Source organism: Dipodomys ordii, unplaced genomic scaffold, assembly GCF_000151885.1.
Source record: "Dipodomys ordii isolate 6190 unplaced genomic scaffold, Dord_2.0 Scaffold20, whole genome shotgun sequence".
In the NCBI taxonomy this organism is placed as follows: Eukaryota; Metazoa; Chordata; class Mammalia; order Rodentia; family Heteromyidae; genus Dipodomys; species Dipodomys ordii.
The window spans coordinates 23,446,052-23,566,128 of NW_012267236.1; the positions used below are offsets into that span (position 1 = coordinate 23,446,052).

General features: G+C 49.6%; 1 protein-coding gene across 1 annotated transcript; it reads right to left on the reverse strand.

Annotated features, from left to right (window-relative positions):
* Positions 1–13,771: 13,771 nt before the first annotated feature.
* Positions 13,772–101,283, reverse strand: Rnf144a (ring finger protein 144A). Its single transcript, XM_013013596.1, has 8 exons — positions 101,114–101,283; positions 53,386–53,531; positions 38,043–38,147; positions 37,821–37,881; positions 32,477–32,684; positions 30,008–30,155; positions 22,098–22,187; positions 13,772–15,667 (listed from the first exon to the last, which is right to left on the reverse strand). The coding sequence occupies exons 2-8, from the start codon at positions 53,518–53,520 to the stop codon at positions 15,536–15,538; spliced, it is 879 nt and encodes a 292-aa protein (XP_012869050.1). The 5' UTR covers positions 53,521–53,531; positions 101,114–101,283; the 3' UTR covers positions 13,772–15,535.
* Positions 101,284–120,077: the final 18,794 nt, after the last annotated feature.

Here is a 120,077-nt window from a genome sequence, read left to right on the forward strand (position 1 = left end):
CTCCTCCCCTCCTCCCCTCCTCCCCTCCAGGAACATGCCCTACCTCCTGCTATCAGTTCATGACTGCCGTAGCAGACCAGGTTGGTTAGCTCAGGATCTGATGTTCTTGTTGCTCTGGGGATGGTCCCTGTCCTGCCAATGGCTTTGCTGTGGTCCCCAAACTCTCACTGGATTCAGCCCTCCAGGGCCAGAAAGTTCTTGTCTTGTCAGAGGAAGAACTCAAGGAAGGACACAGAGCCTACCCCCACTCCGCCTACCCCCCCACCCCCAGGATTGGGATTAACCAGGTTGGTTAATGCTGGGCAAAGAAAGAGCAGCAGAGCACTTCAGCCGCAGGGAGCTCATCCCTGCTCTTTGACCTTTTACTGGCATCTGTGGACAAGAGTGTCAGCCCTGGAAACCGGGGTTAATTTGTCATTAGCATCCCCAGAGACTGGGCGATGGAACACACACACACAGACACACAGACACACACACACACACACACAGCAGCGCAGATCTTGGTCTCCACCAGTTGCTGGCACTCATGAGTCACCCGTCATTCCTTCACAGCGGCATCAACATCAAAGCCATGTTCTCAGATCTCCACTCTCCGCTCTCCTGCATGATCTTGTGGTCCTTCGGAGGGCAGGGAAGAGGGCACTCTGGTGTCTCCATGTGTATTCTGATCTCCTTTGTACGTAAGGACTCCAGACATATTGGATTAGGACCAGACTTCCAGCCTCAGTTTACCTTCCTCAGCTCTGCAAAGGCCTGATCTCCCAGTGTCATCCAATGCTGAGGCACTGGGGGTAAGAATGTCACTGGGGTGACTAGGATTCATAGTAAACATGATGAGGGGAGAAGAGAGGTCCTGAGGTGGGGGGACACTTGTAGGATGGGGGAGTCAGGAAGCTCTTGGGGATACCAAAAGGGGCACCTTTACAAGAGGTGTGTGGGCTCGAGGTGTGATGGAAGGGACATGTTCTCAAGGAATGCCGACTGTGTGCATGTCGTAGGCTGCTGTGAGACCAGAACAGACCCCACGTGACTGCTTCACCCCTGGATGAATGTTCTGGGCTGCCTGATGTCTAAGAGAGCAGAGGCCACAGAGAAGCGAAGCCATTGTCCACAATGCTAAATCAGCTTGTGAAATGGCTCTGTGGAATACCGCACTAGTGTGTGGGAGAGAAGGAAGACTTCCCATCTCCTGACAGGTGAGTGTGCAGAATGATCTTACCGACCTCAGTGGAGGGCAGGTATGGGCTCACCCTGGCCTAGAAAGCAAATGGAAAAGGTTCAGAGGAACATTTCAGAAGCCTTCAACCAGATGTACCCATTTTGCATTCTGGATGGTTTTGATGAATGCCATTACCCACTAGTGAGGACAGACCCAAGACTCCCAGTTTACTTCGTGTAAATCAACTAAGAATTCTTATAAGAATGGCTAAACATTGAAAATTGCGTATTTCAATCAATTTGTCCAGACTGAAGGCTCCATCAATCATACATGGTAGAGGCTGGACTCTCCAGCCTCTAGAAATAGTTCTAGCAAGCATATGGGCTTTGCTTAGCTATGAAGATAGTAAGAAAACAAAAGCAAAAAGAAGATGCTTGTCTGGAATATGAGTTTGATCCCCAACATTTCAAAAGAATAAAAAACATATAAACCTATAAGGGCACCCTGGAAAGCGTATAGTAACAAGTGTGGTTTTGTTTCGTTTATTTAGAAAGAGTCTACGTTCAGAGCCCAGACTGGCTTTGAACTTGCAGTCCTTGAGGGTGGGATTACAGGCATGTGCCACCACATCTACCTCTGGGAAATATGTTTAGAACACTGAGGTCTTGCTAAATTGTTATGGGACAGAGACACCCTTGAGATTCTTCCTTCTTCCGTAGATCTCGGCAATGTAAATGTTTCCAGGCCAAACCCATATCTTCAAAAAAAAAACCCTGTTTTGAGTCTGTTTTGAGGCTTTCCAGTTCTCTGATTTTATATATATATATATATATATATATATATATATATAAAATATACCAGCCAGAGAAGAAAGTATAGCTCACGGGAAAGGATTTGTCACCAGTTGCAAAGACCAAAACTGATTTTCACAATTTTACTAAAAACTGAAAAGTGATGTGGAATTTAAATATACACAGATTTTTTCCCCCCAGAAATCATCTTCAAGGGATAAGGCGGTGCTCGAGAATGCCGGGGTGAGGGGCTCAATAGATGTAGGAGGGAGAAAAACGCCAACTTTCTCCTATGGATCGAGCACGCAGGTGGGTGGAGGGTGGGGTTGTCTGCACAGGTATCTCCTTCCTCACAGAGGAGCCTGGGGGCCGGGCAGTGGGGCCATCAGCAGACAAGTCCCCACTCCTGATATTCCTGACAGGGACCAGCAGCAGGGGCACGGAGGGTCGGTCACCTTCTGACGTGAGTAGACACTGATGGTCCAGAATGCCTGAGAAGCAGGGCATACAGACTTGCATGGCGATTCTCAGAATCACCTCAAAACAACACCCCTCCCCCCAGCCTCTGCACACACACACACACACACACACACACACACACACACACACCATTGTAGGCTGCGCTGATGGGAAGATTCTGTGCAGAAAACCACCTCTGGGATGGGTGGAGCCTCCTACTGGGGAGGGGGTGGGGAGCACAAAGTGCTGCACCTTCTCGAGGGACTGGTGGGCGATGGTCCCAGAGTGACAAGTGTATCTGCCCTCCTATCAGGTTGGAACCCAGGTGAGCTGATGCCGCCAGAGGCCACTTGAGTTGAGGGGAGCTGGGCGTGAGCCCGGGCCTGTCTCTGGGCCCTGCTGCTGTGTCCAGGGCCTTCGGAGACATCCTGTTGCTGTATTTAACATGCAGGTCAGGCTGGACGGGGAGGACTGAGCACACATGGAGAGGACTGGGCACACGGGGAGGACTGTGCACACGGGGATGACTGAGCACACGGGGGAGGACTGAGCACACGGGGAGGATTGAGCACACGGGGGAGGACTGTGCACACGGAGAGGACTGTGCACACGGGGAGGACTGAGCACACGAGGAGGACTGTGCACACGGGGAGGACTGAGCACACAGGGGGGGACTGAGCACACGGGGGAGGACTGAGCACACGGGGAGGACTGTGCACACGGGGAGGACTGTGCACACGGGGAGGACTGTGCACACGGGGAGGACTGAGCACACGGGGGAGGACTGTACACACGGGGAGGACTGAGCACACGGGGGAGGACTGTGCACACGGGGAGGACTGTACACACGGGGAGGACTGTGTACACGGGGAGGACTGAGCACACGGGGGAGGACTGAGCACACGGGGGAGGACTGAGCACACGGGGAGGACTTGCACATGGGGAGGACTGGGCACAATGGGGAGGACTGGGCACACGGGGGGGGACTGTGCACACGGGGAGGACTGAGCACACAGGGGGGGACTGAGCACACGGGGAGGACTGAGCACACGGGGAGGACTGTGCACATGGGGAGGACTGGGCACACAGGGGGGGACTGTGCACACGGGGAGGACTTGCACATGGGGAGGACTGTGCACACGGGGAGGATTGAGCACACGGGGAGGACTGTGCACACGGGGAGGACTGAGCACATGGGGAGGAATGGGCACACGGGTAGGACTGTGCACACGGGGAGGACTGAGCACATGGGGAGGAATGGGCACACGGGTAGGACTGTGCACACAGGGAGGACTGGGCACACGGGGGGGGACTGAGCACACGGGGAGGACTGGGCACATGGGGGAGGACTGTGCACACGGGGGAGGACTGGGCACATGGGGAGGACTTGGCACACAGGGAGGACTGAGCACACGGGGGAGGACTGTGCACATGGGGAGGACTGTGCACACAGGGAGGACTGAGCACATGGGGGAGGACTGTGCACACGGGGGAGGACTGTGCACACGGGGGAGGACTGGGCACATGGGGAGGACTGAGCACACGGGGGGACGGTGCACACGGGAAGGATTGTGCACATGGAGAGGACTGAGCACACAGGAAGGACTGAGCACATGGCGAGGACTGTGCACACAGGGAGGACTGAGCACAGGGGAAGGACTGGGCACATGGGGAGGACTGTGCACACGGGGAGGACTGTGCACATGGGGAGGACTGAGCACATGTGGAGGACTGAGCACACGGGGAGGACTGTGCACACGGGGAGTACTGAGCACATGTGGAGGACTGAGCACACAGGGAGGACTGAGCACATGGGGAGGACTGAGCACACGGGGAGGACTGAGCACACGGGGAGGACTGAGCACCCGGGGGAGGACTGGGCACACGGGGAGGACTTGCACACAGGGGAGAACTGGACACATGGGGAGGACTGGGCACACGGGGAGGACTGAGCACACGGGGAGGACTGGGCACACGGGGAGGACTGGACACACGGGGAGGACTGAGCACACGGGGAGGACTGTGCACACAGGGGAGGACTGTACACACAGGGAGGACTGGCCACATGGGGAGGACTGGTCACCCAGGGGAGGGTCTCCTGCAGCCTTCGGACCCGTGGAGGTGAAGGTCTCAAGCATCTCCTGGTGGCTGGAAGCAGCCAGGCCACATGGCACGATCAAACCCGCTGGGCAGCGGCGCTCCGGGTGGCTCAGGTACACAGGCGCCCAGCATCTGGGAAAGGGGCCCCTCCCGGGGCGGGGCCGGGCAAAGGGAGGCCGGGCGTCCTTGCGGCCTGCGCTGGTCTTGGGTCTGCAGTGACTGCTGGTCTCATGGTCTCCACTGCAGAGGCTGGACAGACCCACCCGTGCCCAGCACCTCGGGGACTCCTGCCCCTCCTGGGCCCTCCACGGCGCCACCACGCTGACCACTGGCTCTCCTGGGGTGGACTACAGCCAAACCCAACCTGTCTGACTTCACAACAGGCCCCGCCCAGAAGGCCACGCCCATCACAGGCCCCGCCCCCGTCCCACCCCGACAGGACGTGCCCAGGCAGCCACGCCCCCATCAGGCCCCGCCCCTGACAGGCCCTGTCCCCACTCACGACAGGACACGCCTACAGCAGCCATGTCCCTACAGGCCCCAGCTCTAACTGACAGGCCCCACCCACGACAGGACACACCTCCAACAGGACGTGCCCCCATTGGACCCCACCCCTCCAGCCCTCTCCTGGCCACGCCCCCTCGGGCCACGCCCCCGCCTCTGCCTGGCCTTCCCTTTGCCTTGGCCCAGGCTTTCTTTCCTCCTGCTCTTCCCACCCTCTGGTTGGCCACTCCTTTCTGGCCTGGGAGTCCCCTTGGGAGCTGCTCCTGGGCCCCCACACATGCTGCTGGAGGGCCTGGCCTCCAGGATCCAGGGTCCCAGTGAAGTTGGTCTGCGGGCAGAGCGTAGATCCACCCGGTGTGTTGTCGAGTTTCAGCCCCGGCCCGGCTGAGAGCGCCGTGGGTCAGAGGCTGAGGCCTGCTGACCCCCCAAAGAGAGGGCTCTGCGGAACGTGGGAGCCAGATGGCCCGGGCAGCCTGCAGGCGTGGCCCCTGGCCTGCCGTCCTCCCTCCGCTCCCCCCGCTGGGGGCCGTACTCTGAGTCTCCCAGGACTCCAGTGCTGCTGTGGATCGGGCTGCAGCTCACACCCGGAGAGCAGAGAGGTGGGGCGGAGGACCCAGTCTCTAGGAGAAAACCTCCACACAGTGGTAGACAGAGGAAGGATCTTGTACGTCCAGGGGAAGAACCGGACTAAATCACACCGGTAATGCCGAGGCCTGGAGGACTTGTAAGAGAGTCATGGAAAGACAGGAGGACAGCATCCTACAGACGGAAGGGGGTGCTGGGGACACAGGAAGCAGAAAGACGAGTCAGGAGCCCCAAGGCAATCCCAAGAAATTGAGGAGGATGTGAACCCAGGCCTGATTAGAGTTCAAAGCCACATAGAGCTACCAGTGTGCAAGGACATCAGGCGTGGGAAACACTTTCAGCAGGAACTCAGGTGAATTGTGCCTGTTCTCGCATTGGCGCTTGTTTTCAACACCGGAGTCTGGCATTTCCAAAATCAGCTGCCTCGCGACTGACTGTAAGTCTTTGTCTTTGTCAGCCAGGCCCGCTGGGTTTCCACACTGCAGGCAGTTTTTCGCAGGTGCCTTTGCTTGCATTTTGCAAAACAGAAACTTGCTTTGTGGTAACTTTTCTTCTTTTGTGTCTCCCTTCATTGTCTGCATCTCCTAATTGGTGTTTGTAATAACTCCCAGTGTCATCTTTTCTTCGAGCTTCATTCACATGCTGATTGCTCCATTGTCATTAATAAAAACATCAAATTATTATTTAACATTCATTGTGCACCAACTGTGCATTAGGACTTGTGCAGAATGGACAACCTAGTTTTCTCATCTCTGGAAAGTTCTCAAATAGCTGAGCACAGTTGGGTTTTTGTCCTTTCTGGAATCCAAGTGAGTCTTCATTGAAGACTGGACTGCTGGCTGGAATCAGCAAACAAAATCTCCAGAGGTTCTTTCTCCTGAGAGCGATTCATGATTCTAAAGCAGTCTTTCCTCATCTGTTGCTCTTACTGTTGATCACAAATATCTATCCTGCTAGTGTTAGCTCATTCCCAGACTTTAACCCTATGAATATATATTTGCTCATTCAAGAAGTTGAGCCCTATGTGTGCTTGGCCATTGGGCGCCATCCCTTCATACCTCCATTTCTCATCTCCTAGCTCCATCCCCACCTGAGTACTCTTCATCCACAACACTTATGGCCTTCGCACTTGGAATTTCCCCAGACCCTGACCCACTCCAAGTGCAGCCAGAGGGCCTTTCTTTTCCTCTCATTCGGATTGCCGACTCTCAATCCTACCAGGCTTTGAGCATGGTGAGCCCAGGAGCTAGGTAGCACTGCACCTCTTTATTTTGGTTGTCATGGTGATCTGCACAGCAGGTGTCCACAGAGGAGACCCAGGCACCCAGGCCAGCAGTGTGGTCATTCTTGATCTCAGGTCAGTCTGGTTCCTAGGGTTTGCCTGCACTCACTTCTGTGTGTTCCAAACTCATTCTGACTCACTTCCATTCTACTTCAGATGGTAGGGAATGTCCGGTTTCCAGAGTGGTTCTTTCTTGTGAATTTATTTGCTGTCATGGAAACACAGTTGGGAAGGAGCATACACTGTGCTCAATCCTTGCTGTCCAGACCCCAGCCTCTTTTCCGCAGCTCTGCAGGGAGACCCCTCGGAGCATCGTTACCTGGCCCACGACATTCAATGATTTGGGGTGTCTGGCGTGTCTTTCCACGGGCTGAGGGCTTGGGCTGAGTCTCTGTGGTCTCCCAGTCACCTGTTGGGCAAGGCTCTGAGCTTCTGAGCTTTGAAGGGTTGGGAGGATAGCAGTGTCTTCCTTTGCAGGTTGCTGAGAGGCAGTTCCTCCTCTGGACAGAAGGTTGAGACCGGAAGCAGTGTTTGTCCTTCAGTGAGCACCTCTCCTGCCAATGCTGGTCCCGAAAACTCCGGGAGCCCTGAGGGGTCACTTGGGGGTGAAGGGTACTTGGTCCTCAAAATCCCAACGGCAACCCCTTCCCCTCAAGAGCCCAAGAGTCGTTTCTCATCGTTCTCACCGATGGTTTGCACAAGGGGCAGCCACACATGAATTAATAAAGCAGAGGAGAGATTTCAACCGAGGGCGCGTGGCGCAGCGCGGTGGAGGCGGAGGGAGGCTGCGGCCTGCTCTGTCCCTCTGTCCTTAAGATGAAATTGTTCGCTGCGGTGCTGACACACCCCGCGCATGCGTGGTTTGTCCTGCGCGGTGCTCCAACAGAGTCTACTGTCCACGCGGAGTGGGTTTTCTAGGTCAGTGATAGGAACCCAAGGGGGATCTATGGACAGCAAAAGGAAATGACCCCGAGCATCACGCAGGAAGCAGCGGGCCACGGACATTTGTCTGTCCCTCGGGAGGATCGCACCGTCTATACTCTTTGGGTTTAGCTGTCACCTGGTTCTGCCTCAGAAAGATGCGTTTTGGCCCCTTGCGCAGTGCTCCCGGGAGGAGTGCCGTGCACAAGAAGCCACTTGGCGCCTGCGCGGCCGCAGGTGAGGACCTGGCTGGGGTGAGCACTGGGGTGGGGTGAGCACTCGGGTGGGGGAGCACTCGGGTGGGGTGAGCACTGGGGAGGGGTGAGCACTCGGGTGGGGTGAGCACTGGGGTGGGGTGAGCACTGGGGAGGGGGGAGCACTGGGGTGTGGTGAACACTAGGGAGGGGTAAAGTCTGGGGTGCGGTGTGCACTCGAGTGGGGGGAGCACTCAGGTGTGAGGATGGGGCAGCAGGCCATGACCCTCCAAGGGGCCCAATGGCCCCACCCTGCCCCGAGGGGAGAGCTGCTCTGGGCACCAGACCCAGGTTCTGTCTCAGTGTCTGGCCATCCCTGTGGATCCTGACGCCAGTTCCCAGGCAGTCTTCCCCAAGACCACAGGAACCCCAGTGGACCTTCCCTCCCTCCTGTCCGCAGGAGCCTGGGCCTTCCACATTGCTAACCACTGAGTGATACCCAAGGTTTTCTCCATCCCTCTCTTCCTCTCTCCTTCCCTCCCTCTCTCCCTCCCTTCCTTCCTTCCTTCCTTCCTTCCTTCCTTCCTTCCTTCCTTCCTTCCTTCCTTCCTTCCTTCCTTCCTTCCTTCCTTCCTTCCTTCCTCCCTCCCTCTCTCCCTCCTTCCCTTCCTTCCTTCCTTCTTCTCCTTCCTTAATTTTGACACCAAATGTTTATAGTCACACATAGCTTCATTTTGCTCTCCAGCAGAGAACTTTCTGGTTTAGTCCTTCAAATCCAGTTTGGCTCAAGGAAGGGAGTGCAGGAAGAATTGTTTCTAGATGTTTCCTGCCCTCCCCACCCCCAGTACCATCTGTAGCTGAGCAGCTGAACCCTATTGCCTTTGCTATAGTCTGCCCTCTGGCTGGTCTCTCAGGCCAGAATGTGCACTCACAGACCATGGTTCCTACTCTGGGCTGAATTATGATCCCCCAACAGATGTTGAAGCCCTCTCCCCAAGATCCTGAGAATTATTATTTTTTATTTTGTTGGTTGCAGGGCTTGAACTCGGCCTGGGCGCTGTCCCTCAGCTCTTCAGCTCAAGGCTGGCGCTCTACCACTTGAGCCACAGTGCCACTTCCAGTTTTCTGGTGGTTCATTGGAGATAGGAGTCTCACAGACTTTCCTGCCTGGGCTGGCTTTGAACTGTGATCCTCAGATCTCAGCCTCCTGAGTAGCTAGGATGACAGGTGTGAGCACCAGCGCCCGGCTCTGAGAATTAATATTTTTGAAAATAAAGTCTTTATAATGATCCAGTTAAGATGAGGTTATTAGAGTAGCCTGACTCATTGGTCTGTCCTAGAAGGAGAACCACCATGGCTCACACAGGGAGGGAGGGAGGATTCCCTGTGAGGGCAGAGGTAAAGGTCGGTGATGGAGGCACAAGTTGGAGAATGTCAGTGATGGCAGACCACTGAGGAATCACATGGGTTATTGCCACCCCCCCCCGCCCCGCGCCCAGCTCTCAGAAAGACCTATGCTGACAACGCCTTTCCCATCGAACTCCCAGCCAGCCTCCACTGTTAGGAGACTGTGACAGTATCCATTCTGGTCGCCCTGTGTTGTGATGTTTTCTTTCAGCAGTCCTGGGAGACTGACTCTCTCAGAGCCTTCATAATGAGACCTCTGTCAGTCCGCAGCTCCCGTAACTCCACCTCAACCTGCGCATCAAATGACTGTGCTCACTTGTTGGCTGCAGCCACAGCCTCACAGTTTGTGCTCTTGGCTAAGATCTACTTGTCTGCAAGTCCTAGCGCTAGCCCATTGTGTCTGGACTCTCACTGACTTTGCAATCCAGCCCAAGACCCAGACTGCCACCCCAAAGATGGCCACACATGTATCCAGAACAGCACTTGCCACTGCTCATCATGATTGTCTTCTTTGTCCCTCCTTCAGACCAAGAGCTTGAAAGCAGGCACACCGAGTCTCCAGTGCCCACATGAATCGCCACCTAAAAAAAAAATACTTCTCCCTCAGTGTTTCTCCTTGTGCCTTAGGCTCCCAGCAGGATACCCCAGAGATACATCCAGGACAAGGAACTAACTGCCTATGCCTAGCTCTTAGCTTCATGCTGGTGAATGTGGTGTGTATTCTCCAGCAGAGTTTAGATGAGGCCGATGTGAACAGAGGTGACACAGTCCAGCCTTTGGTTTACTATTACAGCTGGCCCTCAGCATCTGCAGGTGCTGAGTCCATGGAGTCTACCAACTGCAGATTAAAACACTCAAGAGGGCTGGGAAGGTGGCTCAGTGGTAGAGCGCTTGCCTTGCATGCATGAGGCCCTGGGTTCCATTCCTTAGCACCACATAAGCAAAAAGAAAAAAAGCCGGAAGTGGTACTGTGGCTCAAGTGGTAGAGTGCTAGCCTTGAGCTGAAGAGCTGAGGGAAGGTGCCCAGGCCCAGAGTTCAGGCCCCACAACTGGATCCCCCAAAAAACAAATAAAAAAATAAAACACTCAAGAAAAAAATTAACGTTGCATTTGTCTCCCTTCAGTTAGTCCCTAAACAAAAGTGTCACAACATAGCACCGACATTACAGTAGGTTCATGAGTGACCTGCAGATGACTTAAAGCATGTAGCAGGGCTGGGTGCTGGTGGCTTATGCCTGTAAATGCTAACTACTTGGGAGGCTGAGATTCTGAGAATTGTGGTGAAGATGAGGATAAGACTCTCATCTCCAATTAACCAGCAAAAAGTGGAGGTGTGGCTCAAGTGGCTCAAGTAGAGCACCAGTTTGAGCAGAAAAAGTTAAGCAAGAGTGCAATCCTCCAAACCAGCACACAATCCAACAAAATAAAGCACCGAGTAGGAGTGGTGGAGCTAGCTTTCATATACTGAATATATGACAGTACTTTATACAAGGGATTTGAGTATATGAAAATTCCGGTCTCTCAGTGGGGCCCTGTATACATGGTCTCTCAATGCCCTGTGCACATGGAAAATACCACTGACTTTATTATATCAGAAGTAGCCAGGTCAATTATGCATCACTGACACCATGATGCTCCCTGTAAAACAGGACAGGTATGTCAGGAGTCTGTCGAAGTGCAGAGAGGGAGAATTCTCATGAAGCGCATTTGCCAAAACTGCAGCACTAAATGGTACCACAAGGCACCAGGGAATGGTACACAGTTAGACACACTGAGTCCCTGAATGAGCTCGATGATTCTGGCATCTACCACTTTTAGTAAAGTCTCAGAACACAGAATCTGGGTTCCCAGTGGCAACCCCCCTCCCCAATCCTTCCTCCTTTCCCCCTCCGTGGCCCATCCTCTTTCTGGTGTTCAGGCTAGCAGGCAAATAAGCATCATCTACAAAAGACAGAGCCAAGCAGGATTTACAAAAGTCACCTGTATTCCAGCCAAAATATCTTTAAAAAAGAAATCCCTTCAAAAGGGGAGAGAAAGAACATAAGACTCCATACACTGAAAATATGTATTGAAATTACAAAGTCAGACTATTCCATATGATTCCAAAGTTACAAAACACAACAAGAAAAGGCATTCAAACATCTCTTTATACATCACAGTGTTAGTGGCACAACACGGACCGACACCGCACAAAAACACACACCCCATTTGTTTTGCTTTTGTTCTACCACCACTTGTCAAATGTACATGATGTCTGCATATGCGTGAGTCCTTCATGCATATTATTTTACAAGACTCAGATACACCCAGGGCGAAGTGAGGAAAGCACAGCAGTCAGGCATGTGGCACATGGCGACCCCTGGCCGAGGGTCGTGGAATGGGGGAAGACGGGATTTCACATGTCAGATGGGGGCCGAGGACCAAAACAGCATGCGCTCCAATGGAGATGCATTGACAACTATATCTCAATGCAGGTAAGAGGATCCTTTGCTACTTTTGGGGGTTTTGGTAATAACCAGTCATCAATCTGTTTTGTTTAGCTTCCTAAGGGCTTAGGCTAATTATATGGAATAAACAAGCTTTGGTATTTTTTTAAAAGAGGCCTTCATGAAGCTTTTTACATGCAAAACGTTCTCCCTTGATGATTTCATTGTGATTTACATATATACACAGGTGTCTTGACTTCTAAATGGGAATCCGGGAAATTTACAGAAAGCCCACCCCAGTCCTTTCCAATCTTGTGAGTTTTAAACATTACCAAGGGGAAAAAATTCTCTTCCAATTGGTGAAATAATGTTGGTAACATCCAGGGATAAATACGTCATGAAGTTCTGTGGTTTTGGTATCTGACAGCCTGATCCCCAGCCTCCAGGTCCTATGTCCTACCAAGTCCCGGCCGGGGTCCCGCAGCGTTTTGAAATATGGAACACGCTGTGAAAATCCAGTGCTGCAGCTGTCAGCTGTGGGTCCTTTCGTCTGAGCTCCTGGGAGCTGAGGAGGAGGAGGTGCTGTGGACAGAAGCTGATAAGGCTCTAGATTTTGCTCTTGCTTGGGTGCTAAATCAGCCTCCATTCTAGGAACTCCCACAGGGACACCTAGGAGGAGGCAAAGCCTGGCTAGATGGACTACAGGATGTACAGCAGAGATCAGACACAGCCAGAGGAACCCACCAATGTGGTCAGCTGCTAAGGTATCTCAGGTACCCTTCTGGGTCAGCCAGGTGTCCCCACAGGGCAGCCTGCAGGGGCCCTGGGCCTGCCACTGAGGGCCTTTCCCTCTACCCTACCACCTTTACTGTGGTGAATGAACAGCACAGGGCCTCGCTGGGTGAAGTGGACATGCTCTGTAGGAGATCAGCCTTCACAAACTTCATGCTCGGCTTGGATAAGCCATGCTGCGTGTCTATCTGAGTCTGCTCAGCTCATGCCTCTCCACGTTGCCCTGGGAATTGACAAGACCCACTGCCGTTTTCAAGCAGCACGCTCCTGGACATTGGCAGCACTTACTGAAAGAGAGGGAGGCCCCCAGAGTAAATGGGGGTTTATGACCTCAGTGTGACCTTGCTGGTGGCTCATGACCGACTCAAACCTAAATGTGCTGAAGCAAAAGCTCAGAGCAGGTAGGAGCAAATCAGACAGCCCCTGGCTGACCCCGGAATCACCCTGACCCTACCTGGATCAAGCATGTGCTTGGAGGACACACCGGAAGTAAAGGCACAGCATGGTTGGGGCTGCTGATGAACACAATTCGGTGAGAGACACTCTGCTCCTTTGTGGACGAGGAAGAGAGCCAAATCCTGGGCATCCAGCCTTCTCAAAGGCTCCGGCTCCCACCGCCCCCACAGGACGGTCTGCAGTGGGAGAGACTTGCGCAGGTGCAGTTGGCAGTTGCTACCCTGGGTGGGAAGGCTGGAGCAGTGTGAAGAGGGGCCCCGGGCACACCGGACAAAGGACCACAGGCTGACCACACAGCCGCAGCCAGGCAGCCATACTCCCAAATTACAGATGGAACTCTCAAGCCCCGGCCTCTTGCCTCGGGCTAGAGCGGTCAGCCCATCCCAGAAAAACCAACTCAGTTCTTCACAGTGTCTCCAACCAGAGACTCGGGGCCTGAGGGTCACCTGTGAAGACACACTCAGGTATGTTCTTATCCAATTTGTTTGTTTGTCCAGGTACTGGGGCTTGAACTCAGGGCCTCTCCCTCTACCTAGACCATTTCACTCAAGATGGAAACTACACCACTTGAGTCACATCTTCACGTCTGGCTTTTTTGCTGGTTAACTGGAGATAGAGTCTCATGGACTTTTCTGTCCGGGCTTCAAACCTCGATCCTGAGATCTCAGCCTCCTGAGTACGTAGGACTACAGGTGAGAGCCATCAGCACCCAGCTTCTTATCCAAGTCTTGAACTTTGAACTTTGAAGCTGTAACTACACAGAGAATGTTTGGGCCAAAGTTTTGACACAGGACGGATCTTCTAAATGGCTTTAATCTCGTGAGAAAATGGGTTTCAGCCATGAAAAGAACAAATGGTTGTGTTTTTCCTCAACTATTCACTGTCAAGAAATGAAGATGATCTTTCGGGACAGGGAGGGGCACCAGGACCTGAGACTGATCACACACTGTGGACTCACACACACACAGTCACACAAAACCGTATTTTAAAAATGAGCTAGCAATGAAAAAAAAATAACAGATTAGAAAGGATTTTGTTTTGTTTTACTTCTTTGTAGATTCCTTAATCTGCCTCCAGGAATCCCTCCATGGGGACTCCACAGCACGTGCCTTTGTTGCTGGTTAGCACGCTTGGCTTTGGGAGTCAATTCTCTTTAAAGGAAGCATGTTGTCCACTTGTCGGATTTGAAGGACAGAGAACAGTGCAGCTTCATATCCATCCGGGCTTTGCGTTGCTGTGGAAACAGTCCCACACGGCCCTGGGAAAAGCCACATGATCCCATCCCACGTAGAAAGAGCTAAGCAAAATGGCGGGTGATTTCCCAGCAGCCACAGTCAGCCGGTTAGCGACAAGGCTGGGCTCGAACTCCATGAGACACAAAATTTCTCCAAGAAAAAAATGTGAAAATCCAGAAAACTCTAGCTGGCCTCTTAAGAGCCCCTCAGCTGTTAGCAGAAACCCTGACTTCCAAGTGTAAATAATGCACACTTCGAACTGTGCACTTGAAAACGAAAGCAAGAGGCCAAACTACAGTGACTCTGAGTGGAACTACTTCCAAAGAAGATATTTGGTTCAAAGATATGCGAAGGTATGCTGTTGATGAGCAGGGAGGTGCCCGCCCGGTGAGCTGGCTGAATCACCAAAGAAGAACAAAAGGCAAACCTAAGTGGGAATGACGTTCCTCTAAACGTGTCAATGTTTTCAAAGTGATGTAGTGTATATGACCCACGTTTATAAGAATATGCAGCTTACAGCATTCAAAAGGTATTACAGCAAGTTTCAGTAAAAACACAGAGTGAATAAGGCTTTCTAAATCTCCTGAAAATGGGTCAAAGCCAGGAAAGTCATTTAACTCTAACTTCTTAAAATGCACATTTCCAGAAAGGCATAGGATGGCATATATGCACCTTGTTGATTTTTCACTACTCAGTTGGAAAAAAAAGCCTCTCCTAAAAAGGATTTTACTAAACGCCTTGAGTAATAAAAAAAAAAAAAGTTGTCCTAAACAGAGTGCTTGTCTCAAGTGGGAATCACTGGCTTCTGTCTGAAGAGAGCTGGAATCCTTAAGACTTCATCCTTCACCAGCAGGACGCCATCTTGAAGCAGAGGAGGAAATGGACAAAGCTTTGTCTAATCAGAACTCTTAACCTGCACCAGACAATTCCCAGACTCCAGCCGTGGTAGGAAACTGCCTGGAAAACTGCCTACCAGGCCATCGACCTGGTCTGCAGAGACTGGATCTGTGGGACACACTACTGGGCCTCGCCGTGCCCACGCCCAGGTGACCGCGCCTGCGGCCTCAGCGAGCCTGCTGGTGTCCCTGACATCGTGGCATCCAGCCTGACGCTGTGAAGCTCCGTGGGGCACATAAGGCAAGATACACGTTTAGTGAGCGGAGAGTGGTGGGCTGGGGAGCCGTGCTTCTCGAGGCAGGGGTCTCTCCCGGCACCGGCCATCGTCTAGGTGGGTAAGGGGTCGTCATCACCTTTGCCGCACTTGCATTTGCAGCAGAGTACGAAGGGAGTGGCCAGGAGCAGGAAGGGAGAGGCCACCAAGAGTAGAAGCCCAAATCCAGCAAAAATCCCCACGACCTGGAAGAAGAAAACCAAACAGGAAAGAGGTAAGAAGGGCTGGTGTGTAGGTTCCATGGCTGAAGTAGAAACCACACAGCCACCTACCTACCCACCTATCCATTCAGCCACCATGCATCTACACATTCCTGTATCCTCTTCTCTCCATCCATTGAAACACCCATCCAGCCATCTACCCACCTATCCAACCAACCAGCTATCTACGCATTCATCCACCATCCCCTCCATCCATCCACACATCCAGATATCCATCCATCATCTATTTACCCAGCCATCTATTTCTCTATCAATCATCCACCCGCCTTCCCACCAACCTGGAGCCACCCACCCATTTCCTTCCCTTCCCTTTCCTTTTTTCCTCCTTCCTGGATCCCCTTCTCCTCCCTTACTTTCTCTCCTCTTCATCCATGCCTCTAATTAACCAAAGAGAGCCCCAAGATCCCACTCTTATCTAGACAATAACCTAAGCACCATATACACAAAGTACTTGTATACAAGGGCACTGGATGCTTTTGCCCTCAAAGATGGCCTTGTCTGGTAGAGAGACCAAGAGTTCATCAGTGGATATCAATGTATCTTAGGAAATTGCCTTCAGGTTGTGAATAAGCGCTGGACGCTTCCATTTGTTAGAGAGAAGTTGAGCTCCCAGGGGGTGGAGGCTGAAGTAATGACCCAGCCCTGGAATTTCTAGGGTTTGAAGCATAATGGTGAGTGTTACACAGTTTAATTTTTGTTTTAAAACATATTTATCCCTAGCTGTGTGCAAATGCTGGAAGGAATAAGCTTCTAATGTAGACATGCTGTTGTCTAAATCAGGCAGTACAGCTGTTCCAAGGAGGCTCAGTTTGCTTTTGACTAGCCTGTCCATCATCTGTGTTCCTCCCAGCTCATGGAGTTAGACCACCACCCAGTGGTGACAGAGATGAAGTACATGCACGCACTGGGCATGGGGCTCAGATGCTGTCATTTTCCTTAAGTCTGTTGTGCCCTTCAGCTGGACCCCAGGAGATGCCCTTTCCAGACCTGCACACAGGTATTGTGATTAACAGTCAGAAACTGTCTGTCTGTCCTTCCTAAGGGTCAGCCTTTGGCTGAAACGAGCTGCCCACTAGCCACGCTGGACCTGGGTAAAACATCTTTTCCTTATCGCTCAGAAGAGCCAGCATTGGATAAGGCTTTCCTCTGGCAGGTGCCAGCATCCTAAAAGAGAACATCATCAATCTGCCGGCTCTTCTACGTGTTGGCTTGATTCTGGGATGGTGCTTGGATAATGCCCACACACCCTCTACAGCTCAGCAGTGGTAGGGTCCAGAGTAAAGGCGCAGGAGGTGGATGATCAGATGGAGGCCCACACACGGGCACCGTGGAACCCTAGAGGTTGTGGGAGCTATGGCTGGTATGAGAAGTCTAACAGGAGAATACGAGTGGAGAAAGCCTGATGCCCGCAGAGAACTGCTGCAGGATGTTGGCGTGGTCCTGTGTGTGCGCTGAAAGCAGAAAAGACAGAGGACGCTGAGTATCGCAAACACCGGGACGCTGAGTGTTGACCTCACACAGCGAACTTGTCCCAAGACCGGCAGAGCGCCTGTCCTTCACTTTGCCTGATCTCTGCCACATCCTGACAACCATTATCTATCTTCTAGAATTCGCCCTTTGTTCTGAGAATGGAAACCGCCCCAAGCTAAACATGTATAGAGAAACATGTATTGGAGAAAGCTCAAGAGCTTTGGGGTTCTGTCTTGTTCCTCTTGACCCTCGTATGCTTATGGGTCTCCAGTATCCCCTTACTCCTCTCCCACTATCCAGTGCATGGCTCTGGCAGGGAACTCAGCAGCTAGTGACACAGGAGCCAGCTCTCCGGCGATGTGCCACAGAGCCAGCCCAGCCCCCCTGAGATCTCTTTCCTGTTTCTTTCCACAGGAAGCACAGGATATCAAGTACAAACCCTACCACGCGGAACTAAGTAAATCATGCAAAACCTTGAGGGGACAAAGATGTCATTTTTTGTTTGTTGTTGTTGTTGTTTATGGCACTCCGTCTCCTTGTTCAGAAGGGTACTGAGCAAGATACGTTTGGTGTAAAACATGATAACTCCATGCATAGAGTAAAAGTGAGCTGCAGTAGTCTCTAGAGGCACAGAAGATGCAAATCTCTTGGGAAATTTTAATCACTTTCACGTGGTGCAAAGGTGGGAAGAGTCACAGAGACAAACCCCACAAGAATGACAGATTATCCTGTAAGGGCGTCACCTCCAAAATTAGGGGAACAGCACAGGGAAGTTCGGGTGTAGTTTTGAGACTCTCGGGCACTGCCAGCAGGGCACGGGCCTGCATGGTAGAGAAGGGTCCTCCTTGGTGCACAGGAAACTGGTGAATTCTAGGCATGGGCCTCTGCCAGGGACTGTGCACCCAACCCGCTGTCGTCAGGATCGGGACTTGGGAAACAGAACCGAGTAGGGAGCGAGAGAGTTGAGCATGGCATCCATAAGGGTTACAATGTACATAACCCTCAAATACGATTCAAAAGCTTACGACCTGCCGTGGTCTAGCTGCAGGAAGTCGGGTGGGAGCAGACCTTAAAGACAGATGGAGGAGATGTAGGCGGGAGAGAAGAGAAGCAGCTAGAATCAGAGAGTCCGGGGTGGAAAAGGAGGATGGCAGGCTACTCCAAGAGAGTTCTTCAGAGAGACGGCCAGGCTGGCACTAGCTGCTCTGTAGAGACGGAGGTGGGGCTCACGACTCTGTGGGCCCAGGAGTGTCATGAAGAAAGCCTTCTGATTGTGTCCTTGGGCATTTTACTCTGATGCTCTAAACCCTTCAATGTCTCTGACTGCCAGGCAACACGGCACCCAGGCGTCTCCAGGTCCAGGCATGCTCTTCCAGATAGTTCTAAGCCTGCACCGGCCCCGGCTCCTCCCGCAAAGCACTGGCTGGACCTGGCTTCCCGTCCCTTGCCTTGAGCTTCCAGCCGGACTGGTCAATGAGAAGCACTTCCTTGCTTCCAGTGCTCATTCTGCTTTGCAAGCTCAGGAGCGCCCAGAGCCCTGCCCCCTCCTGGGAGCTCTGTGTGGGGAAAGCAGCAGCAGAACCCAGGCCCTGCCCGCCCGCCTCCGAAGCACAGCTGCTGGCAGAGAGCAAGGGAAGGGGTGACACTGTCCAGAGAGAAACGCACCTACTACCTGACTAAGCTGCAACCCCTCTGCCTTTCTACATCACCTGCATAGTATCGCCTTTACAATAACAAAGCGAATTTAAAAAGGCCAGCCGGTCCTCACTTCATCCAGTTACCCCTGACAGGACCCCTGTGTCCAGGACACAGGACTAGCAAGCAGCCCCTGCCACCAAGAACACACAGGTGCTTTTGAGATGAAACACAGGAGTAGAGAGGAGGCCAGTGAGCGGGGGGTGGGGAGGGGGAGGCCATGAGGGATGCCCCATTCCGGATGGAGAGCAGGAGACTCGATGTTCTCACATAGGACGTGGGGCCTGAACGGGGTGGGACAAGGGCAGCCTGGACAAGCAGGGCTGGGTGTAGACAGGACGCAGAGGGTCGCGAGGACGGATGGTACGTAACAGCAGGCGCAGGGCCACAGAGAGGCAGAAGGGAGCTTTGCTCCTGAGAAGCTTTGCTCCTGGTGGTGTGGCTAAAGCAAGGGGAAGGAGACGGCTTGGCCCAAGGGCAGAAAGCTTACAGCAGGTTCCTCTCCCATGCTGCTGGGGCTCTCTTAGCCCTCAGTGTGATGTGGTAAGGACACTGGGGAACACCAGCTGAAAGCGCTTTGTAATAAAAACAAAGTGTAACAGACCCACAGGACCATCCACAGGTCCCCTGAGAACCAGGCACAGGCATGACGCCGGTCCGCAGAGGACATGAGGGACCCGGCTGGGTCCAAGCCCAGGAGCCGGGCAGCAGAACGAGGATCCAAGCCCAGGAGCCGGGCAGCAGAACGAGGATCCAAGCCCAGGAGCCGGGCAGCAGAACGAGGATCCAAGCCCGGGAGCCGGGCAGCAGAACGAGGATCCAAGCCCGGGAGCCGGGCAGCAGAACGAGGATCCAAGCCCAGGAGCCGGGCAGCAGAACGAGGATCCAAGCCCGGGAGCCGGGCAGCAGAACGAGGATCCAAGCCCGGGAGCCGGGCAGCAGAACGAGGATCCAAGCCCGGGAGCCGGGCAGCAGAACGAGGGTCCAAGCCCAGGAGCCGGGCAGCAGAACGAGGCCTTTCTAGGCAAGGGGTCACGTTGTGGCTGCCCAAACCACAAGAAGAAAGGTCATGGGCGCTGTCATGTGCTGGCTTTCGTTAGCACGGAGACCACTGCGGGCCCCAGGATGGGGCCTGAGGGTCCCTCGAGTGATGGCTACGTGTGGACCTCACTGCTGCTGTCTTACCCTTCACAAACTTGGGTCCTTTTGTGACGGGCCATAGAACCCTTTAGGACGCTCGTGGGACTGAGGCCTGTGCCCACCTGTGTGATGTCTGTGTGACAGCAGGCCGCCCTGGGGCCCCAGCAGGGCACTGTGGGGCTCACAGGCAGATGCGGGTTTCCAGGTGTCCTCTGCCTTTTCTCTGCCAACAGAGGAGGGTCTGGCAGTGTAAATGGCCTCCTTACAGTTTCTGTGTTGCTAACGTGCATGCTAGCAGTGTCGTTGGCCAGGAAGCTACTGCTATCACAAGCTCTAGAAGACTTGGCTCGTTTCTAGCCAATACATGTGCTGACTACACTTAATGTGACCACCCAGGTGACAGAGAGAGGATGATTGCAGTTATGCCTTCCTCTCCCCCTCTTCTGTGGCATCTACCCTTGCAGCCCAGCCGCCATCTTGGTGGGAAGCTCAGGCCACATGAGGAGACAAGGAAAGGGTATCTGACCAACAGGTGGAATTCTGTCTGTCCAAACAGTACATTCAACTTTTAACCTACAGTGCTTCAGACTGTGGCCTCCATTGGGAACCCAGTCTTTGTGGATATAATCAAGCAAAGACATGATTAGTGGGGTGAGCCTTAACCTGATATGACTATAATCCTTACATATACAGGGAATTTGAACCCAGAGACTGACACGCATAGGGAACAAAGTGTGAGGACATGGAGAGATGATGGCCCTGTGTAGGCAGAGGGCTTGAGTGGCACATCTCAAGCCAAGGACTGTGAAAGAGGGTGGAGGGAGGGAAGGAAAAAGGCAAGGAGGAAGGAGGGAGGGAAAGGAAGGAAGAGGGAAGGAGGGAGAAGGGAGGAGAGAGGGAAGAAAAGGAAGAAGGGGGAGGGAGGAAACGAAGGAGGGGGGAGGGAGGCAGGAAGGGGAGGCCAACAGGTTCCAGAGGAAGCATGGTCTTGGCCAGTTTGCAGAGCTTTGTCCCAGCAAAGTGGAAACAGCAGGAACACTGAAGCTGTAGGTGCCCCAAGGAAGGGCAATGCCAATAAAGTCAGACCAACTCTCAGGACCACCGGCCAGCCAGCAGAGGTGCCTGGGTCAAACCAGGCCACCGTCCATGACATCTTTGCAGGACAAGGAATGGGACATACTCGTGAGGGACAGCTCCGAAGCTCTCACTACTTGTTGAGGCAGCCACCCCTGGGGGTGGATCAGACCCCACTGCAGTCTGCCTGGGGTGTGCAAATGTGTGTGCCTTTGGGCCTCCGGTGGAGCTGACTGCTGCAGAGAGGCCACAGTGTCGGTGGGACCCTGGTGCTTCCCAAGTGCCCCTCGCAAGTCAGGCAGTGCACCTGCTGCAGGCACAGATGTGCAGCTCAGCGAGGGGCCGGGTGCCGGTGGCACACGCCTGTCATCCTAGCTACTTGGGAGGCTGAGATCTGAGGATGACAGTTTGAAGCCAGCTCACACAGAAAAGTCTGTGACATGCTTATCTCAAATTAAGCACCAAAAGCTGTGGCTCAAGTGGTAGAATACCAGCCTTGAGTTTGAACGAGCTAAGGGACCACATCCAGGCCCTAAGTGCAAGCCTCAGTCCTGGCTGAGGAGGGGGAAGAGAAAGAAGATCTTTATTCAAAGTCTAAGCATCACTTTGCACAAGGGCCTTTATCACCTCCCCAAGCTGCAGACATCACCAAGTCCGAAGTAACTGCATTCCTCACTCTCTCTTCCTTTTACCAACTTGCCCCTGATAGAAGGTTCTTTGCTACAGGGAGCACCAGGATTAATAAACCATGGTCAGCAGACAGACAGATCACAGCCAAGGTCATAAAAGTCTGATGTCAGAGACATTCCGAGTGCGAATTGGGCAGAGATTGCCTCGAACCCTGGTCTAGGCATAAGTTCAGCCCAGTGAGGGGCTCTTTCCAGATGTCTTTCTGTATAGCAGACCCTCAACCAGCTGGTAAATCTAGAAACACACATACACATGCATGCACATGTACGCACACACACTTCCTCTCTCCCTGTGAGAGTGAGGTCGTGGGTGAGCCACCTCTTACCTGCGTCCGATGCCAGATCACGGATGCGCGGGAGTGGCCCAGCTTGTTCCGGCAGGGCCCCTTATCATAATGGATCAGGAGGAAGTCGTCCTGCGAAGCACAGACAAGGCAGGGGTGAGTGGGGGTCAGCGTGGATCACCGCACTGAGCGTTCTCTATGTGTGGGATAGGGGGTGGCAGCCGGGGAGGCCCACACGGCACTCCTGGCCACCAGAGGGAGCTGGCCAGCTCTCACTCTGCGGCCCAAAGAAAGGGCTGGGAAATGGAAGCATTTCCAGAGTGTAGAAAAGAGGATGTTGCTGGAAACACCAAGAAATGATGGTTTCTTTACATAGAAATACTGATCTCTCTGAGGTCCCCTTGTAAAAGATGCATCAAATTTGCACACACCATAAATAAGAACAATAATGGGTCAATAAATTGTTCAAAACGTTGAACTAGCTGAGAGAGAGAGAGAGGGAGAGAGAGGGAAAGGGAGGGAGAGAGAGAGAGAGAGAGAGAGAGAGAGAGAGAGAGAGAGAGAGAGAGAGAGAGAATGTTGAATACACAAGGCTCAGGCAGGCACAGGGGCCTGCCTGTTGGATCCCACGCGATGAGGTTCTGCAGCTCCTTCCAGAACCCCACCTGGGAAGTGCTGCCCCTCAGCACACGTGCCCAGTGCTGTTCCAAGCACCTCCTCCCACGACTTCTGTTCAGAGCACGCACAATCCCCTCCTGTTGCACAGAGCGTCTAGTTTGTGCCTTCCTCCACCGGCACGCAGCTCACACGCACGCAGCTCACCCGCACGCAGCTCACCCGCAACTTCCCATCACCGGACCCTCAGCTGCCCGGCTCCACATGGCAGATCCAACCTGCCCTGTCACTGCCCAAGGCAGAATCCCCACAGGCATTCCAGCATGCAGAGAACACTCAGCAGCACCTGCACGTGGGCCCGGCCCAACCTACCCAGACCAAGCACCCGTCAGGACAGGCATGTTTACTCATTTCACTGACTGCAAATAAGCAGGAGCCCCAGGTGACAAGAGAACCCCAAGGCGCTTTGCTGAAATCAGGCAGAGGCAGGGAACAGGAGGTGTCTTCTGGTCTTCAGATCAAAAAGGCAAGAGTCCTGTAGTGGCCTAGACCAGGCCTGGCCTTCTCCTAAAGGCCGGGCGCCCCTGGTTACCGGTGCCTGGTGAATGAGCCCTCACTCAGCCCACACCGCCAGGGGCACAGCAGCTCCACCCAGGGCCCACTGCTTGTTCTCAGCTACTGCGGGCCTCACATCCATGATAAAGTAATTTTTCTGGGAAAAACAAAATTGTTGAGGCAGCAGATAAGACAGTCTGTGGCTGGTATAACCACCCTGCCTGAGAAACACCCCAAGACTCCTAATCCCACACCCCACGACCATCAGATCAAAAAGCAGGAATAATGCCCTGCAGCCAGACAAATGGGTGTCACAGCCCGATGACAAGGCAGATGCTTGCCAAGCAAAATGAAATTCCCCTCATGGAACATGTGCAGTATGCGTTTAGCTTATCGTTGAGCGAATACTTGGGGAGACCCCTAATTAAGGCCTCGTGTGCTGCTTATCATTAATATTACCATAGCAATGCATTCTGGGAATGTGCAGTTGAAAAACTGTCATATAAACACCACTTGCCACTCAAAATTTTCCATCATGAATCGCACCCCCCTTGCTTCCTCCCCACTCCCCCCACCCAAGAGAGAAACCCTGCAACCCTGCCCTAGTCTCCCACATCATTCCTCAGGGCTTCGGAGCTCCCCGGCTCTGGGCGGCTACCATGCTGTGGAGCATATTACCACGTTACTTTTATGTCCACAAACCTGTTCTTTCTCTTATTACTGGCACACCTAACAAATACCACCACCCTGCAGTAACAGTATACTAAAATGATTTATGTTGACAGGCACCAGTGGCTCATGCCTGTCATCCTAGCTACTCAAGAGGCTAAGATCTAAGGATCATGGTTCAAAGCCAGCCCAGGCAGGAAAGTCTGTGAGACTCTTATCTCCAATGAACCACTAGAAAACCAGAAGTGGCACTGTGACCTCAAGTGGTAGAGCGCTCGCCTTGAGCTGAAGAGCTCAGGGACAGCGCCCAGGTCCAGAGTTAAGCCCCATGACCGACAAAAAGAAAAAAGAAAATGATTTATGTAACATGGTATATAACTCTTAGGTAATAACTATATAATTCATACAAATAAAATACTCAATGCTTTTAAGAAGGGTAGATATTTGTGACTCACAAGACTCACAAAATGCTTTTGTTTCCATGCATATTATTTTTGTTCTTCTATCATACATTAATTATGTTTTATTGTGATATTTCCTTCCCTGAATACAACACACTTTGATTGAATTCATCTTCTCTATTACTAATGCTTAGCCTCTTCCCTCCATGGTTCTGGGGCTTGAATTCAGGGCTCTGCCCTTGCTAGGCATGCACAGCTATAAACTTTCTGCTGAGACACTGCTTCTGCTTTCTCAAAGGTCCTGGAAGGCCAGGTTTGCATTTTCATTTGAGTCTCTGTACTTTATTGGGTTAGGGTCCACTTGTGCTTTTCTGTCTATGGTGTTCATTTTATTTGGTGTCTGGTGCATACGTGTTTACAATATATCTCTTCATGTTGAATCATTCCTTCATCAATATCAAGTAAAATTCTTTGCCTCTTCTAGTTTTGGCTTCCATTGTACTTTCTCAGAAATGAAGACAGCCACTCCTGCTTATATCTAGTCTGTACATACTTGGAAAATCTCTACCCATACTTCTGCTTTAATTCCGTCTTTACTTGTATAGCATATTTCTTACAGGCAACAAATAATGGCTTTTTAACCAAATCTGCCACTCTGTATATTTTGTTTATAGAACTAAGACATTCAAAGTTATGCCTGAAAGGTATGTAAGAATTTCTGTTCGATCATTCCCTACTTTGCATTTGCTCATCTACTCATCTACAGGTGATTCTTTCTTGTATTTCCATCATTGTTTACATTATTCCTCTGCAAGTTTGATTTCTTTAAGCCAGCCAAGTGACCATGACTTCCTTTAGCTGCAATTTATACAAAAAGGTTCCATTGCTTCTTTGTTTATAAGGACCATACTGCTCAGTATAGTTATCTGGGTTGACGTATTTTCTTTCAAGGCTTGTAAAGATCATTCCATGTGTACCTTGCTTGTGATACGTGTGTTGAGGAACCTGCTATTATTCTGAGAGGTGACTTGGTACTCTAATTACGCTCTGCTTGTTTTGTATGCCTGGCATTGTATAACATGCCTTCAAGAAGCTCTTTTCCTGCCTTTTCCCTTTAGAGTCCCAGGAGCCACTGCAGCGGGATGACCATCTGTTTCTCAAGAGTTTAGATATTTGCTGCTATGCATTCACTGTGCATTTTCATGCCTTTGCTGGTACTTCTTCTATGCCCATCATTCATAGGTTTAGTCTTTCACCCATGTCCTACACATTCACTCATGGTTCTTTTTAACTCTTGGAGTCACCTGCATATTTTAGTACATCTGTGCCTTTTCTTCAAGCCCTGGGGAGATTTTCAACTGAGTTTTTATTTGATTTATTGATTTAGTTTCAAATTTTTAATTGACTCTCCAGAATTTCTGCGTATTTAATTCTTTTATGTCTCACATTGTCTTCATTTCATCCAGCCCTCTTCAGATTCATGTCCTCTTTAACCAATCATTCTTAAAATTACAAAAGCTATCTAAAGTTACGAAGTTATTACTGTGTCCTCTGGTGTACAGTCCTCGGGGGAATAGTTGTTGAGTTTTACAGGAGTCATACTGTCTCGTTTTTTCACATCTATTTCTTTGGTTTGATGCCAAATCATTGGCTGGGGAGTTGTCTCAGCATTCAGGCAGGACAATGTGTGGTGGGCTGAGCTGCTACTGCTCACCACTGGCTGGGGGTATGGCTCAGTAGCCAAGCATTCATTCATGCTCAGGCACTGGTCCCAGTTGCAGGAATTGCTCAGATAATGAATGCGAAGCAAACTGCAATCGTTTATGGAAGTGTCTGCCATCTATCTGCTTGGGAGCGTTTTCACTGCAGAACTTCCCTTCTTTGTGTATGGAAGCTTTAGGTAGCTGCAGATATTTTCACAGCCTATGGGCCAGACAGTTTTCTATTTGTTCCAAAAGGGCCCCCTTCCACTCATTACTAGCTTGTTTTTCTAGAATCAACAAATACCCAGGCTTAAGAGTGCTCCCCAAATATGCCACAAAGTGTTGTGCTGGGGGGGTACAGAGTACTGAATTCTGCAGATGAAGAATTAAGGCCTCTCAGCTTCTGACATTCATGCTTTCAGACCCTGCTACCAATCTCCTTTCTGTTGGCAGGAGGCAGAAACTAGAGAAATCACGAGGTTTTTAAGACCTGGGTCTTGGGTTCTTGGTTCCACCTGCTAGAAATCCTCACTGGAATGTAGGTTCTACAAGCAGGGTTCCATGGCCTTAGATCCCACCCAGAATGTCTCAAGTAGACACTCCTTTGCTTCTTAACAATCTACTAGCCTGTTCAGAGAAGGACAGGCAAACTTTCCAAGTTCTTCCATTCTTCCTGAGATGAAGGAAGATGTGGAAACCATGAGGTTCAGAGGGTCGAGGCTTATGTCCTTGGAGGGGGGGGAGGGGACCTTCCTTAGCTAGACACAGTTTCCAATGGCTAGTCTCCGTGTTTTGGAACTGCTGGATGTTTCAGTGAGAGTAGACACAATGGAGCATACTCTAGACAGCAGCCATCACTGAAATGCATAAAGATTAAAAAAGAGGACTCAGAACACTAAGGTTTAAACTTGGCTGTTAAACTCTGGCTTGAAGCAACCCTAGTTTAAGCACTGAGCTTGGATTTTAGAGTCTGCAAGGCTGGATAGTGGGTCCCTTCCTGTCATGGGTTTCAAAGAGACAGTGACTTCCTCTCGAGAAAAGGAAATGATCATTCCAAATCACAGAAATGCTGCATGAGATGATGACCTCAATAAATACTAACTACTTTCTGCTGGGTGGAAGGAACGACGCTGCTGCTACACGTAGCTCGTGCTGTGCTGGAGCCATGTGGACAGCTGAGAAGCAGCAAGGCTTCCTGGGGAGGCAGGCATGGCCAGACGCTGTCTGGAGCCATCGATGGTCCTGCAGCCCTGCGTGTGCACCAAGAAAAACCTAGGTAACTATGTCCAGAGAGAAGAGGAAGCCAGGTAGTAAGCCCTTTGGGCTCAGCTGCCCAGGGCTCACGGCTGCATCTCACTGTGCAATTAGGATCTCTCCTAGAATGCTACTTAGGTCCTTGGCTCACAGCTCACACAGTGGACTCCTGCTGTGGGGATCCGCCCCCCCACAGCAACAGGGTCACTTTTCAGCAGCCCTTCATCTTCACAGGACAACAGGAAGCTCCTGGCAGTGAGGAGGCTTTGACGGGAGCAAAGGGCTGTGCTGCTGTGGTGTGGGTCAGACAGAGCAGTAAGGGAAGCAGGACCTGGGCTGTGGGGCCAGGACAGGCAGTGAGGGCCACTGCAGGGGACACAGATGCCCACTGCTGTGTGGAAAGGAAAGGTGTGGACTTCCTTCTTCTTCTCCCCTGTCCACTGGCTCAGACAGCAAAGGAGCAAGCAGCAGAAACCACAGCTACTTCAGAAAGCAACCTTTATCTCCATCTATTCCTGCTTCTGCTCCTGAGTCCCAGGGGCTAATCTCCTTCCTAAGTGCAGGCCAGGCATAAGCCATTAACTCATAACTCAGTGATCAGTTTTCAAAATGCCCAGAAAATAGAGAAATATACAAAAGATTTTGAAGGGTAGAAATGATGCTGTCCTGCTTTAGTTGATCTTCTAAACATGACCCCAGTTGCAGCACAAAACCAAAGAACAGAAGTTCCAACTTCAGTTAACGAAAACAAATCATGTAGCTGAATCATTAGGCTTGACCCCAAAGTGCAAATGAAGCCTTTGAAATAGAAGAATGGCGATAGTTTTCCAGATTTATTCAGCCCCATCAGACTGAACAGTAAATCACACCATCCAAAGCTGGTAAAAAAACAACAGCCTCCGCAAAGGGACAATGCCAGGAGACGCTACCCTCCGCATTGGGTAAAAGGTGGCTCATATATCACACATCTGTTACCTCATTTAATATGCTCTCTCAAGTAGACACTCCTTTGCTTCTTAACAATCTACTGGCCTGTTCAGAGAAGCCAGGCAAACTTTCCAAGTTCGTCTGGTCTTCAGGGTTTTAAGGCCACTTTTCTGTCACCTTGGCAGGCTGAGCTGGCCGCTAAGATCCATCAGATGCTGAGGACAACCACTGGCCTCACACAGACCCTCACCCACATGGTATTAGATGGCCAAGGTAAGAACAAACAGGCAAACGCTTCCGTCACACAGGTGAACTCCCAACAATGAGGCTAAGGAGCTTGAACTCACCTCCTTTAGATTAAATCCCAGGGCTTTATACTAATATTGAAGAATCGGATGCATTCACCTTTGCTGCCCAGAACAGAACAAAGTTATCTTTTCGTTTTTGTTGTGACCCAGGACTTGATTTACTGGGACTTTTGCCAACTGCAATGCTCAGTACATAGTTAGAGCTATATTATATTCTATATTATATTATTATTATATTTACTTATAGTCTTGAAAAGTATGTACAAATGAACTCTTCTTAAACCTGAAGCTAAGCTGTCACCATGTTGGCAAGACTCCCCCTTCCAATGTGAGCGAGGGAGGAGAACGGGAAGCTGATAGAAGCACCTAGGAGAGCAGGCCTGAAACTCCAGGGCAGGGGGGACTTGGAGGGGGCTGGCTCCTGGGAAGAAGGGTCAGAACAAAGTCATGTTTTACACTGTAAGTTCTTCTGTCCAAAGCCTGCACTCGGTGCCTGCCACACAGGCAGGGAGGGGCTGCACACTCAGCATGGAAGAACTTCAGAAGAAACCCACGTTGGGCTAGAACCCTCCATTCTGCACACAGAAAATGGCGTACAAGCCTTTCCCTGTCCCGTGGAGAACAGGAGTGTGGGTGTGACATGCAAAGCGCCTGGTGCAGCCCGGCTCACTCCGCCCCTGCCTCTCCTGAACACCACTGTCCCACTAACAGTCCCTGCTCAAACCCAACGGGTGAAGCCCTGAGCCCATTCTGCTGTGGGGGTGTCAGGTTAGGTAGATAGTGAGGGTAGGATCTCATGATGCAATGACTGCTCTCCTCCTAGGAGAAGGCCAGAGCCTGCTGCCTCCCCCGTGTAAGAACTCAGTGACAAGAAGCCAGGAAGGAGCCTGAAGTGGAGGTGCCCACTCTCAGACTTCCTGGCCCGAGCCCTGAGACAGACCAGGACATGGCCCTGGCTGTGGTGTCCCAACCCAGCAGGGAACCTGACACCACTCCCCCCAACAAACCCAACGCCTCGGCCCGGCTGACCCCAAGCCCGCACCCAGCTTCCACCGCCTGCACTGCTGACGAAGCTCCTGCCTCTGACACCATCACACCGCAAATTCACCTCTGCACACACACAGAATAAGATCCCTGCTGCTGGGCATCGGTGGCTCATGCCTGTCATCCTAGCTACTCAGGAGGCTGAGATCTGCGAATTGCGGTTTGAAGTCAGCCCCTGGCAGGAAAGTCCATGAGACTCTTATCTCCAATAAACCACCAGAAAACCAGAAGTGGTGCTATGGCCCAAGTGGAAGAGCACTTGCCTTGAGCTGAAGAGCTGAGGGACAGCGCCCAGGCCCAGAGTTCAAGCCCCAGGAATGGCACAGAGGTGTGGGGGGAGAGAGAAAAGAAAAGAAGAGAAGAGAAGAGAAAGACCCTACTGCCATGTTCTTCCATCTCAGACATAACTGCCTTCCTCCCTGGAGGAAATGGCCTCTCTGTTGACGCTCAGGCCCCGCCCCCGGCCCCGTACTCACATCCAGAGACTCCAGGCAGTACCAGCAGAAGGCGTGCTTGCAGTTCTTGCACATCATCTGTGCGCAGCCCTCATCCCGCTCGATGTACACCTTGCACTTGGGGCACCGCTTGATGGGCGCATCGGGCTCTTCCATCTTGAAAGCAGAGCTGTGTGTGACAGTCAGTGAAGGCCGGTGTGCAGGGACTGCCAGCACCCCGCAGCACCACAGAGCAGCAGGTCGGACCACCCGGTGAGCCCTGCTCTACTACAGGGACCGTGTGTGTACACGCGCGTGTGCACGCGCTCATGTGCATGCCAGTAGTGGGACTTGAACTCACAGCCTCACCCTCCCACTGAGCTTTTTATTTCAAGGCTAGCACTCTACCACTTGAGCTATACCTCCGCATCTGGCTTTCTAATGATCAATTGGAGATAAGAGTAGCACAGACTTTTCTGCCTGGGCTGGCTTTGAGTCCCCATCCAAAGATCTCTGTCTCCTGACTGGCTTGAATTACAGGCACGGGCCACTGGTGCCCAGTTCTGGCTCTTATTACTAAAGGAAATAAAATGAAACAAAAAATCTGAAACTCCAAAAACCAAGGAAAGCAATGAATCTGTGTGGTGGACTAAAGATAAGGAGCATTAGCACATATCTAAATCCAGAGACGTATAGAAAAAATAAAATAAAATACAGCAAGAGGCGTATAAGAGAGGCATCTCAGTCATGGTGTCCTGGCCAAATACTATATCCTTATTCATACCTGCTGGTACTTTTCAAAGGTTGGTAGTAAGTTTTAGGTACTTTGCTGGGGTCAGAATAAAGTAAGTTATGAACACACACCCCAATACACATATTAATCCACCTGTTTTAACTGACAGTGCTGTTCTCTGGGAAATGCTGTCTGGGTTTGTGTGGCCATGAGCATGAAGAGAGTTACGCCTCAGGTGGAAGAGATCTTTTGGGCCTAACAACTAACTGGCAGCAGGAAAAGGCCAGGCAGACTCCTCCATTGCCTGTCTATGACCTTTGCCCCGAGCCACTCTTTCCTGCGGTCACTGCGCAGCCATCTTGGAAGCAGACAGAAGAAAGGAGCAGACAGAATATCTGACCAGCTGCCAGGTGCAATGGCTCTTCCTGTGACACGGCTGCTCCTGACCAGTCTGTCAGATGACCACAAGACTGGCTCAACCCCCTCAGAAGCCACCTCTGAGCGCGCTGGAGATCCGGCACTATTTAACTCTGAACACTTTGCTCATCCAAACTCATTTATCCCTCACACTTGGAGCACTGAGCCGAGAGCCCTCACACCTGGAGCACTGAGCTGAGAGCCCTCACACCTGGAGCACTGACCCTAGAACCCTCATACCTGGAGCACTGACCCTAGAACCCTCATACCTGGAGCACTGACCCTAGAACCCTCACACCTGGAGCACTGAGCTGAGAGCCCTCACACCTGGAGCACTGAGCCAAGGGCCCTCACACCTGGAGCACTGCTCTAGAACCCTCACACCTGGAGCACAGAGCCAAGGATCCTCACACCTGGAGCACAGAGCCAAGGATCCTCACACCTGGAGCACAGAGCCAAGGATCCTCACACCTGGAGCACTGAGCCGAGGATCCTCACACCTGGAGCACTGACCCTAGAACCCTCACACCTGGAGCACTGACCCTAGAACCCTCACACCTGGAGCACTGAGCCAAGGGTCCTCACACCTGGAGTACTGAGCCAAGGGCCCTCACACCTGCAGCACTTAACTGCGACCTCCACCCCTTCTGAGTCCCTCCCTCTATCCAGCTTGTTCCCCCCACCCAGGAAGAACAGACTGGCTGACAGTTCTGCTCATCGGGGCAGCTGGTTTGATGAAAGCATTCCTCCTGCTCGGAGCCCAAGTCCCACACAGCAAGGCACACGCTCGTCGTGGCTCTGAGCTTTCGGCTGGTGCTCCTCCGTGTGGTCACACCTCCAGCCTTTTGCTGCTTTAATTCCTTTTTCCAGATGGTTGCTTTCCACCCCCTGGGATGGAGTTGGCCTGAGACCCTCCTACCTGTGACTTACCCATAGCTTGCCTTACAGGCATGTGTGCCAGCCTCATGCTCAATGCTCCTGATCTTTGCCTCCTGAGTAGCTGGGATTAGAGGCATGAGCCACGTGCCCAGCCCTAAATTCTTTTCAATTTAAAAGCAAACTGCAGGCCAATGTGGCCTCACAGACTGTCCCTGAGAATGGACAGGGGCTGTCGCTACAGTCAGCGTTTAAAGTGCACCTCCCAGTTCCCAGGCTTCACACAGTCTCTAGCAAAGAGTCCTCACAAATTAACCATCAAATAGGAAACAGTAAGTCTGAATGAGACACAAGAAGAAGAGCAGATGCAGAGGCTGGTGTACAGACAACAGCATCCTCTGGGGGCACCTTCCGGAAGGTAGCACCCCTCCTTCCCTGAGGCCCGCCCTGCCTCCACCCAAGGCAGCCGCGCTCATGGAGGGTACCTGGTCTCCCCAGGAAGGAAGGTGATCGGCATGGACTCCGAGCAGCCTTGGCCAGGGTGCCAGCTGGCTTTGCAGAGGGAGCAGAACTCGGTGCTGCAGGCTTTGCACTGTACCCGCTGCGGGGTCTGGAGCGCCGGGTCCTGTAGCTGGCATACCGCTTGGCAGGAGGACACAGGACACCATGTCCGGCAGGGGTCGAAGAGCACCTCTGGCAGAAGGAGAGAGCACAGGCACATCAGACGCAGCAGGACACGGGACCGGCCCCAGCAAGACACTGCCTAACCCGCCCAGCGGTGAGGAGGCCCGGAAGTGCCCTCACACAAAATCAGCCCGCTTTCTTCCTTGGTGCTCCCTGACCCCCCCAGCTTCCTCCCTGGCACCCTCAGGAAGCTGCCCTCACAAGGGCTGGTCATGCCCGTGGCTTTCTGTATGCCCTCTTGCTCTGCAGGCCGGGCTCACAGCCCTCAACTGGAGTCCCTACACTCTGCAGAGCTGTGCCTGCCTGACAGGCTGGGCTGTCTGCAGGCAGCACCATGACTCCATATCTGTCTCTTCTCCAACCCCCCAGGACTCAGCCTCCTGAAGTGAGGCCTGCATCCCCTCTTGGATCCTCACAAAGAGGCCCCATGCTCAGACAACACCAGCCCTCAGACGCGATCATTAGAAGACGCACGGGAAGGAAAGGCGACGGCTGGATTATTCTTCCAACCAGATACTTCATCTGCCTGTCTCCTCTCCCGGCGTGATGAGTAAACGCAGCAGCAGGGTTTACCTCTAGACTTACACCCCAGTCACTAGGAAGCCTGATTTAATGGAATTAGTCAGGAGGTTTATTTTGAAAAACAGGATACAGTGCCACTCCTATTCCTTCACAACGCTGTCCAAAGCCATGTTTAAATAGAAGGTCCTGAACTGCCCTTCCTAGGCAGCCTGGCTAGAGTTTCATTGCCTGCCGCCCACCCGTCCTTCTGTGCAGCTGACACTGAATTTTCATGAGGCCCGGGCACGGAACACAGGAGACCCAGCACACTGCCAAGCAGCCATCGGAGGCCAGAGGACTCGGCGCTCCTTTCAAAGGCTTGCAGCTAGGCCCAGGGTTCCATGGCTGATATCAGGGCAGGATGTAACCTCAGAAAAACCTAAATCCACCTGCGGAAGCTTGGATGGTCACAAAGGTGACTTACAAACTCCAGAGCTGCAGAGCTCTGCATCTGGCAGCCAAAGGATTTCAGCAAACCTGAGTGATGGACCAGGGACAGGCAGGGGCCATGGGAGCCCCATGGTCACCTGACACACCAGCACAGGACAGGCAGCAGCTCTGCCTCCAAGCTGTGTGATCACATACACGTATGCATGCACAATGACGTGCACACATGCGTGTGTCCTGTGGGTTTCACCATCCCCTAACACTGGGGAAACCAGAGTCCATGCAATGGCCTCACGCAGGGTGCAAACCAGGTAGAAGGCCGGGCGGGGATGAGTGAGCTGCGTGCACTCGGCCGGCTCGAGTCTGGGTGGCATCTGCTGGATTGGAACCTGTAAGTGAAGGTTCCAGGGGCCCTTAGTTACAGAAGCATGGGGTGGGGCTAAGCTCTGATCCTGCGTGAGCACCCCTGCCTCTTATCTGAAAATGGTGAGTGAACTCCTGAAGAATGTCATTGACGGGAGCACAGGGGACAAGGCAGCGCCGGGCAACACAGGCCTCAGGAGCCTGGGAGCTGCCTTCCTGTCTGACCGGCTTCATGGACCAGGCCAGACCCGCAGTATCTGACAGCCAACTGTCAGCTGTGGGCAGCTCCCACAGCCTCCAACCGCGGGACCCTTGTCCTGCCTGAGGGCCTGTCCCGTGCGCGTGCCCTTCTATGATGGCTCCTGGTTGCTGGTGGTGGGGACACGGGGCGCGGGGCAGAGAGCTGAGGGGACCCAGTCCAGGAGAGGAAGGAGGTGCGTACCCCTGTGGAACTGGGGTGCCAGGCTGCCTGCCACCTGGGAGAACTCAGGCCAGTGAGGGAGGGAAAGTTCTAGCCACTCGCCTAGCCCGGGAGCCCCAAGCCGCTGGCTCTGCCTGGCGGAACCTGTGTCCTCTGCTTTCACCCATGACTTTCCCTCCCCACGCACCTGCCTACCTTCCCCCTGCCTTCTCCCCCTGCCCGCTGCAGGGCAGAGCCCCAGACTACCCACACAGCTCCTCACGCACACTCCCTGGGGTGTCAGGCTCTGACCCGTGACACAGGGAAGACGCCCAGGTCCCGCTTCCTGCCCAATGAGACCCTGTGAGCAGTGCCTGCACACAGGAAGCGGCCTGCCTCAGACTCCCGGGGGCTGCTGTGATCTGCCCAGCCTCCCTGCGCCCCAGAAATCTGAGGTCTGGAGGGACCAGACACCCAGAGCTGGCCTTCTCCACGTCCCTCCCTGCGTTCACACAATGGGAAGAGGCCATCTCATCTCCCCTGCATGGAAGACCCTTCTCCAGGGTGTGGAGGGTAAGGGAGGCCTGGGGAGGGTTTCCATGGCGATGACTCCACTCCTGCAACCCTGACTGGTCCCATGGGGTTGTCACACGTGGAGAGAATCCACAGGGCAAGGTGGCCTGTCCAGGACAATCATCTGCCATCATGCCAGCTGCCGTCAGCCTTGCTGGGCTGCGGGGTACGTCCCAGACAGCATGGCTGGCAGCTCCAGGTTTAGATGTCTGCCAGCGCCCACCGTCCAGCAGCAGCTGCGGTGGGTACACAACGGCCAGAGCCCAGGCCTGCAGCAGGCCTCAGCCACGTGCTTTTTCCACAGTGTCTGTGGAAAACAGGGCCATGGCAAACCTGGCCCTCGGCGTGCTCTGCGTCTTCCAGAGCACATTTCTCTACTGTATTTTGTTTACAGATAGGGGAAATGTTTGCAAACAAGGCAAACAATGTGTTTTCTGAAATGGCGGGAGAAACGACTCTTAATTCCAGCCTCCCATAGATGTGTTCGTGGCACTATAATTTGTGTTCGTGGCACTATAATAATCCATGTCATGCCGCAGTAATTCGTGTGTGGGAGACTGGAATTGTGGTTAATTTCTCAACTAACCTTAATGAAGCAAGCCCTCAAGAGATCTCTAATTATCAAAACGTCTGATGCTTCAAAGAAACCGCTGACTTTTTTGAAATCGATTTTACTTTTAAAGCAACCCCCCACCCCCTGCGCCCCTAGTCACAAACACTGGCTGCCATTGTGCTGCCTGCCTGGAGAGCGGGGAGGGAGGGCTCACACATGTGTGGGGGAGGGATCTCAGGAGCTGTTGGTTCTTATCAGAACTGTCAGTGGTCAGTGGTGGGCACACCACATACTGCTTCCCTTCTCTGAGCCTCCCTTTCTTACCCTTTTCCCTTCCTTTCCTTCCTCTTCCTCTTCCCTCTATCTCTTTCTTCCTACCTTTCTTTTTCTGTTGAGCCAGTACTGGGGCTTGAACTCAGGGACTGCGCACTGTCCCTCAGCTTTTTTGCTCAAAAGCTAGGAACGCTCCACCACATGAGCCACAGCTCCATTTGTGGTTTTTGGTTGGTTAACTAGAGATACAGTCAGTCTTAGGGACTTTTCTTCCCTGGCCGGCTTTCAACTGCGATCCTCAGATCTCAGCCTCCCGAGTTGCTATGGCTATAGGTGTGAGCCATGGGTATCCACCTAATTATGCTTTCTTTAAAAAAAAAAGTCCTAAAGCTAAGATTCAACTTCAGCCCACCTTGGACCAGCGCCTCTACCTAGGTAGGTTAGAGACCTCCAGCAGCTCCATCCCTATGTGGCTAGAGGAGCTTCCAGACAGACATATGGACATGGAGAGAAAACACCCCTCCTTGCAGGTGGTCATGCAAACAGACGCAGCAGGGTGGGCACAGCTGGGCCTCGCCAGGCCTGGCCATCACTCCACGGACGTGTGAACCAGCCAGCCACCACCGGGGAGGGCAGGTGCTCAGGGAGAAGAGGAAGCCTGTCTGCCCACCTCCCTCCACTTCTGCTGGCCAAGGTCTGGGCTGGGGAAGTAGAGAGGTGTACGGGAAAATCCAGGCTAAGCCAATGTACCAGGGCAATGCAAAGACATGGTGGCAACTTAACCTCGCTCTTGAGCTTTGTGAATGTTGTTGGAAAATCATTGAAATTCGTCTCCTCCTAAGACCTCCTCCTCTGACTGTGCTGGCAGGGAGGGAAGGAGGTAAACATTTACCTTCTTTCTGGTGGTATCTCCAGGCTTGTGCAAGGGCCCGGATGTAATCCAAAGCCATATTTTAACTTCCAACATTCTCACATTTCATTTAGACAGCACTTTTGCAACATGTCTAAGTCCTTCATTTAAAAAAAAATAAACCTTTAGTGTAACGTTTGTAAAATATTTTCAAGGGAGAGGTTTGAGGGGTATTTTCCTAACCTAAGTCAAGTTGGCTTCACTTTGATGCAAGATAAAAGAAAAAGTACTTTTAAAAAAGCTAAAATTAATAGGTAGGAAAATTTACCCAGCTGCATTTTAAAATTAATTTCATGTCATTGAAAGTTCATACTCTTATAACTCAAATAACCCCTCCCCCTCCCCACAGTTCCTTTCAAGTTTCTCTCTGGATAATATTTTCAGATGAGGGCAAAAGTCCCAGAAATCCAAGTTAGTTGATTTATACCTAACCATCCTGAATTTAGCACTGTATCACATTATAGTTAAGGTATAAACTTCCACAAAGCAAATGATATATGGCATTTGAAGACGTGGTTTTCAGGCATCATCATGCATGCCTGTAGTATCAACTAACTGGGAGATGGAGACAAAAGGCAATGCTGGAGGCCAGCCTGCACAAAAATGTTCATGAGGTCCTGTCTCAAAACAAGCCAGGTGTGGTGCTACGCTGGTGTAAATCCCAGCAAATGGAGAGGCAAGGATTGTGGTTCAAGGTCAGCATGGGCAAAAGGCAATCAGCGCCAAGACCCCTCAACGGTTTAACAATTCCAATGTCCAGAGAATGTCAGGAATGTACTCCTCCTTTGCTTATTTTTCCTGTACTCTCTCTCTTTCTTGACTTTTTCATTGATGACTAGTGCTCTACCACTTGAACTACATCTCCACCTCCACCTTTTTGCTGGTTAATTAGCAATGACAGTCATAACAGACTTTCCTACTCAGGCTGGCTTCAAACAAACGTTGGCCTTCAGATCTCAGCCTCCTGAATCACTAAGATCACAGATGTGAACCACTGTGCCTATTTTCCTGTAGCTTCTTACGGTTGTCAGCTGACAGATCCTCTTACCTCCCAAACAAAGCCCCCTCAAACGAGCCACATTCTGGTTCAGACATCATAGCTGGATCATTTTCCAGGCCACCTACCTCTTTCAAATTGTAGCTTTTTATATCTTTGCATAATTTCAGCTGCAACCATGCACTCGATCTAAAAGAAAAAGACATGAACAAGTTGTGTAACAAGCAGAGTGTAGGAATATAATGCAACATAACCCTCTCTGCGCCCTCTCCCCCCGGCCAGAAGCCTGGCAGGACAGGGCCTCCCACAATGCAGTGATCAACCACAAGCACACACACACGCACACGTACCTCACTCTCCTGAAGGTGGCCCTGTTTAGGACAGGCAGCGTCAGGACAGCTAATCGCAGTTTCTAGCCCTTCTTTGATCAAGAGCTCAACATACTGTTTCAGGCACTGGTAGAAAAACAGAAGAGAGTCTGTTAACATCTTTACTTCCTGAAAGCTGAGGACACAATGATGCACTCAGAGAACAATCGAAGCCAAGTGCCAGTGGTTCACACCTGTAATCCTAGTGACTCGGAGGCTGAGATCTGAGGATCATAGCTTGAAGTCAGCCCAAGCAGAAAATCCATGAGACTCTTCTGCCCAATTCATCAGAGGAAAGGCCTGAAGTGGCACTGTGGGTCACATAGTAGAGCACTAGCCTTGAGCAAAAGGAGCCCAGGGACATGCCCAGGCCCAGAGTTCAAGTCCTAGCCCAGGCCCAGCCAAAAAAAAAAAAAAAGATGGGTCAAGGGCTGAGGCTGGTAGCTCATGCCTATAATCCCAGTTTTAGTCAGAAGGCAGGGATGGGATGGAGGGATCATGGTTTGGAGCAAGGAGCAATTCCAGGGGAAACACTAGTATTTCACCCAATAAAGCTGGATGCGGTGGTGCATGCCTGTCATCTCAGCTAGACGGGTGGCACAGGTAGAACTGGGTGGTCATAGGCACAAAATACAAGACCGTGTCTAAAAACAGTGAAAGCAACAGAACTGAAGGTATGGTCCAAGCGATCCAGTGATTGTCTAGCCAGTGTGAGGCCCTGAATTCAAGCCTCAGCACTACATGTGTGTGTGTGCATGCACACATACCACCACCACCAGTCAAGTGTCCTATTCCTTATCATTTTATATTTTCCCTATGAAGCTCATTACAACCCTAGGTTCATTCATTTGGTGAGTATTTATGGGGTGTCTGCTCTGCATCGGGGTTAGGTCTGGGGATCGTGAGCTGAGGCTGGGGGACCCTCAGCACAGCTCCAGCAAGTCCACACCCAGCACCAGGGCACAGGCCGCCAGTGTGGTAGACAGCGAGCCTGCTCACAGGCATGGCCTGCGTCCACCCGGGCTAAGGTCCTGTGTCTTCTGCATACTTTCACTGGCACCCTTTGGTTGTACAAGAGGGCTTCACTCTGACACATCCACAAATGCCGACAATGATTAGAGACATGTTCCCTGGCACTGCCCCTCACCCTTGCTCCAGCGCCGTGCTACGTTCTTTATCTTCCATTCTTGTAGTTAACCCTTAGAACACTGAGGAAAGGCCTGGCCATCTCATCATTCTGTGAAATTCCACCACCCAGTAAGGAACCCATTGCTTTAACCAGATGTGAGCTCACATTTACTTGGCTGACACACACATGCTTTCCTGGAGGACCAGGTCATGTGCAACCGTCCATCATGGCATCCTGGGCCATTACTGACCCCTGACCTTTCCTGGAGGGCAAGATAGAAAATCTGAATGGAGCCAGTCAAGGACAAGCACAAGCTAATGGGAAATACTTCGTGGCTCTTCTCAGTTCTGATTTGCTCTTGCTTTATAAAGTATACTAGCCTTAGAAATTCAATGTTTAACTGAAAGCTCATTTTTCCCCCTTTTTTGTACCAGTTCTAGGGCTTGAACTCAGGGCCTGTTGTTCTTGTTCGGTGTTGTCACGGAAGGTAATATGAAACATACTTCCACTTCTAGGTTTTTGCTGATTAATTGGAGGTAAGAATCTTATCTCTGCTGGGTGCCAGTGGCTCATGCCTGCAATCCTAGCTACTCAGGAGGCTGAGATCTGAGGATCACAGTTCAAAGCCAGCCCAGGCAGGAAACTCCATGAGACTCTTATCTGCAATAAACCACTAGAAAACTTGAAGTGGCTCCATGGCTCAAATGGTAGAGCACTCGCCTGGAGCTGAAGAGCACAGGGACAGCGCCCAGGCCAAGAGTTCAAGCCCCACGACCGACAAAAGAAAAAAGAAAAAAAAAGATTATCTCATGGACTTTTCTGCCTGGACTGGCTTTAAACTATGATTCTCAGAACTCAGCCTCTTAAGCAGCTAGGATGACGGGTGTGTAACACTAGCACCAGTGACAATCACATGATAAAGAATGAGGAGAGAAGTGTCTTCCCTGGGGAAGCTCACTTCCACAGAAGACCAGACACCTCACAAGATCACACCAGATCAATTTCTGATCACAGTCCCAGGCTGACGATGACACACACAGCAGCAGCACTGGTGTGGTATTATAACACAATTAAAGTACTGAGCAAATTCGTCAAGAAAAACACTTACGCTGCGTGCACTCCTAAGCCTTACCTCCTCCTAAGATACAGACTGCATTCCACTACACAAAGGCAGATAAAGGAAGGGGCCATTTGCTGTTCTCCCCTCCACCACTCTTGTTTCTCATCTGCAATCTGGAATAATTTTGTCTACCTTAGGTGGAGTTGTAAAAGAGCCAAAAAATACACGGGGAAAAAACATATGCTTAGTATGTAAAGAATAATTTCATCAAATATTGTAGCAAAGCAGAATATTTCCTTCATCAAAGACTCCAAGCTGGCTATGGTAGTTCCAGCCTGTAGTCCCAGCTACTCAGCAGGCAGAGCAAGAGAGAATCTTGGTCTGAGATGGATGCAGACAAAATGTTAGCAAGACGTCCTCTTTAACAGTAGAGCTGAGAGTGGCGATAGGTTTCTGTCATCCACTGTGTGAGGCAGAGGTGAATAGGAAGTTGTTGGTCCAGGCCAGACCAGGAAAAAGCAGGATGCTCTTAGAAAAATAATGAACACACAAAGGGCTGGGAGAGTAGTAGTAGTTCAAGTGATAGATTGCCTGCCTAGTACATTCAAGGCCCTGAGTTCAAAACCCCGATGGAGTTCTGGATGGCAATTTCTTTAAAAAGTGGAAATCAAGGCCATCTTCGAAGGGCCATCTTCGAAGGGCCATCTTCAAGAACCATTTCTGAGGGCCAAGAGAGGCCCTGAGACTCTACCCAGCTCAGCCTAGCCAGCCGACCGCAGTGGCCCAGAACTTGGATGGCTCCCAGACGCACCTACGTGTAACCCATCATTGTATACGAGCCTGAGCTCGCGTAGACAAGCCCAGTCTCGGGGTCATTAGAGGCGTGCGATCGGACAGCTGTCATAACCACCAACATGAGGTCTCCCGGTGGGCCAGGGCACAGGACCAGGGAAGACAGGGGTGTCTCCAAATCTCCATCAGGGCCCACCCCTGGTGACAACTTAGCTAAGGCATTACAAGGTTAGATGTCTGGGTTTCAGGGGTGAGAATGGCTTGCTTACAGCTGTTCACAGCTGGCAGAGAAACGGAATGTCTTGTTTGTGATATGGGTACCGGAAGGAAGGGGAACTGCCCACAGGGGCACTGGGAGTTTGCTGCTAGACAGACTCAAGCGAACCCGGTCCTTCTAGACGGTCCACAGAGCAGGTATGTGGTATGTGTGGGTCACAGCTCCCAAGACAGTAAGGTGGTACACTTGGAGCAATTCCTAGAGCACAGAACCACCCAAAGTGTCTGTTACCTCATCCATCTTTCTCTGCGACCAGTTTCTTACAGGTACAACCCTCAGCAATGAGATCGTTATGACTTTCTTTAATTAAGTTTGTCTGCATGGGGTCTCTGGAGGATAATGGGATGTCTCAAAGCCGTGGAATGCTGAAAACTGTCAATATTGGGCAGAGCAGTCTATAATGACAGAACAATACTCTCCCTAAGAAGCAAAATACAATTAACGCTGGTATGAAGGCTACACCCTGGGGAAGAGTGTAAACACCATTGTTCAAGAGCCTGCATACGGCAAGCAGAAGTGAGTCGCATCTGGATGAATGCTAACACACAGAACTTGTACACCATCAGAACACAGCTCTGTGCAATATGCACAGTAATTACACCCATTTGTTTACGGCATAGGGACGGATGAGGGTCGGCAGTTCTGACCCTGCCACCATCAAACTGGCAGTGTTCTTCCAGTTACAAAGCAGGTCATGACTCACAAGCCATATTTTCCAATCTAATAGCAAAAAGATGTCTTGAAATAAGTACAGTACAATAAGTAAACAGAGAAGCATCTGCAACAATAAATATGCAATTCCAAAGCAAAGACGAATGCAGTTCTCCATTACTGCATCAGCAGCTTTCAGCATCCCAGTGTAAGTACCAGATTCGCTGGGTCAGTCACTTTGTCTAGCTTAGCCCGATAAACAGGCATGAGAATTGTGGATGGCATTAGGGGCACCACTGTTTTCTACTTGTGAGAAAAACAAAAACAAACACAAGGATCAGGAAAGTTAAAAACCCAGTGCAAAGTCAGCTTTCTAAGTCCAGGCACTCCGGCTTCAAGCCCGGTTCGCCTAACTCCAAGTTGGAAAGCTTGTGTACTTTGTTTTCTAATTGCCTCCTTTTACTTCAGTGATGGGGGAGAACAAAGGAAGGCTTGACATTGGTCAACATGTGTGGCAATCAGAAACAGATATGCTGAGTTGAAACCCCTTTGGATAACTAGTTAAAGATTTTTTTTTTTTAAATTCTAAAGAACTCTGTTTTGTGTGCATGGTGATACATGCTTTTAATTTTAGTACTTGAGAGGCTGTTCAAGGCCAGCAAGGGTTACATAGCAAGACTCTACCTACAACAAATCTAAAAAGTAAAGAAGAGAGATGAGAAGGGAAGGATAGAAAGAGGGAGGTAAGCACTGTTGGAGGTGTAGTAGTGGGAATGGGAGGGCTAACTAAGAGGGTGAAAGGGTGAACAAGTTCAAAGTAGTCTGTTTGCCCATTAAAAATAGAACCACTGAGGGGCTGGGAAGGTGGCTCAGTGGTAGAGCACTTGCCTTGCATGCCTGAGGCCCTGAGTTCGATTCCTCAGCACCTCATAAGCAAAAAGAAAAAGCCGGAAGTGGCGCTGTGGCTCAAGTGGTAGAGAGCTAGCCTTGAGCTGAAGAGCTGAGAGACAGCGCCCAGGCCCAGAGTTCAGGCCCCACGACCGGACCAAAAAATAAATATATATATATATATATATAGAACAACTGAAATTGTCTTAAGACAGGGAATGGGATAAGGGAGTGTGATCGATGGGCAGGGAATTTGGGAATGTCACAACGAATCCTCCTGCCCTGTACAACTAATGTATTCAAACAAACACTTCATAAAAAGTTAAAAACAATGATTTAGTATTCTCTGGTATCTTAGATAGTTTTTCACAGGGCAAAGCATCACATGCACTTTCCAGCAGCAAGGCCTGACATGGTTGTCACCTAGAGTGCTGTGAACTTGAGCATGAGTCCAGACAGGGAGACCTCGGGACCTGGCGTGGGTGGGTGACGCAGGCCTCACACATGCTCAGCGGAGGCTGCCCATGGCCCATAGCACAGCCAGGCTCTAACAAGGTAGCAAGGAGCATTTTCTGGGTGGGATCAGGGAAGGCCTAGGAGATGGAAGTTTGGCCAGAGGGACAAAGCAATTCCAAGAAAAGAGGCTTCAGCTGTGTACAGGGAGGAAGGGGGAGGGGCGGTGAAGCCACAGAATGTTCCAGGCATTTCATTTTCCATTGTGCCTTCCAACTCTTTGAAACCCAATGAGGAGACATCACTGCTGATGTGCAAGTATACCTCCACCGCAGCACAAGTTCCCCGCCAGCGAGGAGTGGACCACAGAGACAGACCCACGGAGCCCACGTTGGCATCCAGTCAGAAGTGTGTCCTTGCTCGTTGAATCCCATTGGCTACTGATGACCCTTTCAACAGGAGAAATGCCCAGAAACTAGGCTTCCCGGTGCCCTCGTGGTTTAGGCTAATCAGGAATCACGATTTACAAGCTTTACATGCAGGCCAGACCCTCCACAGCCCTGGGTGAGGAGCAAAGCCTGAGACCACAGCTGGGTTTGAATCCCAGCTCACCAGCTTTACCAGCTGTTCCACAAAGACCAGGGCCTTCCTCTGTCAGCCTCTGCCCCCAGGGTGGGAGGCCAGTTGGATGGGCCTAGAGCTCAGGACACTGCCCTCCAGAAGGTCTCCAGGCAGCACCCAACCTTTCTGGAGCAATCCCTCCATAATGGCTGATCTGTGGATGTTTCACCTCTAGTAGATGTCACGTTCTTTGAAAAGAACTCTTTATGGTTTATCTAAAGTGCTGGCAGTAGTAAGAGGCAATCAGTGTGGTATGATCGGCATGCGAGGATGATGGAGGGGGGGCAGGGTGACATGGAGTAGCCAGATGCCTGGCAACACGTTATTCTGCGTCTCGGCAAAGGAGCCAGAGCCCTGAGGCCGGGGGCAAGCCGTCTGCACACCACTACTGCAAAGCGGCTGAGTGGCTGAGGCCCATGTTTTGCAGGCCAGGAAGGCCGACCCTCTACCTGCACAGCCTCCACAGGGGCTGGCGGTCAACCAGACACCAGGGAACCCCATGAGAGACTCGCTGGCCAAGGAACCTAGAGCCAACAGCCACAAGCTCCCGGGTCTCGTCCAACAAGAACCTTCAGGCTCGAGCCTGCAAGTCTGGTTTTACTCACATGCCAGAGAGTCTGAACTATGAAGAATGTTCCTGAAAATTATGGGAATGAAAAAAGAAACATAAAGCTTTCTATGCATTACTCTCTGCCCTGCCAACCTGCAAACTCTCTGTCTCCTACACAAATGCGTCCTGTGCTCTCTGACACCACAGCTTCACCACCTGCCACAGCTTTACTACATGCCACAGCTGGCCACAGTGAGGTCACCACTGTGGGGAAGGGGACTTCTTCCTGTGACCAGGACCTGCATCAGGAAGGACAGCTTCCCAGGTCCCATGGCAGGCAGGAGAGGCTTCCACGATGATTTCCCTCAATGGCAGAATACAAAATAATATTTTTTGAAATGAACTTGAGGAAATGAAAACAAGAGATTCTTTGGTGTTCTTGTTGCTGCTTCTGTTGTCTTTTCTTTTGTTTGTTTGTCTTTGGGAGGGTAAAGGGGGACACAGAAAAGGTGAGACCAAAGGTGAACAAAGGCAGCGGTGGACTCACTGGACACTCTGTGGGAAATGAACTATACAACTTGCGGTGGGGATGGGAGGGAAAAACTGGGAGAGAGCCAGGGGAGGGGTGGTGTGGTTCAAAAAGAAATGTACTCATTGCCTGACTTATGTAACTAGAACTCCTCTGAATATCACCTCTACAATAACAATAAAATATATTTAAAAAAAATACCAGTGCAAGCACTGGTTTTTAGGCCCACACAAAGTAGGGGCTCAACAGGTGGCTCATTTAGCCACTCCAGCACATTCTACAGTCCCCCCCCACACACATACCTACCACCCACTTCCTTAATCTATTTAGGCAAAATCCCTGTCACCAAAAAATTCTCTACAGCGCAGTAGTCCAAAGTGGGATGGTCTGGTCCTGTCAAGACAGTAGGGAGGGCTGAGGAGCCCCAGCGCCCCACTGGGAGGGTGGAGAGGCTGCCAGCCCCCACTGTGGGTCAGGTGAGCGGTAGTGATTTGTACAGCTGTCACCTTCCCGGCGACACACGTGACTATGGCTGTTGGTGCCCAGTGAAGGTGTGGACATGACAAGCAAGATGGTGGGAATTAGCTCCTTAAAGAGTACCACGTGGGAATCTGCTGGGTTGGGTGTTGGCTGGACTCCGGGAGAGTTCTGAGCTCTCCCGCCTCCCATGGGAAGGTTTTGTAGAACTGGGGACACAGGCTGGAGGATGGGAGCCCCGGGCTCACAGCCATTGAGACCTCCCAAGAGCAACACGCAGATGCCAGGGAATGGGCACCGACACTGTCTATTCAAGGAAAAAGCATCCGGTTCGATGCCAAGTCTATCCAAGACAGAGTCACGAGAAGGGGAGGCAGAGGGCTGGGCTCCACCACCATCGCCTGGCCCGGGCTAGGCACAGGAAGCACACAGGGGCAGGGATGCCAGGCACGCCAGGCCGTGGGAGAGAAGCTGCCAGGATGTCAATCATTGAACCTGTGCGTTTTGCTGCTTCACACTCCAGAGATCTAGGCAGGCCCTTCCTGACTTCCCAGAAAGGGTGGTGGAGGATGGACTGGGGAGAAGGAGCCTCGGGAATGGGGGTACACTGGCCCCTCACCTGTGTGCTTCTGGGGAAGCCACCGGGGCAGCCTTGAGTGTGACCAGCATGTTCCAATTGTTGCATGTGAAACACACAAAGTCAGGAGGAGCCAAAATTCATATTTGATCTAACCATGGATTTATCTCGAAGCCTTTCCAGTGGAATTTAAGCAACGCAATGCAAGCAGCGGGCATTACACATAACAGCAGAGGTAGGAGGAGCAAGGCGAGACCCCTCACCGCTTCCCCCTGCCCACAGAATTAATGTACTCAGCAGGAGGTAGCTATTTCTCAATGGTTGATGGTCTAGGTAGCTGAAGGTAAGGAAAAGAACAGATAAAACCTGGGTTGGTTTTGTCCAAGGGTATGTCTGCATGAGATTGTGACAGGTAAACCCCTGCACAAATTCTCAGAACTGGCAATACCCAAGGGTTAAACTGTAAGAGGGATACGTCACAGATTCAGCCCTACCAGAAAGCATCAGGGTTTTCCAGACAATGGAGGATCTTCCCCTCCAATGGTGAAACCAACAGATTTATTGGGGGGGGGAGGCAAGGGAGTAACTGTTGTTTTTGTATCTTTTTATTTTGTTTTTATCTTGTATTAGTCCTAGGGCTTGAGTTCAGAGCCTCAAGCTCTTTCTTAACTTTTATGCTTAAGGCTAGTCACAGCTAGCTGGGTCACAGTTCCATTTTCACTTTTTTGCTAGTTAATTGCAGATAAGAGTCTCATGGACTTTCCTGCCCAGGCTGGCTTTGAACCTCAATCCTCAGATCTCAGCCTCTTGAGTAGCTAAGATTACAGGACTCAGACCCCAGCACTCAGCTTCAAGAGTTTCATCTACTTGGTTCTTCAGCAACGAGGAGCTGCGAGACTGAGAAATGGGCCTGTTTGGATATTGTGTCAACAATGGGGCAAGATTCTAGGACCCCACTGCAGTAGTCCTGGAAGGCTTCCTCATAGGGAACAACAAAGGCAGGCTGGGGGTGGAATATTAACCTTGACCCAGAAAGATCTGCAAATGCCTCCAGGGCAGTGCCCAGACCTCTGAGAAGCCGCATCTTCCCAGGACTGTTGTTAAGACAGGAAATGGGGCATCCACCGGAGCCTGTGTGTTAGGAAACTAACAAGCACAGGTGTCTATCTTAGGACAGGCAGGGTCTCTGGAGAGGACAGCAGCTGCTAGGCTCGTCCCGGGACCCCAGGGAGGAAGGTGGAAGTGGAGGGGTGTCCAGACTCCCTGGCTCTGGTGAGCAAGGGGCGGAATGGCAGCATGGTGACATGTTCAGGGGCGCGCGCCTCTCCTGCCTGCCGTGGGATCTGGGAAGATGTTCTTCCTGACGCTCAGGTCCTGGACACAGGCAGTTGTCACTGCATGGAGGAGCATGAGGGAGCTTGGCTTTCCTGATGGTTCTTTATCCTGTGCTGGAAGGATATGAATGGTTGCTTCTGGTTACCTGTGCTAGAACCCGTCGTCTTCCATACTTGTGGTGTGATTACGCTACAGACTAGGAAACATAGACGGCAGGCTTGTGAAGGTTGTAAAGCACCCTTAGGCTCTGAGGGGACTCCTCTGCGGGGTGTGGGGGGGTGTGAATCGTGACTGACAATGAAAGCCCTATCATACTGCCCTCTTCACCTCATGTTCTAGGAGAAAGGCCTGTGGAGTCAAGGCACCACCCAGAGAACATTCCAGTTCTACAGGATTTTAGAAGCAAGGAGGTGACACAGTAGGGCATTTGGCACACCAAAGCCATCAAGAAGTGTTACTCCCCAATCAACAAGCTGAAATTTTATAAGTGCCTTAAGACCAGAGGTAAAAATGAAAAGCTCTGGTTGAGGCCTATGAGTCTGGTTGCTAGAGAAGCAGAGGAGTACGGGTGCCATGTTAAAGCACACAGGTTGCGAAGGTGTTCTGGGCACCGACACAGAAAGACCACCTGGAGAGTCAACACTGGGGTGCTCCTCCACCTAGTCATAAGGAGTCCCCATCTCTTCGCCTCTCAGACCACAGAAAAGGGGTCTGTGCCTTTGGAAGGAGGGACAGGTTGTCTGACCCAGGTTAGGCAGCATGGGATTGAAAGAGCTGTGACTGCTAGCCTTATTCCTACCTCTGGTCTTCAGATCCACCCAGACCTGAGCTCCTCCCTGCCCTGGAGCTCCTGAAACATAACTGGCCACTCCCTCTCTCTGCCCAGACATACCTGGGCACAGACCGCCACGGCCCCAGAGCTACCCACCCGGATAGGGTCAGACACCATATTGCTCCCTCTCCCTGGAGAGATATGGCCTCTCTGCTAAACCTTATAATAAGTGCCTGCCTCTGCATGGTCCCCTGGGATGGTCAGTGATGGATCTTAACCGTGACAAAGGCCCATAACAACAGGAAACAAAAAAGGGGCATAAATGACCTTTCTTGTCCAGAAAATGGGAGGGGCCCAAAGAAGAATCTACATCCAATCAGAAAATGGCAGGGGCCCAAAGAAGAATCTACATCCAATCAGAAAGGCCTGCGGCAGTTAGGGACCCCCTACTTAACAAATTAAAGCAAAGATGCATTCCTGCAGAGGGAAGGGACTAGAGACCCTAGTCTCTAGGGCTCAGTAAAGAAGCCCGGGGTGAAGGAAAATCCCCGCTCTGCTAGGTTGGCAGGGCCTGCCGATTATTTTTTTCTACTTCCTTTCATTTTCAAATAAACTTACTCAGTCTAGACTCTTATCTGGCCAAGAAAAGGACCACTACCCTAGGAGATAAAGGGAAGAGCTAGTCCTCAGATTCCCCCTGGAGACCCCTAGCAGGGTGGGTGAGGAGTCAGGCCTGGGTCCCCGAGCTCTAGGCTGACGAACTGGCACCAAACTCTATGAATTACTCTTTACTTGTTGGCGTTCTCCTGAACCAAGAAGCCATTGCTCAAGAACATTTGGAAAAGCACTTCCTGCTGCCCCCTTTTGCCAGGACAGGCTGACCCCACACAGAAAGATGGCAATTTCCTTTCCTCTAGAGCTAACTCATAGAACCCCTCTCCTGGAAGAGTGAGGGGCAGAGCAGAGGCAGCGCAGAGGGAATTCTAAATTCACAGTGAGGAGCACCTTGCCCTTACTTGCACCTAGCCACATGGAACTCGGGTACACCACAATAAACTATTGTAAGATGACATTATGTGTCAGTTATGGACAAACAAAATGAAGCCCTTTCTACCAACATTCCCACAGTCCAGGGTCTAGAACAGGAGGACACACTTTTACCAACTCGCAAATGAGTGTGAGTTGAGGCACCGGATGGTTAGAGTCAGGAAGCTTCCAGCAATGTGAGATGGCTCAACATGGTAAACTGAGGCAGTGGGATGAGCCTAGGAATGGAGCTGTGAGGCTGTAAAGGAAGCAAAGGGCCAAAGAGCCCTGGGTCTCACTGGACCTTAACAAGGAAGAAGCTTCCATCCTTCGAGTGAGGTGCTGATTCCACCTTAAGAAGAACACTCTGAGCTCCCCGCGGGACCCTCCTTGTCCTCCAGCCTGTGGTCCAGGGAACTGACCCCTAGTTGCAGGCCCGGTTCCAGGCCACTGGCTGAACCAGTTAGTGAACCCATTTCTATTATCTAGGAGTACCTGAGGTTCGTAGAGCCAATGAGGCTGACTGCCTGCCTGGGAAGGAAGTGCCTCTGGGATCCACAGGAGTTACCGTTCGCTCTTCCCCTCCCCCACGTGACAGGTTTGTAGGGGGAGAGATCTATACTCAACCACATGCTCACCACCAGGAGACTCTTCTGAGATGATACAGAGAGTCTGCTCCTGACGTCCGCCACCCGGCTCCTGAAAACAGGCCTGAGCCAGGAACAGGCTCTGGGCAGCATATGTCTGGTACACTGAGGAAAGGCAGAGTGGTGTGTCAGGCTAGGGTCATGCTGCTGCTCCCTTCCTTCTCGTAAGTACCCAGGAGACCTTGGGGTGACAAGGAGGCAGCATGTAGCAGTTAGCAAACGCAGGGAGCCCCCAAAATGAACCTAGAGCGCATCCTGCGGGACCAGTGTTTGTGAGAACACTCACTCCTCTAAAGCAATCCATCCCCTGCTCTTTTTTCCTCCTGCAGTTGTAAGTTCAAACTCAAGTAAATTGAGGAGGAAGCTGGCCTGTGGTGGGCACAGGATGGGCTTCAGCACGCACCCTTCCCTGTGAACTTCCTTCCCGTGCACAGCTGAGCTTGGTGAGGCTCCTCAGGGCAAAAACAGAGCTGGCCTTTAAGGTAGGGATGAGGATGCCCAGCTCCAAAGCTCACAGCTGCCTCTCCAGAGCTACTTCTTCTCTGGGATCACTTCCTTTGGAATTGGACTATAATTCTAAGTTAGTCTTGGTGTGTGTGTATGTGTATGCATGTGTGTATATGCATGTGTGTATATGCATGTGTGTATATGTGTATGCATGTGTGTATGTGTGCGTGTGTACACACAATGGGGCTTCTACTCAGGGACTGGAAGTCTGGGCATTGTTCCTGAGCTTTTTTGCTCAAGCCTAGTTAGTGCTGTACCACTTGAGCCACAGCTCCACTTCCAAATTTTTGGTGGTTAATTGAGATAAGAGTCTCATGGACTTTCCTGCCCAGGCTGGCTTTTTATTTATTTATTTATTTATTTGCCAATCCTGGGGACTTGAACTTGGGGCCTGGGCACTGTCCCTGAGCTTCTTTTGCTCAAGGTTGGCACTCTTCCACTTGAGCCACAGCACCAGCCTTTTCTGTGTATATGATACTGAGGAATTGAGCCCAGGACCTCATGCATGCTAGGCAAGCACTCTACCACTGAGCCACATTCCCAGCCCAAGGCTGGCTTCCTCTTTCAGTCTGACTCAACGTTTTCCCTTTCATCTGTCCTACCAAAGGTCTCTGGTTTCTCCACTGCCTGAGCACAATGGGGTGATCTGAGGACCCCGTAAGAGAGGGACCCTTGGCAGAAGGTATCTTGGCATTTGCACACACTGCTCCATCAGCCAACAAACAGGAGCTTCACACCACAGTGAGCTACTGAAAGAGGAACGACATTGGACATTTAAACTGTTAACACCAGCTGTGGAAACAAATTGCCTGTACTGCTCCTCTGCACTTGGATGGAGGCTTCCGTGAGAATGCAGTGCTCGTTGTCTCCTTTGGTATTCCCTGACCTGAATGCAGCTTTTGGATTAGTAAGGGTTGCTTATTTATTTAGACAATTCTCTAGAAGCAACCAAAAAAAAAACCCAAAACAAAAAACCAACCAAATGAAAGCCTGGAAACAAAGGCAGGAAGATTGGGATGTTTTAGGAAGAAAACACACAAGGCCCTGGCAGCTGGCAGGTGTCTGGAGACATGGCAAATGTGCAGGAAAGAGGGAGTGCTACCCAGCCAGGGAATCTGGAAAGGTCCCTTCAGGCCTGGAGAAGGGGGTTCCACAGAAAGCAGATTATTTATTGCATCTCTGTTCACCTTCCTAAGCTTCCTCTCGTGAAGCTAGAAGCCCCACTCACTGTGCTAACTGACTACAGCTTTCCCTCCGGCCGTTCTCCATCTCGGGGAAAGTGTCCAGCCCTGCAGGCTTTAATGAGGTGCATTTCTTGGATGTCAGCTCCAACAGCGAGATGGATTTACTTCAGAGTTCAATCCCTGAGGCTTTATTGATTAGCTATTATCAGCTCTGCACTCAGCTAGGTCTTGGAGGGGAAATGGAGAATGAGCCAGAAAGTCTTCTTCCCTTCAGAAAGTCAGAACCCAGCATCCACCGGAAATGAAATGATGTGGACTTCAATTAAGCCTGGAAGGTCTGGGTTCCTTCTCTATGAAACAGATGATGAAGGTGCTGAGCTCTGAGCCCATATTCCCAGGCTGAGATGCAGCCTAAGTGAAATCGAGCCTGCCCAGGAAGGAGCGCGGGTGAGGAAGGTATGGAGGCAGGTGGTGGGAGACAGACAGATCTCACGGCCACAGATCTCACAGGCAGCTCCGCTCCTGAGCATGTACAACCACAGTCAAACTCAGAGCCAAGGGTGTGTTATTTACAACTTGTATGAAGATTTTTTCCCTATTCTGTACTTTTTAAAATTACACCTGTGTTATTTTATCCATTTTCAAACTGATTGAAATGTGACAAAAAAGATTGTATATTTAAGGTGTACAATTTAGTCATTTGTTTTTTTGTTTTCTGTGTTGTTTCATTGCTTTTTTTTTAATGGGGGAGTGGCTCTTGTGATATATCTCAGGCTGGCCTGGAACTTGTGATTTTGCTGACTCAGCACTTAACTTTTGTTTGAGTGTGTGTGTGTGTGTCTCTCTCTCTCTATTTCTCTCTCTCTCTCCTCTCCCCCACCCCCCATAACTGAAAGCTTCTAACCTGCCACTGACATCTCTGAAAAGCCCTAGTAACCCAGTCCTGGCCAAACTGTTCATGAGTTGACTTCTTTGATTCTAAAATCAAGAAACATTAAGTATTTTCGGACACAAATCCTGAACCTTAACTTGTTGAGCGAGAAATTTCCATATGCATAAAGAATTAATTGTTTGAAGACGGTGGTAGCTTTCACCTGTACTCCTAGCTACTCAGAGGCTGATGGGAAAATGGTAGTTCAAGGCTAGTCTGAAAAAAAAAAAAGAGAGTCTCCCCTAGCAAGGGTGATGGAGTGAATCTGTCATCTTCAATAAGAAACCATAATCTAGGAGGACTGAGCTCCCAGTATGGGCCAGGGCAAACCATGATGATACCCTACCTTAAAATAACCAGTGCAAAACAGGCTGGAGGTATGGTTCACTGGTGGAGTGGCAGCCTGACCAGCACAAGGCCTGAGTTCAAACCACAGCACCGAACACAAAACAAAACAGACAAAACAAAAATCATTCAGTCCCTAGGGGCCCTAGGTTCCCTCACAAGGGCTTCAGGGACTTCAAGTCACACACATTCCAGTTTGGCACTCACAAGTGAACCACAACGCCAGTCTCAGACACGATTATTAAATGAAGTGTGAAACAAGATGCCCTGTCAAGCTTTCTAAAGCAAGACGCCAGCTCCTAGCATCCTGTGCACACAATGGCTTCTGCAGCCCGAGCCGCCTTCATGGAAACGTACTGTGGTCATCTGCCTGACACAGTTCCTCCAGCAACCACCTCCTCAGAGCCCCAAAGGAGACCGAAACAAAGGTGTGTCATCCTAATACTCAGTGCCAGGCTCTGCTTAAACCATAGCCGGGAGTGGAGAGCCAGGAGCGTGCGCTGAAACGGCTGACCCCGTGTGTGACCCAGGACCCTCTGAACCGGCTGATCCCCTGCGCGACCCCAAGACCCACCAGGGTACAGAAGATGCACTGGCACTGGGCCAGGGTGGTCATCTGCTCCACCGGATACTCCCCGAGGCACAGCTTGCAGGACACCAGCGGGTCGAGGGCCAGGTCCCAGGTGGGCCGGTACCTTGCTGTGGTCATTGCAGAGCAGCCTGGAATGAGACACGCACACGGTCAGACCTCCCTCCGATGGCCTCCGAGACAGACGGCAGCCCCTCCCCGGCGGTGGAGGGGCCCAGGCTGCTGTTGGCGGGGAGGGGGTGTTGGACACTACTCACTGGGGTCCCCTCAGAGGTTTAGCCAGGGGACTGTGGGCAGGCTTTCTTGTTTTTCACTATTCTGGTGACTTTTCCCGTCCTCCCCCTTGCCTATCCCTTCAGTATATGCAATTAATAATTACTGATGCCGTCTGTCAAGCCCCGGCAACCTCAGCACAGAACCTGTGTTCCAATACTGACTGCTATTTGGTGGGCCGTTCCAGGCCCCCCCCCCCGTCAGTGAGGCTGGTCCACAGCCCTCTGTCCCCGCACATCCCTTCCTTCCCCACTGGCTGCCCTTCACTAGCCTGGGCTTCCAGAAACAGCTCCCTCCAAAGGAAGACTGCTGCTGCTTCTCTCCTTTCCTCCCGCCTCCTCCCACCAGTTCTCTAATTTAAACTCATGCCTTGTGCTTCTGAAAGGCAACTGCTCTACTCCTTGAGCCACAGCCCCAATCTTCTGTGCTCTGGTTTTCAGCTAGGGTCACACTTTGTTTTCGTCCAGGGTCAGCCTATGACTGTGCTCATCAGTCTGCCTCCCACATAGCAGGGATGACAAGCGGGCAACACCACACCTAGCTTGTTGTTTGAGATGGGGTCTTGTGAACTATTTTTACCCAAGCTGAATTAGAACGTTAATCCTTCCATCACTTCTCCTTGCCCCTTCCCCACTCCTATCTGCATCTAGATTTAAGATTTTCTAGAATATCAAACCCCAGGACGGCATAGGTATGGGGTAGATAGGTTCACTTCTCAGATCCAGGATGCGTAGAGGATACCTGAAAAATAGATCCTCACCCCTTTATCTACCCAGGACTTCTCCAGTCATATTCTGAAGCACCAGCAGCATCCAGTGCAGTTACCTATTGCCTAGTGCTTACATGCTATTACCAGAGCTTGCTAAAGGCTGTCTTTCCTGAACCATGCAGTCAGTAAGCCTGGAGGGGTAAGGAAAGACAGACGGAGAAGACACATGTCCAGCCCACAGTCAGCACCTGACCATCCGGTGTTCCAGTCATTCCCAGGAGACTGCATGAACAAATCTTTGCACTGGGGATAATTAATATTCATACCTTGAGTCCCGGTCTCTGAGCCTCATATATTTATTTTGTATCTGAAATCAGTAAGTTTGTGTTTCCTCATTCCAGGAGCCCCTTCTGTCCAAACTCATGCTTCCCAAACTCTGGACACTGAGTAAGATTCAGTTAAACTTTCCTATGGACTTTCTGGCCCTGCTATCCAAATCTTAGGCCTGTTCCTTAGCTAAACTCCCTCTCTCTCTGGGCAGAGCAATGAAACAGATTCAGATGGCAAAAATATTCACATTCCATGCTGGGGTATGAGGTCACAAGACACAATACAAAGAAGATTTGTCTCATCTAGCCTTGTGTATGGAGCAGAGGGCAATGCGCTCAATGACAAGGACCACATGCAGAGGAAAGGGAACGGAAACGCTGACATCCAACTGCAGCCACCAACACAAGGAGCCCTGGGGTCTTGGAGACTCAAAGAGGAACCCAGGAATTTCTCACCCACAGATCTTCAGATGCAATTCAGGGTAAGAAGTTAGCCAATAATACAAGGCAGTACAGGATTGCATGCTGAATCAGTGCTAAAGATACTTGGTAAAGAAGACAACGTCGAGGTCAATGAGGCCTGGGTTTTGGGGGAGGTTGCCTTGGGAAGAGGAAGTAGCTATCAAATCAGGAGGAAGTAATATCTAATAGCTTTCACTAGACCCAAGGAGCTGAGCACCATGCCAGTTGAAAAATGTGGTCAGACATTTGCACACAATCTCTGTCTACGGCCAGCACACACAGCAGCTTAACCACTGCTGGACTCAGTTTATTCACCCAAGATCAGACACCAAGGTGGACTAGCTCATCTTCTGGAGATGGTGTGGAGCTCAAGAAGTCCTGCTCCCTAGTAAATAGTCAATAAAACCCCCACAATGTCCAGCTAGCTTTATCACTTTGTAAGAAAAGACCCTAGGAGGCTGCAGAGTTCCAAAACCAGGTATGAGATCTCGCTGTCATTTAGGTTAGCTACTCCAAAAACAGGAAAAGCTTGACATGCCTTCTCAAATTCTATCAACCAACACGCCCTGGGTATCACTGAGCCCAAGTCTTTACTTAGGGCAAAATGCCCATAAGTTCTTGCCTGGGGCACTCAGTGGGAAGGGAGGAACCTGCTGGACCTGAAAAAACCCCCAGTGAACAGATAAGACACAGTGGCCCAGGACAGAGGAGCAGGAGGGCAGACGCGTGAGAGGCAGGAGAGAGAGGACAGGGCTGGAAGTGGAGCAGCAGCTGTGAGGGTGGACTGGCCTCTGCACACTCTCAGAACGGAGAGGGACCTGATCTGCAGGAGGCCCCATCTCCACTGCTGTAGGACGATGGCAGAAATCCAAACGCCTCCAGGGTGGAACCTCAAGATAAGTAAACAAGCATCCTAACCTGACTAAAGCAAGGAGACATCTCAGAGGCTCAGCTGTCTGGGGTACAGGAGGCCATCAGCTCTGACCCCAAAGTGACGTTCATGTCAAACACTTCTCTGAACCTACTACAGCACTATTACTAAGAATATTATTATTTAAAGTGCCCTCAAGGATTTTCTTGGTCCTGTGTACATAGAATACTTTCTCTCTCTCTCCCTCTCTCCCTCTTTCCCTCTCTCTTTCTCTCTCTCACACACACACACATTTTTCCCATTTTAATTCCCCTATAATTCTTTCTCCAAGTATCATCTGTGAAAGTCCACTGTAAAAAGTTTGTTGAGAATGTTCACGTGTCCTAAGAGGGCTGATAACCTTCATTGAAAGTTCCAAGGCCCTGGGCAGGCTTGGAGAACACTCAAGGTTGGAAGTATCCCTGGGCTGTGGCTGCTTACTGGCCTCTCTGCGCTGGAGGTGGGGAGGGGCAGGCTGAGGCTGTCAGTGCTGGGCAGGCACAGGGTCCCGTACTTGGAGTCCTGTGGTATTGCTTTCAGGAGAGAGGAGACGGGCAGACTTGGGTTCAAGCTCTTTCTGCCACATGGTAATGGGATTTTAGAGAATTTCTTAACCACTTAGTTTTTTTCCCCTCTGTCAAAACCTACATAGAATCACCACAGGTGTGGACTTGTAGAGAGTGAGAGAAAAATAACATATTTAACATTTCTGGGCATCTTATCAGCTTGGGAAGTTGGGAGATAGGAGAGAATGAGGGAAGGGGTGACACTGGTCAAGAAGCACTGTATTCATAGATGGCTGTGTTAAACCCATGTATATGATTACCTAAAGGCAATAATAAAATAAAGAACGAGAATGAGCTGTAGATTAAATCCAGAAGAAGAGCTGCACTGAAGGGGACTGACACGATACATTTGTCTTTTTGAAACCAATGGCTAAGATCCTTGGAGAACCATACCTCGGAGTCCCGGAAGCCTCAGGTGGATGAGTCTGGGCCCACCCCTGCAGGACATCAGCCCAGAAGTCACTCAAAGTGGACCGCACAGTGGCAGAAGCCCCTCTGGGGGGATGGGGATGGGGGGAGATGGGGACACTAGCTCCTCCAGGGTCTTCAGGCCCCCCTCAACCTAGAGGCCTCTGGAGAGCCTGGGAAATCCCAGGAGCAATTTCCCACCTCATGAATGCCTTACCCTCTAGCCCAGCCCACTGCCCTTTCCGCCTTGCTTGTTCCCAATCCCCTGTCCCCCAAAGCTCAAAGCCAGGCTCCTCTTGCTGTTTACAGCTTCTCAGAGTGACCCTGGCAACTGGGAGGCCCGGACCTGTCTGGCTTCCTTTCTTTCTGGAATGTAATTTCCACTTGAGCCCCAAGGGGGCTCCCCCCTTCCCTAGGCTCAAGTGCGCCCCTGGCCTGGCCAGGGCTCTGGCACACCCCCACACCTGCACCTGAGGCAGGCCACCTCCCCATTTCGGGGGTTACATCTGTCTTGATTCCCATCTGGTGTCTGACAGTTTTCTATGCTCTGCTCAAAGCCAAGCTTCAGTCGGCAACAATGATGCAGGCAAACAAGGACGTATTGTGCAGGCATATCACAGAACGTCCCTACACACTGCAGGACCTTCAGACACGACACAGCTGCACCCTTGTGAGAGGAATTTGCTAACAGAATCACAGCACCCAGGAAAAGAAAAGAAAACATTCTACATTTTCCTACTGTGAATGTCAAGTCATAAAAAAACAACAAACTATTTTAAGAACATCTGGCCAATTACAAGATTATTCAATTTAAGCAATTTGGAATGTCTAGAAGCCAAGTCACTTTTGAAGCACGGTGGTATGCAGAGAGCTGTATGTGCACTGTGACACGAGACCTGTGCACACGAGAACAAGAGAGAGCTGGAGGAGCTGGCGCCGGTGCCCGGTGCCTGCTCAAGAGGCTGAGAGATGAGGCCTGTGGTTTGAAGCCGGCCTGGCCATCCACATCGGTGAGACTTTTATCTCTAATTAACCACCAAAAGCTGGAAGTGCAGGTATGGCTCAAATGGTAGAGTGCCAGAAAAGCTAAGGGACAGCACTCATGCACTGAGTTCAATGGCACAAGAAAAGGAAGGAAGGAAGGAAGGAAGGAAGGAAGGAAGGAAGGAAGGAAGGAAGGAAGGAAGGAAGGAAGGAAGGAAAGAAGGTAGAAAGGAAAGAAGGGAAGAAGAGAGGAAGGGAGGGAGGGAAGGAGGGCAAGCTGGAGGAGACAATGCCCTCTCCTTGTAACAGCATAGCACTCGGTCAGTGTAACATGGGTGAGGTCTTTCCACTCTCTCCCCCTTAAAACAAAGCTGGAAAGGAAGTCATCCCCAGCCCCACTCCTTGCTCATTCCACTTCCTCCCATTCTTGCTTGTCCTTCTCCTTGCACACCACTTTCCCAGCCCTCCTGGCCCCCAGGCCAGCATCTGTCCCTGGAGCTCTGTCTTAAGTCTCTGCATGTGGCCTTCTAGGTTTCTCTTGCTCCTTAGAACAGCAGCAGCAACATCCCACGGGAACTTGCTAATTTGCAATTTCCCGGGCACCAACACAGACTTACTGAATCAGAAATTGAGCAGAACAGCACACCAAGCTGTGTTTTTCACTGTGAGAGCCTGGCTCCCAGTGCAGTCCGTCAACCAACAGTGTGGGGTCATACTACTTGAGAGCATTTCCACCCACATCCATCTGATTCCAAAGTCCACATGGGCTCAAGGTCATCCGATGCCCGGCTCCTCAACAGAACCAAGAGTCTGGGCTGCACTCTGCATATGAACAGTCATGACTCTGTGATCAGAACTCTTTCTGGTTCAGTGAGGTTTTCAAAGTTGTCAATATGTATGCTTGCTTCTCTCTCCACAATTGCAGGAGAAAGTTCTATGCGCCATCCTCCTGGAAGGGGCTTGTCATAGGAAGATGATCCAGAATGTGAATAACGGTATGTGGAGTGACATCCACTTAACATGCCTTGGGTCTTGAGCTATCGTTTGCAGACATCACTCAATTATCTGCACAGTGGCTCTGACATGCCTCTGTTGGGTGGGAGGTGACAGATAAGCAAGAGAGGCATCCTCAGGATAGTGGAAGAGAGCTGGAACTATCCATAGGTTTAGCTCAAGATTGACACTGAGGGTTCAGAGAGAAATATTTACAGGTATGTGATTCCACACTGCATAGTCTTCCTGCTTTGTTAGCTGAGAGAGCACAGAAACAATGCAAGGAGCTTGCCTAGGGTCCAGATTCTGAGACTTGTACACTGGGTGGTGCATACCTGTAATCCCAGCACTCAAGAGGTTGAGACAGGAGAATCATGACTTTGCATCCAGTCAGGGCTAAAGAATGAAATCCTTCTTTCTTCTTTCTTTCTTTCTTTCTTTCTTTCTTTCTTTCTTTCTTTCTTTCTTTCTTTCTTTCTTTCTTGTCCATCATAAGGCCTGAACTCTGGGCCTTGGTGCTGTCCCTGACCTCTTCAGCTCAAGGCAAGCACTCTACCATTTGAGCCACAGCACCACTTCCAGTTTTTTGGTGGTTAATTGGTGATAAGAGTCTAATGGACTTTCCTGGCTTTGTATCACGATCCTCAGATCTCCGCCTCCTGAGTAGCTAGGATTACAGGTGTGAGCCACTGGCGTCTGACTAATAGTGAAATTCTTTCTCCACCAAAAAAAAAAAATAGTGCCTCAAGTTTAAGGAATCAGGGTGCACTGGATACAGAGATATTAGTAGCAGCACCAGGGCAAGAAATATCCCAGGTAAGTTTGTAATGCCACAAAGCCAGGATTACCCACAAGAAACAACACCCTCAGTGTTGGCTCAGAAGCCAGTACTGAGAGCTCTTGATAGCTAATGCTCAACAACTAAGCAGCAAAGTCCTATGAATCGTAGCCCTAATACAAAGAAATGTCCACTGGATCAGTAAATATTAGAGGGAGAAAGGTGTATGTCTTACGTGGGAACGATCTATGTGGTTTTGGTCACCGCACTCTCTTCCCTGGGGGAGAGGGGGGAGTGGGGTGGGATCAGGAGGTAGTGCACCAGTCTGCCAGGGAACAGAGGGTGGATGAGGGAGGAAAGGATCTGATGAGGATTATACTTTACCTCTGAGGTTCAGCTCCCCAAATACCCCACCCCATCATAGGCGAGGAATCAAACAGCGAAGAGATCCCAATTCAAGATGAGCCTTCAAAATACCTAACCAACCAATACTCCTCTCAGCTGCCAAGGAAGTCTGAGAAACTCATCACCCTGACTCCTGAAGCAGACAAAAAGCTGGGCAAAAACTAAGGAAGTCTAGACACAGAAATGAATAATGTATCAATACTCCCCATTGATGAGGACAAATGGACTTTAGTCATGGATAATCCCAGAGGAGAGGGGATTCCAGCAGAGGAACTCTCTCTGATATTCCTGCATCACACTTCTGCCTCCAGGCGGTGGTAGAAAAACCTATTAATCTAAATCTCAACCTCCCTAAAATAAAAAGGTTACTGTTTAAAGCATGAGTCAGGGGCTGGGAAGGTGGCTCAGTGGTAGAGCGCTTGCCTTGCATGCCTGAGGCCCTGGGTTCCATTCCTCAGCACCACATAAGAAAAAAGAAAAACGCCAGAAGTGGCACTGTGGCTCAAGTGGTAGAGCGCTAGCCTTGAGCTGAAGAGCTGAGGGACAGCGCCCAGGCCCAGAGTTCAGGCCCCACGACCGGACCCAAAAAAATAAAAAATAAAACATGAATCAGGTGTGCTTCTAGGTCGATTACCCCAGCACTGGGCACGGGGAGGCTGGAAATTCAAGGCTGTGTAGTGAGCTCCAGGTTTGTCCTTGCTTGAGAAATATTTCAAAGCAACAACAACAACACTTGGCTCTTTTCATTTAAGTCCAAACAAACCCACCAACAAGCAGAATGAACAGGAAAGAGTAACATTTTAATTTTCTGCTAATATTGTTACAGCCAGTACCAAAAAAAGCAATCTAAGAAAGCCAGCTTAAATGTAGTTGAAGCGGTGACTTTATTAGCCATTAGACTCCTTGGGATTTTGATGTGCTAATGAATAATGAATGTTCAGTCCTGAAAGGGTGCACAGTAGGACTCAACTACACCATGAAGCAGCTTCTCTAGCCGATGCTAAGAAAGGAGGTAGTGCTTTGTCACCTCATCCCAACAAGCATCTCCACATTCAGGTGTTTCAGGGAGCAGGGGAATCAGTCATAAAGGGTAACCAATAGACCAGAACAAGCTGCCCACCTGCCTTGAATTCCATGTTGCTCAGGACCAGATGGTGACAGATTCACTGGGAAAACAACCTCTGGGATTGAGCAGAGGCAGTGGGTGCTTTTTACCTTCAACATACACCTGTCCAGATGAGGGAGCAGGTGAGTCATGCTAAGATCCCAAGGTAAAGAGCAACTTCCATGAATCCACATGGAAATGCAGAGTAGCTAAGTGATGTCTCCTCCCACACACAGCCCAAGCGTTTCCTCCATCCCACCTGGAGTTCTCCTTTCCCATAGAAAGCAAAGAGGAGCTCCAGGGCCCCTGTCACTGCACATGAGGTAACCTCAGATGGACACCTATGCACAGGACAGAAATCTTAACAGATTGACACACCAAGGTTTTTGACTGTGAGTTCGACTGGATTGAGTCACACCTGGGAGATTCATATAGTACACTTCTGGGCATGTTTGTGAGGAGGTTCTCAGAGATGATGAGAGAGGGCTCTGACCTCATCAGTGGTATATTCCATGGATGGATTCAAACTTTCAACGGAGTACGAGGAAATCGTGGGTCTAGTGGGAGGCAGGGGTCACGGGGGACTGCGTCAGGAGAATATACAGTGGCCGTGACCCCTTCTTGTTACTCATTCTCTTCCAGCCACCGTTGGAGTGAATGAGACCTCTACCCCTCAACACCCCACCGCCATGATATTCTGACCTCTCAGACTCAGAGCAATGGAGCCAGCTGACCACGAGCTGAAATCTCTGGAAGCAGAAACCAAGCTAGATCTTTTTCTCCTTTCAGAATGAGTCTCTCAGGTCTGTGTCATGGCAACTTGACAGAATCGTCTGGCCCACACACTGAGTCTCTTCTTGGGGCCTCAGTCCAGAGAGTGGGAGCCACCCTTCCCCAGAGTGCAGATAAAACACTCCACGCACGAGCTCAGCATTTCTCGGAGGCCTCAACAGGATGGTCTGCTTCCCACAGAGGGCCCCAGACACAGCCAGCTTTCTGACCCCCATTCAGGAATGAAACGCAGAGGAAGACAGAAAAGCCCTATTATTCCAACTCCAATTCATGTGCCCTGATAAACATTACGCCTCAGCTGCTGCCAGGGAGCAGCACTTTAAAACAAATCAAACACCAAGACATTAAATGTTAATGTGGAAAGGGATCTTAGGAGCACCCCTCCTGGCACACAGAATTTCCTTACCTCCAGCCCTTTAGAGACCTGCTAAGAAGTCGCCACCACCCACCTCAACACCACTTCCTTCTCTGTGGTAACGAACCACCCTCACAGCATGACTGCAAACCTGTCAGCTTCAGTGACACAGTTACAACTGCTGCTGCTTTGCTTTCAGATCTGGCACGAGGAGAACGAGGCGGATGAATGTCTGCAGAGCTATGATAAAGCCTGGACAGCCAAGGCTCTAACGTTGATCTCATTCTCATCACTCTGCTACACAAAGAACCATTTGTAGGGTGCGGGCAGGAGGCTGGGGGGAGGGGCTCCGTTCTTCCTTCAGCTGCAGTTTTTGTAGTTCTCAAAGTCAGTGTTTGTGAGCGTGGTTTAGAACAGGCCTGTGGCCAACTCAGCACGGAGCACAATAGTGGTTTCCTTCAATGCACCAAACACAAGGCCTGCTGCCCAGGCAACAGCCTGGGAAGTTCCTGGGTTTGGAGTGTGTCAATCGTGTAGTCCATGGAACAGGATGTAATGGAGGCAGTGGGGGTAGGGGTGGCAGGTCAGGTGGAAATGGACTCAAGGGAGACTCAAGCTCTGGAGATGCTAACCATGCAACCCCCGATGCTCACTGTATACGCAGGGGGACCAGTGGCCTCTCCTGCACTAGGAATGCCGTCTTCAGACTGCTGGAAGCCAAGACCATCTTTAAGTCTCAGAAACTCTCCTGACTCCAGCCCCCTCGAAGTCGCATGACTCAGCTGGTGGGTGAAAGGAGAATGGATCTCAAAGTATGGAGGTGGTAGGACCGTGAGGGAGAGACAAGAGAACAGTTAGGTCTAGGGATTAAAAGTGGTGGACATAACATATGGCAGATAACAAATGTCTTATATAATGGTGCTTCTTGTTCCCATAGTGCCTTGGGCTCCTGCTTCATTGCTGCTTCTTCCCATAATGCCATGGGTGCTCACTCAACCAATGAAAAGAGCAAGGTGACATCTGCACAAGCCATCAAGCAATCGACACAAGGCCGGGAGGAGGAGATGGGGGGGGCCTGTACTATAATGACCGTCCTCCGAGAGGACCCCACTGGATTCCTCTTTGGGCTCCTGTGGAACGGAGTCTCCCTACTTTCCTTTGACTTTGAAATAAACTTACTCTGTGTACCTTAAACATTTTCCTGCCTCTAATTCCTTAAAGGCCCAAACACTGATGACAAAGACCAGGTCACAAGGATGCACCCCTGTGAGCTGTGTAGACAAAAAGACCTTTTGGGCAAATCCAAACTCAACAAGTCTCTTTCATTCTTACTCCTACATTCACATGCCTCTAATCTTTCTCCTCAGTCCTTGCAGGTATTAAAAACTGAACAGAAAGTTTCTAGAAAGTTCTAAGCACTTGTAACTACAGGATCAGAGTCATCTGCACCCACAGAGCAAAGCCTAGTCATCTTCACTAGCCCCTTGTCTAGCTGAACACTGGCCTTTGAAGAGTTCATCGCAGGGAGAAGGGGAAAACTTAGAGGTACAAAGTGCCAAGCTCTCTGTTCAAGATAGCTGTGGAGAGACAGTGGGATAAAGCTTTTTCCCTTAGTACTAGATCTTTTACTTACCTGATAGAAATCTGCACCAAATACAAAGCAAATTACCTATTACCTCAAGTTCCAAATTTCTTATCAAGTGTATTCTGCTGCTGTGGCTTCTTAACAGATGGAGAGGGTTCAGAAGAGGCAGGAGGAGACAACTCCAAGGGTTGAAAACAACTGACTGATGCTTCAAGTGAGGGAGACAGAAGACTCTAGAAGGCTCTCCACAACCCACAGCAGAAGCTCCAGACTCAATGAGGAGTTTAACATGAAGAAAGAGGAAGAGGAGAAGGAGGAGGAGGCAAAGGAGGACGAAGAGGAGGAGGTAGAAAGGAAGAAGAAGAGGAGGAGGAGGAGGAGAATTGATTCTATTCCTAGAGTCCTAGGCCAAAACAAGCCTGACTTCAGGGAGTCCCAACAAATGAGGTCCATCCACTGGCCCCAGAAATTAAATGGAAAAGTAATGATGAAAAAACAGGAAAGGAACTGAATCCATATAGCCGTAATAGGAAGACAACGCCATCAGAGGACTCACTCAGTGAGCTTTAGGTCTCAGTGGAAGAAGAAGTGGGCTTACTGGCTAGAGGTCAGCACGAGTCCTTGAGGAAGCTGTGCTTTGGTTGGTCACTGCCTCAGCTTGGGTCACAGGGAGTCATGGTGTGAAGGAAATGGAACTGATGAGGGAGGAGGAACCTCTACTTGGTGCTGAGGAATTTGTCCCTGCTCAGATTTCAGACTCTGTACTCTGAGGGATGTTGGTCTTTCACACCTGTTTTCCTGGAAGGGGGTGATGTGGTCTCTGTGACCTGACACTCTTGCTGGGGGGTAGGGGTGGGCAGATCGGCATGGGCTCATTTGCCTTCAGGTCTCCGCTGTTCCTAAAAGATGTAAGGCAGTGACTGAAGTCTCCTAGGTGCCACACCCAGGGTCTGGATGCTGTAAGAGCTGGCGTGTGTCAACCTATTGGGAATATATCGCCGTTACCTTGATGTCCTCAGCCTTGAAGGAGAGAAGTTACTAGCTTTTGACGAACGCTCCTAATGGTTGCCTAAAAGCCCAATGGATAAAGTAGAGCAGGAATCTGACTCAAAGTTTAAGGCAAGGCAGACGGATACAAAATGTGTAAGAGGCAAATTAAAAGCTGCTTTGGCTGGGCCCGTAAATTCACTAAAAGCAGAATAGAAGCTGAAGGCCCAGCCCCTGCTCTGCACCAGTGTCCTCTGAACAACCATTCTCTCCTGTGGTCACTTTGTAATCACTGCCAGGAAGGACAAGATTTACCACTGATATGCGTCTTGTGATGAAAGAAAGCAAGCTGGTCCTCAGACAGGCCATGCCCTCTGCTGTCCCACGAGCTCCGTAGAAAACATAATACACGGGGGAGGGGGCTGGGTCTTCAGTGGAGATTCTACTCACCTGGGAGATTCTACTAACCTTACCCCCCAGGGGTAAGGCAGAGCCATCGAAGGCACTTTCCACTAGGGGGAAAGGGGACAGCCCAGGTAAGAAACTGAGCGGCTGTCCCTCGAGTGCGGTAACAAATGTGGCTGACATGAAGGTACTCTGAGGGAAGACCTGCCAGGACCGGGTGTTCAGGCAGCGTGGGGACAACAGCAGGAGAAAGACAGAGTCAAGAGTGACTCCAAGACCTCTGCCCGAGGAAGAAGAGAGCTGCCAGTCTGCTCTGAGAGAGTCTGGTGGGATCCAGGTCCTCACAGTCTGTGTCCTCCCTGGGGACACAGCATTACCACACCGGGCAGGCTCAAACCTGAAAACCACAGGCCAGGCTTCTCTCTCTTTCTCTTTTCCTTCTATTCTCCCCTTTCTTTCCTTTTATTCCTCCTTCTTTCTTTTTTTAGATTTTTGGTACTGGCCACAAGGACTATTTTTTTTAAAAGAAATGTTTTAAAGATAACAAATCACAAGCAAACAAAGAAATCGAGACCATGGCAGCCTAAAATATTTGCCCCCTTGATCCTCCACAGACCTCTGTCCCCCGGGTCTGACCCCACGTGATCACAGGGTCAACAGAGAGAGTCCAGAAGGAGGCTCCCAAAGCAGAGGAAATTCCAGCCAGAAATCCTCCAGGATAGGGGGTGAAAAGTCAGGGCCAAAGAAAGGCAGCCGGACACCTGCATCCTGAATCCCACCCTTAGTATTTTCCTCACAATAAGAGGCCCTGTACAACCTTGTGCAGTGTGGGAGAAGAAAACAACTGGGGATGGGAGGTCCCCTGTCTGGGTCCAGCCAGACACACAGGGATGGCAGGAGGCTCCATGCAGACGGTGAGCTTCCGGACCTGCTCAGACCTCCGCACCTGCTGCCTGCCCACCTTGCATTTCCCAGACCTAGCATAGAGCTCTCTAGCTCTCCAGGCCCCGAAGGGATGAGCTAAAAAGAGCTCACAGCTCAAGCTCTGAGCTTCCAGGCACTTTTCTTTTTCCTTTTTGCATTTTCATAAACATGTATGAGTTACACCAACAGGTTACCATTGTGATTATGTCCATACATGCACACAAGGTAACCCAATGAAATTCATCCCCGTATCATCTTCCTCATTCCCTGTTTCTGCACTTTTTAAAACAATTTCGATAGGAGACTTCTGAAGAAGAGAAACCAAACCTGGAGGGTTGAAATCCCCTTTCTGCCACTGGAGCCCTCCCAGAGCCCAGGGACTCCCACTGGGGGCAGGCAGACATGCAGATATGCAAGCACACAGGCCACCGAGGGGCCTGGGCCTGTGGTCCCATCTCCAGAGCTGGAAGCAGTAACCGCTGGCATGGAGCAGTAGGAGCAAACCCCACTGGGGAGCACCCCTGTTTCACTGACCTGGAGACCACAGGCTCTTCTAACACGTTCCTATGCTATCGTCCAAGCCAACCCCTCTTTCTGCATTTGTGTGCAGCCCCAGCTGACTGCTAATCCCTCTCAGTTAGGACCTGTTGCACCACAGATAGGCAGAAGTAGAGACCCTACTTCATAGGGTCTCAACTCTTTTCCAACGTAAGAAAGGTCTGAGAACCATCCAGATGCCCTTCATTCTAGGAAACAAGTAAAATGAGCAAAGGATCCCAGGGTGGCTCAGCGCTGGGATGATTACACCAGTGATGTTTCCAGATGGCACAGCCGCTCTGTGAACGCGTCCAGTTTCTCAGCTCTCTCCTGTCACCGGTGTAAGACAGTCCACACCTCCCAGAGCTCTCTGCTCCTTCCACGGCTGTGCGCTACAGAGGTGTACTTGTTTATTAATTGTTTTTTTCCTTGTCAAAAACGTAGGCTCCATTAGAAAGTCAGCAGTCATCTTGCTCTTTAGAAAAGAAACATGGCTGTGTTTTGGTCTTTCAATTCCTGCCTTGTTAACTAGGTTAGAAAAAAATACTAGTCCCCCTGCCCATGCCTGCTCCTTTGGAGAGCATGGTGACTCCTGGTGGCTCATCTGTCCAGCAGCCATGGAGTTCAGCAGGTGTGGTGCCCGTCGCCTCCACTGTTCACAAAGAGGGGAGTCCCACTGCATGCAGCAAGCCGCGTCTGGCTTGCCCTAGGTTCCCCACGGTACCAGCCGCCTCTCCCGAGTTAGTTCCTCCATTTGGGGTATACATGTCAAAGCGGGAGGGCTCAACACTTTTCTGTGAAAAGCTGTCGGAAGCAGCCAGACACACTCACACTTATCAGACTTATCAAAACACCAATCAAGAAAAGGGGAAAAACAAGCAGTACTTGTTGGACCCAGAGAAATGATCAAATTTATCCAATCAGAACAGAGACACTTCAGGCTATCACAAGACAGCCTAACTTGTCCTTTGTCACAGGTCACTTCCCTGAGTAGATTACCAGGAGACAAACTCCAGATTCTCTCTGACAATGACAGGGCCTGCTGTGGCATGATCTAGTCCCCTGGCTTCAACGTCTCTGTGACTGGTTTGTTAACCAACACCTGAACGCCTGCACTGGTTACTCTGCATTACCCTTTGAAGTCCAATAGCTTCATTATCAATGATTTTTTAGCTTTTATGATTGGGTGCTTATTAGTAATTAAGATTAGAATGGAACAAAGAATTCAGAATTGCCAGTCACGACTAAACAAGTATTTGGTGAAATAAAGTCAATGAAATTGATAACAGATTGTGAATATACCGGAATTAAATAAATTCAGATACCATGGAAAGATGCAAACATGATAGTCTCTAATTATTTTCACAGGACCCATGTACTCATTTTCTGATAAACAGTATCATGAGATAGCCTTAGAATAAGCTATGCTTTCCAATATTTGTATTCTATTTTCTGTTTTGCAATGCATCATCAACCCTAGAGAGAGATGAAGTCAACTCAATTATCTTCACTTAACAGATAAAGAACCGCAGCTTAAGAAAGACACCCTTCCACCCAACAGCTTCCCAATGTAAGGAGTGCCAAATGCAGAACTGGAAGCCTAACACCCCTTCCACACTCACTGTCTACCAACTGCCTAGGGAGCACGGCCTTTCTTTCACAAGCAACAATTCCTTTGCCCACACAAAGGTGTGATTAGCCAGATTTCACCTGTAGATGCTGCCTTTCTAAGTAAGAAAGCAAATCCATCTCTTTTAACTTCTCACAGAGGAAAAATCCTTTCTCCATCGTAGAGTCCTCCAGAGTCCTCCAGGAACTTAATAAGGCCTTTGGCATATGGACACTAGAGGAAGGTCACTCGGTTGATCATCATGTAGAAATTAATCCAGTGCTCAGAGCTCAGCCACACTCCCCGACAAATCCTCTCAAACAAGGCTAGTGAATGTGTGTCCTGCTAGCTAGGATGGTGGGGGCTGGGGGTGAGGATCTGCTATCTACTTGGAGTGAATTTGCCTCTCCAGAAGGAAGGCAGAGGTATGGAAGGCTGCAGCATCAGTTTTCTCTAGACAGGATTGAGGACCACAGACGAAGGTCTACCTGTCACAACAACATTCTACCCCATCAGAAGAGCTTGTCTGCCATCTCTATTGTAGAACCCATATTCCAACCTGCACCAAGGCAACACCCATGGCTGCCATGTCCCTCTAACTTCTGGCCCTGGCCAAGGAGAACCCAAGTGTGAGGAATTCATAAGAGGATGAAGACACACTGCACCAATGGTGTAAGCACCCTCGTGTCCCTCTTTCCTGGGTGGCCGTAATCTCTCCTATTCTCCTTCTTTTGGGGGATGACCCTATGAAACAAGACTAGAGAGAAAAACAAGCCAGGAAACTTACTCAAAATGAGTTCCGACATTTTGACAACAACCCCACAGGTGCAGAATGAGAGCTCTGGCTTAAAGAAAATAGTCCCAAAGAGAAGAAAACCCTGAACCAACAGTCAGGGCTCAGACTGCATGACCAGCTCAGCATTTCCTGGGTGTGAAGCTCTGTGCAGAAGCCAACCTGGTGGGGGCTGAGCATAATCAGGTGAGCTGATGCAATTTTTCCTGAAGAAAATCAGCTGCAAACTTCCAATTATTCCCAAGGAAACCTCAGTGACAACCAGGGAACAGTTTCCAAGGCGAGATGCCTTCCTGCTGGGAATACCTCCTGGGGATAATCATGTAAGTCTAGAAAGCATATTTATTTCCAGCCCTGTTGTAAACTTGAGTTCTTCATCCTAGAACAGTGGCGAGGTGGCCTGGGCTTGGAGCCAGCCTGGGGAGGGGACACAGTTGTGGAGATGGTAATGAGTCCAGTGGGAACAGGTGTTCCGGGGGGCCCACAGCTCCTTGGTCACTTGGGAATCATTAATACAGCTTCAGCACAAAAATAACAAGCCCGTGACGTCCCAGCAATGTCCTCCTCGCTCACAAGCTATCAGAGGCCAGCTATGAGCATTCTGACATGAAGACCACAGGGCCCCCTTTTCTATGTCCAGTGTGAAGAGCAGGAGGGGCAGGAGGCTGGGATGTAGTCTGCATCTGCAAGGACCCCCAACCAGCCTGACACCTGCAATGGACATCTGCCCATCACTCTCTGGGTCCCTGGGAGCTCCAGTAACTCCAAGTGGTGATAAAAATGCAAAACCATGGTCCACACCCATGCAGCATGCCCACCCACCAATGCTTAGATTCCATTTCTCTCTCCACAACCTGACTCTGAGAGGGCAGTAATTTCTTCTTACTTTGTTCACTACTGTAGTCCAGCACCTGCACCAACTATGTGCCCCATACAGACCAGTCGGCAAATTTCATTTGACATTCCAAGACTCTCCACCTGCCAAGAAGCCCCAGCTGCAGCCTAAAAGCCACCTCCTCCAGTATACCACGTGCCTCTCTCCCGGTACCAGCAACCGCTATGGCTGGATAGCACGGACTGTGGGGGATAATGCACGACATGCGCAAAGCAATATGGTTTGATAACTGCTTACGACAAGGTGTGATTTTTGTCCACAGTGAAATAAAAAAGCTCAGTAAACAAAGAATATTGAAGCTCAATGTTGAGAGGGCCCAGTAAACCCACGTGGAAAGTAAGGTGGGCATAGTCACCTACACGTTAGTGTGGTGGCCTGGCTCTCCCTGCTGGCTACCATTTCAGCCCTCGGCCACAGCCTGTCTTTGATGGGCTCCGTGTGCTGGGTGCAGCTTTGGACCGCTCTGCCACTCTGTTTGCTGCACATCCATGCCCAACAGCCTTTAAAACCATAAGGATGTTTTTGCAATTGTAATGATTTGGCTGCAGCCTTGGAGAAAGTGACAACCAAACCTACCTAATGGTCAAATGTAAGAAAATACCACCTGAAGAGGCAACATTGATCAAGACATTTTAAGATGTTTACATGCTTTGATGGTGTAACTGCATTTCTGGGAGTTCATCAAAATATTAGAAGTGTGTAAATGTTCATTACAGCGTTTCCTATAATGTGAAAAGGCTGGGAGGCGATGGGATAGTACTTTAACATCAGACCAGTACAAGTGGGAAAACACACCAGCATGTTCCAACGAATGCCATTTGGAATATACAAAAGGGTGCATTCCGTGTGGGATCTAGGTCAGTGGCAAGTGAGAAAAAAGGCCATGCTATGCTCCTCAAGGGATCACTGCAGACAAAGAAACAGAGAAGGCCTGCACAGATAAAATCATTATTTGATTAAAAAGGAGAGAAACAGCACTACTTTCTGCAATATTTCTTTATAGCTATAAACTTCAAACCTTGAAATGCTAAGTCAAGTCCAAATTAAATGTAATTTGAAATCCAATTTCAAAACTTGCAAAAATATTGCACAAAATGGTCATCTCCCTAATATTTACAAAGCATTAGTAAATGAAACAGTAACAGTTTTCAAAGACAATGATGAAAAGAGCAAGATAACATCTATGAAAGTCATCAGAAAAGAAATGCAAACATACATCTATCACAATACCATTTGGAATGGGCAAAGATGCTGGGCCACCTGTGCTGTTGGTAAGCCTGTGGGGCATCCAAGGAGTCTGATCTCACAGGGCGCAACACAAAATAATATGATCTATGAACTGGGGTCTGTGTCAATATGTACCCAAATTTTACCTATTTACTCACCGATGGACCAATCTCACTTCTAGGCATTTGACCGATGTATGTAGTCAGTCATTATGATCATGTTCCTAATCCAAGAGACTGCAGAGAACCTAAGCAGAGCTGGGTGTGGTGGCTCAAGCCTGTAATCCCAGCAACATGGGCGATAGAGATCAGATCATGTTTTTTTGGCCAGCTCTGGTAGAATAAATTCAAAAGACTCCATTTCAACGAAGGCTGAGTGCTGTGGGGTGCACCTGCTAGCCCAGCTACTAGGGAAGCGTGATGGGTGGTCGCAGTGACAGGTACCTGTCCTCCCCAGTGATGCAGGAAGGAACAAGCTGGAGAATCAGAGCTCAGGCCACCAGCCACCAAGCAAGACCCTACCTCAAAACCAGCCAGTGCATGAAGGGGCTGAGGCATGGCTCGAGTGGCAGAGACCAGCTAGTAAAGTGGGAAGCACTGAGTTCAAACCCCAATACCACCGAGAGAGAGAGAAAGAGGGAGAAAAGGAAGGAAAAAAGGACAAGAAAAAGAAGGAAAAGGAGGAAAAGAACCCATAACAAGATTCTCAGTACATATCTTTAAGTAAATTATGGATATTTCAAAACTGATGATAATTATCTCTAACTTTTCTTCTGCCCTTAATTCAGTCCAGGACTCACTGGCCTCCTCATCCCATACACCTACTTGCCTATGTGCAGTTAGTTGTAGTTCAGTAAAGGATAAATCACACACGTGTACACACACATATAGTCACATGTGCACACATACACACACACACATACAAGTTCCCAATAATATTTTGGTGTAAATTTTCTTCTCTATACTCAGAGTTTTTTTTAAAAAAAAAAAGCCTACCAGTATATTTTTGTTCTCCTGCGTGTCTCGTCCTAATTTAAAATCTGGAATTTATTGTTGAAAGGAACAATACACTTGACACTTGTTCTCATCAGAACTGAGCAGTCAGATAAGAGCTAAATTGCTCAGCGTGAAACTTCTATACTGCCAGACTTCGGGAAGAGGTTTTATTTTTCCCATAAGGACAAAACAAATAACGTCAATTCAAATGAGAATTAAGAATTCACAGTCGCTAGCCCTTCCCTTGCTAGAGCTGAGAAGGGTAGATGTTGCTAGCTCCCATACCCTGAGGAGGCTGAGGCATGGAGGATCTCAGGAGCTGGCTGGAGGCCACGCTGTCCCCTGTCTAGGAGCCGGGGCATGGATCTGGGCCCCTTCTGATACTCTATGGAGTTCTTTTGTGAAATGACATTAGAATGCACTCAGCTCTGATTGCCAGAAGGCAGCCATCCTCCTCCTCCCAACAGTAGGCCGCCTGCCTTAATTCAACACTGCTCAATGCTTCTGGTGAGCGGAGGTAAGAAGTCCATCCCATCTTCTGATATAGATTGAGCTGGAGCTGGAGAGGACTGACCCAAGATGAATTAACGAACAAACACTAACCACAACATACGAAGTGCTCACTACAGCCCTCTCCATGAATCCTAATGCCCATGTCCTTCCTTCTAATGATAGCCCTGTTGCAATCCTGAGGCTCAGAAATCATGAAAACTGTAAGTCAGAAAATCATATCTGGAAAGAGAGGGCCTGGCAGAAACGATTCCAGACCCTGTGGCCCTGGGATCTCTGTAGACACCAGGACCCTGACACTGTGGTATGAAAGCAGACACAAACAATATGTAAGCCAATGGATGGCTTGATGCCACTAAAACCTGTTCATAAAAACAGGTGCCTGGCTGGATTCAGCCCCTTGACCACATGCTGACCCTTGGGGTAGATATTGATGATCTCCTGGTGGTGGAAAGGATTGGTCTTGTTCTAATCTTCTCCTTTCTCTTAATGTGGTTAAGAAATGGCTTTCCCTAGACCCCACTTCCGTACCAGAGATTTAATCTGGATGTGAAGATGACTACCTCCACAGGGTCCCCTCACCCCATCCACCTGCAGAGCTCCACAGGACTGCGTGGCCTCAGGCACGGGGGACCTGGGTCCAACCCGGGCCGTCAGGGAAAGGAGAAGGAACGGCTCTCCAGGCCAGGTTGGGCAGTCAATCTGCGGGCTTGACAGCAACATGAACAGGTGATAATGTTAACCCATCCAGTCCAGTCTGTCATTAAATGGTTGGCAATTCTGGAGCCTCAGACACTGCCCAAGCCTAATGCACATCCTGCACGGGGAAAATGTCCACTCCCCCAGATCAGGGAGCATGGGCCCGGATCTAAGCTCAGCCACAACCATGTTGGTCACCTTCGCAAACACCAGCTCATCACTGAAGCACCACCTCAAGCTTTAAGAGCTGCACACGGCCTTGTTCAACCCTCTTAGCAACAGGCACAGGAACTTTCAGATTGATTTTATAGTCTAGAATGAGGGAAAGCAAGGGAAACCAATAGGTAGATTGGAACAAAAATGGCAGACATAAAGTAGCAGATGGCACGTGGCCCATCTAGGCCCTGCTTGTTCCCACACAGGGCCTTAGATGTCTGCCCAAAGGCTTTTCCTTCCCATCATGCCCTGGGTGTCTGCTCAATCAATGGAAAGAGCCAGGGCCACACAAGTACAAGCCATCAAGCAATCAGCACAAAGCCCAGGGGACACGCTGGGGGAGGAGTCCTGAACTATGGAAACCACCCTTGGAGAGGAAGGAGTCTTCTGGACTCCACATTGGGACTCTCTCTGAACAGTTACTCTATTTTCCTTTTACAGCTTTCCCTTCATTTTCAAATAAACTTGCCCTGTCTTCTTGAAACACTTTCCTGCCTTTTAGTTCTTTAATGGGTGGGGAAAGGAATGCAGACCCTAGATGGCATCAGCCGAACTAAAGCATTGTCCAAGGTAGAAAAAGTAACCAGTGGCAGAGTCTAGTGTCAGCAGAGGCAATCCGGTTCCAGGATCCCATTCTTGAAACCCAAATCTCCATCACTCCTGGGCCTGGTGAGTAGTGGTACCGGACATGGTTGATTATTACAGGATTATTGCAGATCATTACATGGTGGTTAGAGGACCTGAATGAGTCTGGCCAGCAAGTGGCCTGGCTAACTCCCCTCTGCTCATCTGTTCTGCCAGATGTGAGCACCTGCAGGCCACCATCCTCTGGGAGTCTGGGTCTCAATGCATCCCTGGAACAGAACCAACTGCTCAGCCTCATTAGTTCACCCAACGATATCACCTAGGATGGTACACAGCCCCAGGACACAGCTGTCTGCCTTGTTAGCTGTCTTCCTAAAAACCCATATGACAAACGGCGAACCTCTAAGGTAAAACAGTCAATCTGCTGGAAGCCAGGAAGGGAAGGAGCCAGAAAGGAAGCTGGTCCCTCGCGGGACAGCTCCTAGCACCACAAGCACACTCCAAGAAATACCAATTAGCCAGTGCACAAAACAAACCACCTGGGGCCATTTCTATCCATCCCTACCCACCTGAAAAGTCCTTCTAAAACAGACAACTACTTTACAAACATTGGAAGCCATGAACATGGCTACTTGGTTTTTTTTTTTTTTTAAAGGGTAAGTGGAGGAGAACATAGAAAGTTACATAATGTCATTTTTGTAGCCAGGGGGAAGTTATCTCCCCACATCTGACAGATGCACAAAGACTCAAAGCTGCATTTGAGACTGTCGCCCAGTGTCGCTGCATGGGTGCCAGCCCTGGCTGTGAGAGATGCAGGCAGAGAAGAGATGAGCCTGGGAGACGCGGAGGCCACTGCGTTGTTTGCTTTTGCTGGGCTTCAAGGGAAGTCGGTGTGCTTACTTGACAGCGTAACTTGCATTTCCTGGTATAAGGCTGCCAGAGGAGGGAGAAATTCTTCCCCCCAGAGCCAGTGCAGAAACAAGGCTCTGTCCCCAAGACCCTCTGCTCATGAACCAAGCTGCAATCTTTCTTCTTTGCAAACTAGCAAATAATAATAATAATAATGGGAAAGAAATTTGCGTTAAGTTCAAAAGAAGCAAAGCAAGCCTCCAGAAATAGGCATTCTGCACTTTCTTAAAGTACAATGGAGAAACAGCCCCAGTCTCATAAGGCGCATTGTGATGAGGTAAACAGAGACCAGGAGTTCAATCTGAGCTCAAACCAGGCAAACACTCAAAATCCAGATGCATGTTGTGGGCATCCTACTAGCCACCCCTCTTTTAGCAACTGTGCACAGAAGCAAGCAGCAGAAACCAATTAGGAGACAACTGCGTGGCTGCTCAGAGCAGAGACTCCAGGGCCACTGACAAGCTCAAATGGCGGCAAGAGGGTACCAGGGTGAAGGGCTGGGGAAATCTTCTTCATCCTGGAGCTGTCTAGTCCTCTCAGCAAACCCCACCTAGGGACTCAGACACCTTCACAGTTGGCTGGCCATGACCAGGTCCTCTGAGTTTTATCTCTGCACAGTTCTTTCCCCCACCCAGGCTGAAGATGGGGTCACCATATATGCCACAATTGGCCATCACCAGGACCCTCTCCTGACCATCCCTCCTCTGTTTGTCAGGCCTTATCATACCAACAACAGCAGGTGGCCTCAGGACACCAGACAACTGGGGCAAAATTAAATTAGGTAATGGTTCACAGGTTTGGGGATGGGCAGGGACACTGCACAGGGCGGTCTTGTTCCAGAGGCCCCGGGGTAACTTCCCAGGGAACAGCTGAGTCCAGCCAGCAGGAACAAGGACAAGGAAGGACAGTGGGAGACAGAGTAAGATAACAAAGTAAGATAACAAAGCCAGGCACAGTGGCTCACGTCTGTACTCCTAGCCACAGGAGGCTGAGATCTGAGGACCATGGTTTGAAGCCAGCCTGGACAGGAACAGCCATGAGACCCTCCCCTCCAATAAACCATCATGAAAAAGCCAAAAGTAGAGCTGTGGCTCAAGCGGTAATGTGCCAGTCTTGAGCCAAAAAGCTACAGGACAGCGCCCAGGCCCTGAGTTCAAGCCCCAGTGCTGGCACAAAAAAGAAAAAAGAAAGGGAGAGAAACATACAGACATCAGACAGGACTAGAAACAGAAAACAGAGAAAGAGAATGCAAGAGATGCAAATAAGAAAAACATAGCAGGAATACAAAATGGCACCTGGACTCAGTGAATAAAACCCCCATCCTCAACACCTCTGTGTCTATGTGTTTTGTTTTGTTTTCCTGTAAATGATTTTGTACTCTAAAATCTGCATAGGCCATAACTCAGTAGCAAGAGATGACCTAAAAACTCTAAGCAGGATGAGGGCATTGGCCACAACGTCTCTGAGCCTGGAACTCACTGGGCAGCAGACACGGTATCCCTCTCTCAGCCGCACGCTCCACTGCAGGCTCTGAACACTGAGGGCAGCATGTGGAATGGACACCCAGCTTCCCTGACAATCCTCGAGTGTATCGGCAGCGGCATGGCCAAGGTGCATCCAACACCATGGCTGACTGCGACTGTAACAAGCAGGCTTGCAGGTGGTTCTGTGAGCATTTTGCAGAGCTGGGAAATGGTGTCTGTCAAGCGTGCGGCTCCCTGGGTCCAGGCAGGCCTTGCCGGGCCAGCCGTCCCTCCTGCCACAAAGCCTCACCACGGCCGGCCGTGCCTTGAGTCCACATTCAGCTGCATGGCTCTTTCCCGTGTCCCAGATGACATCACTGGCTGTCCCAGCCAAGAAGGTGGGGAACAGATGGCCGCTCTGTTTCTGGCTCAACCGGTCAGGAACCTGTGCTGCAGTTAATTCCGACCAACTGCTGATCCCTGCATTCTCCCAGCCCCACCTTTACATAAAGCATCCAGAAAAGGAATCCGTCTATTCCCCTCTCCCCGTCATCCTACAGGATGGGAGGATAGTCTCGTTCTGCCTTGTCTCATGCACATGAGGAAACCCAGGAGGTTCTAGAACACACCTCTCTCAGCCTTCACAAGGGTGCCCCCAGAGAAGACAAGGAATTTGAAAACAATGGGCCAGGATGGGATCTGGGCAGCCCAGCACTGGCCAGCCTTGCTGCTCTTTTACAAGACCATCTTGGTCAACAATCTTCTGTCTTCACCCCCAATTTCACTTTGTTCCAGTCTTAACAGCAATACCCTGGGGAAGAGCAGCCACAGTGCAAGGACACACAGCTCCAAAAACAACTGTCCCATAAACTCCACAGACACAGGAACCCTTCAAGGAGGGTGCCAATCCCCCCTTTCCCTGTGACAATGCACACTTCACAAAACAAAGCCACCTATTCCAAGGATCCCTCAAAAAATAAAGACTCCCAGAATCCAATAGTTAGCACTGGGAGTCCAAAGGCATATTTATGCTATCTGATCATGTGATTCTGCCAGGAACCCTCTGACCTTACCACACTTGGCACAAAGAGGACAGAAGTCCACAGAAGGATCTTCTTTAGCTTTCCCCAAAAGCAGACCCTGCGACAATGGTCCCTGAGCAAGGGATGTATCTGAGGACTGAGTTTCCTGGGAAATTCAGCTACAGACATGGGGAGGCAAGTCAGGCAAGGACAGGAGCCAACGAAGAAGGCATCCTCAGCGGCCACACAGATAATGGATGCTTAACCCCACAGGAAAGCTTGGAAAGCCATCTCCACACCTTGCCCCGTGGTCAGACCCAGTAAGAGAGGCAGGGTCCTGCCAACTCTGTCACCCACCAATTGAGAGAGCTCAGGGACAGGCCACAGGCCCCTCAGAGCACCTCTGTGGCCAGGATGAATGCCAGTCCCACAAGTAGGCCAGTAGGCACTAAGGGGAAGGCCATAGCAGGACACGGGAGTCAGCCACAGAAAGCCCTAGCAGACCTGGACCCCTCTCTTCACCTTCCTCTTCCTCAAGGTTTTCTGTGTAAAATGACATGAGGAGTCAGATTTCTCTTGACATTCTCCAAGTCTGACATGTGATTATTCATGAGCTGAACTAGGCTGCCACTGGAGGAAGAGTGAAATAAATACACAGCCAGGTATTGGTGACTCCCTCCTATAATCCTAGCTACTGGGAAGGCTGAGATCTGAGGACTAGAGTTCAAAGTCACCCTGGGTAGAAAAGTATGCAAGACTCTTGTCTCCAACTAACTAGCAAAAACCTGGATGTGACAAGAGTTCCAGCCTTGAGCAAGGGCATGGGGCCCTGACTCCACGCCTACCTGGAGCAATGTCTACCCACAATCCCCCGCACCACGGTGCCACCCACTGCCTATTCACTTCCTATGTGCTGCCCACAGCTCATTTACCCTTAAATAGAGATAAAATGGGTCCAACATCCCTCATTCCCTCATCTTTATTTACTGTGGTTCAAAATCTCCAGAGCAGAGGCTGCCATGGAAAGGCAGACTGTACCTGAAAATCTGCCTTTTTTTTTTTTTTGGCAGCTACTTGGACAGTCTAGTGATTGAGATCTCTCCACTGACATCTGGTCTTAACCCCTAAGCAAACCTCAGGGAGCAATGGTCCCAAGTTCTGGGAAGACGCGGCTGTCATGCCAGCTCTGGGTTGCTGGGGCATCCTGTGATTGTTTGTTATGAAGAAAACACAGAACATGTGGAGAATTTTAAAATAGGCCAAAGGCTGCAGACAACTGCACTCACACAGCCACCAAACCACTACTGCATCTTACGACTAAACACACAGGGCAAGAAATCGGGCAAGCACAGCACTTGGGAGGCCAGAGATACATCGATTCTTAACAAGGGAACAGCTCCAACAGTGAACATGTGATTTTTGCTATTTGCTGGCTTCTCCCTTTCTTCCTTCTTCCCTCCCTTCCTTTCTTTCCCTCTCCCTCCCTTCCTTCTTTCCTTTTGCTTTTTTCTTTCTTAAGTAATACTAAGTTTAAAAAATCCACAGGCTTCTCAATGCTAAAGATGTCACCTTATCCATTCACCTTTCAAACTCACCATTGTAATTACAGCACTCCCTTCAAGAATCAACACACTCAAAGACCTGGAAAAGGTGCACACAGGGGCCGATGGCCTGATTCTGGAGTACACGTGGCCTTCCAGTAGTTCATTAGCTGTAAGTCCTCGTGGGAGGGCTGAAATGGCCATGGGAATCACATTAGGCTGCTTCAGGAAGCTGATTAAACACACGCGCGCGTGTACGTACACACACACACACACACACACAAAGTACATACAAAACTAAACAATCCAGCAGGGGAAATAATGAATACTTTGCTGGCTGACGAATTTGTAAACAATCGCTGCTTTATTTATTTACGTGAGCTCTTTGACGCCACAATTCAGCAGGATGCATGGGTTTACAGGTAAGGAAATGGACGTCAGAAGACCAAGTAGTCATGAGAAATTTCACACATATTAGTAAATAGAGATCAGACCCTGTATTGCATACTATTTCTACAACAGGACACAATGCCTAGGGAAGAGGACAGAGTTCTGGGCATCCCTAGAATGCCAGGAGCACTCAAAGCTGCTTCATGCTGGGCTTCAAGCAGTGGAGTGAGGTATGGTATGAGTGAGAAGATTTTATCGGAAGGGTCAGACAGCAGTGGAACTTTATGGCAGTCTCAGCAAGAGCCTGGTCTCTCCTGTGACATGCCACTCTGGAAATACAATAGCCATTGTGTCCTTGTACAGACTTCATCTCTCCAAACCCACTACTGTCTCCAGAGGCAGGATCTCCTAGGGATCCCAAGAGTTCCACTCAGTGCCCTGAGCACAAAGGATTCTCAGCCAAGTCCGTGAATCTGAAAATGGACTTTTACTGGATTTAAATCTCAAAAATAACATAGCTCCACCCCTCAGAAAGGCACAGTCCTTCCTGGCTAGATCAGGGCTACACAAGACCTTTCCCATCATAACATCTGAGTACAATCAAGACCAAAGACGCAAGCTGAACAGAAACCAGATATCTATGGAGCAACAGACAGCCTCCTTGTGATGCAACAGGGAGCCCATGAGGATCCTGGGCCCCGCTCCTGTCTGGCTTTGGAAAGAAAACCATTTAGTACTTCTCTCCCTGTTGCAAAAGTTTCACATGCTCTTTTAAAACATAAAGGGAAAGAAAAGGCATAAAGAAAACAAATTGCAAATCCATGATCAAAGGAAGACACCCAAAAGACCCTTGGTTTTATTTCAAACACTAAAGCAGGGTTCTTAAGAGACTCTTCCCCATATGCAAGGTTGTGTGCACATGTACACAAACATATTATCTAACGCAGGGGAGGATTCTAAGACTGTAACTCCTTGGAGGAACTAACAGTTTAACAAAAATGAATAGCAGGAAGTAGGGATCTGTGTTGCTGGGAGGGAGAGGTGAGGGGAGAAGGGGGAGATGAGTGGAGAGAAGAAGGACAGGTGCATACTGTCCAACTACTCAATGCACTTTTGGGAAAATGGAATCAGGTAACTTGAGGGGAGGGGTGAGGGAAGGAGAAATGGGGAGATTGATGGAAGGGGTGGCACTGATCCATTGTACTCAGGAACGGAGGTGTTGAACTGAAAACCCTTTGGATTTTTTTTGTCGGTCGTCGGGCCTGAACTCCGGGCCTGGTTGCTGTCCTTCAGCTCTTTAGCTCAAGGCGAGTGCTCTACCACTTGAGCCACTGACTTTTTCTGCTTATGTGGTGCTGAGGAATTGAACCCAGGGCCTCATGCATGCAAGGCAAGCACTCTACCACTGAGCTACCTTCCCAGCCCACCTCTTTGTATTTTTAAGAGTTACAAACCTTAAAAAAAAATAAAAGCTTTTCTTCAGTCCTAAATATGTGAGCATCCATACATACGTTTGGTCACACACACACACACACACACGCATGCACACATGTGTGTGCACACATGCACACACATTTAGTTGGCATTAGGCTGACTGAACAATGACTTCATAGTCACGCACGGCCAATGCTAAAGTCACCTGTGGACAGCACTTTCTCAGCCCTCCCTGCGTGCGGCAGAAGTAAACAAGCCACTTGTGAGTGAAGGTGGCCGAGGGGCGGGCTGCCATCCCCACAAGAGGGGACGTCTTCCCACACCACGCTGGGCACCGCATCCACCACACCCTTTCAGATGAGTCTCAAGACCACCTGGCGCAGACACTTCCTTTCTGAGATGGGGAAACACATGCTCATCGAGGAGGAAGGAGCCGAGTCTGCTGACTTCCACCATTGCCCCCTGCCCCGTAGCTCTCCCATGTGGTAACTGCTTTCTCCTGAAATTTCCAAGGGTAATTGGCGTTACACACTGTAGCCTTCACTGCCGTAAGTTCCCCAAGGCAGGGCCTTCTGAAGGTCAGATGCAAACTTCTGCTAGGCTGCCTTTTAGAAATAAGAAAAGGGAGGGTGATTCTAAGAGTTGATCTGGAAACTTCCAAGGGCTTGGCTCTGTTGTGGATTCCACTGCACAGAGAACAACAGGGTTGTACATCTTCCCTAGCCTACTTCGGGAGGGGGGGCGGGGGGGAGCGGGTGGGGAAGGAAGAGGCTGCACATCTTCCCTAGTTTCCATTCAGTATTCCAAGGGCTTCGTGGCCATAAAACACACTCCCACCCTCTTGGGACAGGCTGCAGATTTCTAAAGAAAGCAAACTCTTCCAATCTCAGGATCTGGGTCTCTGGAAAACAACAGGAGAAAGCAGCATAGAAGACCAATGACCTCTGTGCAGGGCAGGTGTGGGTAATTCCCAGAGCCCACCCATGCACCGGGGCTAGCAATGTCCTGGCAAACCGGGACACTTGATGCTCTCCCTCTGCCAGTGCACCTGTAGACGGAGTCACGAGAACCCTAGTTTCCTACCTCCCTCTCCATAATCCTGGGAAGTGCTGTGTGTGCCTTTTATTTTGATCTACTTTTTGGTTCCCACCCTGGGTGTCCTCCTGGAAGAGCAGGCTGTGACTATCGCGAGGATTGGTGAGACACACCTGTGGTGTGGATCAGAGCTCCCCAGAGTCCCAAAGGGGTGAGGACTTGAGTACCAGCCAGTGTCACCTCAGGATTGGAAGCCCCATGCTCTCTGATGGAACGGCAGGGTGCTGGGGGTGGAGAGGTAGTGGGGCACCCACACTCTCTTCTCCTAAAAGCAGCAAGAAGGCATCAGAAGAGCATGCACAGCAAGTGTGACTTAGGAGCCTGGCTCCCGGTAGAATGTAGAAGGCGGTGCGGTATGCGAAGGCCTCCATGATGTGTGTGTGCACAGTGCACCCCAGCTGCGCATGAGCATATGGAACGTGAGACTCCAAGCCCTGGTCCGCTCCGGTCCCATCCTCTGCCTTCCCTGACAGGCAGGGGTGAAAACAGAAGTTTCTCAATGTGGGTGACATGCCTCTTCTCCAAGCGGGAGCCACAGAGGCAGGAGCTGAGTTGAAGGTAGCCCAGGGAGCATACTGGGGGGTGGAAAATAACCATCCCTTAGATGACTGCGTCAGGCGAACACACGCATGTGTGCGTGCACACACACACACGCACACGTATGCAGACCAAGGGGTCCCCCAGTAAGATACAAGGCATGAACGTTGTGGGCAACCTGAAGCTAACCCACATATGGGGCCACTCTTTAGTATTTCATAAATCCACACATCTCGCCATACGCGTAAGTGCTTTGCAGGAGCAGCTGCAGGTGTGATGGAAGGAGCCCCTCATGATGGAAGGCATCTTGTGAGCCGGAGCCCTTGGGGCTCCTGAGTTAATTCCATGAAACCCAGCAGAGCATGGAAGATGGTCACCGAGAACACTGCCAGGGCCTGAGGGCGAGCCGTGCTGGCGCTGCCCGCTGTGCATCGGCGCGGGCCCCATTCATGAGAGCAGGCACAGACCCCCTGGGAGCCAGAGGGAGATCAGGACACAGGAAAGTGGTGGTTCCGTGTCTTCTGCCCCAGCCCTGTTAGACATAATATTTGATTTGAGGGGGGAAAAATTCAAAAACTCTGCTACCCAAAAAAGCTGCCCTGGTAAAGACCCAAAGTAAATGTCTGAGCCACACTGGTTATTCAGAAAGGCCCAGTATGACCTGAAACACCAGGGTCCCTGCCCACAGCAGAGGATCTGGGTTCCTGTAAGCCAAGGAACCCACCTACCCACACAGCCATGATGTGGCTCTAAGACCTACACCTGTGCCACTGGTCCACAGGAGGAGTAGCACTAGAGCCACACTGTTGTCTACGCCAGCCCAGGCCACCGCCATCCTGGGCCCTCACTTCCTCATGCCAACCCAGGGTACCAGCATCTCCAGCAGCCCAGGGCACTGTGGTCCACACCAACCCAGGGACCCAGAGCCCATGACAGCCAGGGCCCTCCCCTCCTCATGCACGATCTGCACACCCGATGGTGGGACTGTGAAGGAGTGGCCAGCAGGGAACCTCTGGGAAATCAATTACAGTCACATGGACATTCCCAGAATAGTGGACGCAGGCTGTGGCCTGGCCCAAAGCAGCCACATCAAAGTTCCACACACTGGCCACTATGATTCAGAAAAAGCGGTTGCCACATACATGGCTGGTGGTGAAAGTCACAGCCCAGACCGAGCACCATCCAACTGTCAACAAATGCTCGGAGGACCACGAATCCCTAAACCTAGATCTCCAACCTTCTTTTGAAGGTTCCTAATAGACAACATGCTTTTCTTTCCCTCCTAAATGAGGTGATAATAATCTAAGAGGAGAGAAAGGACACGTCGAAGGCTTGTCCTAGCTGCTGAGTTCTCTGGGTGGAACCTTATCATCATTCCTTTCTGCTCTCTGCCCTTCACAGCCCTTCCCTGGGAGCAGCAGCTGGGGTGGCATCCTCAGAGGGGACAGGCCCACCCAAGCTCAGTCATGACCGAGTTCCACGTTCAGGTGGAGGAAGAGGCCCTGTGGCTAAAGAAGACAGCCACGTGCGCTTCCATCTGTCACCTTCAAGGCAACGTGACCCAAGCCCCTGGAATTCCATCCTGTTGCCTCCTCCCTCTCCTTAGTCTATCATTTCCTAACTGGGTACAGCCAAGATCAGGCAGCCTCTGCTGCAGCCCCAGAATGGAAGCCGAGAGCCTAGATAGGGAGCCGCTAAAACAGGCAAATTTGGCTGGAGCGGTGGGCGGCAGGAGTGAGCGGTGGCCCGCAGCACCTAGGAGACAATACACAGTTCCAAAACTGGAAAGGGGGTGGGATGGGGGTGGGAGGAAGTGAGGACATTTCTTTTACTTAAAATAAAAGCAAAGAGGAGGCTCGCAGAATGGCTCAGGTGTTCTCTAGGGAACTGAAGGCTTCCAAAGTTCACGTGCTCTGAGAGATTAACACAAGATCACGGCATGATCCAGCCCCACAAACACTCATGAAATCCAGCTCCGGGAAAAAGCATCTGAGCTATTAGAGAAAGGAGATGAACAACACAGCATGCTCACACCCCTGCCGATACCACCCTTCTCCACAAAGTGTGGGTTCTCTGAGCCCAGGGACCACTGATGCCAAAGAGGGCATCAGGCAGACCAGTGTCCCTCAGAGCAACCAACTGTGTGCATGCATTCTTCCAAAGCCACGCTTTGCACACATTTAGGGAAATTTTGGATAATGTCATGGCTTCACTCAGCAAACATTTACTGAAAGCTTATGAAACTGCCAGTATTCTCAATGCTCAAGCAGATGCACATCTAGAAAGCTCCATGGCCACACAGCAAGAACATCACTGAGAACAGGGCAGAGGGAGACAGGAGTGCAAGGCAAAGGACAGGTCTTCTTGACCAGATGGGCTCTCAGTTCATGCTTCCTTTAGACCCATGGCAGAGTCCTCGCTTTGCAGGGTAGGCTAGGGACAGAATCTCGACCTTCCCTTCCTCCAGTATGGATGGGCTGTGTGACCAAGAACACTGCTTCATGGGTTCAGAAAAACCCCAAAGTCCTATAGACATGGAGGGAGTTTTCAACACAGGGTGTCTTATAGTTTGTTCTTTAAAAATGGGTCTCCCATAGGAACATGTCTCAAGCAACAGAATTGCCTGCCAACCTAGCAACCACAGGGCTCTGAGTTCAAACTACAGTACCAGCCAAAAGAATAAGCTCTACCAAGTGGGTAGAACAACCAAGGAGACTGTGAAGGCTCCCTGCTCATTTTCCTTAGCTCATGCATGGGTTAAAAGGCTCTCAGACCATGAGTGAAGGTACACTAGACATCTCCAACCTGTCCGCAGAAGCATAGTGGGTCCTATGATAGAAGCAGGGCCCTGTCCCAGGATGTCTGTACAATAAACAGAATGTCTTCGAGATGGAGATCTGAGGTACACATGAAACAGACAGAACCTCGGCGTCTGAGATTCATGGACTAAAGACCCAAATGCAAGTCGTGAAATCTGGGACCATCACCTAAGCCCCTGACAACGCAGCATCATCACCCAGACTTGGGCTCTAAGATTGGCCCTGCCTTTCATAGGCTGTCATGGGATGAAGGAATGAAGGAAATGACCACTGGGAATGAAGTACAAAACATTACAATGGACAGATAAGACCTTGAGGGAGGGGGCTACAGAATTTCACTCTGGGCCCTGTCTCTGAGTCTGTTGCAGTGCAGCTCCTGCAGGCTAGGGTTCTAAGAACACCAAAGAAGGCCTATCCTTGGGGAGATCACTGGAAATAAATGACTTTAACTGCACATCTCATCCCAGCAGAAGCAAGAAAGGAATTTACCAGTGGACAGCCTGGATGCCTGAGTGTCGGGCACAGTCCCCTGTGAATCAGCCCCCTTAACCTGTGGTCTGGGCTATTTTGGATCCCTCAAATAAGCTTTTAAAAGGTGAGGAGGGATCACCTTATTTTTAAAGGCCCCTGAGGGCTCACGGCCAGGTCGTCATGTTTTTTATAACTTCTTCCATGGGTCGGGAGCTGTACAGATTTTGTACTCGCTGGGAATTTAACCCATACTTAAGTGTGCTGATTATAGCTGCAAACACACTCTAAGTTCCAGCGTGCGGTTGGTGAGGTGGACGGGGAAGCAGCTTTGGAAATTTACAGCCCAGAAATAGCATGCGGTCTGTCTGCTTGAGAAGAGCCAGTGACACACCGTGAGAAGGCCCACAAACATAAGCCAGCAAAGAAAACGGGGTTTCTGTCCCCCTACACTTCACTGGACACCAGACAGATTCTTCCAGTGCTAGAGACGTGGAAGGAGGCCAGCAGTGGGCTCTCAAGCTACGAACGCACACAGAGCTAGACTGGTATAGATGGGGTGCCCTCCAGCAAAGTGCCCAGTCCTAGGGCTGAGTCGACAGGAAATAATTAGAAGGGGAAAGGGACCAAGCATTTCCTGACTGGCTTGTCTTGCATGGAGTAGCAGCTGTGCCCGATGGGCTGCGGGCAGCAGGAGCGCCTGGAAGCGGGTGTGAAGGTCTGGACTCTGCGGCTCCATCCACTGGCTGGTCTTACGGCTGATCCAGCTCCCAGTTCCTCCCCTAACGAAAGGGAGGGGTCAAGCGCAGAGTGTTGGCGGATCCTGGGCCCCTTAGCTTTCTGTGGGGAGCCAGAGCACGTAGGACCTGGTGGACATGAGCCATAGGGACCCCCCGCAGGCTCTGAAGTTAGCATGGGGCAGAGTCTGCTTTTTGACATCTTGTGACAGCAGGGTCACCCCACCACTCTGCTCTAAATCGCTTTTGAAGACCCCCAGTACTAAATGATCTCTGTGATTTCCTTGAAGCCAAACTTCCTATGATCTGGCCCTTAGACATCCGTGGTGCTTTACAGTAAGACATGGAGAAGAAAGGAGCCCTCCATTTCACCCCAAAAGGGCGATAGACACCTACTAGACTATGCCTGATAATGAAATCTTCATGTCTTCTAAACTCTTAAGTCACTGGGGAAAAAAAAAAGAAACAAAACAAAAACAGAACAAGGAAGTTTCATGGAAAAAATACATAGCTAAGTTCTAAGGGCCAAAGTTGTAGGTATCTTTGGAAATGCTACGACACATGTACAAAAAAAAAGGGTAAAGAACACATAAAGCTATGGAATCAATAGCTCTAGATACCACTTGGTAATGGCCTATTTTAATCTTCTCCATGACCGTATATGTGTGAAGACGCTTGCTACTACAAAGTAATATCATATCCATCCACCTTGCTCAACTTGGCCCAAACTGTCTTTCCCTACCCTACTCACTAATGAGCTGCAGAAGGGCCAGGAGAACCTGCCCTAGTGAAGCTCCCAGGCTCTTTTGTGCCCTGAATACTGGAGCAGGCTTTGAGCCAAGGAACACACACACACACACCCCTTCAGTAGCATCAAAGACCACACTGGAGACACCTGTTTCCCTCTCAATCATGCACTAGGTTCTGAAGATCCTTCCCACCGGGACAAAACTAATGTCCACTTGAAATAGACTGAACTAAAAAAAAGTAGTAACCTAACTTCTAAGCCTGTAGGTCAATTCAGAGTTTAAGTAAGGGTCTTACGTTTGGGGAAAACAAAGGAAAAAACATCATATATTTTAATATATATTTATATATTATATATGTATATACATATAATACACATACTCACAAAAGTACAAAACCAATTTCAAATAACAGATACCAGCAGGCCAAGGATCCTAAGGTCAATGCAATTGATATGGATTTCTGTAGTGAAAGAATTGTTCACATTTTTTTTTTAAATCTGAAAGATCGATCAGGGATTGCAGAAGAAAACATGGAAGGTTAAGGCCATGTGCTAGTGACTCATCCTATAATCTTAGCTACTCAGGAGACTGAGATATAAGAATCATGGTTTCAAGTCGGCTGGAGAAGACAAATCTAATAGACTCTTTTCTCCAGTTAACCAGCAAAAAGCCAGAACTAGTGACTCTAGGGGTAGAGCATCAACCTTGGGTGAAAAAGCCAAACAACAACGTAGGGCACTGAGTTCAAAGCCCCATCATCATCACGCAAAAACAAAGTTTAAAAATATAAAAAACTAAACAAGAATATACATCAACAAATCCATGAAATGCTGTTAGTGCAGTACTTACAAAAAAGTCATAATGGGGGGGGAGGGGGGAAGGAGAAGGATTGGGATTGGGGGGGGAGGGGGGAGGCTGGGAAAGGATGTGAAGGGTAAACAAAGGAAGAGGCTGCAATGCTTGGTAAGAAATGTACACATTATCCTGCCCATGCAATTGTAACCCCTCTGTACAGTATGTTCACAAATAAAATAAAATTTAAAAAAAGTCATAATCCTAAATATTTATATTTTTCAAAAGAGGGCTAAACATTATTGAACGATTCCTAGCTTGAGAAAGTAAAGGGAGGGCTGGGCAGGTGGCTCAGTGGTAGAGCGCTTGCCTTGCATGCCTGAGGCCCTGGGTTCGATTCCTCAGCACCACATAAGCAAAAAGAAAAAATCCGGAAGTGGCGCTGTAGCTCAACTGGTAGAGCACTAGCCTTGAGCTGAAGAGCTGAGGGACAGTGCCCAGGCCCAGAGTTCAGGCCCCATGACCGGACCCCCCCCAAAAAAAGAAAAAGAAAGTAAAGAGGCAATTGGAGATTAAATGCAAACAGAATGAAAGAAAACATGGTATCACCCCTGTTTTCACTGTATTTGATGTTGGTATAATTTGGGGAGGGGAAGGGAAAAAACAAATTGTTTAAATAGGGATATAGGTTGACCCATTGCAACAATGAGAGGTACAAGATGCTACGTCAGAAAACGAATTTTACAATTTAGGTGGGGGTGGGGGGTGCTGTTGTGGAAATGGGAGGAAAGGGATGGTAGGGGAAAAACAAAGGAAGAGGCAACAATGCTTGATAAGAAATGTACTCATTACCTTGCTCATGTAACTGTAACCCCTCTGTACAGTATTTTTATAATAAAAAACTTATTTTAAAAAAATGAAAGAAAAGGTCTTGAACATATAAAAACGAAAATAAATAAAACATAAAGCATATTTGCCAATAGATAGAACCAAGAAAGTAAAAAATAATAATAATAATATGATACATACTCTCTGGTGGGTTGCTGGAGATAGAAGGAAAAATGGCCTGAACTATATTTGTAATAAAAAAGAGATGTCAAAGTATGAGTTACTTTTATGTTCACCTAACTTAAAAAATAGGGAAGTATGAATATTTTCCTAGAACTATAACTCAAGAAAACTGACACCAGAAAATTAGAAGTTCAAAGAATCCTATAAGCTTCAGAACCAATACAGCAGCTAGAAACCTCATGATGAAATCCCAACTTTTGATTTTCAGCTGAGAATCACCAGTTCCAGGAACAAATTAATTCTCATTCTGCAGAAATTCTTCTGGGAAATAGGTGGGGGAAATGAGAAACTGAGAATGGGGTGTGGAGAAGGACGGGGAGAAACCCACTCTCTTAAATCAGACAAAAGCAGTTACGGAGCAAAAACACACACAAACCCTAGGCCAAACTCTCTCATGAGTGAAGAAGGAAAAAATTTAAAACAAAATCAGAGCAAATAGGATCCAGATGTGTATCAGAAGTGCATTTAAACAAGCTGGGTTTGCCAAAGAGTACAAGAGAGCTCGGCACTGGAATCAGCAATCACTTATTCTATAACAGAAAGAGAAAAGCGGTGGGAACTAGGCAATACCCTAACACTCGCAGAGCAAGCCTTTGATTCCTCTCTTCACATACTGACAAAAACAGAACTTTACAAAACAGCAGCACAAGGGATTGTTTTATCCAGCAAAGATATGTAGAAAAAAGTGACAATAAATATCACTTGTAATGAACTTAGATCATCCTTTATGAAAGTCAGGTGCAAGGAAAGAATATCTTCTATGGCTTCCATCCTGCATAGCACTATAGGCCCCAGTGCAAACCAGAAAAAGCATGAGAACTGGTCAAAAAGGAACAAACAGGTTTTTATAATCCACAGGTAGGAGGATGTATAGACACAGTATTCATTAGCTGGGTGCCAGTAGCTCATGCCTGTCATCCCTGCTACTTAGAAGGTTGAGAATAAGAAGATCACAGATGGAAGCCAGCCAGCACAGAAAAGTTCTCACGAGTCCATCTCCAATTTATCAACAAAAATCTGGGCTGCAAGCATGGCTCAAATGGTAAGAGTGCCAAACAAGAAAGCAAGCTGAATGAGCACAGTGCCCTGAGTTCAAACCCTGGCACTGGGGGAGAAAACACTAAAGATTTAGTAATATGACAAGAAGCAAGATCAATTTTTTAAAAAAGACATTTATATACTCCAGCAATATACCATTTCCAAAGATGTCAAATGAGAATGGGTTGTCAAAAGACAAATAGGAACAAATTCCACAAAAGATGAGTAAAAACCTAGAGTAAAGCATAAAACTTCAACAGAAAAAGATTTCAGGAGATATATATGCACAGATAGCAATACTATGATATTGAATAAGAAGGTTCTATATCACACACAAAAAGATGTCATCGTCTTACTATTTACTTATTTTTGGAAGTACTATGTTTTAAACTTATGGTCATGTACTTGCTAGGCAAGCAGTACCTCCTGAGCCACCTCCCCAGCTCTACTTTGCATTTAGTTACTTTTCAGGTAAGTTCTAGTATTTTTACCATGATGAATCTTCTGCCTCTGCCTCCTCCGTCGCTGGGATTACAGCTTCAGTTGTTTTCTTAGTTTCCTACTGAGCTACTGCGATCTGCAACCTACAGGTCTGAGGAAATCCTCAATAGGGCTTCTACTGGGGTTCTTTCTTTCCTGCTGATGCTCTTAGTTTCATAAGTTAACTCTAAAATTTTGTAGAAGGGCAAAAAGTTAAGTACACACAAACACTGCATTCTGAATAAGAGGCTGCAAATTCTCCTAGAGAATTTGCTCTCATTTGAGCAAACTGTATGGACACAGTGGTAGACAAATTAGCCAACAGATAGGGATAGAACCAAACCTTGAACGGTTTGGTTCTATAATCCTAGCTACTCAGGAGGCTGAGATCTGAAGATCCCACATCAAGACAGGAAAAGTCCATGAGACTCTTATCTCCAATTATCCACCAAAAAGCCAAAAGTGGAGCTGTAGCTCAAGTGATAGACCATCAGCCTGGAGAAAAACAAAAAGCTAAAGGACAGCATAGAGGCTCTGAGTTCACAAAAAAATAAACAAACCAACTTGAATCCTTGGTGACTCAACATATAACAGAGGATGATTTCAGATCAATGCAGAGATAAAAAGAACTATCCAATAAAAAGTACTTGGTATTGTTTTTTCATGTGCATAAAAACTGTCAAAATGGGAAAATAAAGGAACAAAGTTTAACCTCAGAACACAAAAGGATATATTAACTCTAAGCCTTATCAGTGGGCAGTGCCGGTGATTCAGTATGGCAAAATCAAGACTGTCTATTCATCAGAAAGACACATTACAGAAATTGCACACATGGGGCACAGACTCAGATGGTATTTTTAGCACACGCCACTAGACATAGTCTTCAAAGCAGATGAATAATGCTTTCGAATCAATGACACAAAAGACAATCTAATGGAAAACTAGACCTAAGGGACAGACAAAACAGAGGCTGACCCCTCTATACAGTATTTTCACAATAAAAAAAAAACGCAGAGGCTGAGCAAGCATTTGAAAAGAAGAACAACACTGTAACTATGTTAATTTCACTTTACTCTTCATCTGGCAAAAGAAGATGCAAAGATTGGCAAGTATTGGGATAAAGAAAGCACACACATTTTCTTTTTAAAAAAAACTTTATTGTTATTGTAAAGGTAACATTCAGAGGGGTTACAGATACATAAGCCAAGTAAATGCATTTCTTTTTGGACAGTGTCACCCCTTCCCTTGTTTCCTCCCAGTTTTTCCCTCCCATCCCTACCCACAAGTTGTATAGTTCGTTTTCATCATAGTGTCGAGTGAGTACCACTGCTGCATCTGTTCACCCTCTGTCCCTCAATTTCTGTGCCCCCTCTTGCCATCCCAAAGACAGATAAATGAACAAACAAGACAAAAAATAAAACAAAAACAGCAAAAAAAACCCATCGTTTCCATTTCCTGGAGTTCCTTTCAATAAATATTTTTTTGTATGATAGGCTGAAGGCACACAATTTCAAGGGAATTTTCATTCAATACCACTGACCACGCACATAGGTACGAGAACACTGCAAAATCACAATGACACGTTTTTGTAAAACATTATTAATTCACCTTAGTTTGACCAAAATTGGCATCTTGGATAGTTAATCAAGAGGAGGAAAAGTGCACTTATGCACCAGGGACACGTACAAGAACATCAACAGTTGCAGGCTTGTGACAGTGGAGATGGAAATCAACCCCAGCATCAGCTGTTAGAATGGCTGCACAGCTAGAGAACTGGACCACATTATTTAATGCTGGTATGAGCAGAAGCAGCTATCTCAGGCCCTGTGATTAAACCTTAGAAACAGCGGTCCACTTATAGATGACATCACTGCTCATGAGTAAAATGAGATATAGTTTAATGACACAGTCCGCCTAAAATAGCATGGTAGATCAGGATAAGGTGGTCCAGCCACCAATGAGTAGAGCAGAAAGAGTTAATGGACACAGCAGTATTTTATGATGGCCTGGTTTGGAGGGCAGGCTGGTGGATCATCAGTGATTATGTTCCAAAGCCTACATGCAGGGAACGGCCTAATCACGACAGCCCATCAAATAGGACTGCTTCACAGCAATCCAGAGACCAGGCCCTGGTGGCTCATACTTGTCATCCTAGCTACTCAGGTAGCTGAGATCTGAGGATCACAGTTTGAAGTCAGCTCAAGCAGAAAAGTCCATGAGACTTTTCTCCAATTAACCACCAAAAAAAAAAAAAAAAAGACAGAAGTGGATCTGTGATGAAGCCCCGCCTTGAGCAAAAAAGCTAAGCAGAACAGTGCCTAGGACTGGAGTCCAAGCCACAGTGCCAGCACAAGAAAGAAAAAGAAAGCACCTCTCAGCATACTATTAAGGCATAATTCTGTTTATATTAAAAAGTACCATGTTTTTACAATTTTTTGTAGATGAGTAAATTAAAAAAAATAAAACCTTCTAGTGGAGAGAATTCCTAACTGTTACTTAAAACTCTCTATAGTTTGACTTTCATGATTTTACTGTTTACACATACTTAAGAATTAAGGTGGTGCTGGGAAGAAGGCTCAGTGATACTGTTTGCCCTTGGTTCAATCTCCAACACTGCTAACAAAAACACTAGAAAGCAGACTTAACTGCCAAAGGAAGGAATTAACTAGTAGTAACCTTTTGGAACTCAGCTACAAAGATTAAGTTATAGGATAGATCACAGATTCAGAAAACCCAATGTTGGTTTATCATCAGTGAATTGAAAGAAAACATGGCAGGTCTGGCAAATTTAGGTCCTTAGAAGGAAGTCCTGCACAAAACTAAACCTGCCACCCCCAGAGTCCCCATGGTCTTAGAGCCAGCTGGGTGCTCAAGTCTACTCCTGCTGCTTGTGATTTTTCTTAGCACCGAGGAAGTCCTCTGGTCCCTGCTCTAGATTGGCCCTTTCCTGAAGGCTTGGGTCCAAATCTGCGTGGCTCCAGGAGCCTGAAGATAAAAGGTGAAAAGCTGTCCCTTCACTCTGTGCCATGTCTTCCCGGATCCACACAGTCCTCCAGCAAAATCAGAATATTCGCCCTTCAGATATCAAAACATGTATTGGACTGGACACTGGTAGCTTATACTGTAATCCTAGCTACTCAAGAGGCTGAGATCTGAGGATCTTGGTTAAGAAGCCAGCCCAGGCAGGAAAGTCCCTGAGATTCTTATCTCCAATTAACCAGCAAAAGGCCAGAAGTAAAGCTGCAGCTCAAGTGATAGAGTGCTAGCACTGAGCAAAAAACAAAACAAAACTAAACTAAACTAAACTAAAGGATAGCACACAAACCCTGAGTTTTAAGACCAACGCACAAAAAGAAACAAAACTATACTGAGTGACCACTGAAACAACTAGTCCTTCTTGCAGCTAGCTGTGAGCAGTTTCCTGTGTAGCACCATGGTAAACACACAGCAGCCTCTGTCCCCCTCCCTCAGGGCCCCGGATGGGGCTGCAGGTGATCACATCTCTGCTTTAAGCTCTGAGTCAGCTATGGTTTGAGTGTGTCTTCTCCAAGTTCATGCCAGATACTCATGCCCCTAAACAGATATACTAACGACCTTTAGAAGCGGGGTCCTTAGGAGGCTGGGCTTAGAGGAGTATGAGAATGGAGCCCCAGGATGGTGGTAGTATCTTTAGAAGAGGAAGAACGAGTTGACTTGCAGGCTCGTGCTGGCTCACCATGCCCAGCTCAAGTCCTCACCACATGCCAGGCGGAATATGAGCCGTACCCCCAGACCTGGAAGCTAAATAAAGCTCCATTCTTTACAAATTACCCAGTCTCAGGTGTGTTGTTATAGCAACAGAAAACAGACTAAGCCTTAGCCCTTAATTGGCATTTGAGTGACTAATAGCTCAGTGGGGCTTACACTGTATGAAAAACTTTCTTTCTTCCTTCCTTCCTTCCTTCCTTCCTTCCTTCTTTCTTTCTTTTCTTTCTTTCTTTTCTTTCTTTCTTTCTTTCTTTCTTTCTTTCTTTCTTTCTTTCTTTCTTTCTTTCTTTCTTTCTTTCTTTCTTTCTTTCTTTCTGTTTTTGGCTGGTCCTGGGTCTTGAACTCTGGGCCTGAATACTGTCCCTAAGCTTCTTTTGCTCAAGGTTAGCTCTCTACCACTTGAGCCACAGCGCCACTTCCAGCTTTTTCTGAGTAGTTTATTGGAGATAAGAGTCTCATAGATTTCCCTGCCTGGGCTGGCTTCGAACCATGATCCTCAGATCTCAGGCTCCTAGGTAGCTAGGATGACAGGCGTGAGCCACCAGTACCCAGCTTGCCCCATTCTTTAATTCTTTAACACATTGCGTGCTCACTAACAACTCGTTCCTAAGCTAGAAGGAAGGGCTAGGCCCAGGTCTTGCACAGTCCATGAGTCTCAACATCCATCTCTCAAAATATACCCAGAGAGCCCCACGTGTGTGGCCTTAGGAAGATCTCATTTCTTTTGGCTTGAATAGCAGTCAAAATAATTTGGGGAGAAGGGCTAGATGTACAGCTGCTTAAGCAAAGCACTTGCCTCTCAGGCCCCAGGCCCAGAGTTCAAACCTCAGTACTACCAACAAATAAATACACGAAACAAAGTAAAACAATAAAGTAATTTTAACTACACAGGTCCTATGTATATTCTATAATCATCCTTTAAAAATTCCTATTAATTTGAAGCTAGAATATAGCTTGGTAGTGGATACTTGCCTAGCATATGTGAAGTACTAGATTTACTCCCCAGCAGGGAAATAAAAATGTGTAAGAATTTCAAATAGTTGAAAAAGATGGAAGTTCTGGAATGCTGATAATACTGCCTCTTTTAAAAGTAAATCAATCACTGGGTGCCGAGGGCTTACGACTGTAATCCTAGCTTCTCTGGAGACTGAGATCTGAAGATCACAGTTCAGAGCTAGCTGGGGAAGAAAGGTCTTGTGAAACTACCAAAACAAAAACAAAAACAAAAAAACAGTAATGGAACTATGGCTCAAATGGTAGAGTACCAGCCTTGAGCAAAATGAAGCTCAGGGATAGCACTTAGTGCCTAAGTTCAAACCCCAGGGCCGTACACACAAGAAATTAGAACTTAATTAAAATTCGAAAGATTCAAGTTTTTTCCTCCTGAAATGTGTGTACTTAGAAATAAGCATTATTTATATGTGTAATAAGAACCAATTCAAGATGAATGTCATTCAAATGTTTCATCTAATATAGAATAGATAGCAACTCTACTACCTTGCTCATGTACACCTGTTGCTGGGAAAAGGGATCATGCCATCTGAAAATGAAACTCAACTCTTCAGAACTCTTTCTACATATAAGCCAAAAATCACAGTGTGATAAACTGAAAAACTAACGCAATCAGCCAGTCTCCCACCAAAGAAAACCTTTGGAAACCACAGATCTGCTCAAGAATTGAATATGTCAACACTGGTGGTTCCAGCCACCAGGTTTGGGAAATAGCTCCTCAGGCTGTGTGAAGCTGCACATGGCTTCACATAACTCAACAGATGGACAAACATTTTTAAAAGAAGCATAAATGTTTCCATTCTTGTGTCAGTATTATTTGCATTGTAGATCACTCAAATGACCAGTGAGGTAAAGGAAATCCTCCTGGTCAGAACAAAAAGGGTTCACCTAGTTTTTAATTACAACTAAATGTTTTTAAATTTTACTGTACATGTATATATACATAAAAATATGTGTATATATACATACATATATATTTCATACTTATATTGTATATATAATTGGAGAAGGAGAAATATTTTAATCCACTACAGATTCTTATAATCAATAAAGTCAGGATTAAAATGAGACTGCAGTAATTGAATTATATTATCCATTTTTATAATCATTTACAAGGGCAAGATACTAATGGTATTCTCATTCATATTTAATGAAACAATGGAAAATGAAGGTAAGAAGGCAGACTGCATGCTGTTTCTTTGGCAAATGTGTGCGTGCATATGTGTGCGTGTGCGCATGTCTATGAAACTGTTCTTAAATCTTTGGGAAAAAGAACAAACATGTTTTTAAAACTGGGGGAGAGTAAGTTTGTGCTAAGCGCAGAACCCTTGCCTTCCTTCAGGGCACTGCCCTGGCCTCCACCTGCTCCTCATTCAGGAAGCAGAACAGCACACAGCTGCCTAGACAAGCTCTTTTTAAGACCACCAGCACCCTTTGCACGCTTGACGGGGTCTCCCGTGGACATCAGGCAGCTTCCCACCCAGAAGCTGGCATAGACTCTGGTTTCACGCACACTCAACCCCGAGCACTGTCCTCTGAGGTCTCCATCTCTGCTCTTCCCCTTCCAGGAGGATCAAGGCCTTAGTTTGAAGAAGACTCTTTCTCCCAGTCTGCAGTCACTTCTTGGAGCCTTGGGAATTGCTCTAGACTGTGCTCGGTTTTGGAGAGCTGACGTTCACATCCTCAGTCTACTCATCACTCAAAGGGAAACGTCTCCAAGAACATGTGTAGAATGAGGCTGCTGTTATTTCTCTTGACCGTACTCTCAGTCACTGTATCTCTAACCATGCCTCTTCCTAAAAGTAAAGAAGGCCCCTTTCTCCACATCAGCAGTTCTGTCTGTACTCACAGAGGGGTGGATTAGGGGGGACAGAGGTTTGCCTGCCTCCTTGGCATTCTGGAAGGGCATTGGTTCCACTAGTGGAACAGCTCCAAAGGGAGCTGCGGTGAGCAGGGAACAAGCAGCTGTGCTTCTGCAAGGCCCAGCTGTCCTCAAGGTCAAATGATGGTCAAGGCTGAGCCAAACTTTCTCAGCCAAAGATTTCCCTTTTTTAAATTACTTGGAGGCAGGCAGGAAAAAGAAAACACACACAAAAGCCTGACTTGTGCATGCAGCTACTTCAGTCACGGGAGGGTGACTAGTGTGTTTTACAGCCATAGGAACCATTTCATTTCAGTCCTAAGCAAGTGCAAACATCTTTGGCGGAGGTGGAAAGTCACTGGGAGGTGGACTCCAGCAGACACCGAGAGAAGCCAGGCTCCACTCATTCATTTTCTGACACTCCTTAACCCCACCCTCAGACCTGGGAAAGTGTACTGTAACCCCAGGAGCCTAAGTTAACACCACCCTCAGACCTGGGAGAGTGTACTGTAATCCCAGGAGCCTAAGTTAACACTACCCTCAGACCTGGGAAAGTGTACTGTAACCCCAGGAGCCTAAGTTAACACCACCCTCAGACCTGGGAGAGTGTACCGTAACCAAGACCCTAAGTTAACACCACCTTCATGCCTGGGAGAGTGTACTGTAATTTCTGGACCCTAAGTGCATTACATACAAAGATACAGGCATTAAAGTTAAGTTTAAAAGGAGATAAAAGATTATAACTCACTTATTTCCCAAGGAATAGGAAGCAAGTGTAGCAACAAACACCACCCTTCATGTAGCCATGATCCTGAACGCATCAACTTGGCAAAGAAACAGGTGAGCCAGGGTTCCCAAATCACCAAAGGGCTAGACAGGTAATGAGGGACCACAGAGTGCATGTCTAGAACATTCCCCAGCAGGGGCTGGACAGGACAGGCAATACTCCTCTGCAAGATGACTGCAGAGCTTGTGTAGGGGGTGGGGAGAGGAGCCAAACTCTGGATCTCCACAAGCGCTCAGATTCCCCCCTCCACACACCACTCAGCACCTGTTGTCCATGGCCTCAGTTCACATCCTCTGGCATTCTGAGCTCCACTGTGCTGACCATGTCCCCAACACTCAGCCTGAGGTCCTCTCCTCTCTGCCAGGCCTGCCCCCATGGTGGGGAGCAGCCTCTCTCTCCTGCACACCCTCAGCTCTGGCCTCTCACTTTGTCCTCTCTGCTCTGTGCCTCCAATTCTGGAGGCTCAGATGTCTAAGGGACCAGGCTGGGGACTTCTCATCTGTGGCCACATACTGGGGTGTGCTATCTCCTTCAAGTCTCCAGACTAAAAATCCCTCTAGCACTGTGTGCACAGATGGTCACTCTTTCCTACTGCACAAAGAAAAGTTAGGAGGCCAGAGGACCACAGAGCTCCTCACAGGAGTGCGGGTCCCTCTCTGCCCCTGCTTCCTCCTGAGGCAGGGACTCATGAACCTACAATCCACACTGCGCCCAGGCAAGGGACCATGGGGAGCCTCCATCCTGCAGCCTCAACACATCACTCTGCCAGTCACTCCCAAGAATACACAGCCAGGTCGAGAATGCGTTCATCTAAAAAGTAACTCTCCTGACTAATTCACCCCCACTTTACCCCAACCATCATCCCAATCTGAGCTTCCTTGTGCAACAAAGCTTCTCCAAACAGCTGCCAGCCATCTTACTATGACAGAGTTCCAGCTCTGCCAGGGCCATCAAACCATCCCCATCAAAGCACAATGACCCACATGGCTCAGATCCAAGCACCGACTGGTCCTTACCTCACCTGACCCATCAGCCCCTGGGGGAGTTGGCAGCAAGAGGCCTCCCAGGACGCACTGCTCTTGGTTCCCCCAGTGGGCTCCCAGGACGCACTGCTCTTGGTTCCCCCAGTGGGCTCCCAGGATGCACTGCTCTTGGTTCCCCCAGTGGGCTCCCAGGACGCACTGCTCTTGGTTCCCCCAGTGGGCTCCCAGGATGCACTGCTCTTGGTTCCCCCAGTGGGCTCCCAGGATGCACTGGTCTTGGCTCCCCCAGTGGGCTCCCAGGATGCACTGCTCTTGGTTCCCCTAGAGGCCTCCCAGGATGCACTGCTCTTGGTTCCCCCAGGGGTCTCCCAGGATGCACTGCTCTTGGTTCCCCCCAGAGGTCTCCCAGGATGCACTGCTCTTGGTTCCTCAAGGGGCCTCCCAGGATGCACTGCTCTTGGTTCCCCCAGTGGGCTCCCAGGATGCACTGTTCTTGGTTCCCCCAGGGGCCTCCCAGCATGCACTGTTCTTGGTTCCCCCAGGGGTCTCCCAGCATGCACTGCTCTTGGTTCCCCCAGGGGCCTCCCAGGATGCACTGCTCTTGGTTCCCCCAGTGGGCCTCCCAGGATGCACTGCTCTTGGTTCCCCCAGTGGGCTCCCAGGATGCACTGCTCTTGGTTCCCCCCAGGGGCCTCCCAGCATGCACTGCTCTTGGTTCCCTGCAGAGGCCTCCCAGCATGCACTGCTCTTGGCTCCACAGTTGGCTCCCAGCATGCACTGCTCTTGGCTCCTCTAGCCCACAGCCTGTCTCCTCAGTGCCCCTCACTGGCCTGGCTTCACTTCCTGCTATGCAATGCTGGAACGTGCTAGAAGTAATAAACTTACCATTCCTCTTATTTGGGATCTGGTCTGATCCATTCCCTCTCTAGTGAACATGCTCCACTTCACCTACTGGCTCTGGATATAGATAGAAGACACACAGCCCCCCAGAGGCTCCTACCATCTTCCCAGACTGATTTCCCTCCATGGCTGTGACCCAGACGTGCCATCTCCTGGCCTGTCCTGGCCTCTGCTCAAGGCAGGCTCCCTCCCAGTCACCCTGCTGTGCCTCGGCATGCTCCTGCAACTTGCCAGGCTGCTAGCACCCACCTCCCTTCTCGCGGCAGTGCCTGTGCCCAGGTCTGAACCCCCAGGTCCCACAGCTGCAGAAGTCCACACTCAGGTGTCACCTGCTCAAGAACTCCCTAACTGCCCTATTTAAAACCACAACCTGCCCCACCCACAAAGCCTGGCCCACCGTATCCACCTCTGGGCCTTGTACACAGCCTGTCTGCCTCTGGTGCCTCACTTACCCCAGCCTCCATTCACACCTCCACTTGCAGGGTCTCCACGCAAGCAGGCTCGTGTGAAGGGTGCGGGACACACGTGGTGCTCAGTCTACAAGTCCTCCATGAATGAATGAATCCTGAATGTGGCACTTTGCCCTGCAAAACTGTTCTCCATCTCCAACATGAGGCAGGCGACATTAACCTTGCATGCCCACTAGGAACAACAGACAGGACTCGAGGAAATACAGTAATGGCTTAACCTACATTACATGCTGAGGACATTCTTTCAGCCTCATTTTGGGAGACCTGCTAGGGAAGAAGGACAGAGTTCCATCCAGGCAGGCCTGGGCTTTCCCAGCAGAGGCCTGAGACTCCACTAGGAAGTGATAAGGAAAGGTATCCCACTCGCAGTTACCTGTGAGAGATGCAGAGGAGAACGGAGGGGTGTCTTCCAGCCAGGCCTGGGGTCCCACTGTGCTTACATGCACACGGCTGGCTCTTCCCTCCCTTCAGAAGCCCACATGGGGAGGAGGAGGAGCAGGAGGTCTCTGGAACCAGGTATCCCACCAGGAAGGGGGAGCCCCAGGAGCATCAGACTCAGCAAGGAGGAAAGTACCTGGAAAGCAAGAAGAGGGCACAGCAGTCAGGAAACAGGAGGGTAGTGCAAGGGAGAGGCCAGGCCAGCAACAGAAGAGGTGGCCGCAGCACTGTCCACTCTCCAGCCCAGCCAAGAGGGGAAATGTGGAATCAGCACACTGAACATCACGGAATCGGCACATTCAACATCACGTACGCCTTGACTGTTCATTAAGAGATACATTCATCAACACAGACAACTCTCAGAAAACGAATGGTCCCCTCCTTTGCTTAACCACCCAGCTTTGTCTCAATGGGTAGTCCACAGAAGAGCCTGATCCCCAGAATCAATCGTAGACAGTGTAACTCTGAAGTGCAGAATAAAATAAATTCAAGTCAAATTAAATGGTACATAAAAATATTTATAGAACTGAGGAAGGCAGCCAGGCACTGGTGGTTCCACACATGTCATCCTAGCTACTCAGAAGGCTGAGATCTGAGGATTGTGGCTCAAAGCCAGCCCAGGCAGATAAATCTGAGAGCCTCTTCTACCATTAACAAGCAAAATGACAGAAATGGGGGGATGGCTCCAGTGGTAGAGTATCAGTCTGAGCAAAAAAGCCAAGCAAGAGCATGGGGCTCTGAGTTCAGGCCCCAGTTCTAGTGTGCACGTGCGCACGTGTGTGTGTGCACACACACACACACACACACACACAGAGCAAAGAAGGAACTCAAAAGATAGAAGAGCCACAGGGAAGAAGCAGTGAAAGAGAAGACATAAACTTTCACTATTAGTCATTACATTCAATGTTCTCAACTTCCCAATCAAAATAAAAAGGTTGATAAAGTGAATACAACTGTGTGCCTTTATATACTCCACACCTTACAACAGTATTAAAACCAATAAAACTCTCAGCAATTTAATGACAGAAATGTAAGACTTGCACATTAAAAACAAAAATATCATTGAAATAAACAAGTCCTGCCTAATAGAAAAAAATATGTATACACACACATACACACACATATACACACAGACTGGAAACTATGGTTAAGATAAATTAGACATACAAAACTGATTAATAATTGCCAAGTAGATACAATATAATCTCTAATAAAACAATTCCAGCTGCCTTTTATTTATTTTTTAACAAAACCTCTCTAGCTGATCAAATTTTTTCAAAAATCCAAGAGGCCTTGAATCCTCAAAAGTCTTGAAAAGAAAGTTGGAAAAGCGACAGCCGTAACATCAAATCTTACCACAAGGTTATATGAATCAAAATACCATAACAGTGACACAAAGACAGATGTAAAGGTTAGGTGTGGGGGAAGGGGATGAGGAGGAAGAAGGGAAGGGAAGGAATAGGAAGGGAAGATAGAAGGAAGAAGGAAAGAAGGGATGGAGAGGGATGAAGATAGAGGGAGAAGAAGAAAGAGGGAGAGGGAAGGAGGGAGGAAGGGATTAGAAAACAATAATAGAGTAAGGCAAGATTATATCAGAAGTTCCCAAATTTTGCTTTCCTCAAAGGACAACTTAGTTGGCAGGGACTGTGATAGTGGTGTCTGAACTCGGCTTATTTTTGTTTCTGGTTGGGGAGAAAGAACCAAGTCTGCGTCAACAGCTTTATTCTCCTGCCCAATCTTGTGGCCCATCCAGCCTGCTCAGAGCCACCAGGGACCAAGGACACGTCAGTCTCTGACTGGATTCCTCCCTCCCTGCTTTCTGGCTGAAACAATGGTTTCCTGGCCTTGCAGCCTGTGGCGCTGCACGGCTCAGGAGCGCACTGCTCAGCGCCTTGGATGCCACTCCTGCCACCCCAGCACAGCCCTGAGGGCCCAGGCCTGGACCAAGGTTCTCTCCCGACCTACAGCTGCTCCTACAGCTGCTCCTCTGTCCTGAACGGCTCTAGAAAGTGGCTGCATTGGGCTGCAAATCTATTCTCCGCCTTTAGCTTGCTACAGATTTTTTTTGGGGGGATCCGGTTGTGGGGCCTGAACTCTGGGCCTGGGCGCTGTCCCTCAGCTCTTCAGCTCAAGGCTAGTGCTCTACCACTTGAGCCACAGCACCACTTCCGGCTTTTTTCTTTTTGCTTATGTGGTGCTGAGGAATCGAACCCAGGGCCTCGAGCATGCAAGGCAAGCACTCTACCACTGAGCCACCTTCCCAGCCCTGCTACAGATTTTTGACTCAGACAAATTGCTCCACACTTCTGCCCTTTTTCTTAAAGTAAGAAAAGCCAGTGCACAGAACTGTAGTATCTGGCAGGAAGGGAAGGGATGCTCTCTGCTTAGCTGGTGAGAGGAATCTTCTGGAGTGGCATCATAAATAATACACACACACACACACACACACACACACACACACACACACAGAGTCTGCCAGTCCACTGGCCTGCAGAGCAATCTGCCCGGGGCCCCGCCTCTCCAACTGTAGGCAGGTTAGCAAGCCCCCCTACCCCTCATCCCCAGTCCAGCAGCCCACTGTCACACAACTGGCTTGCATTTTCACTGCCTCAGAGCCAGAAAGTAGGTAGACCTAAGTGTGGTCACAATTCCCTCGGAGGCCGTGTGGAGGGCATGCATGTGAGAGCCATTGCTGAGCTGTGACAGGCATCATAGACAGGTAAAGGAAGGCACGCTCTTTTCTCAGGCCTCTGAAGCAGTTAGGTTTTAAGTAAGACCTGGATGAGATGAGGAAGGGGAACATGAGGCCCCTCACTGAAAGCTTGTTCAACCAAGCGTGATGGAGGCCGGGCCTAAGGGAACCATGGTGGAAAGAAAAGCCAGACCCAGGTAGATTCTGAAGGAAATTCTGAAAGCCACTGGTGTAGGAAAGAATAGAGCAAGGAAGGGAAGGGGAAGGGGAGGACATCGAGGGATGGAGGGAAGGAGAGGGGTGGAGAGAGAGAGAGAGGAAGAGGGAAGGAGAGAGGGAGGGAGGGAGGGAGACAGAGAAGAAGCAAAGGGCATGGGCGGCTGCTGTCCAGCTGCAGGGCTGAAGGCTTCTTCCAGCCACATTCCCCCTACTCAGGCACAGGTACAATAAATAATAACACAAGAAAATAAAATAAACCTGCCTTTAGCCAAAACCGGAATGTTACCCAGGGAATGAGAGAAGTAGGAACACAACACAGACAACATTCCAGAAAGAAGAGTGAAGACAGGATAGTGTGTCAGTGAACCCTGAAAGGGGAGCAGGGCAGAAGATCGCAGGGGTGGAAGTATTTCAAAGACCAGGAACAAAGGAGAGCCACAGAGGAAAGGGGTCTCAGAAAGCTTGGCTGATGCCCGTGGTTCAGAACCCCTGAGTGCACTATCCAAGCAGAAGTGGATGGTATACCAAAGCTGGATGACTGATCTTAGGGTGGGGTGGGGAGACCATGGGACAAACTGAGGATCATCCTGCTAGGAAGATGGAGAGCTGGCTAGAGTGGTCAGCTGCTCAATTCCTCAGTAAACATGGAGGAGGGTGGGCTGGAGGGTATAGGAGATTCCCACAGTGAGGAAGAGAAGGAAGGGTGATAAGTCTGAGGGCTCAGCTTGGTAGCCTCTCAAAGACCACACATGGGAAGAGGATACGCTGTATAAATAAAGGGGTGATATCTACCTGAGGAGAGAATGAGCTGGCCCTGTATGCATTGAAACAAACGACACCCAAGACGTACCGGCAAATAAAAGACACACTACAAACCAATTCATACAATATGGCTGCATCGGCATACACAACTCTCCAGAAGAATGCAAAGAAGAAAAAAATGATAGCTGGGCACCAGTAATCCTAGCTATACAGGAGGGCTGAAATCTGAGGATCACAGTTCAAAGCCAGCCTGGGCAGGAAAGTCTGTGAAACTCTTATCTCCAGTAAACTAGTGGCACTGTGGCTCTAAGTGGCAGAGTGATAATATTGAGCAAAAGAAGCTCAGGGACAGTGCCCAGGCCCAAGTTTAGCCCAGGGCTGGCAAAAAAAGAAAGAAAGAAAAGAAAAGATGATAACCACATTAGACAAATTGGAACTTACTTTTCAATTTATTTTATTTTGAACTTTATGTTACTCATTGTATTTATCATTTCACGTGTCAAGAGGCTAAAGATTTTTGCTGTTGTAGATTTAACTCACTAAGAGAAAAGTCATTCTTTTTCTTTTTTCTTTATTTTTATTTTTGTTGTAAAGGTGATGTACAGAGGGGTTGCAGTTCCGTAAGTCAGGTATTGAGTACATTTCTTTTGGGACAGCATAACCTCCTCACTCATTTTCTCCCAGTTTTTTCCGTCCATCCCTCCTTTCCCGGCCCCAAGTTGTATAGTTCATTTCCAACTATCACTGCTGAATTAGTTCACCCTTTGTCCCACCGTTTCTGTCCTTCCCTTCCCTGCCCCATCTTTTTCTTTTTTTCTGACAAAGGATCACAAAACTCTATATCTAATCTATATCATATGCTATAGATAGATACAGATCATACATCACATATCTTAAGCAAAATATATTAACTCATCAAAAGACCTCATTTCTTTGCATTCTGGCTCCTTGAAGCAGCCCTGGAGTACAGGCTCTAGTGAGAGCTACTGGGGCTCTTCCTCTCTCCTTCTTCCACACAGTGACTGCACACTATCATTATTTTTTCATCTTTAGTAAATTTTTATTGTTCCTATAAAGGCAATGTCCACAAGGGTTTCAGCTGCATAAGTCAGGTAATGAAGACATTTCTTTTTGTCCAATCTCACCCCTTCTTTGCTCTCTCCCAGTTTTTCCCTCCCATCCCCGCCCACAGCTGTTTGGTTCATGTTCAATGCAGTGTCCAGTGAAGACCACTGCTGCCTTAGTTCGTGAATGGACAGTTTAGACTCTGCTTGCCAGCTCAAAAGTTATCACTCCCAAACACTGCATCGCCCCTTATGCACACACACACAAGAGGGTCCAAAGGAAACCCTCCGAGGGCTGCTGATCTCACAAATCAAGATTTCCAAGCACAGCACAGCTCTCACACAGCACGGCTCCTGTGGCCGCTGTCGGTGGAGGTTTCCCCATGTGTGATTTGTTTGACTTTAATATGAATAGTGGTCTTGTCCTATTTCAATAAAGCACCTCTCTGTCTGCATTCATCGGATACTAACGAGTCCTGTGCGCTGGGAAACACGAGGCCCTACAGGCCTCCCTTCAGATCCTCTGCAGTTACTTATTTTCCATTTGCCTCCTCTGGGGGAAAATAAAATATACTCTTCAGAATGGAGATCATTGTCAAATTACAGTGACAGCACAAACTCATTGGCTCACTTGATATCAATTAATTAAATGAGGTTAAGTTGATTTTTTAAAATTTTATTCTCTTGCTGTGATGAAAGATGGTTGGCTAATTCTACCATTCCTCCTAATTCTAAGAAATCTCTCATAAAAATGAAGCCAACAAAGGACCAATTGATGGACCAGACTGTATGCCAAATGAGACACAAAATAAGAAAGTTGTTGTAGTGGAGCCATTACTCTGGTATGGGGCGGGTGGGGTGGGAGCTAATAATTTATTTAGAATGGTGAGATGAAACACACACTATAAAGAACTCAGAAAGCAACTGCTTTCACAACTTTGAAATGGAATGAGCACACTGATGGAGGAGGAGCTTCCAAACAGCAATTTGCACTCTTTTCTGCCTAAGATGTGCAGCTGGCAGGAGGTAGGGGAAGGGGAAGATTTGCCCCTGGTGCATGCTACCCCCCTTCTCTCTCTCCTTCTCTCTTTGACATTTTTATTGTCTTTAAGCAGCTGTACAAAGGAGTTACCCTTCAACACAGCAGTTCATGAATACAGTGCATCTTGATTGATGTCACTCTTTCAACATTCGCACCCCTCTCTCCCAACGCACCCGTTTGCTCGATTTTCTTAATTTTGTATAACTGTTATTGGATATTTATGTATACAATATATCTTGATCCATGTCACCCCTTCAACGTTTTCATCCCCCTTCGACGCACCCCTTCCCTCACTGTTCTCAATTTTGTGATACTACATTGATTCTTGACTATGTTCTGCCTGGCTTGGCTTCCCCACTTCATTGGTTTCCGCCTCTCCTCTAGGCGCCACCCCCCTTGCAAGCACCCATTTCCTGGTACTTATTTTGTTGAGCTTTCACTTAGTCTTTCTAAAGAATTATTGGCTTGATGCCTTTATCTCTTTCATAACAATGTAATCATAGAGTATCTAATCTTTTTATGTCTGGCTTCTTGTGTATTTCACATTTAAGAATGTAAGGAACATCTTTCTTAAGTCTTTGATGAGTCCACCAAAGTCATTTGTTACATGTTTTTAATTCAATAACATTTGGATGACTAATGGCTGTAAATCATTTAGGTCATGTCCCACAGATGAGAGACGGAACTTTCTGTACAAAGAGTAGCTAATTATTTCACACTTAAAAGAGCACTTTTAACCATCAGTAAAACACTCTGAACCTCCAACCTATGCAGGAGAATCATGAGCAATTCAAGAGATGACTGTAAAATCCAAAGCCGATGGGAAGTTACTTACAGGTCAGCGCCATGAATGTGCCTAACGGCCTGAGGTACCTCTGCAGAGCGAAGTGCACTGGGGTCCGCCCCACCACAGCCAGTGCTACCAGGAGGCACGCTGAACACCTGTGAGGGCGACCTCACTCTCCCGGGGACACAGCCATAAAAGCAAAGACCCGAGGTGTGAAGAGCCGCAAAGGGGCTCCTTCCACGTTTACAGAAGAAATGTCTGCAAAATGAAAACCTGTCACGTGCTAATTCTAGAGTCATCACTAAAATAGATGGCAGAGACAAGTAATAAAAAAGAAAGATGCAGGGTTGGGGATTTCACTCAGTGGAAGAGCACTGCCTGGCAAGTACAAGGCCCTGAGTTCAAGCCTTAGCTCCAAAAAAAAATTAGTAATAACATATGTAAGAAATAGAAAACTGTGTCAAATAATGCCAATAACGAATCAAGCATATGGAAAATCACACTGAACTGAATAGCCTAAACATGTCAGCAAAAAAGACACAGATCTCAAAGTAGATTTAAAAGGCAAACCTCAGCTGTATATTGTGTTGTCTACAAGAAACCAACTTTAAATATGCAAGTGTAGATTAAAAGTAAAGGATAAGCTAAGCTAAGACAAATGAAAACAAAGCCGAACCAGCTATGTTCATTTCAGAGGAGTTCAAGAAAAAGCAGTAGGGACAAAGACACTTCAAAACAAGCAAGGAGCCAACTCTCCAAGAAGGATAAAAACCCTTCACATGATTAAATCCTGGAGGAAGCGCAAGGAGAGACAGACAGATCAGCCATTAAAAGTACCGCATATCCAACAGCTCCCGCCAGAAATGCACAATGCCAGTGGGACAGACGTGACCTGGCCGGCACCAGCCCTGCTCCTGGTCTGCTTGAGCCTGGCCACTGCCGTCAAGGACAACAGAGAACACTCTCCTCCTGCTCCTAAGACCACTGCCACTAGACACAACTCCAATGAGCAAACAAATGAGTAAGCGAGATCATGCCAGCTCTCACTTCATGATGGAAACCAGTGAGAGAGAGACAGCTGGAGCCTGGTGACAGTGACCCAGGTCTATAAGCCGAGATCAGTTCAGCACTATCCCCCCTCCCCGAAAAAAAACCTCTCAACCAATAACTAATAGCGAATAACCATGGCTCAAGTCTGTCATCCCAGCTATGCGGAAGGCCCAGATCAGGAGGAGTATGACTCCAGATCAACTCAGACAAAAAAAAAAAGCTCACAAGAACCCATCTTAACAGAAAAAGCCACTTGCGCTGGTGTATGCCTGCCACCTCAACTATACAGGAAGCACAAAGAAGGGACTAGAGCGTCCAGGCTCTCAGGCAAAAAGTAACACCCTACCTCACCACTAACCAGAGCGAATAGGACTGGGAGCAAGTAGCAGAGCATCTACCTGGCAAACATGAGCTCCTCAGTTCAGAGGGAAGCAAAAGGGAGAGAAGAAGGGGAAGGGGCAGAGGGGAGGGAGAAGAAGAAAGGGAGGGGAGGGAGAACAGGGAAGGGAAGAGGAAAGGGAGGACAGGAAATGAAGATCCCACCGCCCTCTATCTGGACACTGAAGATGGGCCACTGGCTTTCGCACTATACATTTAACACAAAACAGCCATCAAGAGAGAGAGAGAAAAAGCAGGAAATGGTGGAACAGTAACATTTCATTTCTTTTGGGCTATTTTGTCTTAGGTGAAAAACTAGGAGAAATAAGTAACAACCTGGCTGGGTTTAATTCCTCCCACAGTCGGCCTGCTTGTTTGAGAGGGAGCCACATTGCCCCCTGAATTCCCCCATTGTCAGCGGGGGGGGGGGGGGGAGCAGGTCGGGGGCCAGGGACCATCTGAGCTTCAGTCCCTGCCTGGAGTGTTTCAGGAAATGCTTTTGGTGGTTTGTGCGGTCCCAGTTCCCACGGCCCAGCTCTGAGGCTGCCCAGGGCCCAACCTCGGGGCCTGGCCAGTCATCTCTGTATTCACCTTCTGGATGGGCCCTCCACGGTCCTCTTTAAACTCTCCCACGTATGATGTCTTTCATCTTCAGAACAGCCCCTAAGAAAAAGCAACTGCCTCCTTAGATAGATGAATAAAACACGAATGTGGTCTGGGATGTGAGAGGTCACTGTGCCAGCCCTCTTGGGGCTGAGGTCCAGGCCAGGATTTCCCCTCCCTGACCCCACATCTGGCCTCATTCTGCCCCAGTGCTGACCACTGCAGCCAGGCTGGGCCAAGCATGCGGACAGCACAGGCACACGGCCCAGGGGTTCTGCCCCTGACCCTCAGCCTCCACAGCCGCAGGGGCCCCACAGGCAACAGGGCGGCCTTTGCCCTGCGCTTTGGACCGAGCTCTGCCCACAGGAGCTTCCTTCCTTGCCTGTGGCCTGTTCTTCCTATCACCTGGGGAAAATTCCTTCCAATAATAAAGGGAGCCCAGGATCAAGAAGCATTGCACTCACAAGCTGATACTGAACTGAAACCCTTTGTTAAAAATTGCTTTTAAATGAGTGGTGGAAGTGGATGGATTATATCTAAAAATGGTTTAACTAAAATAACACAGTTCACTGTGGAACAAAATCCCATGGTTACTTAGTGTCAAACCAGACATTAGTTCTGGTGTCCTGCAAGGATAGAGGTATCCGGAGATGGCCAAAAGCCTTTCATAAAGGGACGCATTATGTGTACAAACGTGGCGTCCATCCTCCAATAGACCTGAAATCATCCTTAGACATGTTATAGTTCTAATTCCTAATACCATGCAAACACGTCATGTAGGGAATAATGACATGGAAAAAAATCTGTACATGCTCAGCATAGAGGAGTCATTTCCCCCCCCCCCCGAAAAAAAAATCCTTTTTATCCACAGCTGGCTGATTCTCAGGATACAGAGACAGCCAACTGTGACACCACAATAAAAAGCCAAGAGCAGAAAAAAAAAAAAAGATGTCACAATCCCCTGAGTTATGATTTTTACCCCTAAGCATATTTTCCATGTTTATAAATCAAATTACATAAACAACTCTGTCTCACAATTATTTTTACTTAATAACATAAACATTTTCCCATGACCACAATCTCCAAAAATCTTATCTAATTACAGCATGATATTTACTTAACCAAACTTAGATGTTTTCCATTTGGGGATATTAAAAAAATTAAAGCATGTGTGCATAAAGCATTTCTTCAACTCCACATTTTCATGTTATTTCCTGAAGCTGGGTTGCAAAGGAGGAAAAATGCATTTATCCTTAAGCCTTCCCTTCTCCTAGTTTAGGCCTAAAACCTCATTCCTCCAGCTGAGCCAGATCATTTTTATCATTTCCTTCCTGTTACAGAGCCAGTTCATCATGTTAGAAAAAAAGTCCCTTACACTTAATTTCTCTTCCAGAAAAATTCCCAAATAATAACAATTTCATGTTGACCAAGAAAACTTTTATCTTATCTCCCTGTTATTTATTATGGTTTCACAGAGTTACATTGTAACTAAGTGGTTCCTACATAAACAGTATAGTGTGGAAAACTACTTAGCGTCAATACAAGGAAAGATTCCATCATAACTTAAAGTCCAAGTATGATTGGGTGAGTGTCCAAATAAACATTATATTATTAGCAGCCCATTGAAAGTCAGTTTATAGGAATGGGTGAATTTGTAATACCATCTAGGATGCTGTTTCAGGGAAAATAAAATGTAAATGCTCAAGCAAGATCTTAATATCCTTAATAGCCTTTGTACTCAAAGGCTTGAGTACTTGCTTAGCTTTTTCTACCACTTGAGCTACACCTTCACTTCTAGCTCTTTTTCTATCTAATAGGAAATCACTGTCTGTAGCATTTATCTGCCAGGACTGGCTTCAAATCTTGATCCTCACATGTCAGCCTCCTGAGTAGCGTCAGTTACCGGCACCTAGCAATATCCAATAAATATCCTTTATTTAAAACAAAAATGTTGTGTGTTCAAAGTTTGGCACACTCATGTTTGGTGTACTGTATCCTGTTCTAGAAATTCAAGGAAGACCCATCCCTCTGCTCCAAGAGCCCCGATGGCGGGATCTGAAGTGGGAATGTCCAAGTCTTGGCTGCTCCCGGAGTCAAAAGGTTGGGGAGGAGCCGTGTTCCACGCAGGGATGCGCCAGGGCCCCGGGCCTCACTTCCCTCTACACCTAACATCAGAAAGCATTCTAGTTTCAGGGAAGATGGGATCTCTCTCCAAGTGTGCATGAGTGTTCAGTTGCTTCAATGACAGTTCCATTTCACTGTCATAATAAAACACACGTGGTAATATCAACCCTGGGTGTTTAGCTTTGTTTTGTGCTTCCAAACTAATACTTACCTCCAGGTTTAAAAAATCTCCCAGTTGGCTGAGCTCACGCACTTTGGCACCGAGCCCATGCAGGGAGGACAGCCATGCTGACCTCTTCCTGTCACACCCTGGATGCCCAAGCTCCCTGGGAAAAGACCAGGTGAGGAGGCGCCAGGGCCTGCCAGTGCCAGGAAGATGGTGAGCCCGTCTCTAGCCATCAGGAAAGAGCGGAAAACGCCAGGCAAGGCTGAGGAATGGGAAGGGACTCTACCCGGGACCCAGGCCACAGCGTGTCAGGTGATGACAGGCAGGGATACCAGCCACAGGAAGCAGGCCAAGAAAAGCCACAGACTGAAGATCCAGGGGGGAAAGTGGGTCAGCTGTGCACGTAAGGTCACAGCTGAGGACTGCAGCCTCCCTTAAGGAGGTCAGTTCAAGGACAGCAGTACTTGGTGAGGGAGCAGCTGGCTAGGGCAACATCTGAGAGTTGAGGATGTGCGGACCTGGGCTGTGCGCAGGGCAGGAGAGAGAGGTGGGTACGGAGGGCACCCCCTTCAGCTTCTCTGGCCATCTACAGGGCCACCCGTTGGTCCTGAAGGGCCCAGGGCTGGCAAAGCCCCCCGGCAGCTGAGAGACAGGCAGGGGCCAGACTGTGAAAGACGAAGAGGACATGTGTCCACTAGCCTGGAGCAAAGGCACTAAACGCCCAGGTATGTTTCAGTGGTCAACACATTCTGCAAGGAAAAAGGTGAGGTTCGGCTAACCACAACGTGTCCTTCTGCACATTAAAACCAACACCCGCCACCACGAGAGCACAAGGACAGATGAATCTCATTTAATAGTAAGATTTAATAGGTGCAATAGCTGAGTCCTAATTACAACAGGCTGCGGGAAGACGGTGCCCACGCAGGCCAGAGGGCAGGAATCCAGAACATCCCCCTCACTGCAGACACGGTGAGGACTGGGCAGGGACAGCAGCACACCCCAGCTCAGACATGCTCGCAGCGGCAGGGCCCCGGGGTCAACCTCCAACCCCAGAGGGACAGAGCTGCTCAGAGAGGCCTCAAACATCCAGAGAAACACAAGTCTCAAGTCAGAAGGACCCTGGGACAAAGCAGAATGCAAACTATATGTGTAACTTTGAATTGCCTGGTTGAGGAAAGAGAAAGGAAGGAGGGAGGGAGGGAGGAAAGGGCAAGGGGAGGAAGAAAAGGAGGGAAGAGAAGGAGATAGAGGGGAGGAAAAGAGGGGGAGGGGAGGAAAAGAAGAAGGGGAGGGGAAAGAGGAGAGGAGAGGGGAAGGGAGGGGAGGGAGGCAGCCCCTATCTGCCACACCAAGTCCCTCTCTTAAGGCCTCCAGCAGGTAGACAAGGTCTGAGTTGTGGCTCCTAGGGACTTGTACTTCATGCCCGGGGCCTCGCCAGGGAGAAAGGCAGGCAGGACACTGTGAAGGAAGGCCAGCGGGAAGTGATTAACAGGTAGGAGCTGCTGCCGGCCAGTCGGCCTGCAGGAGTCGCAGGTGTACCAGCAGGAGGAAGCAGAGGCCCGGCCTCCCGGGATGCAGGCACTCCTGTTGATCAAGATGCCTTGTCCTCATAAACTGACAGATTGAACGGTAACTCCTTTGTTCAACCATGAACAGGGAATAACTTAAAGCTCAGCATCCCTCACCAGCACAAAGGCTGGCCAAGGGTGGGATTCAATGAATTTTTGATTGAGAATGAGAATGGAGAAGCGCTGATCGCAGAGCACCCCCACCCCTACCTCCCCCCCCCCGGCACGGTCTACCCTGCGCTTTCATCACAGAGACACTGAGACAGATCCTAAGCCTGGCCCAGTGACCCCAGGATGCCACCAGCTGCCAGGGCCAGGAGAGCACCTAGTCTCACCGGCCTTCTACCCATCCTCACCCCGTCTCTAGAGTTCTTAGTGCACTTTCCAATTAGCAGAACTGCACCTGAATGAACTAAGACACATTATCACAAGGTAGATGAATTGCGCATTGCATGCGTGACTGCATGGGTGAGATTTCTGGACTTTGCTAAGACGCAGATTGAGCACAATAAGCACTGAGTGAGTCCATACTGTGCATAGCTAGGCCTTGCCACACCCCACTCTGTGCTGTTGAACAGAAGTGAGCCCCTCCTGTGTGCAGACTAGGTTCAGTCTCACCACGCCCCACGCTGTGCTGCTGGACAGAAGGCTGGGGCGCAAGTGCTCTGGGGACACTCAAGCCGGACCTTGCCCTGGATGGAAGAACAGTGGGCGCGACCCTTCGTTCCAATCCAGCGCGGTCAAACACAGCACATCTGTCACAGACTCCACTTTGTCCAGGGCTCAGAGACACTCCCTGCTTGCCCCTAACTCATCTTTTCTCAAGCCTGAGGCTCAGCTCCAACCCTGAGGCTGGATCCGAGGCTGCAGCAGCGACTTCTGTCCCTTCCTCACTAAGGACAGCAAGGTAGGAAGAGGAGCCCAGGCTCTCAGTTCCGTGGAGGAATAGCTGTGCAGGCACCACCGCCCAGGCCATGGGTTCTGATGGGGCGCTGTCCTGTGATTCTTGATTAGTGTGTGCCCTGTGACTAGCCAAGCACATACATATTACCACGCACAAATACAGGCGAACATGTATAGACATGTACAAATATGACTGTGTGTTCCCACAAGACAGGCTCACCTGCCAACACAGCACCTAGCTGGGGTCTTTGCAGGTGCAGAGCTTCCACTGTGCACCCCTGAATCCAGAATGTGACTCTATGTCCTTATGGACATGCTCTACAGCCTTAAGGATCCCGCTACATCCTCCAGAACTCCATCCTCTTCCCTCTTCCTCTCTTCCCCTCTTAGTCTCTTCTGTTCTCCCACTGCATACCTCCAGCTCATGCGGGCTGGCAGTTTGCTCCCCCCCCACACACCCCGCCCCCAGTGAACTCTTTTCTTCCTCAACCATATGGCAGTCTCCTTTTGCCGAATCTTACAGTCCCTAGCCCAGTATGGCTGAGCCCCGACACAAACAAGGGAAGCGATGGAGGTAAAGAGAAGCAGCTGTGGGACGGAGGACCCAGCAATCTGAATCTGCTCTTACGGCATGGGGTCACTTCACACTGAGTTCCCTACTGGCTGGTGCCCTGCGATGGAAAGGCGTGGCTCAGTGGTAGCCAGACCCTGTGAAGGAGAAGGAGTCTCGAGAGTGGAGTGGGGGGGGAGGCAGGCCGAACGGCCCGAGCCTCGGGTGTTCACACGCTCATGGGAAAGAAGATCTTCGTCTGTTTTCAATTCTCTGCAACTTCTTGTCCTATTGGCCAACTAGACCGGCTCAGCTCTCAGGGCTGTGATTTTAAAAAAGGTCTCGGGAATCAGGGGTCAGTTCCGACCTGCTCATCCAGGGGACTATGAGTGTCTAACACCTGCCAAGTGATCAGGAAGAAACACATATGTTTTCACCAAAAAAAAAAAAAATTTCCATCCTGAGGTGCTAGCTCTTACAGCCTGGACCAGGACTTTCTATTCCACTGTCCTAGATGGTTAGAGCTCAATGCCTCTACCTCCAGGATGTCCCAGAGAACACAAGGAACCCTGCATGGCTCAGAAAAGAAGGCAGGCTCCTGGGGGCAGCATACGGTGACAGACGACCTCTAGTCCCAGCTACTCAGGAGGCAGAGATAGAAGGATCACATTTCCAGGCCAGTCTGGACAAAAGGAGACTAATGTGAGTTTGAACTCCAGTACCACCACTACAAAATAAATAAAAAGCTCATGTCTGTTATGTTGGGACTCGTCTAAACTGGTCTCTCTGTTGTCTACACTGCCACAGAACCACCCCAGTATCCCAAGGCTTCCCTCCACACTGAGCACAGCGCACCGGAACCAAGCCAAAGCCTGCTGGCTGTGCACTGCTCTCAGACCCAGACTTCCAGAAGGGCCCGAGAGACCCAGCATCGCCAAATAATGCTCTGCTCCTGCCGGAGAAGCGAACCCAGACTCCCCGTCCTCCCACAGCTTCCCTCCAAAACGATCACAGACACTCAGGAGGAGCCCGATGTGCACAGGGGGACACAGAAATGAATACGTTCCTGCCTTGGTACAGCGTGTAATTGAGTAGAGGAAATAAGGGTTGAACAAATCACTAAAATTAGACTAGATCAATGCAGTTATAGGTTCTAAGAAAAGTCGCTATGGAAGTACCTGGGGGAGAAGCAAACCTGCCAGCTGGGAGCAGACCAAGCCCCCGGATCAAGCGGCGAGCACTTCTGCAGTCCCGCCCCACCTCGGCTCAGGCCCCCGACTTCCTCTCTCCAAGGCCAGTCCTGGAAGAGATCTCAGGAGCCACCCCTGGGGCTATGAGAAAAGGGGGGTCTCTGTGGTGGGCCTTCCTGGTAATGGGATCCCCAGGAATCTGACCGAGCAGGGCGACAGCCAGGTCCACACTGTTGGTGATCAACCCTGAGAAGCCAGGACAGGCCCAAGGGCTAGGATTCCAGGCTGCTCCACCCAGGGCCATCCAGGAGCCTGGACCATTGGGTATTGGTAGTGTGTGAGCAGGGAGTGATCTGGAGTGCTGAGATACACCTGGGGGCCAACCCATAGCATCCCAAGACAATTCAAAAATATCTGCGAGGATGAGGGTTTAAAATCTACATAGATCAGAGAAAGTTTGAGTTAAGAGGGAAAAAAGAGAGGCTGTCTATGACAAACTCTACCCAGGGGGCAGGAAGCAACCCCCAGCCCCTCCCCGCAGAGGCTGTCTCTACCAGCAGGCTCCCACCCTGCCCTGGGGGAGGTCCTGCTGGGGAAGGGGTAGGGTCAGCCAGGTAGGAATCTGAGGATCCAGTATTGGAATGTGAATTATCTATCAACACTACAGTAAGGCAGGAACAGTGGGTGAGGAGGGAGGAGTAGGCCACAGGGCCTGGGCTGGGGGCTGGGTCATAGGTTTGCACCCCAAGATGTGATCGCCAAGGTCAACTGTCTGCGCAGCCAACAGGGCATCTCCCAGGCAGAGCAGCCAGCATCAAGCCTGTCCTGGTCCAGCGGGTTGCTAGAAAACTCCTCCTTGGAAGCCTGAAAGGCTCTCCCCAGAGCAAGGTGCTAGAGAGGTACGTGTATGACTAGGTGAGACGCAGCACAGTGGGTGATCGTCACCTAACGGGGAGACTGTCTCCCTCCACTTTCAGAACCTGAGCTCCTCCCTTTTTGCAGTAGAGCAGTTGGCTCCCGGAGGAGACCCATGCTGGGCCCAAGGCAGCCTTGAGACTTTACAAATCCCCCCTCCCCAGCCTTCGCAGGCCACTGAACCAGACAACCATGTTCCTGGACTGAGGAGGACAGTGACTGCTGCTGTCCCTCCCTGGATCCTCGCCCCTACCCAGCAGAACTGGAGGTGGGGGAGGGAAATGGAGGAAACACCAGGAAAGAGGCTTCAAAGGAAACAAGGCCAATGTAAGTGCACTGCCAGGATGCCACAGATGAAAGAAACTACAAGGGCTTCAAAAGGAACCTCAGGTGGAAGAGCTGAGAGGCAAAGGCCACGTTCTTACCACACAAAGGTCACACTGCTAAGTTCACAGCTGGCTGCAGCCCTGATTTTGACCTTGAGCCTCTAATTAATTTGCCCGGTGAACTTGGATACCAGTGGACCTCCAGGCCTCTGGTGTCAAAGCCAGGCGTCACCAGGCACCTCCGACAACTTGTCTGCTTGCTCTAGGCCCCTGTCTCCCCCAGCCAGGTGGGGGTAGAAACACACACCCAGACCACGACTGAGACAGAAATCTACACAAAGTACGGATGGCCGATGCCAGCCTGGCATGCGCCCGGTGCTTAGTGAATATTAACTACTGTCTCCTCCCATTCAGGGTCAAGCACAGGAGATGACCAAAGCCTGGCTGACGTACAATATCAGGCCATCAGGAAGTGACTTTTGTCTGCCACAGCCTTCTCCCTGCAAACTCACTCCCCAGAGAAGCTGGCAACTTCCAACTCAGCCATTATTAGCTTCATAGGAAGAAGATAGAAGGAGATGGAGGCTCTTCTGTCCCAGGCTCATTTCTCAACAAATTACCTTGGAGAACAGCTGCCCTTCTGAGAGTTAAAATATTATCTGTTCCCCCTTAAAAAAACAAAAAAGGTTGTATGTGGTGGGTTGTCTGGAAAACGCTGCTGAAGCAGGGCATTCTTCCATTCTTCATGATGAAAATGAGATGTCAAGTTGACATCTCAGAGCCATCCTGGGAGAACCAGGGCTGTCCAGGGAGGTGGAGACATGGGTTCCTGGACTTACGGTCAGGCATCGAGGGTGTGGGGGGAGGTGTGAAGATGCTGATACCCTGCAGTATGTGAACAGTGGCTTCCATTACCTTCTCCATCTAATTAAGAAAAGGTATCTATTGTCAGCAATGCAGAAACAAAGGAGAGAGGAGGCTGGGCCTCGTTCACTTCACAGGACTTTGCCAGACTTGAAGGAAGCAAAGCCAGGCACCTGACTTTAGTTCTTTGATCTTGAAAGCTAGAAAGGACCCCTAAGCAGTAATGTCCAATGTCCTAGGAAGATGCTAGCCTTCCTCGCAGACTTCGGACAGCCTCTGATAGTCCTGACTCCAAGAAGATGGAGTCCTTGCTTGGGCAAATGCCTTGACATATGTCTCCACAGCCAGGGTGCAGGGTGCAGACCAGTATTCCATCTCATTCCCAAGAGGGAAGAGAAATTTGAACAAAAGAAGGCAGCAAGACCAAATAGGAGAGTGTCCCAGTGGAAAAATCAGCATTCTCTGGGTCAGACGGTGTGGTTGGTCGGTAGATTCCAGTTCTGCCAGAATTTTGTGGTCCCAGGCTGAGCAAGAATTCTCCCGCAGCACCAGCAGCCTCAGGTAAAGTGTGTGAAGTCCTTTCAAAGTCCCCGACCCCACATGAGGGCCCGGGAACCTTCTGGAAATTGGCATTACCATCCAGCATTCTGAAGGTGCTGAATGCATTTATAAAATTCACAAACCTGGCAGGACTCCAGGTTTCCAGAACACCAGTGGGTTGCACAGCCTGAGGGAGCCCGATTCTCGGGTACTTCGGTTCCCCCTCCTTAGTGTCCCTTGGCTGGGCCCGGGGAGGCTCACATTGGAATCTGGACATCATCAGAAAAAACACCAACTCCCAAACTCCAGTCTCAGCATGGAGATGCCCCACCCTGTGGGAAATGGGATCTGTGCACCCCTGGTCCCAGTGCCACCAGATCCTCAGTCACCTACGTCTGCTGCAAGTGACATCCTGGGGGGGATGGGGAGGGGGGACCCTAACTCTAAACCCCCTCCCCTTCCCCTCACCATCACTCAGGGCTCTTCAGTGGCTCCCACCCCACCAGGTCAACCCTACCAGGCCAAGCCCAGAGTTTTGGTCTGAAGCTCGTTTGCAACCCCCAGATGATTCCTTCCACCACCACCACCACCCCCCCCCCCGCCATCCCCAACCTCTTTCTCTTTCCTGAAGTAGACACAACTTTGGTCTCCTTCAAAGACACTGGGCCAACCCCACCCCGGGAAGGTCCAGGCACAACCTTGCCACACCTCCCCGATCCCCGGGGCTGGGGTCTGCACCCAGGCCCCCTCTCGCTCAGCCCCTCGCGTCTCCCTCAGCCCGTCGCGTCCAGGCGCTCCGGCCTCCTTCCCTTCTGCCTGGCATCCTCCTGATAGGCGGCTATATACCGGCTGGCTACACTGGCCAGGCCGGTCCCTCGGGCCTGCCCTGCAGCTCTGGGCCCCCGCCTTCCCGGAACGCCGCGTGCACGCAAGCGGGGCCTCCGGACCCCCCGGACTGTGTCCACGCCCGCGGCCCGGCCCGAGACCTCGCGCGGCGCAGCTCGCGGGGCACCGATCCGGGCACTGTCTCGGCACAGCACCGGAGACGCCGCAAACTTTCGGAGCACTGTCCCGAGACCCGCCCGGGAGAACGGTTAGAGGGCGCAGATCCCGCTCCCCATAGCCAGGAGGCCCGACCCGCGGGGTGCCCGGGCCT

What these genes read in the sequence shown, in the direction of transcription:
- Rnf144a (XM_013013596.1), bottom strand. Translation starts at nt 53,520, where the DNA reads ATGACCACAGCAAGGTACCGGCCCACCTGGGACCTGGCCCTCGACCCG. An exon ending in AGTGCATCTTCTGTACCCTG is followed by an intron (nt 38,148 to 53,385) that starts GTGGGTCTTGGG and finishes TTTTTCTACCAG; the next exon opens with TGCCTGAAACAGTATGTTGA. An exon ending in TGATCTGGCATCGGACGCAG is followed by an intron (nt 15,668 to 22,097) that starts GTAAGAGGTGGC and finishes TTCTTCTTCCAG; the next exon opens with GTCGTGGGGATTTTTGCTGG.